The sequence below is a fragment of the Sminthopsis crassicaudata genome, chromosome 1 (genome assembly GCF_048593235.1).
Source record: "Sminthopsis crassicaudata isolate SCR6 chromosome 1, ASM4859323v1, whole genome shotgun sequence".
In the NCBI taxonomy this organism is placed as follows: Eukaryota; Metazoa; Chordata; class Mammalia; order Dasyuromorphia; family Dasyuridae; genus Sminthopsis; species Sminthopsis crassicaudata.
In genome coordinates, this window is record NC_133617.1 from 110047279 (window position 1) to 110191457 (window position 144179).

At 34.3% G+C, this 144179-nt stretch overlaps 2 protein-coding genes across 7 annotated transcripts in view; both read left to right on the forward strand.

Moving 5' to 3' along the window:
• The first annotated feature begins 10656 nt into the window (after positions 1–10656).
• ATAD2 (ATPase family AAA domain containing 2) lies at positions 10657–73784 on the forward strand. Of its 2 annotated transcripts, XM_074266116.1 has the most exons (29): positions 10657–10784; positions 10935–11045; positions 20283–20428; positions 22393–22445; positions 23020–23185; positions 24047–24149; positions 25065–25152; positions 28739–28894; positions 29442–29559; positions 34732–34839; positions 35081–35189; positions 36095–36210; positions 39208–39382; positions 39758–39846; positions 42752–42911; positions 44632–44722; positions 45230–45544; positions 46336–46468; positions 46966–47152; positions 48027–48212; positions 57187–57322; positions 57725–57921; positions 58825–58984; positions 62618–62740; positions 62826–62981; positions 64195–64602; positions 68266–68399; positions 71076–71204; positions 73597–73784. In XM_074266116.1, exons 3-29 carry the CDS (start codon positions 20385–20387, stop codon positions 73639–73641), a joined length of 3885 nt encoding a protein of 1294 aa, XP_074122217.1. In that variant the 5' UTR covers positions 10657–10784; positions 10935–11045; positions 20283–20384; the 3' UTR covers positions 73642–73784. The 2 variants fall into 2 exon arrangements, with proteins under 2 accessions (XP_074122217.1, XP_074122212.1); XM_074266111.1 differs by lacking the exons at positions 10657–10784; positions 10935–11045 and adding an exon at positions 12949–13546.
• A 25909-nt stretch (positions 73785–99693) lies between these two features.
• Positions 99694–144179, forward strand: part of ZHX1 (zinc fingers and homeoboxes 1) — a 52893-nt gene continuing 8407 nt past the window's right edge. Inside the window, exons 1-4 of one of the 5 annotated variants that reach the window (XM_074266130.1) lie at positions 99694–100181; positions 107319–107435; positions 135811–138832; positions 141558–143172. In XM_074266130.1, coding sequence (XP_074122231.1) covers positions 136016–138829 — 2814 coding nt within the window. In that variant the 5' untranslated portion in view covers positions 99694–100181; positions 107319–107435; positions 135811–136015 and the 3' untranslated portion in view covers positions 138830–138832; positions 141558–143172. Of the gene's footprint in view, positions 100182–102072; positions 102096–107318; positions 107436–135810; positions 138833–141557; positions 143173–144179 lie in introns of those variants that run through there. The other 4 variants (XM_074266156.1, XM_074266149.1, XM_074266140.1 and 1 more) reach the window with 4 other exon arrangements.

The following is a 144179-nucleotide window of genomic DNA, read 5'->3' on the forward strand; positions in this document are numbered from 1 at the left end:
TGATACAAGGATACAAGTTGATTACACATGTTCTAAGGACTGGAACCTCATTGGATTGTGTCATCTCCCCCTCAGTTCCACTACTAAACTCTCTTTTTTTTTTTTATTAAAGGTTTTTATTTTTCAAAACATATACACGGATAATTCTTCGACATTAACCCTTGTAAAACCTTGTGTTCCAATCCTCCCCCCTCCCACTCCGTCCCTTAGATAGCAAGTAGTCCAATATATGTTAAACATGGTAGAAATATATTAAATCTAATATATACATACATATTTATACAATTATCTTGCTGCAGAAGAAAAATCAAACAGGAAAAAAATGAGAAAACATGCAAGCAAACAATAATAAAAAGAGTGAAACTGCTATGTTGTGAACCATTCTCAGTTCCCACAGTGCTCTTTCTGGATGTATGTGGCTCTCTTCATCACAAAATCATTGGAACAGGTCTGAATCATCTATCTCAATGTTGAAGAGAGCCACATCCATCAGAACTGATCATAATATGATCTTCTTGTTACTGTGTACAATGATCTCCTGCTTCTATTCATTTAATTTAGCATCAATTCATATAAGTTTCTCCAGGTCTCAAATCATCCTACTTATCTAAATTCTCTTTCTTAAACAATATACTCCAGCCTCTAGATTACTCACTAAATTCAAACACATCCCACTATTCTGCCTTTAAGTCTTTGCTCATTTTAAACATTTCTCTCTAACCTCAAGTGTCCATATAATACACTACTTTTTCTCAGGAGTTACCTCTTTTACTGAGAATATTGAGATCTTTCATCATGAGATCTCTCATCTCACTTCTGCCACACTTCAAAGGATATCAATCAGCTCACCTGCTCACTTTTCTTTTATTGTCAGATCCAAACAATCAGTTAGAACCTCTTCCTTACTAAGAACAATCCTTTCAACTGCACCTTTCATCTCATTCCCACTCATTTTATGAATTATTTCTCAGATGACTACAAATATGTTCAAGTTCCCCTATTCAAAGAAACACAAAATTATCCCTTTGCCATCCCCTCAAGCATTCGCCTTATATCTCTTTTCCCCTTCACTACTAAACTTAGGTTCATAAATTTAGAGCTAGAAGGCATCTTAGAAAACATCAAATCCAACCTTTCATTTTAAAAGATGATAAAATTTGGATTTAGGAAGGTTAAATAACTTGCCTAAGATCACAGAAACAGAGCATGAAAGAACTAAGACTTAAATTTAGGTCCCCTGACTCTAAATCCAGCATACTACTTCTACAATGAAATAATCTTCTTTTCTACAATGAAAGGAAATTTATAATTAAAGCCTCTTCTTCCTTACCAATTTATCATTCCCACTATTCTATAGAAATGAACCTTTTCAAAGTTCTTATATACTATATCCAACACCATTTTCTTAGTCCTTAGCTCCCTGAACTTTTCTATAACATTGTCAGTTTGGATCAACTGTCCTTCCATATACTCTTTTGACTTGAGACTTTGCAATAAAAAGTTGAGCTATAGCTTAAAAAGCTTCAGTTGTTTGATTGTCTTAGATGAATATTTTCCCTCCTGATCCCCACACTCATACCTCTTTTTTATTTATTTTTCATTTTTACAAAAATTTTATGCATTGGTAATTTTGCAGCATTGATAATTGCAAAAAAAAAAAAAAAAAAAAAAAAAAAAAAAAAAAGGTCCAAACAGTTATTTTGCTGTACAAAAAGAATCGGACTTTGAAATAGTGTACAATTAGCCTATGAAGGAAGTAAAAAATGTAGGCAGACAAAAATATAGGGACTGGGAATTCTATGTAGTGGTTCATAGTCAACTCCCAGAGTTCTTTGGCTGGGTGTAGCTGGTTCAGTTCATTAATGCTCTCTTGGAACTGATTTGGCTCATCTAATTTTTGGAGAGGGCCTCGTCCATCAGAATTGATCATCATATAGTATTGTTGTTGAAGTATATAATGATCTCCTGGTCCTGCTCATTTCACTCAGCAGCTGTTCATGTAAGTTTCTCCAGGCCTTTCTGAAATCATCCTATTGGTCATTTCTTACAGAACAATAATATTCCATAATATTCATATACCACAATTTATTCAGCCATTCTCTAATTGATAGGCATCCACTCAGTTTCTAGTTTCTGGCCACCACAAAGAGGGCTGCCAAACATTCTTGCACATACAGGTCCCTTTCCCTTCTTTAGTATTTCTTTGGGATATAAGTCCAGTAGTAGCACTGCTGGATCAAAGGGTATGAACAGTTTGATAACTCTTTGAGCATAGTTCCAAATTGCTCTCCAGAATGGCTGGACGTATTCACAATTCCACCAACAATGTTTCAGTGTCCCTGTTTTCCCACATCCTCTCCAACATTCTGCAATATCTTTCCCTGTCATTCTAGCCAATCTGACAGGTGTGTAGTGGTATCTCAGAGATGTCTTAATTTGCATTTCTCTGATTAATAATGACTTGGAGCATCTTTTTCAAATGGCTAGAAATAGTTTCAATTTCTTCATCTGATAATTGCCTGTTCATATCCTTTGACCATTTATCAATTGGAGAATGGCTTGATTTCTTATAGAGTCAGTTCTCTATATATTTTGGAAATGAGGCCTTTATCAGAACCTTTGACTATAAAAACGTTTCCCCAGTTTATTACTTCCCTTCTAATCTTGTCTGCATTAGTTTTGTTTGTATAAAAACTTTTTAATTTGATATAATCAAATTTTTCTATTTTGTGATCAATAATGATCTCTAGTTCTTCTTTGGCCATGAATTCCTTTCTTTTCCACAAGTCTGAGAAGTAAACTATCCTACGTTCTTCTAATTTATTTATAATCTCATTCTTTATGTCTAGGTCATGAACCCCTTTTGACCTGAGTTTGGTGTATGGTGTTAAGTGTGGGTCAATGCCTAGTTTCTGCCATATTAATTTCCAATTTTCCCAGCAATTTTTGTCAAACAGTGAGTTCTTATCCCAAAACATACTTCTTAATTAGCACTTAAGTATTTAATGGATAAAGAGTTTGTTATTTACTAGCATTCTTTTGTTTCTGGGATAGATTTCCACATTTAACCTTAAGACTAGACTCCCCCTGACCATGAGAAGTCAGGGGAAGGGGAGGATTGGGGAATGCCTACTGCCTACATGCTGATCATGCTTGCAAAAATGCATATCAACAAGGCTGTACAGCATAATAAACTGGAGCTCTTTTCACACTCTATGGGTCTTCCACCTCATACATTTCACCTCTGAGATCAAAGGCTCATAGACTGAGCTCTTAAGACAGTGGCAACAAAGTAAAATGAGCAAAACCAGGAGATCATTGTACAGAGCAACAACAAGACTATACAACAATCAATTCTCATGGAAGTGGCTCTCTTCAACAATGAGTCACACATCTAGTAAGTATCAAGCAGGTGCTCTATCCACTGTGTTAATAGCTGCTTTCCTTCATTGATTCTCCATACTGGTCTGCACAGTCATTATTTCACTCTTGCTTCTCTTTAAAATTCTCATAGCTGAAGAAACACACATCATACTTTAATGAGAAAATAGACCATTCTCAATGAGTTCCTTCTTCTCCCTTTGATTCATCTCACAACCCATTGTTATTTACCCATTCTCTTTTCCTTTGTTCCAGCCTCTGGAAGACATGACTATCCTCCTTGTGAAGGCCAGCTCCTCTACATGTCCATTTGATTCCATTTCCTCTCCTCTTCTCCAGCTGATTGAGTCATCAATGATTCCCTTCTCTCTAAGACTCAATCTCTCCCTTTCTACAGGTTTTGTTTATAATGCCTATAAACTTGAATCAGCTCACAATTCCACCAACAATATATTACTGTCCCAGTTTTCCCACATTCCCTTCCACATTTATCAATCTTTTCCTGTCATCTTGGCCAATCTGAAAGGTCTGAAATAGAACGTCATAATTGTTTTAATTTGCATTTCTCTACTCACTAGTGATTTAGAGCATTTTTACTGAGTTCTGTTTTATACGTATGGAGTTGGACATGTCAGTGGAACATCTGTTTAATGATGTGATATTGTTCTTATATAAAACAAGCTCAGGAGAAATCAGGGTTGGATATGTACATATGTAGAAATGAACACTAAGAGAGTGGAGGAGGAAAACAAAAGATCAGGACAAAGCCATAGGACACACCATGCAAAGGAAGCAAGGAATTCATTGATAATGATACAGCCAAAAAGAATGAGTATTGGTAAAGCTAATAGGAGGAGAGATCAATGTCATGAAAAGTCATAGATGAGAACATTCAGGAGGGACTAGTCAAGAAGGTCAAAGGCTGAAAAGAGGTCACAAAGATAAAGACTGAATAAAGGCCATTGAACTTTGAAGTTACAGACAGTCGCCATCACGCCAGCTGCTGTATCCAATACTTTCAGTGAGATCAAGAACATTCTCTTTTGGCTGAACTAAGTTTCCATACCCAATAGGAAAGTTCCTTCACTCTGTACTGTCTGGCACATATTCTCCAATATGTACTTTTCCTGATTTCTGTTTTGTTATGATTTAGAGAAATAGACTCCTTTGCTATTTGCTATGTGTATTCATTCTACAACTTCTATTAGATGGGAAAGAAGCAAAGCTTTTAATATAGAGCTTGAGGTACTCCACACCCCAAAATATCAAAGAGTTCGGAAGCTGAAACCCAATTATATCCCCTAGACTAACAACATTCAAGGGAACCAATGTTTATAATTCTAGCTAATACCCTGTTTAACCAGACTAGAAGAAACCCAAGGTCCCACAGAGAGCCAGGACTGAAATCCAGTTCCTGCCTCCACAGAAAATTTTCATGAAACATGTGGCATTTGATCCAGGCTTTAAAGTAAAAACAGGCTTTAGGAAGGAGTATGTTTAGAGTGGGAGGGAAGAAGAGAAACCCTGGACAAATGCCTGGAAGCAATGTGGTATAATGAATAGAGTACTGTGCTCGAAAGTCAGGAAAACCTGGGTTTGGTCCCACCTCAAATACCAACTAGTTGTATGACCCTTGGTAAGTCACTTAACTTTCCTCATCTATAAAATAAAAGAGCTGAATAGTGTGAAAGGTCAGGGGAGGACAAGAAGCAGGATGAGATGAAAGAACAGTTAGTCCAGTTTGGCTAGAACATAGAGTACATGAAGAGGAGTACTGTGGAACAGGGATGAGATGAATAAAGATTCTATTTTATACAGCATTATATTTTAGCTTGATTGTTCCAGAATTTCTAGTACATACAGTTTCCAGAGGCAACATTTACAAAGCAGGCAAGTATCAACATCTTTAAGTACGCTGAAATTATTTCACTCCCTTATTTAAGACTTTTTTGTTGATATATAAAATGAAAATATAAAATTTAAACTGAGAAATATAAAATCATATTAACCTGAAAAATCCTGTCTATAGAGGACTGTTCTCCTGTTCTGTTACAAAATACTGTTTTGTGACTGAAATCTAGGTAGAAATGGTCAACTGAATAGTTCAGATTAAAAAAGATATATTCTCACCTAGACACAAGTACTAGATATTATGGTTAGTAGATAAGTTTATTTATATGGTAGAGGAAAAACTCTAGGCTTGGAGTCAGAAGAGATTTAAACTCAAATTCCAGCTTTGATACTAATTGGAACACCAATTGGAAGTCCCTTCCCCCATCTGTTTCCTCACCTATTAAATGGTGATGATAAGAATTATACAGGATTGTTTTTGAGAAAGGGGTCTGTCAGTCTTACAGTATTCAAGAAACATGGTATGATGTTTATAGAAGGACTCAAGAAGAATATATTTCAAGAAGAAATAAGGCAAGAAACAGCAAGGAAAAGCAAGGGAAGAAAAGTTAAGAATTCTTAAAACAATTTTATTCAATTTAAAAAAAATACAAAGCTTAAGAAATCACACAAAATCAGAAGCTGAAGAGACAATAATTTCGTTTGTTTTTTTTTAGTTGTTCTTAATTCTTGAAGATGACCAAATGATACTATTATATTAGAGTCCAGCTACAGGGTGACTGACTGTAGCTGATCAGAACAATAAAAGCTCAGAATGCTCTGCCTGGCACAGGTCAGGAACAAATAATCACTATGAATACTTGGGGTGGACTCTCTAATCTTGTGTATTTCGTGTTTCTTCTGAGCTAATTCAATTCTGCTTTGCTCATAGAGCCCATCACCTTCTCTGAGGAGGGCACACCATGCTGGGAGGTCCTGTGCCAGTGTCTCCTTATGTCCTCCAATCAAGTCTAAGTTTCTTGAGAGACCTTAAAAGTGTTCCTTCATCCCTTTTTCTGACCACCTCGTGAGTGCTTATCCTGTGTGAGTTCTCCATAAAATAATCTTTTTAGCAAGCATACATTTGGCATTCAAATAATGTGGATCTCCACAGTTGTGCTCTCTACAGTAGAATTGGAATACTTGGCAGTTTAGTTCAAGAAAGAACCTCAGTGTCTGGCATCTTATCCTGCCAGGAGATCTTCAGAATCTTCCTGAGACAATTCCAAAGGAAGCAATTCAGTTTCCTGGCATGAATCTGGTACACTGTACAGGTTTCACAGGCATACAACAATGAGGTCAGCACAATGGCTCTGTAGAGCTTCAGTTTGGTAGTCAGTCCAATATCTCTCTCCTCTTGCACATTTTCCTTTGAAGCCTCCCAAATACTGAGCTAGTTCTGGTCATGCATGTGTCAATCTTATTATCAAGGTAGACATCTCCAGAAAGTATACTGCCAAAGTAAATGTACTTCTTCACAGCATTCAAAACTTCCCCATTTGCTGTAACTGATGATTCCATATACAGATAGTGATGGATTACCTGCGTTTTCTTGGTGTTAATTGTTAGGTCAAAATTAGCACAAGTAGCATATAAACATTCCATACAAAAATGTTATTGCATCTCAGCTTCAGAGGCTGTGTTAAGTGCATACTCATCTACAAAGAAAAAAACATGTTTCAACATTCCCTCTGCTTTAGCTTTGGCTTACAGCCTTTTCAAGCTGACTTTGATTCCATGTTCATCCTCATTGAAAGCATTTGACAACACAGCTGAAAAGATCATGCTAAAAAGCATGGTAGTAAGCTTTGTTTCACTCCATTGATTATCGGGAAAGCTTAAGAGCATGATCCATTGTACAGAATCCAGGCAAGTATGCCATTGTGAAACTGAGGTATTAATTATACTGATGAACTTCTCTGGGTAACCAAATTTTGACATAATTGGCATTGATTTGAACTCAGGAAGATAAGTCAATGTGTGATCCTGAGCAAGTCACAACTTCTATTTGCCTCAGTTTCCTCAATTATAAACTGGGGATAATCACTGCACTTATCATGATTGTTGTAAAGATCAAATGAGATAATATTTAGAAAGCATTTAGTACAGTGTCTGACATGAAGTGATTGTTATGTAATTACCTATTCCCTTTCTTCCCCCTTCCTTTCCTAACTTTAGCCTGGAACGTCATAACCTTAGTTGAAATCCTGTTATTCCACTTAGCATAATGGGATAATAGTTCTACAGCTTAAAGGGAATTTAAAGCCTCTAATTTTATAGATGGAGAAGCTGATACCCCGGGGAGAGATGAGATCTGACCAAGGTTATACAGATAGTAAGCTATAGAGATAAAATTTCAGTCAATAAACAGTAAGCACCTACTATGTGCCAGGCTCTATCCTAAGCCCTGGAGACACAAAAAGAGGCAAAAGAGTTCCTGACCTCAAGTAATTTACTATCTAACTGATAAAACAAACATACAAAATAGAGAAAAAATAATTTACAGGAAATGCATTTAGAGGGGTTAGGAAAGGCTTCCAGCAAAAGATGAGGTTTTAGTTTAAACTTGAAGGATGCAGACCTGCAATCCTCTGCTTTCAGAGCTATTTCTAGTATATCACCTTGTCTCCTAGTCTGTAACAGGAGTCCCCTATAATTCTAGAGTAAATATCCTGACTCACATCCCTTAAAGTGGCAGTCTCTACAAGAGGTAAATTATAGATTAGAAGATGGAGAGCTTGGATAGAAGTGTGGCTCTGCCACTTATAAATTGTGCAGTTAAAGTAGGAAATTTCACCTCTGGGGCTTAAGTTTCTTCATCCTTTGTGTCATTGAAAATTTTGATTCTTTAGATAATATGGTGCTGTGTAATTCAACACACTCCTGAAAACAGGGATATCCATGCTCCAATTGATAAATGAGTAAAAGATATGATCTATGCCCAAAGGGCTATAAAATCATGCACATCCTTTCACCTAATATACTACCATCAGGCAAGAATCCCAAAGGAGATTTCAAGGGGAAAAAAGGACATATATAAACTTGTCAGGACAAAAAAATTGGAAATTAAGGGAATGTCCATCAATTGTGGAATGGCTGAATAAATGGTGGTGGGTGATTATGATCAAATATTATTGTTCTATGGGAAATGATGAGCAGGATGCTCTCAGAAAAAAAACCTGGTTCATGAAAGAACTCAAGCAAAGTAAAAGGTGTTATATACAAAATTCCAGGATGATCAGCTGTAAATGATTTTGCTATTCTCAGCAGCACATTCATAACTACTCTGAAGGATTTATGATGAAAAATCCTATCCAGACCTAGAAAAGGAACTGATTATATCTAAATACAGATTGAAACATTCTCTTTCAATTTTATTTTTCTTAAGGTTTTGGATTTTTTTTTAGAACGGGAGATCTATGTTTTCTTTCTCAACATGACTTTTATAGAAATGTTTTGCATAATTTCACATTTGGTTTTTTAATAGGGGTTGGGGAGTGGGGATAAAGGAGAGAATCTGGAACTTAAAATTTTTTAAAAACATTTTTTAAATGTTTTAAATATAAGTAGGGGAAAACATTAAAAAAGAAAACAGGAGCACCTGAAGGATTAAATAGTATAAGGGGGGACAGATATTGTCTCTAACAGCAGGACTGCAGGACAGTTGTTGCCAGATTTGTCCTCCCTCTTTAGAACTGTTATGTACCTCCACAACAAACAAATGTTTCTCCAAGTTTCAAAATAATTTACATGATCCCAGTGCTAGATGTCTAATATATGGAAAGATTTAAAAGGGCAAATAAAAAAAATTTCAGAATGAATTTTAAATAAACACACACAGGAAGTACAAACCACAGAAAAGGCGCACAATGCAAGCTGGGTGCATCTGGTAAGGGCAGAGCAGAAATGCAGCCATTTTCCCTAATTCAAGTATGATTGACAACTGGGCACATTTCCCTAAGGTGGTAGAGATAGGGTAGTAAGTAAATTCTGCCTTGACGGATGTTCCAAAAAAATTTTTTTTCTAAAGTTTTCGGGTTCATTAGTTGAGTATATTGTATAATTGATTAACAAAAGAACCAAAAATGTGCTTATTGTCTTGGCCTAGGGAGGGTGGAAGGGAGGTCTCATTGAGAGACTTTAAAATTGTATCTTTTAAAAATTTCACCCACTGAAGTGTTCGTGTGTGTGTGTGTGTGTGTGTGTGTGTGTGTGTTTGTACATACTCACAAGCAGGTAGATGGTAGGTAGATAGAAAGGTCCTTGAATCCCAGTTCCTGCTTTTATCTACAAAGTGAAGGAGCTGGAGCAGCTTGAGGTCTGAGCACCTCCTGGTGGCTTATTCAGACACTAATTCAGCTCCACCTCTGCCTTTTCTTGTTCTGGTTTATCAAAGATAACCATGGCATCACAGAACCGAATTGGATTTGATAAGAGCCAAGGTACTCTGAGAGACGGTAGAACTCTTCCCTTTCCCCTCTTTCAATCTCTTCTTTTCTAGCTGTGTAACTAGGTAAATTATTTAAGGCACCAGGCACACAGATGTGGTAATGAAAAGCTCATCAATGCCTATTGGTAGGGGGCAAAAAAGTTAGAGATAGAATGGACCTTGAGAAGGATTTCAACCCTCTCGTTTTCTAGAGGAGGAAAATGAGAGACATCACTGCTTGTGTTTGCTAAATCTGGATTTGAACTCAAGTCCTCTTATTCCAAATATAGCCTCTCCCCCATTGGACCACAGTGCTGAGAATAAGACTTTGTGACTCCATGAATCACTTCAGCTATACCCATATGTTTTTTAATAATTATCAGTGATCTTAAATATGGAAAACAAGGACTTGAGACAATGCAGGCAGCAAACAGCTCATTGTTAACATGATGTTGATGTGAAGCAAAATTAAATGCATTTTGTCACTTCATTGATTCCTGATTTGCCCAATTTTCAAGAAATGGTTCACAAACAACAATCAAAAACATTCTATGGCTTAGAAGCTTTTGTGAATGGCTTATTGGATAACTTTCCATGGATGAGCCAGCTAAAGTCTCCCTAAGCTGTTTTCTTGTTAGGAGAGAGGTCTTCCTACTCAGCTGGATTCAAAGCATTTCCAGCTTACACTTACTTAGCAGTGATCATAGTGATTATAAAGGTGGTTTCCCTAGGGTGAGGCTTAGCCATTGCACTCCAGATGAACTGACTCCTTTAATTTCCCCCATAATTAAAAAAAAAAAAAAAAGTTAAAGCTTTTCTGGTTTAGGACGATCTGCCAGTTAGCATTCCACTGGCAGAAGCACCTGTGTGAGTAATTAGATGAAGACTTGTATCATCTGATTTCAATTCTTAAGATTTTCATAAATTCATGTTTTCTGGGGCTTTGAAAATGCATGGTCAAATATAGCTTGTCTTAGCTATCCTGTGGTCATGAATATCAGGTCAAATCCTGCCTCTCCTACATAGCAGCTGGCAAGTTATTAAACCTCTCAGCTCTAGCAACATCATTACCCCTACATTATAGGTAAGTTGCTATTTTACAAGGTTGGAAGGAGTGTATATAATACAATAAAAGCCTATGTAACTTTCTTTTCTCACATAAATACATATAATACTTCCCTTTGCATTAGGCTTTGCTTGGTTTTGACTTCATGGAACATCATGTCTCCTCCAGGGTAAGCTGATCACCTGAAACCTCATTACCAGGCTGAGTGATTCACGTTTTGAAACTCCACACCTTCTCAGCTCCCACAGCCCCCAAGCCCTTTGACTGGAGGACTGAAAGGTGAGGCTCTAAACTCCCAAAGCCTTTTCATCAGTAATTCTGCTTGGTTTTAACTCCAAGCAATATCACAATCCCCCACTTTTCCGCTTCCTTTTGCATGTCTTCCTCCATGACATTGTAAACTCAAGGGCAGGGATTGGGTTTTGGTTTTTTCCTTTTTTTTTTAATTTGTATCCCTTGCACTTAACACAGTACCTAGCATTTAGTAAGCCCTTAGTAAATGTTTATTGGATTGAATAAATGATATTTACATAGTATACACATTTTACAGATGAAGAAGTAGAGGCTCAGAAGTGACTCTCCTATAGTCATACAATTATTAACCACTTCAGGATTTCCATGGAGGGCTCTTTAGAGACTCCACATCCAGTATTCTTACCACTACATTGCCAAGACAGCCTTACAAACACCTGTAATCAGTAGTGTACAGTAGCAGGGAGGGGAGAGAGGGAGGGCTCTGGTGATACCAAACCAAAGTGAACTGGTCCCTGTACTGAGGACTTACATTCTAAAAGGGGAAACAAACTGCCCACATACAAATATATATATAAATTACCTACAAAACCAACCAATTTAAAGTAATCCTGCAGAGAGAAGGGGAGCCATGGGCAGAATGGGAGACTTAAACTGAGTCTTAAAGGAATTAGGGATTCCAAGTAGAGGTGAAGCGGAGTGTTCCAGGTATGGGGACAGCCAGTGAAAAAGTGGTGACAGGGAGAAGGGATGCTGTGGGGGGTGGGGCAGGGGACTTCAATGTGTAAGGCTGGAAACATGGCAAATGACAGCTCAGATTGGTTTAAAAAAAGAGTCAGGTAGAGTTTATTAAGTAACCTAGCAATAACTTCAACAGTTATCTGGAGACTGGAGTGAAGCCAAAGGAAAAGGCAGGGAGACAGTTAGGAGCTTTGTCATCTATTAGAGGTCTTTCATAAATGACGTGGTTAGTGGCAGTGCAGAGTGGTGGGAATCCCCTTCTGGTCGGGGCAGGTTCAACGTGAAAGAATTCACGAACCCTAAGTAGTAGTGGCAAAAAAAGGAAATAACAGTAAGATACCTTTTTGGGTGCATACTTGAAATTGAATTTCACACTAATAAAAAGTTATGTTTTATTAGAGTAAATGAGGAAGTAATACGAGAAAGTAAACTACTTTGCTACATGCACTGTTTAGAGTCAGTCTAATTCAAATTCTTTGCCAAACTCCTTAATGTTTGACAGCTTTCCCATCTGTAAAATGGGGCCAATAATAATAGCATCTACCTCCTAGGGTGGTTGTGAAAATAAAATGAGGTAACTGTAAAGTACTCTGCATAGAATCATATTCTAATGTTTAAAAGGCAGGATTTTAAGATTTTATTTCCAAATACAGAAACATCGGCAGAAATTCAACAAGCTAAGGAATTGGAAGAATAATTTTAAAATGGGATGCAATAATCTTTTACTGCTTTTAAACCGTAGAACTGCTATTTTCGTCAGGTAGTCATCTTAAATTACCTATTCTTTTCTACATACAGTTGGGAATTTTACACGCATATCCACACACCCCTGGTATTAAAATGAAAAGTATGAACAAAAATGGGATAGGAAATAGGGGAAAGGTAAGGTTAGATTTCGATTGCGTGGCCCCACTTTAGGCACTCCAGAATTCTTATCTCTCCCGTTAATCGTATTTCACCTAGCTAGTCTACAACGTGGACTTCCATCGCGCCCCGCCTTTAGGGCATGGGGGGAGGGGACGACGGGCATTTGGATGAACTCTTGCCCTGGCATCCAGACAGCAGCACCTCAGATTCTTGGATTAAGTTGTGGAAATAGTTTGTATTTTGTATTTGAATTTTTTTTGGCGGGAACAAGAAGCATGACGGACTAGGCTCGACTGCCAATCACAACCTGAGCCAGCCTCCCTTCCCCCGACTTCCACGCGCCAAAATTCCAAACAAGCCGCTTCACCTGTTTCCGCTCCCTCCGCCGCCTCAGAGGCGCCGGGACTACAGAGAACGCAAAGAAGTTCCTTCAGAGCCTGGCCAGTCCCTCCAAATCGCTGAGGTTCTCTTCCTCCATCCCCACTTGTCCCGTAAAGGGTGAAAGCAGAACTGGCCTCCGGGCCGAAGCGCCGACGAGGGGCGGGGTCTGCCGCGCAGGGATCCGGGGCGGGCCCCGCGTTCGCCGGCGGGGAACTTGTGGCGCCAGAATTCGTAGCGCGGAAGAGCCCGGCGCTGCCGCCGCCTCCTCCCGGTCAGCTCTTGTCCCTCGCCCGCCTGGAGGGAAGAAGATGGTGATCCTGCGTAGCAGCTCCGAGCTGCACGGCCGCACCCCGGCCTCGGCAGCTGCGCGGAGTTCGGCCGCGGACGCGGGCGGCGGCAACTTCTCGGACCCTCTGGACTCGAGTTCCGAGTTCCTCACCTTGGAGCCCCTTGGCAGCCGGAGGAGGCAGCTGCGCTACAGCAGCGCCATGGGTAAGGCGGCGGCGGCCGCTACCTCCGCCGCCTCCCCCGCCTGCGTGGTGAGTGCGGCGCTGGCGCCTCCGGGCCGGAGGGAGAGCAGGAGGGAAGCGGGCTGACCGCCGGCCGGGCACACGCGCCGCTCGGGGCGGAGGGGACGGGCCATGTCGCCGTCTGTCGCGGGGCGCGGTGGCGGTTGGGGCTGAGGGGAAGCAGGGCAAGGGGGGGGCCTGGCCGGGGAAGGGGTGGGGTCCGGGCGCGGCCCCCCAGGAGAGGGGGTCTCCGCGCTGGAGGAGAAAGCGGGGGCGCCCCGGAGCCGTGGGGGGAAAAGGAGGAGGAGGTGAGTGCAAAGGCGGGCTCTCGATTGGAGCCCCGAGGGGCGGGAGCCGGGGCAGGGCCAGGTCGAGGGGCGGGGCCGGGACGTGTCAGGAGCCGGGCCGAGGCCTTCGGTCTGGCCCTCGGCCCCGCCGCCCCACATCTCTCTTCTCTCCGCAGACCCCGGGGTCTCGCGCGAGGGGCGGTCGCGGCGCCCCCGGCGCCTCTCGCTCTGGCCCCTTTGTTGGGGGGCTTCTCCTAGCCGTGTCCTGGGCTTCGGGAAACGACTTGGGCGCGATGCAGTCGAGGTGTCCAAACTCTCCCAGACACTTACGAGTCCCCTCTAGAACCTCCCTCCCCCTTCGGGGGCTCCGAAGGCGGAAACCACCTCAGCCCGAGAAGAACTTAGGTTTCGCCTCCACCACAGACACTTAACGGTGGAACCATGTGCAAAACACTTAAACTAGGCGGACTCTCGGCCTCCCCCCACACACCTGTAAAGGGGCAAGGCCGCAGCCCCAACCTCCCACGGCTGCCGTCACGATCCTGAGAGAGAACGTGTGTAAAGCCCCCTGGTAAACCTTAAGGGGAAATCTGTGCCCGACGCGGCCCCGAGCTCCAGGTCCCAGCCACCTTACCACGAGTTTGAGGATCAAGCAAATCGCTTGATCTTCCTGGTGCCCAGGAGGGAAAAAAGGGAAGAAATTACGATGAACCAATAAAGTGTGGTGTTTAACGCCCTGGGAGAAATGTCCAAAAGGATAAAGGATATAAAATTGCCTTTGTATTTGAGGTGTGATTTCTTAAGAATAGGAATGGATCAAAAGAATGGGATGTGGGGAAAGTTTAGGTATTAAGTACAGACTACTTTTTCAGAAAGCTTAATGGTAAAGATAAAGAATAAAAATATAAAGGAATCAGAATGATCTTTAAGGTCCAGCGAGAACTGAGTTCTATCAAATTATATATAGACTGAGAGCAAGCCAGGAGACAAAGCAGGGGAGAAACTCGTGTGAAAGAGGTTTTTCATGTCACGCTGTTTTTGATGAGCTTTAGGAAGGATGATTGGTGATCATGTTTGAGAGGAGTTAAGAAAGCTCTTGTAGAATGGTCTTGATCTTGATGAAATCAGAAGTGTCATCTATTCTTTAAGTGTGGGGAATCGGACAATACAGTCTCTAAACTGATTGGAGTCTCACTTAGCAAGGTGGAGGAGGGATCCAAAATTTAGTGCCTATTACAGGTGAGATGTGCTAGACACTAGAGATGGAAATAGTGAAACGATTGCTACTTGTGAATTTATATTCTAGTGGGGTGGACAAAAAGTATGTAGGGAATAATTATGGAGTTAAATACACATATATGCAAAGTTTTGGGTAAGGGGAATGGTAAGTCCTGAATGACTTCATATTGAGCAGTCTTAGTGGAACAGGAACTCCATGAGGTGGAGATAAAAATGCATGTGATATAGCCATCAAAAGGCAAAAAGAAAGAAGATTTGCAGTGGTCAGTATAAGGACTAATTATACAATGTGAGAGGGTGAGTAAAAATAGATCAGGTTTAGGGCTTTAAAAGCTGAACAGAAAAAATTACATATTGAGCTAATAGGGGGTAAAGTGGAATTCATCTAAGTAGAGTTCAAATAGATTCTAATGGGGAGGGGGTGCAATTTTGGTAGCCCATACAACTAGACTTAGAAGCTTGAGAATCTGCTATAATCTAATTGAGAAATTGTAAAGGGCTAGAATTGAGCAGATGTATTTAACCTAGATGCAAGGTAATCCAGCACTTACGACTAATCACCAAATGGACAATTTTCTATTAACATGTTTGGAGGATGACCCTATTCAACTCTATGCTAGCTCCATCTGTGGGTGTGGTGAGAGAAGGGAGAAGAGATCAGGTGTAATTGGAGGAGAAGGATCATTCTTTTGGCGGTGGAGAGAGAGGAAGGAGGTGTGGAGATTCCCATATCTAATCCCCTGACAGCGACCCCAGAAGACCAAGAATAAAGAGTTTTGCTTATCCTGACTCCAGCTGATTCTAAGATATCCAGAGTCACAAGAATCTGAAATGGTAGAAGACATCAGGTGTAAGATGTGAAACTGGGATATATGGAATGTAGAGAGTCGAGGATAATAAGGTTATCAAGTAACTGAAAGTATGGTGATGGTTTCACACATAAGAAAGATCAAAAAAGAAGATGTTTCTAGGCAGGAAAATAAAATGAGGAAACACCAAAGCAAAGGTGATTACGTGTTAAAGGCTGCAAAGCTATACATGGAAGAGAACTGATGGGGCCTACAGGAGAGGAGAGGGGTGTCAAGGGTACATATAGAGGGATTGCTTGTCAGAGGCAGGGGTGGCCTACCTTCCATCTTTTAAGAATGAGAGATGCCAAGGAGTTTTCCAGGAAAGAATGGGATGCAAGGAAGCTCAAAGTAAACGTCATTTTTCTCAATAAAGGAAAAATCCTTACCTGACAGAGAAGGGAGAGGGAAGGATTTGGAAGGCTAAAAAAACAGGGAAGTTTGAAATAGCTTTTGTGGAAAGTGAAGTGGGGAATCAATTAGAAATAAAAGAAACTTTTGCCCCCTAGTGAGGGCCCAGGATCTTACCAGCTGTGTTTTTACCTGGCAACCCTGCCTCATTTGGAGCCAGTTTCATTAAACTGAGTACATTACTAATAGACCTTTATCTCTTGATATTCCTGTTTATTAGTATGGACTATGTATACATGTACTAACAAAAATCAAAGAGGGAAGTACTCTGGGAGAGCAATTTGAAGGACTCATAATAAAAAGTCTGAAGTATCACCTAATCCCTTGAGGGAATGAATTTTTATCCCAGTACTCTATTCTGGTCCCTCTTCTCTCCTTTCTGTACACCCTTTCACTTGGTGATCTCATCATTTTATAAGTTAACATAACCTCTTTATAAAAGATTCCTTGACTTTTTTTTTTTTTTTTGTCCTGTTTTATTTTTCTCTCCTGGGGTCCATTTCTACATCACCAGCTGCTTTTCATACCTCTCAAATTGAAAATCCTATAGACATCTCAGACACAAACCCATTCTAAGTGGGACTTCTTTCTTAAAACTCATTCATCTTCTACACTTAGATCTTTATCGCAAAGATACTGCTATTCTCGGTGTCATTTTTCACTCTTCACCCTATGTAACCAGCAATTTGCTGCTTCTAGCTTTTTCTGTTTTCCTTCCCATCGCTTGCATTTGCTCTTTTAAATACCTATAGTCACCACCTTAGGTCAAGTCCTTGTTGCTTCTCGACTGGACTATTTCAGTGGCTTTTTAACCCATTTGCTACTCCCAGTACATTCTGCACTCAGATGCCAAAGTGATTTACTTTCATTTCAGATCTGTTGGTGTATTCTCTACTTAAAATTTATTTTCTGTAGCTTCAATTTTAAACTCCTCTTTTTAAACTCTTTACAGCCTCTCCCCAAACTGTCTTTATTACACAACTTTGTTAATATAACTCCACTTTTTTTCCCTAAGCTTTCTAGACAAACTGACTCACATGTATTCTTGTACTGTTTTGTACTCTTGCACTGGCCCCATGCCTGTGATACTAATCTCTTTCCTCAACTTGTGGGATCTCTCATTTCCTCTTAAGACTTAGCTCAAGTACTTGCCTTACACTCGACATCTCCCCTTACTTGCTAGCATTTTCCCTCCTTAAACTGTTTTGTTCTGTATTTATCCTTTATAAATCTTAGAGATATATGAGATGTCTGACCCTAGGACCCCACCATCCCCACCCCTCTTTAATTGTGTTGCCCATCACTTTACTCTTCTAAAAGATATTGGATTAGGTGACCTGTAAGGCTCTTTCCTGCCCTAAATCTATGGTGCTATAATCAATCATTCCCTTTCACTTAGATCATTTCTTACTCTGATTAACAAAGAAAGCTTAATGTCACTGGCCTCCTCTGAGGCCCATTTGCCACTAGGATCAAATAAAATCTGGTATTTAAAGCCTTTTGCCACATGCTTGAACTTAACTTTCTAACCTATACATTACTTCCATCCAGGCATTTTTGTGGTTGAAAGCAAATGGGTTTTCTTACTGTCCCCTTTATAAGATACCCCATGTTTTTGCTTCTGTACAAGCAGATCACCTCATCTTTGACTGTCAAATGCCTTGTTTCTTTCAACTTTGAAAGCTCTTTTCTTTCAAAGCTCAACTCAGACTACCTCCCATGTGAAGCCCAAATTATTTTTGTTTATTTTATATAGTTTATATATTTAGCATGTTTAAATGCACATTATCATCACAACACAAGGCAGGGAGGGGGGGGGAAGGTTGGGTGACAACTTTTATTTGATTATGTATTCCTGCTCCTAGGACTTCGACTGTTCTAGGCGAATTGCTTAATTGATTTTCGTTTACAAATAGCTCTGTATTGAGTTTCTTAAAATAGATTTTCCCCAACAATTAGACTTCTCTCTCTTTTTTGGGGGGGGGGCAAGGAACCTACAATTATTTTCCAAGTATATGTATCACTTTTTTTAATTTCAAAGTTTCTCAGTTATTTGTCTTCATCTAAAAAAAATTTTTTTAATAATTAAACTGGTCTCTTCTGATTCAGCATAGGCATTTTGATACTATAATATTTTCCATTGTTTCTTACCTCCTAAAAGCAGGGAATAGTGAAAAGAATGTTGGAACCCTCCTTGCCACTGTCTGTGACTGGCAGTTCACTTAACCTAAACATCGCTGAGCCTCAGTTTTTTATCTAAAAATGGAAGGACAGAACTTGATGGCTCCCTTCTCTAGCTTTTAAATATATGATCTTATGAGAGAGTTTGACAGGAATCAAACTATCAACAATGAAATTAGACTAGCCAAAACCAAATCCTATCTCTGCCTTGGTAAAAGACATTTTTCACTTGATAAATTCAAAATGAAATAATTCAATAAAAATTAGAACACTAATAGTTTTAGCTGACATTTACATAGGCTTTGCAAAATGCTTTATATATTATTTCACTTGAGTTTGACAATAGCTTTGTAAGGTAGATTTCCCCATTTTAGAGATGAGAAAAATAGAAGCTAAGACAGGTAAGTTCTGTGTTAAAGAGGAAATGGGTAAGGAATATGAGTACTTGACAACTTTTTATTTAATTCTCACAATGATTCTGATGGGTAAACGGGTAAGTGCTATTATCCCCTTTTCACCAGAAACTGGTGAAACAAACTGAGGCAGACAGAACTTGTAATTACATAGCCAATAAGTGTCAGAACTCAGATTGTCCTAATTCTAGACCCAGCAGTTTTATCCATTGCACTACCAGCTGCTTCTAATATAATTAAAATATCAATTGAGAAGAGACAGTGTATTAGAAAAAGAGCATTTTGATTTGAAGCAAGTAGAAACCTAAGCTTAATGGCTTATGTAAACCCTAGGTAAGTGACCTTTACCTCTGAGCTTCATTAGTAAAGTAATTTAATAAGAAGAAAATAAGTCAAATAGATCTAATGGCCTTTAATGTGTATTTTAAAGGATTGTTAATGAAGGTCAAATGAAATAAGATGAGAGTTCCCGTTTTGTAGACAAGTCTTAAATAAGGGTTATAATAAATGTCAGCTATTCTGACCACTCATACTCCTGGAGGAAGTTAGTATATTTGTAATTCAGTAGAAATTTTCAGTAGAAAAACTAGTGTGGCAAAAATTAATTTCCTCCTTAAAGGGAAAGCTTCAAGTGATTGGCTCTAACCTTCAGAGACCATTTATGCCCTAAATTTCCCATACTTCAGATATGAAGTAAATAAAGATTTCTTTAAACTTGGTAAAACTGAACCCTAAATTTGGAAAACGTTTCATTGTTGAATTTTCTTTTAATTACCAAATTCTAATAAAATTTGCATGTTATAAGAAAATTCAGGTATGATCCAGTGTTAGACTTAGTGGTTTTTTGGATGTCCCTATCAACTCTGAAATGTTATGATAATACATCTTTGTCAAATATATTGACTAATCTCATGGGATGGTCACTGGGCGAAGCCCTGTCATTTTGAGAGAGAGAATCAAGTGTATAAGTTAGATGACCCACAAAATAATTTGCGTGAGCCAGGTTTGGGTAAATGAAATTTTTCATAGATTTTTTTTTTTAACCTAATGTCCAGGTGGAATATAAATGCAATTAGTTTAATTGAAATCAGCTATTTAAAATGCCTGAGTTCCTTTGTGTGATTGTGGGAATGTGGTAAGATTCTTAACTTATATCAGTCAAACTTTATAATATTTTAGGGTTGCTTGATGAACTTTTTTTTAAAAAAGCATTTCAGCTTTCAGTGGTATTTTTGATAAAGGCACTAAATTCAATACTTAATTATAAACTATTAATATTTGAGGAACAGCCTCATCTTTTCTTTTCTTTTCTTTTCTTTTTTTTTTTTTTTTAGGAAAAGGTGGGTTTTTAGGTTTAATAGTTATATTGTCTCTTTTTTCTTAAAAGACTCGTTCTTCAGTTAAGGAAGTTGAAAGTTTCAGTACACATGCATTAAGATCATTGAGGAAAACAGAACAGCATTCTTCAGACTCTAGTTTTGACAAGAATATGGAAATATCAAGTGATACAACTAATGGAAGACATTTTACAAGGTACCTCCACAGATGGTTGAATATGAACTAATTTAAAATGATTTACTTCTGTGACATTCTCAAATACTTGCATTATCAAGATATCAGTATTTAGTTTGCTTCCATAATAAAATTGTGGCCTTTATTGAATCCAAAAATTATTTATCTTTCATGAATTTCTTTTGGTGGTGATACACGTACTGGCAGAATTGACATATGGCCCATTCTTTTCTATTATTCTCATCTAATGATATTTTTTTTTCCCCAAAAGTGGGAGTGAGGGAATAGTTATAGCAGTTCCATTTCTGCTTCTGTATTTTTGTCTCATCACCTTTATTCAAAATCTTTACTCCAAATTAGTATGTATTCAGGAATTTCTCACTATATATACCATATCATTACTAATAATTATATCTTGGTATACTTGGTTAGTGGTTTTTTCCTAACCTTGGTTTAGGGCATCTCTATTTTAGGATGTCATGTAACAATGTCTGGCACATAGGCTCTTAATATTTATTTTGTACCATTAGAATATAAACTCCTTAAGATTGTTATCTTTCTTATATTTGTATCCTTGGCCCAAAAATGCAATGATTTACAAATAGGTTTAGACCATTTTTAATATGACCAAGTTTGTTTCAGGTTTACTTTGCTACCACCAAAAAAAAAAAAAAAAAAGTTATTTTGATTTTTCTAAGCTAGCTCTATCTACATGATATTAAGGAAGCCTTTGATTTCCTGGCTTAGTTTTTTTTCTCTACCTCAACTACTGGTTTCTTGTTAGGGAACTTTTATCACACCAAGTGATGTTCCCTTCATTCAATACTCTAACTTCTTATTTCCTTAATCCATTTAAATCGCTTGGCCTAATACTCCAGATTATACCTACTAACAATGGGTAATGTTCCCAACCCACATACTCAAAAAAAAATCCTTTATCCTGTGCTCTCTTTTCTTCCTTCTGTACTCATTTGATGATCTCATCAATTCCATTGGTTCAGTTATCCTGATGCAGCTAATTTCCATATTTATATATTGAATCCTAGTCTCAACTGAGATCTATTCCCTCATCACCAACAGCCTTTGGAACATCTTTAATGGGATGTCCCATAAGCATTTTAAACTCATGTCCAAATCAGAATTTCCCCTGTTCCAGTTCATTCTTTTTATAAGGGCACAATCATCCTTCTAGTCATCCAAATTATACAGCCTTTGTTATCCTCAAATACTCACATTTCCATTCTGTGTATATCTTTTCTCTTGTGAATCTTCAACATTCCTTACATATAACCTCTTCCGTATACTCTGGGAGGAAGGAAGAATGGATTAACTCCCTACTAACCAGGAACTGTCCTGTGCACTTTACATAGAGCTCATTTGATCTTTGCAACAACTCTGGTAGGTGGTGGATGCTATTATTATCCTCATTTTACACTTGAGGAAATTAAGACAATAACTTGTCCAAAGACAGTGTCTAAAACTGATCTTTGAACTTGGGTCTTCTGACTAGAGGCCCCAACATACAAGTACTTTGCTGGTTCCCCTATGTCACCTTCTTTCCCATTTATACTGTAAATGTATCTTGCATATACATAATTATTTGCATATTGTTTCCTCCATTGGAATGTGAGCTTCTTAATGGTAGGTACTGGATTTTTGTTTTTATATCCCTGTCATTTAGCACAGTGCCTGGCACATAGTAAATACTTAATACATGATTTTTAACTAATTTTTCTCAGTGTTTAAGCCCAGTAGTTAAAGCATTAGATTAAAAGGTATAAATGGATTTTTATGATATATCCCCATGCTTCCCCTTCCCCCCTTGCATAATTCACCTTTGGACTTTCATACAGTAATACTTAATACTAACTCTTAGTAACTTTGGACTTTGGGTATGGAATTGAAATGGAAGTTGTTAATTGAAATTAAGGTTTTGTGTGTATATATATTATTTTGTATCGTTCTAATACATTTTTCTCATGTAGGCAGTTGGCCAGACAGCAGGCTGATAATAAAAAAAATGAAGATTGTAAAGAAGGTAAGGTTAGAGAACATGTTTCCTGAATTTGGTAATAAATTTATTTAATTCTGCATAATTCATTTAAAATTAGCTTGTATTATATTCAGTAATAAGCATGGCAGTGCTAACATTTTGTATTGGATTTATAATATTTTTCTACTTGAAAGCAGTCTATTAACATTACACAATGTTCTTTTGTTAGTGTATGAATTGATGTTTTTTAAACTTTTTTTTTTTTTTTTGAGACTGTATGCTAAATGGCCTTGAAGTGTATTAACAGCTATTAAAACCTATACATGTAGTAATTTTGAGAGTCAGACTGAATAAACGAATTGCTTTTAATTGGCTAAAAGGTGTTATAAAAAAAATTAAGAATTGTCTTTTCTAGTGTAGGTTTAGCAAGATATTGTAATTTTATTAATTACAAAAATACTACTTTTAAGATTATATATTCATTTCAGGACTGTATTATTCTTACTGTTTTTATTTGTGTATAGCTTCTCCAAAAAAGAGAAAATTTTATATTTAATAATATGAATACACAGATATGTACCCCTTTAATGTGCCCATATCCTACACATATATTTTATAGACAAAGTGATTCCAGTTACTCGGTCATTGAGGACTAGAAATACTGTTCAAACTACAGAGCATCTTCATGAAGAGAATGGTGATGTAGAAGTTCGCCGAAGTTGTAGAATCAGAAGTCGTTATAGCACTGTGAATCAGTCTGTACTGTTTGACAAACTTATAACAAAGTAAGTAAACATGAAGATACCAAAAGTCACATGTTAAGGCAGAACAATAACTGATTTCTTCTTTTCAGATTAAGAAAGAAGTAAATGTATATGAATGAAATAAAAATATCAATAATATTGAATTATTACTGTAATATCTCCTTTGAAATTTAGTTTCCTATTACCACATTAAACAACAATTAGTGTATTTTTCCTCTTAGCTTATCCCAACTCATGAATTTTTTATTAGCTTGAGGTTCTGAAGCAGTAAATGAATAGACAAAATGATCAAATAAGTTCTTAGTTAAAATACACTTTGGTTTTATCTATTTTTAGTTCTAATACCTCACCAATGGTGTTACTAAAATTTTTTTCTATAATACTTTAATTTTTTTTTTTTAACTGATAGTTTTTTTCTTCTTTTCCACCTCCCCTTTCCCATGCCCTGAGGGGGGTGGGGAATGAAAAACAGAATCTTTTAACAAATAGTCACACAAAACAAATCCCACATTAATCATATCCTTTTTTTTTTTTTTTTTTTTTTTTTTTTAAATCCAATTTTTCATCTTGAGTATCACTTTTCTGTCAGGATAACTGGTATGTTGTATTGATGATCTTCTGGAATTGTGTTGGTCATTGTATTGATAGTTCCTAAATATTTTTGGAGATTTTTTTCTTTACAATGTCAAATAAATTGTCCTCTAGTTTGCTTTTTTAAATTATTATTATTAGTCTTTCCTGGTTTTTCTGAAACCCATTTTTTTCATTTCTTATATAATCCATTATATTCACATATACTTTGCAATTGTTTTAGTAATTGTAGTGCTAATGTATATGAACTGTAATTTTTTATTTTATTTTATTTTATTTTTTTAATATTAGCACTGCTGAAGCTGTACTGCAGAAAATGGATGATATGAAAAAGATGCGCAGACGTCGAATGATTGATTTGGAAGACTTGGGAGTATTTAATGATGCTGAAGAAGTAATTACTATTTATATTTTCCCTTTATGTAGATTTAGTAAAAACTCAGTTTAGTTTTCTGCATCATCCTTTTTTGATAAAATATTCAAGTTCTTGAGGTCCATCACTTAAGAGTCTTGGCTTAATAACTCCTTACTTTCCTGTTGGAGAGGTATCAAGAATTTCTTATTTTTTTGCAAAAATTACTTGAGGCATAAGTTAAACTAAAATCAGTCTTTAGTAGATTGGGTTTGTCTACATTCTTATCCTTTTACTAGCTATTGTGAGTTTCTTTCAATCTGTTTTCAGATCTTTAAAATAACTTATAATGATACCTCCTATATCTACTTCCTCCTGTTATTATGAGGAATAAATGAGATAATGCATATGAAAATAGTTTGAACTCTAAAATCTCTTTAATTGCAAGGTTATTAGTTTACTTAAGAAAAAGTTGTTTGGGGAATTGGCAGTTCTTGTTAGCAGCAAGGATTACTATTTTGTAAAACAAACTCAAGATGTTGCTCTAAAGTGGCTTTGGTGAAGTTTATTTTTTTGTTTTTAGTAACAACTTTTACCACAAATTGAATGTAAAAATGACAACACCCAGGAGCAACTATATGGCCCAATGGGTAGGGAACCAGTCCTGAAGTCAGAAGGATCAGAATTCAAATCCAACTTCAGACACTTATCATTTGCTTGCTAGATGTGACCCTGAGCAAAACGCTTAATACCAATTCCCTCTTTTAAAAAAAAAAAACCAAACAAAAATGACAACACCCAGATGTGAGAAAGTTAGTATGGCTTAAAATTTGTGAAAAGATTAAAAACAGTTCTCACTAACACCATCTACTTTTTAAGTAACATTCAGTTTTATAGAATACTTTTGTGTTCAGACCACATAAAAAGTGTTAATAATTTTGATTTAAATAATTTCAGGAAAATCTTGACATGTACTCTAGAGGAAAGCAAAAAAATGTTCAAAGAACTGATGAAGAAACCACTGATAATCAGGATGGCAGTGTAGGTAAGTTCTCTTTTGGTTGAATTTTTTTCTTTTCAATAAAAAACAACTTTTTTTGGTGAGGAAATTATATTCCTTGTAACACTTGGAGACTAAGCAAATCAAAAACATCATAATACAAAATAAAACTACATGGGAATGCTGCTTAGTTGCTTAAGAAAATGCTTTAATACCAAACATAACTTTAGACACAGATTACTTCATTATATCACTTAAATAATACGGGATTTTAAAAATGTTTTTCTTAAGTTGATAAAGCCGACTTCCTCAGTAACGAATTAATATATCATCTATAACCTTTTAGGTTGGGGAGTGGGTATTGATAATTTGGATTTTTGAGAATTAAGTTTAAAAACGTAATTTCTGTCAGCTAGTTTATATTCTGGTGAGATGCTCAAATAGCAATGGAATTTTTTTTTTTGGATGGAAACTTCAAATATTAAATAAGATCATTTATTCTTGGTTATCTTAATATTTTATTTTTTTGTTATTGAGTATTGAGGCAAAAGTAAAGTTGCTTTTAGGTAGGCAAGTGATTCAAGACACTTATAAAATCTAAAAATATTCTAAAATAATATTATCTTAACACTGTTAGAGTTGGATTGATGAAAAAGAAACTGTTAAGGGACAGTGGATAAAACACTGGCCCTGAAGTCAGGAGGACCCGAGTTAAAAATTGGGCCTCAGACACTTAACACTTACTAGCTGTATGACCCTAGTCAAGTCACTTCATCCCAATTGCCTTACACCCCCCAAAAAAGAGAGAAAAAAAAAACTGTGCTTAGCAATTACAGAGACAGGGTATTTTCATGTAATGGTGTGTGTGTTCCTAAGCTCTAAAAATGGTGAACCTCAAAATTAACTGTTAAGCAACTCCTTTAAAAAAAAAAAAACCTAGAATTTAGACACTGGTTTACTGTAACTACTTTAAAGAATCCAATAAAATAAGTAATATATGGGCCAAAAAAAAAACAACTCAGTAAATTTTTACGAAAATTAACAATATTTTTTAAAAGTATATCATAAATATAATATTAGCATTTTAATAATATGTATTCTTAAATAATGGCAATTTTTTTACACTTCCTGAAAATCTATAGCAGTACAAAATAGCCAAGCTAGATTATTAAGCTACGACTTAAGAATAGTTGGGAGGTTGGTTTATTTTTGTCATTCTGTCCACGTGTTCCAACCCTTTTTAGAAAATTTTACTTATCTTTTGAGTGTTCTTTGTCTTTATGTCCTCCTGCATCCGTAATTTTTTCCCTTTCAAGGATAGTTATTACCATATAACAAAAAATATTCTTGGGGGGGGGGAGAAAATAGCAAAATAATATGTAATCAAAAAAATCTGAATGTATATTTCACAACTCTCAGCTTCCTACCTCTGTAAATATAATAGGGGAAATATTTTTGTATCTTTAACCTCAAGTTATACTTGTTCTTGGTGATTTTGCAACATTTATTTTTGTTTGTGACTTATTTTTCCACAAACATTGTTATAATCATTCTGGTTTTTGTTTTCATGCTGCATCAGTTGATGTAGTTCCATGTTTTTCTGTATTTATTATATTTATCCCTTCTAATAGCAAAATATCAAATTACACTTATGCATTGTAAATGATGTAATTTTATTTCCCAATATATGGTCATTTTCTTTGTAGTTTTTTTGCTACCACAAAAAAAAATGTTGTTAGAAATATTTTCTTATAATGGAGATTTGCTTCTTAATGACCATATTAAGATACCTCTGGATCAAAGGATATGGATATTTTATCTACTTAATAATTTCAAATGGCTTTTCAAAATGATGTACTAATTCATAACTCCCCTGGTAAAGTACCAGTACATCTCTTTCTACATCCCACTCCAATTTGATTTATTCTTACCTTTTGTCATCTTTGACAGTTTACTGGAAGTGTAAGGTAAAAACTCATATTATTTAATTTGTCTTTTTTTTTTTTTTTTTTTTAGTTCATTGCTGTTCTAGCCTAGACTATGTAGTATTGTGTCCAGTCAGTGAAGAATATCAGATTACACATAACTAACCTCTTTTTTGCTAAAACTATTAAATCTGTTATTATGTATTAAATTCATGCTTTTTGGGAGTATTTATTTTAAAAGAACATTATTGACAATTGGGTCTTGGTATAGGGAAAATAAATCACTTTAGTTAGTAAACAGCCATAGCTGATCAGACTTTCTCGCAGCTATACACAAAATTAAATAACTATTTCTTTTAATGAAGAGGTTGACTTATATGTTATAACTAATTTTCATAGTTAATGGTTAAGTTCTAAGCAAAACAATCCTAAATTTGGCTAACATATTAAGAGTCTTGCATTTAATTTTTCAATATTTGTTAAGCATCTACTATGTTCCTATAAACTGATAAGTGCACTGGGGATAAAAGACTATCCCTGCTTTCAAGGAGCTTATAATCCATTGGAAGAGATATTATACAAACAAGCATATAGAAAGCAAGGTATATGTAATATTGGGATAAATAAGAGGGATTGGAAAAGGCTTTCTGTAGAAGAAAACCTTTTTAGTTGACACAGGAAGGTGAGGTCAATAATTGAAGCAGAAGAAGGGAGAACATTCCAGGCATGTAGGACAGCTAGAGAAAATGATTAAGTAGAAAAATGGAGTGTCTAGTTCCATGGAAAAGGAAGAAGGTCAATTTCACTGGATTAAAGAGTACATTTGTAGGGGGGGGGGGGAGTAAAGTGTAAGAAACCTGAAAGGGTAGAAGAGGTCTAGATTTTGAGCGGCTTTTAATGTCAGGAAATACAAAGTTTCCTAGATAGTTTAGAGGAGCAAGACTAGAGGGCCTGGGAGAGAAACCCTTAAGGGACTATATGATAAGAGGATATAACCTGAGGAGGAGACAGAAGGGAGTCGGGTAAGAGGAGAACCCGAAGGGGAAAGAGTCATATCCTAAAAACTTAGAAGAGATATCAAGGAGGAGGTGCTCAGTAGTGTAAAAAATTGAAAAGATCAAGGAGAATGAGGATTGAGAAAAGGTCATTGGATTTGGCAACTAGGTGTTCTTAACTTTGGAGAAAACATGGAATAATGAGATCAAAAATCAGAAAAGGAAGCTCATGAAAGGAGAAAAAATAGATACTTTTAAATGAGTTTTGCTTTTAAAAAAACAAACAGATGTGGGCAGAACAACATATAGACAAGGAAAGACTGAAAATAAATGAAATATTAGCAAAATCTGTTCACAGTCTTTTGTAGATTGGTTCTAAAAATGTTTTCTTTTAGTGTCCCATATTGTTCTCAACCTAAAATACCAGAGGTTTTAATAACTAAGATTAGCAAGAGTTCTAAAGTACAAGACAAATGGGAATATAACTCCTTCATTAATTCTATTATATATGTTGGCTAAGGTATCTCTGTATGCCTATCATGGTCTTGTATTATTTGAACTTGTAATTAAGTTTACAATTTTTTTTTCTTTGGTGTTGGCAGACCACTGAGTTCACTCAGTAATCTAACAAACTCCCTTCCATCTCCTCAAAAAAAAAAAAAAGCTTCCTTTATATTTTTATTCTAAAAAGTAAGGTATTCTTAATTATAGAATCTTCTGAAGAAGGTGAAGACCAAGAAGATGAAGATGAAGACGAAGATGAAGATGGTGATGGAGAAGAAGATGAAGATGGAGAAGAAGATAATCAAAAACGCTATGATCTTAGACAAAGGAAGACTGCTGTACATTACCAGGCACCCCTAGAAAGTGAGTGATCTGTGAGAGGAAGAGTAGTAGAGAGAAGAGGAAGGGGGGGGGTGGAGGGAGAATGTTTGGATGGAAGGGAATTTTTCACTAACTTTATTTTTCTTTGTAGTTAACAAATGCTAATCTTGTTTTTTTCAGTGACTCCCATTCTAGTAAATACTTTTTTTGTGTGAGTGATAGCTTAAATAACCTTTCTTAGTTAGCAGTTGAGTTTCTTCCAAAGTAAGTTAGGTGCTATAATATAAGTGTAATTTTTATTTTAGTCTAAAATGGATTGCTTTTATAGGACATAATATGAAATACAAAACAACATTTTGAAATACTGTTTTGCTTTTTTTAGATTGACTATTCATGTCCAAGTGTCTTCATTGATTTGCATAAATAAAACTACCTTTCCCCTATTTATTAATAAAACTTATGGGGCAAGTGAAATAAAATGTTAATTATACTACACAATAATGTTTTATTTTTAACTAAGGAAGCAATTTGTGGATAATTAAAGTCCAAATATTTTGTAACTGTTACAACTTTTTAAAATTTTAAATAGAACCTCGGCACCAGAGAAAACCTAACATGTTTTATAGTGGCCCAGCCTCTCCTGCAAGACGAAGATACCGATTTAGTTCTGCAGGACCAAGAAGCCCTTACTGTAAAAGGATTAACAGGTACCAATTTGTCTCAAAAATTATGAAAACATATTTGGGGTAGAGTCACAGAATTTTAGTTATCCAGTTTAATTTTTACACCTTACACAAGATTTTTCCAGATTGCAGGAGTTCTTAACATAGATTCTGTTGATGCAATACAGCTTCAAGGAGCAATGTAGAAGTAGCCCTGAGGCCACTGAGCCTTGACAGTGATGTAGTTCCACGAATAATGCTGGCTGCCAGATATCAATCTGTTGGTTTGTGATAACAGGGTTTCCAAGACAAGTGGTGGGGTACTCTTCAGTTTTCACCTCTAAATCATATAATTCAGTATTGAGGGGCATAATAAAAATTGGCATGTCAAGTGAGATGAAAAACCAGATTTCTTTGTCCTTTTCCTATAAATTTATCTTATTGCTCCTGGTTCTTTGCTAATCCACTTTGGAACTTAGCCCACTGTTGCAAGCGTAATAAATCTTTGCTCCTTACTGTTGGAGACAGTTTGTGAATTCTTTTGCCATACCTTCAATACTGTCCTAGGGACCCTAACTGTGTTGGGGTGTGATTTATCATCTGAAGTGTTTTTTTAAAAATATTTCTGTATTTATAGTAATAGAGTAGTACTTTTTATATTAGTTATATTTATTTAAAATGCATTTTAAATTTAAAAACATTTTGAGAAGGCATTGGTTGTCTTTACTAAATTGCCAAAGTGTCCATGACCCAATCCTTTATTAAGAACCCTTGCTATGCGGTGTTCTAAATGATTATTTTTCTGCATAAGCACCTCCAGTGAGGGAGGCTTGCTGCTTTGCTAAATAACTAAGCCATCATATTTAGCTGTTGTCTGTGTCCTTTAATTTTGCCCTCTAGAAGAACATATAACTATTCTTTTTCAGGACATAAAATGACTGCCTTTCAGATAAATATTCAAAAGCCATCATGCATCCCTCTAAAGTATTCATTTCTCTAAACTGACCATCTTAGGTCCTTCATCTTTTCATTATGTGATATGACTAGCATGACCTTGCTAATTCATTTTAAAATTGTAAAGTTCTCAAAAAGTACCTCCAGGTATTGGATGACAAGATGCCAGGTATGATCTAAATAAGATTATAGTGATATGTACTCCCTTACATGGATATAGTTTTTTAAACTATAAAGTTTTAAAGTTGGATATAGTATTTTTAAAATGCTAACTACCATTGTAGTAACTTTTTTTCTGGAATGTGACACTGTTGGCTCAATGAATCCTCTCTCGTTGACCTCTGGAGTCTATTGGACTATTGCCAATAAATATTAAGTATTTACCCTGTGCCAGGTTCTATTTTAGCACCATGTGTATATATATTTCAAAAAAAAAAAATAGTCCCTCCTCAGGAGGTATTTGTATTCTAATGGAGGAAGGCAAAGTGTATATCTAAAAATATATAGCATAAATGTAAAATGAATACAAGTATGCAAAAAGTCATTAAATGCAAGATAGTTTGGTGGAAAAACAGTAGTAGTTGGAAAGGAAGGGTCATGCACAATACAGTTCTTGAACTATAATCTTAAAAGAGAGAGAAGTTAAGACTTAAAGAAGTGATACAATTTAGATGGTAAGTGCAGAGACAGAGAAATGAGAAATGGAGGGTTTATGTGGAAGAATAGAGGTCGGTTTGGCTGGCATCTCAGAGTAGGAAAGAAAGAATAATATCCCATGAGATTAAAATTATATAGGGTTGGGGCGCTAGGTGGCGCAGTGGATAGAGTACCAGCCCTGAATTCAAGAGGACCCAAGTTCAAATCTGGTCTTAGACACTTAACACATCCTAGCTGTGTGACTCTGGGCAAGTCACTTAACCCCAGCCGGGGGGGCGGGGGGGATATATAGGGTTTTTAAATCTAAACAGTTGATATTTTATCCCAGAGACAGTAGAAAGCCACTAGAATTATATAAGTAGTCCATCAACAAACATTTATCAAGTGTTTGTGCTAAGCATTGGGGACACAGAAAAATAAGGCAGTCGATATTTTCAAGGAATTCAGTCTAATGAGATAATATGCCAATAACTTACATACAAACAGGGAAGTGACATGATCGAGTCTGTATTTAAGAAAAATTACTTTGCAATTTGTGTAGTACATGTAAGAATGATGAGACATGAGGTATAGAAATCAAGTCTATTTATTAATCTAGGTTAGAAGGTGATGAGGTCCTGAACTATGGTCATTGCTGTGGGAGTGGGGGGAAAAAAGTCAGATAACCAGGGGTGTGGAGGTAGAAACTGCTGAATATGCCTATTGACAAAATGTGTGGGGTAAGGAGTCTAGGGTAATGCAGATAGCAATGCCTTTGATAGAAACAAGGAATTTTAGGAGAGGGGAAGATATGTTAGGGGGAAAGGTAGAGTTTAGATTGGGACTATGGGCAACTGGTGATATGAGACAAAAGCTCAGTAAAGAGATGAAGCTGGATGTTTAAATTTGAGAGTCATCTGGATAGAGTTAATTATATTTATGGGAGCTAACAGATATCAAGAAAAAGAGGCTGAAGTTAAGAGTTCTTTATCTGGGAAACTAGCAGCCTCAGATTTCATCTGATTTGTGAACTTGAGAGGAAAAATTATCTTCATTCATACTAACTTCCGTCTGAAATGTAACATTAACTACAGTTATAATATTTTGTTTTTTAAATTTATTCTGAAGTATGTATAGGCTTCCTGAGAATGCCAGAGGGGTCTAGAACACAGAAAGGTTAAGAACCTTTGGAGAAGAGAAGCTGACCTGTGATACAACCTTAGCAAATACCCATTTGGTGGTGGTGGTAGTGTTGATACAGATGAGCTAGCAAACAGAGGCAGAAACAGGAAAAGAAGAATTTCACATATACCTAAAAGAATGGGATCTCCAGGACAGAATGCTCAACTGAGGGAGATCCAGAACAAAGATCTAGAAAGATAAGGACTAAAGAGAAACTCAGGTTTGATCATTAAGAGATCAGTGGTAACTTTGGGGAGGGAGCAAGAACATTTGAGTAATGAGGTCAAAATCCAAATTGCAAGAGGTTGAAGAGTGAGAAAGGATAAGAAGGTGAAGCATTGAGTGCAAATACCTTTTCCAAAAAGTTTTATTGAAAAAGGAAAGCTGTAGATAATTATTTCAAAGTCTGATAAAGGTGGTTTAACAGTGGAGACTTGGGACATTTTATGAAGACAACTGGAAATTAACCATTAGATGAGAGGAACTGGTGCTTTGGGAGGAAGAATGGGTAGTGGTGACTGAAGATACTATGCTGAAGTGTGCCAGAAACTACAGGATGGAATGGATTCAAGGAGAGGAGCAATAGCTGTTTATCATGGAGATTTTGAACCTCAATGCAGAACTTGACATTTGTGTTAAGTTTTAGCTTTCTGGTTTTGAACTCCTATGATTCCTCATTATTATGGGAGCTGATTCCCATATTAAGCAAGAGTAAAGCTCTAATAGGTGCGGTTGAGCTGGAAGAGTTTTGAGTATAGTTTCAGAGACAAACTTTGTTTAGGACTAGTGTACTTAAGTTTGGAGAAGCTTATCACTATGTGGGGTCTAAAGAAATAAAATATTTTTGTTTCAGCGGTTATCAAAGAGCTATCTTCCAAACAATGGAAAGGTTATAGCATCCTGAGGAAGTGCCTCTTTTAACAAAATAATAGCTGTCTGGAGGATTGGCTATGGTCCGTTGCTTTAGCCTTTCAAGTTAATCACAAGGTTATTTTCCTAACTTTCAGTATTTTCATCCAAATTTTAGGTGAAATATTGATCAAGATTTTAACAAATAGGTCCATAGTCGAGATGTCTTTCCGGGTTGAAATTGGTTACCTTGTCAATACTGCTTTTATGGTATTTTCGCTATGATTTCACTGAACTATAAGTTTGTGCAAACATAGGCACTTATGTTGTACTAAAGAATGTAAGCTGCTTTATCAGATAATTAATCTCTTAGGAACCTTCAATATACAATATATACCAGGTATTGGGAGAGACCACTTAATGGTCCCTGCCTTCAAAATGAAATTCCTTAAAAAAAAATTCAGTCAAATAAGTATACAAATTGAAATATAATGAATAAGTAAGATTCTCAAGAGCTATATTTACATATATAGGCAAGAGAGAAATCACTGACACTCGGAAAAAACTGGAGTTTAGATAGTTTCTCAATGAGACAGTATTGAGCAAAAGTTTGGAAAACTTGGGATGGCAAATATTTGGCTGGAGTTGTGTGGTGGATACAGATGAAAGAATTAGTTTTGGGAATATGTAAACACTATGAAAATAGAATAGTTTTACCATAGTGACTTATTTTATATTTATTGCAGTGCATTTTATACATATTCTCATAACTGTTGTAACTCTATAAGCTAAAACAATGTAATTTTTAATTCTTCCTAAATTTTCCAATGAAATGAGGCAAGAAAGGGAAAAGAAGCCCCACATGGTTTCTTGATAGGATTTAAAAGGTTGGGAAAGCTGCTATGTTGAGTGAAATAGTGAATGAATTAGAGCATGGCTTTTCCACTCATGACCCTTTTTCACCTGAGAAATTTTTACTATCCTAGGAATATTGGTATATAAAATAGATTTACAAATCAAACATTGATAATAAATCATTCTCACAATCCATTGTTATGTGACTGTTTGAGAAACTTTGGATTAAGGAGGTATAAAAGGTTTGCTCTGAGTCCCCACTTGAGATATTACAAAGATTTATAGGGGATCCAGTCAGCATGGTTTCCTAAATAAAATTAATTTATTTTTAATCTAAATATTATTTGTAAATGCCTGTAATATTTAGGATTTTAAGTTTAAAGATGTTCCTTTAAACTTTTTTGTGCCAAGAAAAAAAAAAAGACAAGATTTGATAAATAAGTGTGCTTATAGTAGATAAAAACCTGTTTATGAGAATCAGATTGAATTTTTTATTTTATTTTATTTATTTATTGCTTATTTGCCCAATACATTCATGTTTTTGTATAAATAAATAAAATTATTGGGTTACAATTTGGTTTAGCTAGTGCTGCTTTTTTGTTGTTGTTTTTTTTCTTTTATATTTCTAGAATTTAGCACAGTGGCTATACATAGTAGGCCCTTAATAAGTTTGTTGATTAACTTTTTTCCCCTTTATTCAACTTGAATTCAGTATTTTTTCCTTAATGTGATATTTATAAGGCGAAGGCATGCAATCCATAATAGTGATTCTACATCTTCTTCCTCTTCTGATGATGAACAACATTTTGAGAGGCGAAGAAAAAGAAGCAGAAATATAGCTATTAGCAGGTAAGTAATATAAGTATTAAAACCTCATCAGTTGAGTCTTTATAGAAGAAAGTAAAACAAGATTAGAATTTTGCTCAAAAAAGGCATATAGATTTGGAGTAGAATAAATTGGTTTGCAGGCATGATCTTTTATATTTTTCTGTTTGTCTCGAAAGTGCTATATCTTGTGTGGTTTAAAGTTTTGTTTTGTTATCTAAACAATGACTTCATAATATAATGGTGCTATTTAAAAAAAAAATAGGTGCCTTCCATTGAACTTCAGGAAAGATGAGTTAAAAGGAATTCATAAAGATCGAATGAAAATTGGTGCAAGCTTGGCCGATGTTGATCCAATGCAAATAGATTCTTCGGTGAGTATTAAATGTAATATGTACAAAATGGACAGTTAATGCTATAATAAAACTTGTTTCTTTCTCTACCCCCTTGCCCTTCCAAAGTGCTATACTAAATCATGCAGTAAAAAAACAGACCAAGTTCATGGGGAAAATGGGACTGGAGCATAATAGTGAAAAATGTTTTCAGAGGGGCTTTTTGTTTGTTTTAAGGTAACCAAATTTTTAAAAAGCAGCATAGTTTTAGATGTCTTGAATGACTTAAGAACCACATAAATACTACAACAAATAGTGACTTTATCCTATATTTTGGACAAATGCATAAATGAGTTAGGCAGACTACAACAAGACTATTTCATAGGAAGGTGTAAGGTGAGGATGATTAAAACCAGCCTTTCTTTCCTCACAATTTCCTATTGTCCCAGAAGGTAGATAATGTATTATCATGTGGCTTTTTGCCTTGACAAAAGCTTGGAGTTTGCTCCAGAAGTCAATATTGGGAAGGTTGCAGTTTGTGGTTTATTTTGAAGTGATACAATTTTCTGATTCTCTGGCTGGTTCTCATAGAAGCAATCTTCCAGAAGCAAACTCAAAGTTAAGTCTTACTCAAAATGTTCTCTAGCGTATCCATCAGGAACAAATTCACATTTCCAAAATTGGCATTATAGCAAAACTGACAGTAGAAGTTTATTTTAATTTTGCATCTTCACATAGAATATTAAAAAAGCATAAACTTACCTAGAAGTCAACTTAAACTTTTATGGACTCATTTGTGTTCTCTTTAGTAGTATGTACTCTACCAATACTCCTGAACTATTTATGTATTTCAGAACCAGGAAGATTTGTTTGTTAGTGAGCTGTAGTGTTTTGTTTTGAAATTTCAAGATTTGGACATATCAGTTGCTGAATTTCTTCCCTTTTAGGTACGATTTGATAGTGTTGGTGGGCTTTCAAATCATATTGCAGCTCTTAAAGAGATGGTGGTGTTTCCATTGCTTTATCCAGAAGTCTTTGAAAGATTTAAAATTCAGCCACCAAGGTAATGTTGATAGCTTGTGTTCTCAAGTAAAGAAAACTACATTATGGTATTGCCAAGAAAGATAAGGAACCACTGTTGAAACTTTTATTTAGGCCTGAAGAAGTGAGGTAAATTAAGCTTTGGCCAGTGACCATCTTCTTTTTAAAGTTTTTGTAGTCTTCAAATACTTTATTCTACCAGAGCCTGCTCAACATGAGCAACTGTTGTAAAACTCTGTGCCTGAAACCTCTTTTATGACAGGATGTTACCTCATTGAAGAGATGGTATGGTACATAGCATCTTATTTCTTGAGTGACTTCAAAAGGATAAAACGTCCCTGGACCTCAGCTCCTCCTAGGTCAAATTGAAAGACTTGGGTGAGATTCTGTAGTCCCTTTAACTCTCTTAATTATATGACTCTCCCCATGACTTGAGTTACATGCAGCTTTGGGGCTCATTTCCCCCCACAGATACTGATATGTGCCTGTACTATATGTATTTTATTCTTCTCTGGTTGTATGTATTCTTTGTGACTTACTCAGATTTTCTCTAGAAATATCTTTATCCTAGAAAACTCAGTCTTTCCCTGAACTTCACACTTTGGAATTCTCTGCCTCTTCCTCTGTCATTGCCATCTCCCATCCTTCATTCTCCCCAATTCTCATAATTTTCATTTTACAGGGAAGTGGCTCATGCCAACCAGATTGTCCTTCCCCCTCTAGGCAATAATCTTGCATCTCTATTTTTTCCCCCTCTGTTGTACTGGCAGGCCTGCCCTACTCTATCCCTATTTTGTCTCCTCTTCCTCTCCCTTGTCCTTCATCCCAGCCTTTTCAGCTTTGGTTTTTTCTGTGTGGTCCCCATTAGAATGTAACCCCTTGGAGTCACGGATTGTTGTTTTGTTTCTATTTTTATTCCTAATATTCAGCACAATGTCTGACATAAAGTGCCTAATAAATACTTGTTAACTGTAGTGAAGCCTCATTAATATTGAATTTGGGTAGCTAGATGGTACAATGAGTCTGTGCCTAGAGTCAAGAAGAGACCCAAGTTCAAATCCAATCTCAGATAATTAGTAGATGGTATGACTGGGCATTGTGTTTAACTGTTTGCCTCAGGTTTCTCATCTGTAAAATGATCTAGGGGAAAAAAATTGGTAAACTGCTTCAGTTTCTTAACCAAGGAATCTCTAATTGGGAGTCATGGAGCTCAGACATGACTGCACAACAGAAAATACTGAACTTTCAAAGCCATTAAACTCCCAAATATTTTTCAGAACAGCTATTTCTATCCTACTATGCTTTACAAATATTTCATTTTTATAATTCTGTGAAGTGGGTACTATTATCTCCATTTTGCAGATGAGGAAACTGAGGAAGACAGATGTTACAAAGGTAGTAAATTATAAGCATATAATAAACATATCTGTGCTTTTCTTTGTCATTGACAAAAATGTTAGATGGCACAAAATTAAACATACATCCCTGAGGTACTACACTGGAGTTCTCTTATGTCAGATTGAAGTTGAACCGTTAACTATTTGAATATGGCCATCTAACCAATTATCAATCTGTTAATTTTCTAATTCATCCTTTGCCCTTTCCTGTGAGAAGAATGGGATCCTGAATCAAGTGTTTTACTCGAATCTAAATCAACTATATCAACAGAATTTTTTTGGTATTACTGTCATAAAGGACACGACTTATTTTAAAATATACATACAAAGACACATATTCATGTGTTCATGTGTATTCCAGTTTAGCCATTTACTTCCTAATGGCTGTAGCACTTTTTTGTAAATGAGCTTTTATCAGTCATGGGGAGTGGGGGGAACATTTGATAATTTCCTTCAGTGTCCCTTCTTTTCCCTTTCCAGAGAGCCATCACAAAAAAATAATATTTTTAAAAGGCAAAAGAAGAAAAGGAAAATAATCAGTATAACTGATCAGTACATGAAAAAGCCTGAAAATCTGTACAATATGAAATAGGCATTTTTAGTTTATGTTCATATTTTGCCCTACTAATGTTTGGGGAACCCAAATAAAATTAGGGTTTCTGGTGGTCAGGGAGTTAAATGAGGTCTAGTGATTAGGATTCGGGGTAGGTTTTGGCACAAGGCTAGGGAGTTTTGGGGAACTCCCTTCTGGCAGCACAGAGATCCTCTGTAAAGGAATGTACAGACCTGAAAACCTAGATTGATAAAAGAGGTTTATTATGAGGATTGTGGAAGTAAGGTTAAAGTCTGGTTAAGGAAATAGGTGAAGGTAGAGAGAAGATGGCACTGGAAAGAGTATTCCAGTGGGCAGAAAGATCTGGTAGTAAAGGGCACTGCCAAGGTCCATCTGCAAAGACCTTAGTTGATGGAAGTTCATTATATTACTTGGCGTGGTGGGGGTCGGGAAACTTGAGCAAATCATCAGAATGGGGGCTGGAAGAGCCCAAGTTGGCTCAGATCAGATGGAGGCTGGGACAAGCCCGGATCTCCTATTGAAAAGGGGTGCTTTTGACTAGGATTCATCCTGGTCAAAGATCCTGGGTTCCTGAACTGATAATGTATCAGCCAGGAAGGACTGGGAGTAATCTGAAATCACAAATTCAGTTTCTTGAAGGGACCACAACCGCTTCACTACTACCAAGGTGATAATACTTAATTGACATTTTCTCTTCCTGTACAATTTTCTGCATTTCCACTCAGTTCTATGGATTTGTTCTACTTCTTATGTAATTGATTTTTATTTTCGGGACAGCTTAATTTTGATGTATGAATGTATAATTCTGCACTTTCACAGCGTATAGCAGTTTGATTACTTAAAATTTCTTAAAAGTTACAAAGATAAAATTTTTCAATAATAAATATCCTTGTAATTTGTAATAAAACAATCCTAGCAAAGACTAGAAAAATTGATATATAAAGTTTACATAAAATGCATTGAATACTCACTGCAAATTGATAACATCTGTCATGTTACATTTTCAACTTGTGATTTGTCTTGACATTTAAAATATACTGATTTACAGGGGTTGTTTGTTCTATGGCCCTCCTGGAACTGGAAAGACACTTGTGGCCCGGGCACTTGCCAATGAATGCAGTCAGGGTGATAAAAGAGTGGCCTTTTTTATGAGGAAAGGTGCTGATTGTTTGAGTAAATGGGTAGGCGAATCCGAACGACAACTACGTTTGTTATTTGATCAGGTAAGAAAACTAGATTAATCTATGCACAGTACAATGTTATAGGGAAGAGGGATTTGTGCTGTCTTTGAAATTGGATAAATACTCAATAGAATGTTTTAATATTTGAATGATTATGTTAACAGAATAGAAACTTGGTGTTTTTTACATGAAGACAATACCAAATATAGTGATGAGGTTTTCATATAAAATTGAACAAGTATCTATAATTCATTACCTAGAAATTAAACTATCTTTTCCTATATATTACGTTAGCTCTTGAATTTTGATTTGATGATAATGCACTCCTAAATTGAACCTAAAGTAGAAATTTGACAAATATGGAGGTAAATTTTATATATTTCTAAAATTTGTGCTGATACTAAATTTGCCTTCTAGGCTTATCAGATGCGTCCTTCAATTATTTTTTTTGATGAAATTGATGGTCTAGCTCCTGTTCGATCAAGCAGACAAGATCAAATTCATAGGTAAGATTTTATTTATTACAAGAATTTTTCAAATTCAGTTTCTTTATATATTAGCCTTTGCATCAGCAATCTATTGGTGATGTCTAATGAATTTCATCAATTTTCACCTTATTTGATTGCCACATTCCCAGTTGGCTGATGTCCAAAGGCTTATAATAAGCCTTATGCATTCTGTATACTCTTATAACCTTAGCATTTCCATGCAAATTTGAGTCTTAGCACTTTGAATTTTTTTTTAAATTTTTTTAAAAACAGTAATACAAAGAGCATTTACACATAAACAACAATATAAAAGAAGATTCTGGATGAATATGAATTTTTATACAGTTTTCTAAAATACATTCACAGTAAATCCTACTCATTACTTTTCAGATTCTTTGTTTGTCTAATCCCTTCTGAATTACCTTCTGTTCTTTTCTTTCCATTTTAAAAAATACTACCATGGGTTCTTTTTGGCATCAAGCTTCCTACTCCTGTTCCTCTCAATTAAAAAGAAAGAAAAACCTTGTAATAAATAAGCATAGTCAAGCAAAACAAACCCACAGTATGATCATGTCCAGAAATGTCTCTTTCTACACTTTTGTCCATCACATTTCTCTCAGGAGGGAGGTAACAGTATGCTTCATTATAGCTCTATCTCGGAGACACATTTGGTCACTGTACTGACTAGAGATCTTGTCTTTCAAAGTTGTTTTTTCTCTACAATTTCATTGTTCTTATGGAAATTGTCCTTCAGTTTTGTTTTGTTTTTTTCTAGAATTATCTGAAAACATATTATGTGATAATATATTAACATAGTGGTCTTTACATCCATTCTTTTCTTTTGTTAATTAGCAATCTAAGGAAACTTTAGATTTTTAGTTCATTTATTTTTCCCATTTTAATTCCTGTAGAACAGGATGTTTGTTTTGCATTTGACTATTCCTTGCCCAGAATTTTCTTCTACTTTAACACTTCCTCATCCATTCCTCTGTTTATATGTTAAATTCTTCTTACCCCAGTTAGGATTAAAGACAAATTCCACCACCTTCTAACCTAGTATAGTCCACATTTCTACCCTAGTGTATTCCACTCTTTTCTGTCTAAAACCTTAGAACAGAATCGTTTCTCCCCCCCAAAAAAAAAAAAAAAATCTTGTTTTTCTTTTTAAATTGCCACCTTTTGAAAACATTAATAAGTTTTATCTCCATCTATGAAAATGTTAGTGCTGCATCATATAGCTCCTTGCAGTTGCTTAAATAAAATTCCCTTTCTAGGAGTCTGTGGACTCTTATTTCAAAGTTCCAACTGTGTGGGATAACAATCCCTAATTCAAAATACTCAGGTATCTCAAAGTGAAGAACAGAAGCTTTTATTAGAATCTCATGAGAAACGGACAGTCCACTCACTGACTGGAGTCTCAGAGAGAGAAGGGCCAATTTTCCAGGGGCTAAGATAATTTAAATGGTCAGAAAAAAAAAAAATTACAGAAACTATTGGCCCACCCATCTCCTGTTAACTCTCCTAATACCATTGGCAAACTCGATCTTTATTCCTTTATCTCAGGAATATAGGTGGGCTTTTGTGGCACCAAGGTCTTGGTTAAGCAATAACTGTTTTCAAAAGAAAGTCTGTTCTGCTTCTAATTAAGTTAGAGGTTTCTAAAATAACTTAAGGAGACACTGTTTTACCTCCTTTTCTCAATCAACAATTAGAGATTAGCCAGTTTGTAGACTTCATATATCTCTAGGCCACTAAATAGATTCTTCTCTAAGCAGTTGTGTCTTAAATGTTTTCTCTTATAAAGTCTTTATTGTTCTTCCCAGAGCCATAATGATTAAACTAAGTCTTATTATTGTGAGAAGTCCTCTGTTTCTCTTTTCACTTACTATTCAGCTCTTGTGTTTTCATGAAATATACTTTAAAGTCATCTGTTCCATTAAAGGTCTCTTTTTACCCCATATAGAATTATATTCAGTTTAGTTGAGTAATTATTATTGCTTGTAAGTCTGTCTTTTCTCTCTTGCCTCTTGCAAAATACTGTAATACTAAGACCTTTTGTTTATAGCAGAAGCATCCAAGTCTGAGGTGATCCTTAATGTAGTCCCTAGATATTTGAACTGCTTTCTGAATGCTCTTTTTTTTTCTTTTTGATAAAGGAAGTTAAGGATTATGCCTGTGTAACATTTCTGGGAATTTGATGTTCTTTTCACAAGATGAGTAGATTTCTTATTGTCTTTATTACTATCCGATTCTAATGGGTAGTTTTCATTATGATTTTTCGAAGAGGTCAGACCTCTTATTTTTCTTATGATTTTTAAAGTTTTTTTTTTGTTGTTGTTTTGTTTTTTTGGGTTTTTTTTACTTCTTTTCTGAGCAATTTAGTAATTTGCCAATTATCATACCACTGATAATTGGCAGAGCCAAAACTAGATCCATGGTTCCTTCCTGACAGTCAAATGCTTTTTATCATGGATATTTATAATAGTATCTTTGTTTTTATAATGTTGTTAGTTCTTTAATGACCTAATTGAGATCATATTCTGGATCAGGAGTTAAACTTTTGTCATGTTGAAGGGAAAAAATTGTTCAACAATTGCTTTTTGCATTCTCTTATGTTTTTTTAAATAATTTGCTTACATGGTTTTTTTTTTTTCCTAAGTGTGATTATTTCTTTATAGTTTGCTTTTTACTGTGGATCAATTCACTAGAATATTCATCAGAGTTATAAAGTGACATGCTCATTGAAATGTATAATATATTAAAATGATTAATTTTTTAAGCGACTAATTTTCAAATGACCACCTTAATTAAAAATACTATCCTAGTAGAAAGGAAAGAAGGAAAAGAAATTTTAAATGAAATTTCATACAACTTTAATAATTATTTCACTTTTACTGAACCAAAGTTTTGTGTCTTTGTTTAGTTCCATTGTATCTACCTTACTAGCACTTATGGATGGATTGGATAGTAGGGGAGAAATTGTTGTAATTGGAGCTACCAATAGACTGGATTCTATAGATCCTGCTTTACGAAGACCTGGCCGATTTGACCGAGAATTCCTTTTTAGCTTACCTGATAAAGATGTAAGGACTTAACATTAATTTCATTTCATTTTAGTAAGTTTTTTTCAATACACTTCTAGTACTGTTGTGCCACAGTTTCCTTGAATTGTTCTGCTACAATTTCCCTGGTTGCAACCCCCCTTTTCTGCCCATTAGAACTGAGATAAATAGGGCTATGGAGATCTGACAATCCAGAAAATAAGACTCCAGGTGTTTTATCTCAGATACCTAATTGACATTGTTTATACTTCTAAGTCCAGACTACCTAAGCTGGATACCACCTTAACTCCCAGTGGTCCTACTAGACCCAACCAGTCAGAACCAGATTGATTGTCCCTACCTGGAGATTCCTGTTCACCAGAGTTTGGACTCCACCCCCTGCCTTTGTTCAGCTACCTGAATTAAGAGCTGTAAATATGTCATTGAGAACTCTGTTTGCTGCTGGATACTTTGAGATGAGAGTCTGATCCAGTCAATCAATTAAGCTCTCCAATAAATAAAATATTTAAAACTCTCTAATCTCTATCTTGCCTCAGTTTCTCTGTTATTACATTTCTCAGAAGTCTTCCCCCACCCCTCTCACTTTCCAAAAATGCATATGTACAAATGCTCACATATATATGATATATGTCTGGAAAACAGTGATTCTAACTAGCAGTACATGATTTTCCAAATAATATATAGTGTAACAATTTTCAATATTAATTTTCAAATTAAGAGCAAGATAATGAAAGGCAACATGGTAATGGTAGGTGAGTGCTATTCTAACAGTCAAGAAAGACCTAGATTAAGATAAATATTATGTTAATTTTGTGGCTGTTCATTTCTCAGAACTCTAAGCAACATTAGTTGCAGATCTGCCTTGGTAGGAGGAGTTTCCAAATTGGAAATTATCCATATATAAAACCAAACATCTGGACAGTCCTTCCACTCTATTCAAAAAAAAAAAAAAAAAGCCAAACTAATTAGGGAAACAGAATTGAGGGCTTGAGAGGGTAAAAAAAAAAAAAAAAAACAATTGTTGGGAGAAATGAAATAGGAAGTAAGGATAAGATAGCAAGTGAAGACAATGCAGGTGATAGACGAAGAAGGCAACAGTTGACAAACCTGTTGATAAACCAGTGGGATTGAAGGATAACAGGAGAAGCTAGGAAGACATGAGTTTGTTGTCAGAATTTCAGAATTCTGAGTGAAGTTAAGATATTTCCATATCATTGAAGATCTAAAATAAGGTTGGCTATGGAGATTGCTGAATTTGAAGGGCTTAAGAGTTGGGTCATAAATATGAATATAAATTTTATCCAAAGTAATAACAAGGGATATTGATTGAATTGTTAATCCAGGTGCTGAAATCATTAAAAAATGTCCTTAAGGTCAGTAGATGTTAGCAGTTGGGAGGAAATTACATGATTATAATAGCATTTTTTGTATATTGACAGCATGTTAGTGTTATAAATACTGTTTAAATATGAAAATCAGTTTCTTAAACTAATAGATTTACATCTATAAGTATGAATCAATGGAAAAATCATACTTTTAGAAATTAAGCACCATGTAATGAGTTTTTTTTTTTAACAAAATATTAACTACAAATGGTATCTGAAGTCTCCCTTTAATCTCACCTTAATTTCATTTCTTCATCACTTCACATTTTTTGTTTAAAGAATCCTAAATGTCTAGCAGTTGAAAGGTTTTTAGAAAAGTGATATTGTTCTTTTTAAAGAATGATTTTATTTTATAGGCTCGGAAAGAAATTCTAAAGATTCACACAAGAGATTGGAATCCCAAGCCATTGGATATGTTTCTTGAAGAACTTGCAGAAAAATGTGTTGGTAAACATTTTTTTTTTTTTTAAGTACTACAATACTTTTAAAATGTACAGTTTGGTTTCTTTGTTCTGTTAACTTTTATTTATAGTGGATATTGGAGATTTCATCATATTTCTAATTTGTCCTTTAATTTTTTGCCATTTCTCTTGCTCAAAACCTGGATTTAATGTAGAATAAATTATTTAATTATTTATAAGGTTTGTAAGAAGCCAACCTCAGATTGCTTATTATTCCTTGTCTTGACAACATTGGTTTCTCATATGTGTGACTTTGAATACATATGCTCTACCTTGTTGGGCTTTACTTAAACTTCACTTGCAAATTGAAGGGATTGTTTTAGTTCCTTTTGACACTAAATCAAAATCTCTGCTCACAGATATCAATATATCTTTCATCTGGGAGAATTGGGAAATTCTTTTTTGCTTAAAGCTTATTACTTTATTGCAATATTAGCAAAATGTCCTAAACTCTTTTTATTCTCTTTTCATTTTAACAATTTTTTAAAAATAGGATACTGTGGTGCAGATATTAAGTCCATATGTTCTGAAGCTGCTCTCTGTGCTCTGCGTAGACGTTATCCTCAGATATATACAAGTAGTGAGAAACTGCAGTTGGATCTCTCATCAATTAATATTTCTGCTAAGGATTTTGTAGTAGCAATGCAAAAGATAATACCAGCCTCTCAAAGGGCTGTGACGTCACCGGGACAGGCGCTGTCTGCTATTGTGAAACCTCTTCTTGAAAGCACTGTTAATAAGATCTTAGGGGCCATACAAAAAGTGTTTCCACATGCAGAACTTGGAGCAAATAAAGGACCAAAGTCAGGTATAAAGTCTTAAGTGTTTTTCTTGCATTTGAAGGATAAGTCCATGTTATATGAAGATTGGGTGTAGGAAATGCAGGTGTTTTTCTAAGGAAGATTGAAGATGATTGGAATCATAAGAAGTATTAGACATATTTGGAGGGCTAAGAAGCAAATTTAGGTTTGATATTAGGAAAAGTTTCCTTAGAAAATAGAATGGAATACCTTGGGAAGGAGTAGGCTTTCCTTAATTGTAGATTTTCCAGCAGAGGCTGGGTGACTACTTATCAGGCAGGTGGTTAGGTTAGAAAATTTTTTTGGATATTGAAGTGGCTATTGAAGTCCATTCTTTTCAGACTTTAAAAATATTGCTTGTTAATATGACATTTTTTAAGAAAGGTAATTTTTATACCTGAAAGTGAAATAGATTTAAATTTTCATGAACCTTATCCTGATCTAGATTTTAAAGTTTGTAATGTGTTTTCATAAATCATTTGTCATCTCTTGCCTTCATAAAAATTATAGGTTTTTTTCCTTTAAAATTATCTAGGAACCTTACCACTCTTCTTGTCTCAACTCATTTTTCAGATTACAGTACAATCTAAATCTGAAGTTAGCCAAATTTTAGCTAGTAACCTGAACTACTTGGATCTAAGAATGCTTTTTACATTTCTAAAGACAAAATTTTATTTTAAAATTTAAAATCATTCTTTAGCTCTCAGTGGAATCTCTGGTCTAGATAGCTAGCTATTACTGTTAATTGAAATTTATGTAGTAAAGTCAGTAACATGGGATGTAATGTTTTGTTTTGTAGATGTTCCTGGCCCTCTGCTAGAAAGTGACTTGGCATATAGTGATGATGAAGTTCTCTCGGTATATGAAAATGGACTTCCACAGAAACCCTTCAATAAAACAAAAGAAAATGTTAATTTCCTTCATCTCAATAGGTATGGTTTTTTGTATGTATTAATACATTTATTACTCTGAGACTTCAATTGAAATCAAAGGGTATCTTGGTGATTGAGTTAATGATAAAGAAGTATTAAGGACACAATATATTTTAACCATAAATGTTTCTATTTGTAGCAATGTTTGAATAAATTTCCTTGTATTTGTATTTATGCAAAATTGTATGTCCTGTCATGTACACTTTTGTATTACTTTTTAGCTGTTAGAAAATGCCTTCAGTTATATTGAGGCTGTATATCTTTATACGGTAAATATTACTTTTATTAAATTTCTATATAGATTAGTTTGCTTTGGAAAACTGTGCCAAAGAAATTAAGAATAATATAGCAATGATAATATTCATCAAGGTGTGAACTAAGTGTAGTTAAGTCTTTGAATTATAAATGTTCAAACATCAATAATTGGGGGTGGGGTTATTTTAGAAAATTAACTGAAGCACTTTTTAAAAAATGAAATACATTCACTGTCATTTTAGAAATGCTTATCACCAGCCTACATCTTTTCGACCAAGAATCTTGATAGTAGGAGAGCCAGGATTTGGGCAGAGTTCTCACTTGGCACCTGCTGTGATTCATGCTTTGGAAAAGTTTACAGTATATACCTTGGACCTTCCTGTTCTTTTTGGAGTCAGTACCACATCACCTGAGGAAACATGTGCCCAGGTAGTTCAGTGTTAACAAAACAAAAAAAAAAGTGTTATTTTTTAAATAGTCTCGCAGAAAAACTTAAAACACTTAAATCTTTGATATAGTGGGCAGCTAGGAGGTGCAGCAACTAGAGCAGGGGTCCTCAAACTATGGCCCGTGGGCCAGATGCAGCCCACTGAGGACGTTTATGCGGCCCGCCGGGTTATGGCAAATGGGCTGAGGGGCAGAGACAGAGTGTGAATTTTTGTTTTTACTATAGTCCAGCCCTCCAACAGTCTGAGGGACAGTGAACTGGCCGCTCCCTATTTAAAAAGTTTGAGAACCACTGAACTAGAGAGTTGGACTTGGAAGTAAGAATACCCTGAATGCTAATCCTGGCTTAGCACTTACTAGCTATGTGACCCTGGGCAAGTTACTTACCTTTCAGCTTCAGTTTCCTCATTTGTAAAATGGATATAATAGCAATTTTCTCACATGGTTATTTTTAAAAAGAAATGAAATAACATAAATGCTTTGTAAAACACAAGTATTCTATAGATGCTAGCTAGAATAATTGCACTAATGAATAGATTTTGTTCTTTTTAGTTTCCATCTTTAGCTCTATTTTTTAAAGCTTGTTAAATAAAGGTAACCTCGATTTATTATAGAACTTCTATAACTGAATAAGGCAGCTTTAATGGAAATATTTTCTTTAAAATTTTTTATCAAATGAATTATTTGACAATTGAAGTCATTATGTAATAAGACTTGACAGTTTATGATTGCATGTGAATATATTGGAAGAAACTTCTTGAAAAGTAAAGATTTTACAATTTGTGTTTTTCAGGAAGATTAAGCACATTTCAAATGTATTGCCTCGAACTAAAAATATTAATCTTTCTCCTATTAGGTGATTCGTGAAGCTAAGAGAACAGCCCCAAGTATAGTGTATGTTCCTCACATCCACTTGTGGTGGGAAACAGTTGGATTAACACTTAAAGCTACTTTTACTACATTGTTACAGAATATTCCCTCATTTGCTCCAGTTTTACTACTTGCAACTTCGGACATACAACATACTGCTCTTCCAGAAGAGGTACAGTGTGTGTGTGCACACATGCATACTCCCTCTGTCTTCAGTCTAGTTTTTATTAAGTACAGGGTAAATACAAAAGAGTCTTGAATGTAGCAAATTTTTTTCCTTTGGTCCTGATAGTTTGTTATAAATTTCATCTTTAGTATTAAATTTCTCTTCAGTAGGCTGCAAAAATGATCTTATCTTAGACTGGGTTTGAATGTGGGTCTAGGTTAGCATTATCCAATTTCTTTGTCTCTCTTGCAATCCTTTCTTTTGGCAAGTTGTTTTATTCACCTGTGCCTATGAATATTTACTTGCATATCACTCAAGATCCGTAGAGTATAATTCAGGAGAAAACGAAGGTATTTATTAAGTGTTCAAAACAACATGGCTTGAAAATGAGGCACTTTTTTTAATTTTTAATTTTTTTTTCAACAGGCAGTTTTTGTATAGTTCTGCCAGCAGCATCTGAATATCCCTAGATCCTTTCTAGCATTTTTCATTTTCTTTTTTTGTCTTCTTCAGAGATGGTTAAATTTGTATTTCTTTAACTGCTGAATCATTGTTTTTTTGTGGTGATGTTTTTTGTTAGGGGTTTTTTTGTTTTGTTTTTTCCAGAAGTTTTGATTGAATGACTTGGAGGAATCCTTATCCATATTTATCAGTTGAAGAAGTTATATTGAATTCAGGAAATATTTGTCAATTTTTTTAGGTGTAAAAAATATTAATTACCATAAACAGAAAAATTATTTCTGCCCTACTACTTACAGGTTGGCAAGAAGTATAAATTCCTATGCATTAGAAGATGACTTGAATAGTGTAAACATTAGGTTGGCCAACAGAAAGATTAGGATCCAAGACTAGTAAAAGGCTTTTATGATTAACAGGATTTGCTTTAATTAATAGGAGTATGGAATACTCTGGTAAGGTAGGAATAGAAGAAATAGGGCTAGGGTGCTGTAGATGTTGCAGAGGTAGAATTGTGATAGAACTTAGCAGCTGTTTATCAAGTTTATCAGTAAGTAGGTAGTTATCAAGTATTTTATTAAGTGTACTATCTATTCTTTAACACATGAGGCACATAGAGAAGTGCCACGATCATATAGAGTAGCAAAGTCAGAATTTGAACTCATAATCTCTGACTTTTTATATTTATGTGTATGTGTGTGTGTGTGTGTGTGTGTGTGTGTGTGTAGTATACTTTTTGATATGTTAAAAGTAAGTTTTTTTGTTTTGGGGGGTTTTTTTTTGTTTTGTTTTTTACTATGATCTGTTTGAAGTACATCTCAATAGGCCATTGAAAAGGGAAAAGAAGGAATAATCACAGAATCAGCAAGACAACCAGGAGAGAAATTGGTGTTGAAGTTAAAAAAAAAAAAAAAAAAGCAAATATTCTGCAGTGATGACAGATTTTATAGATTGGATAAAATTAAATCTAATAACTGGCTTTTTAAAAAATGAATTTCAGTAAAGTGGGTTGGTGCCAGATAGTGGATGAAGAATAAATGAGTAATGAGAAAGTAAAGCCATTAAGTATAAACTTTTCCTTTGTAGTTCCACCAACAAGGTATTCATGTGTCTATAATTTCACAACTCTTCCAACCCCAATACCATTTTTTTGTTATTTTTTGGCATATACTTAAGGTGCCCTGCATTAAAATTACATTTTCAACAAGGATTCGTGAAAGCATCATCTATATTTAAAAAAAAAAAAAAAAAAATCCTATTTCCCTGATTGGTTAAAATTACTATCGATACTACTGTTACCAGTAACAAATGGACAGAAATGCATAAACATAGGATTTCAAATGGATGCCTTTTTTTATTTTTAAATCCTTATTACTAAAATATACTGTGCAATTGTTTAGTTTTAAAGGAATGATCAGACTGATGGGAGAGAGAATTAGAAAAGAAAAATATAAAAGTGTAAGAAAGAGTACATCTAATAGGGAGAAGGATTGGTCAAAAGATGACATAAGGATAATGTCTTGGAAGAAGTAATTCACCTCTAGCAATTAAAAAGTAATTGATGGTAATGGCTGTGCATCTGCTGCATTGCTTGGCATCATCTCCATAACACAAGTTGCCTCATACCCTGGTGCCTTTTAGCGTTTCTTTCCCTGCCCCGCCCCTTAAATTTCCTGCCTTTTCTTGATTTTCCCCTCTGTTCAGTAGATTATAAGCTCCTTGAAGACGACAGGAATTGCCTTTATTTTATGTCCAGTTCTTAATACAGCTCCTGGCACATATTAGGTGCTTAAAAAATGCTTACTGAATTACATTTCAAGTAACTAAGAAGTGAGAGAATTGCCAAAAGGCAGTAAGAAGAATAAATAAATGTTTCTAATAGTTTGACTGAAAGGAAGAATTATTGAATAAAATAATTTCAGAGGATAATAGATGAAAATTTATTTTTTTAAGAATGAGAAGATCTGAGCAAGTGGATTACGAAAGATTAAAGATTATCAAGACAGGAAATGATTGAGCAGGCATATTCTCAGATGTGGTAGAATCAGACAAAAGTAGTGTCTTGATAAGGATAAAAATACCCCTTCTTCAGAAATTGGAGCAAAGAAGAAAAGAATGGGAAATAAATTAGGTGTTTGCTTTGTGTAATGAGGAAGAATTGTTAATTTGTATCTAATGGTTTGTTTTTGTTTTTTCAGTACATTTTTAGATAAAGTTCTCTTGATTAGAGGCAGTGTGAGCATATAGAAAGCATGAGAGAAGTTTTGGAATTGTTACTCTGATGGAAAACATAATTGAGAACTTGTTAGGAAAGGATTATGCAGCAGTGAAAACAAAACCGAAATTAGATATAAATTCATGAGTCCAGTCAGCTTGTTTGTGATTTTCTTCAGTGATATTCAGTAGCCTTTGAGTAGTAGTTGAGAGATAGATTGTGTAAAGGTAATTTAGGGCTAGGATTTGGCTAGACAAGTGCAAAATCAGAGACAGACAAGTGATTGATAGGAAAAACAAAATTTATATTTACAGTGGAATCAGACTGTCAAATCTGAAAAGGAAAAAGTAAGGTTGATAGTGGTGATGAATTTTATCATTGAGTTTTTCATTTGTCTGAGTCTTTATGACCCCACTTGAAGTTTTCTTGGCAAAATAATGGAGAGGTTTGCCATTTTTTTCCTCCAGCTCATTTTAGATGAGAAAAACTGAGGCAAATGGGATTAAGTGTCTAGGGTCACCCAACTATTAAGTGTCTGAGGCCCAATTTGAACTCATAAATGAGTGTTCCTGACCCCAAACCTAATGTATTCTACTCTGCCTCCTACCTGAGGAGTTTAGGAGAATAAGCAGTGAAATAACTGGAGCCATGAATTAGTATGATTTTGAAGTGAGGAGCCAAAAGGAGAGGTGAAAGGATAAAATTATGATTGGAAATAATCGTGGTATTCTGAATCATATTGGTAGAATCTTAGTAGAGGTTTAAAAAAAACAAGTTATTACTATGTAGCTGAGATACAATAAAGCTTACATAATAGAGCATAGAAATTGAGGTTATAACAGAACTTGTGAAAGCCAGTATTTTAAATTACCTAATTTAATATGACATGGCACAATAGTTGCAATCATTGTCATCTATGAACTCTTGAAAACACTTAAGAAGCAGATACAGGTATAGATCTTAAGGTTAAAAGCATTGAACCAAAAACAAATGAATATTAAATTGTATTAAACAGATGTGGATTATGTGTATATGGATTTTAGAAGTAAGATGTAAGGTTGAAAACATAATTCGGCAGAGGTAAAGATGCAGAACAGGGAATTCCCTTTTCAAATTGAGAGGAAAAGGAGCTCTCTTCCAATGAGTATTATAAAGCTTTGAAAAAGTGAGATTTTGGAATTTGTTTCTGTGAACCATACTCAAATCCATTTTTTTAACTTTATAAGTGGACCCTAATCATTTCAGAACCAAAAAGCTTTAAAATAATCATGTGTATTTAAAGGATTTTTTTTTTTAGAATTTTTTTCCCACAGTATATATGCATGAGTAATTTTTTTTTATAATATTATCCCTTGTATTCATTTTTCCAAATTATCCCCCTCCACACCCTCCCCCCGATGACAGACAATCCCATATATTTTACATGTGTTACAATATAACCCAGATATAATATATGTGTGTAAATACCATTTTCTTGTTGCACATTAAGTATTAGATTCCGAAGGTATAAGTAACCTGGGTAGATAGACAGTAGTGCTAACAATTTACATTCACTTCCCAGTGTTCCTTCTCTGGGTGTAGTTATTTCTGTCCATCATTGATCAACTGGAAGTGAGTTGGATCTTCTTTATGTTGAAGATATCCACTTCCATCAGAATATATCTTCATACAACATTGAAGTGTACAGCGATCTTCTGGTTCTATTCATTTCACTCAGCATCAGTTGATGTAAGTCTCTCCAAGCCTCTCTGTATTCCTCCTGCTGGTCATTTCTTACAGAGCAATAATATTCCATAACCTTCATATACCATAATTTACCCAACCATTCTCCAATTGATGGGCATCCATTCATCTTCCAGTTTCTAGCTACTACGAAAAGAGCTGCCACAAACATTTTGGCACGTACAGGTCCCTTTCCCCTCCTCAGTATTTCTTTGGGATATAAGCCCAATAGCAGTAATGGTAGATCAAAGGGTATGCACAGTTTGATAACTTTTTGGGCATAGTTCCAAATTGCTCTCCAGAATGGCTGGATTCTTTCACAACTCCACCAACAATGTATTAATGTTCCAGTTTTCCCCCATCCCCTCCAACATTCATCATTATTTGTTCTTGTCATCTTAGCCAATCTGACAGGTGTGTAGTGGTATCTCAGAGTTGTCTTAATTTGCATTTCTCTGATCAGTAGTGATAAAGGATTTTTTTTTTTGATGATTTAATAGTGAGTTAGCAGTAACTTGGTGTACAAATATGTACAATCAAGCGAAATCTCATTTGTACCTAAATTCTTAGGTACAAGAGGTGCTTAGTATATTTAATATACATCATTGGGTCTCTGAAATTGTGCTTAATCATTTTGCTGGTCAATATTGCTAAATTTCTCAGTTGTTTCTTTTGCAATAATTTTGTCTTTATATAATATGCTGCTCAAGTCATTCGGTATCAATTCATATGGTGGGTTTTTTTTTGTTTGTTTTTTCAGATTTTTCTAAAACTAACCCCTTTATCAATTCTTATAACATAATAATATTCCATCAAATTATATATGTTCCATGACTTTTGTTCACAGCCATTCCTCAATTGATGGTGCCCACTGTTTCTAATTTTTTTCTATCACAAGAGAAGCAGTATATATTTTATGTCCTTGTATTTTGGTTTTTTTTAGGACTCATGCTCACCCTAAATCTACCCTCTGATACCCTTTTCTCCCCTTTCCATTCCTGTTGTCCTGTATCCATCTCCGTGAACATGTATATTCTTTCCTCCTTTAACTGATTTAGATAAGTGAGATTCAAGGATCAACCACTTCCTTCCTTTCCCTTTATCCTTATTTGAATATACTACTTGCACACCCCAGTATGTGAAATAATTCTTCCTAATCTTCCTCTCCCTTTCTGCCATACTTTTCCTCTCCTTACCCTTTTCCATTCTTCTTTTGAGTCATAACAGAACTATTCTTGGCCTTTCTGTAAAAATAGACCTTTGACTCTTAGTGATAATAGGATTCAGAGGGAAGATAGATATTTATCTCCCAATATTAGCATATAAGCAGTTTATTCCAATTTAGCCTCTTAGGATTGTTAATTAATGTTTACCTCTTTTTAGTTCTCTTGATTCCTAGGTCAGTACTTGTAATTTTCCACCGAGCTTCCCTTAAAGATTTCTTTCCTGTTTGATTATATTCAGGTTTGCATCTTAAGTTTATATTTTTGGCTATAAGTTCTATATCCTTTGCCTACCTGAATGGCATACTAGTAGCTCTCCATTCCTCTGTAGTGATGGTTGCCAAATCATGTGTCATTATTATTATTATTATTATTTTCATCTTAGCCAATCTGACAGATTTGTAGTGTTATCTCAGAATCATCTTAATTTGCATTTCTCTGATCAATACTTATTTGGAGCACCTTTTCATGTAGCTACAAATAGTTATGATCTGAAAATTGTCTGTCAATGAGAAATTTTTTAAATCTTAAGACAGTTTAAATATCAAATAATTACTGACTACTTATTACATTGTTACATATTATATATATTTTGGATAAAACAGTATTTCTAGTACACTTATAGCATCTTGTGCAGGCATAATTTCATTTGTAAAAATAAAAATGTGTATTCATATTCTAAACCAAAGTTATTAGCATTCTGTAGCATAACAGAAACACACCCAAATTTACAACTCTGTGCTTTATATGTTTAATCTATTTTGAATTATCTTTGAGAGGGGGAGAAAAAATTGGAGCACTAATTGCAAATTGAAGACTATCTTTGCATGTATTTGGGGAAAAAAATACTATTAAAAATTATTTTTTAAAGTTGATAGAAAAAAAAATGAGATTTAGCTCACTGAAGTATAGGGTTTTGAATTCCATTTGTGTCACTGTCAGTGTGAACTCTAAAAGAGTTATTTCTTTGTGCCTTAGTGACTTCATCCATAAAATGAGACTAAATGAACATCCTTCTATCTATAAGTCCTTTCATCTTGTGACTGAGTCTCAGCAGAATACTTGTGAAATAGCTGGTAGCAACTTAGAGATCTTTTCTTTTAAAGTTATAATTATTTTTATATTTATGCTAGTGCCCATAATGTATGCTTGAATGGATCTATGATCTTCTCAATGTGAATGTTGTTCCTGATTATAATACATACCTTTCACATTTTCTCATTCTGTGCAACTCTTATCTGTGCCCTCCCATAAATCCAGTACAAAAAAAATCATTCGTTCTTGGGATCTTCTAGTAAATCCTTTCTCATTTTTCTGTTCTTCTGTCCCCCATTTCATTGATGGTCTTTTTACCCATTCCTCACAACTATGGAACAGTAAATAGAAGTCCTAGTAAAAAGAGTCAACAATACTGGTCATGTCTGAAAATGCGCTTCTTAGTCTATGCCTCTAGCTCATCATTTCTCCCGAAAGATTAGAATCATTAGCCTTATGAAGTAGCAATTGGTCATTTCATTGTTCAGAGTTCTTTAAGTCTTTCAAAGATGTATTTTCTTCTATATAATTGGAATCCTATATATTTTCCCCTAGTTTCATTCACTTCACCTTCATTAGTTTATGTAAGTTTTCCACATTTCTCTTGTCTTTTCTTTTTGTCATTTCTCTTGATGAAATATATTCCAACATTTGAGTATTGTAATTTTTAAAATCATTCTCCAATTGATGGCAGCCTGTGGTTAAACCAGTTCTGTTCATAGATGAATTTTAAGTAGCTAGTTAATCCCTTCTAGCCATACTTGCCTATCCAATGTCTTTTTTTTTTTTTTTTTCTAATGCCTATCCAACCATGCTTGCCTATCCAATGTCTTTTTTTTTTTTTTTTTTCTTTTCCTTCCATTAATGTGCCATAGGGAATCTACCTGACATGTTGGAAAACTTCATTTTCTCATGATATTCTTCCCAGAAACATCTTGTATTCTTATTTCTCAGAGTTCCTCTTTGGTTAATCACATCCTCTGCATACTTTTCCATTGCCTTCTGTAGCATACTCATTTTGATTTCTTCAAAGACATATCTGATACTATTCTTCAGCACACCAGAAGAATTTTATTTGTTCCTTTGGGAAACATAAAGTTGTTAAAGAAGCTTTGTAATTTACTGAAGACAATGCCATTCACCCCTCTCCCATTAAATTCTGGTTTTTGTGTGTGGCCCATTTGTACCATCTTTCTGGATGATGAAATCAAATTCAATTAGGGGATTACAAATTTTTTTCCCCAAATGTTTTGGAAATTGATGCAGCCGGCACCATATTATCTAGAAAGAATAGCGTCTGGAAGGCTTTACTTCTCATAAAGAATTCTTTGCCTGTTTTATATTTTCAAGTAGGTAAGCCCTTAAAATCTGTATATAAGATTAAGTTGCAAGAATAAGCAATAAATATAGTTTAGAGGGAGTGGTGCTTACTCTCTTGGAGACTGGATCATTTTGTTGCATTTTGTTGAAGTTGACTTACATTAGGTGATAATAGGGATCTTATTAGTGTGGTGGGGTATTGAAAAAAGAAAAGAAAAAATAGAAAATGCAAGATTTTGCAGCTGATTAAATGTGATTAAGAGAGACAAATAAAATTTGAATAGTCAAATAGCAGTGCTAGTAAATGGGGATTCAAAAGGAAGAACATATTTTAGCAGAAAAAAGAATGTTTAGTTTGGGAATGTTGAATTTCAGGTATTTCTAGAATGTACAAGTTGAAATGTTGGCTGGGTGGCTTAAGCTTAGAAGAGAAGTAAAAATTGGAAGGAAAAGAGATCCATCCTGTTACCCATATTTTATCATTTGGGAAGCCAAAAAGAATCTTTTGAACTCTTTGTTAGATATTTTTATATAATTAAATCTGTGATTTAAAAGATTGTTAAAGCTATCAACATAGTATGAACATAATTTCTTTTTACTACTTGCCAAAATGCAGTCACTGACTGTAATTTTTTAGGTTTGTGTGTCAAAACCAGTGTGCAACAATCTCTGTGTTTTGTTGAATGACTAATTGCATAAATAAATGTGTATTGTTTCTCAGTCATACTATATTAAAACATAGTAATGGATTAAAGACCTGTACTTGAGATCAAGGTAGAATTGGTTTCACCTCTTACTTTCAGGCAATTAGTACCTCTGTGAACCTATACTTCATTATTATTATGTCTATTAGTTTCCATACTTGATGAAAAAAAGTAATTAAGAGCATGTGCTTTTTGTTAGGTTCAAAGGATTTAAAAACATTTCACAAATCTTAAAGCAATATAGAATCATTAGCTTATACTGATTGTAGTTTACAAAATTGTGCTATTCTGATTTATTTATTTAGGTACAAGAATTATTTATAAGTGATTATGGGGAAGTTTTCAATGTCCAGTTGCCTGGTGGTGAAGAAAGAACAAAATTTTTTGAGGATTTAATTCTGAATCAAGCTGCTAAGCCTCCTACATCCAAAAAAAAAGCAGGTTAGTATCTGCCCTACAATTTAGTTAAGTATTTTTAGAAATTTTGGAAATGGACAACTGGTATAGTGATGGGTCTCAAGCATGTGAATGTTGGTTGAAAAAGCTGGAGTTATTTATTGAATCCCATTTCTTACCTCTTATATCACCATTATTCCATATCAGCATAAATTTTCATTTTCTATTTTCCTCTGAAACATTTCCTCAAATGCACTTATATAAAATTTGATATTTTCTTTTTTTGTCAGTACAGTTTAAAATTAACAGTATTTTTATCCTGTATTATATTAAAACTGTGACGGTATACCTCTTTTGTTGCTCATAAGTTTCTGACTCCCAGTTTATGATTCAGTGTCAAGAGATTAGGACAAAATATATTTTCTAAAATATTTGGTTCACTTACAGTCTTACAGGCACTGGAGGTCCTACCAATAGCTCCACCACCCGAACCAAAGCCCTTGACAGCAGAGGAAGTAAAACGTCTTGAAGAGCAGGAGGAGGATACATTTCGTGAACTTAGAATTTTTTTAAGAAATGTTACTCATAGACTGGCTATTGACAAACGCTTCAGAGTATTTACCAAGCCTGTTGATCCTGATGAGGTATCTGAATTTTAGTTCAACAGATAAATCCTCTTAAAAATGTAGATATGCTGCCTCAAATATTTTGGATAGACCTGTACATGAGTTCATGTAGTATAAGCTGTCCATCTATAGGTTTGAGGTTTTTTGTTTGTTTGTTTGTTTTTTTAAGTCCCTGGGTGGGAAATCATGTCCTTTTGGCTTTTTATTTTCTGATCTAAAATTCCATGGATCAGCATAGAATATATGAAGCTGGCCCAGTAATAAGAACCCATTATCTGGCCGAGAATTAGCTTAGATAAATTTAGATAAGCTTAAGTCTAAAAGGGTCAAAGTTTTAATCTATCCACTCCAGTAAAATCATAGGTCTTCAAAATTTTAGAATATATATAAATCCAATAACCATAGTCATAATTCCTAAGGTCACCTGTTTGAATTTTAAAAGTAGGTAATAGTTTGAGAACTCTAATTTGATATATCAGTATGTTTAACTGTTACATACTTAAATGTCTAGGCTGTCTGAGATATACAAAAGAAAATATGATGGAGATTCTTAGTTCATTAAGCTTATATAGTAGTTAAAAAAGGAATTTATTTTTAAATAATTCTGCAGTATCTAGATGCTAATTTTTATGCTCTTAAGTATTACTTCAGAGAATAATTAACTTCAAATGTAGTATTGAATGAGTGGACTTTGGATTATGCAAAATGGAGAAGAAATGATATTTCAATAGAGAAGAAGCAACACACAGGCAGGAAAAAAACATGGGAATTTGAAAATGACAGTAATGAAAATAGTCTGACTAAAGCAGTTATATATTCTTGGGGAAGTTGAAAGTCAATTTGAAAGGATAATTCAAATTTGAATGTAGATTCTTTCATCATTTAAATTACTAGAGAAGTTTTTTTTATTTTTATTTGTAGGTTCCTGATTATGTCACTGTAATAAAGCAGCCAATGGACCTGTCATTAGTTATCAGTAAGATTGATCTCCATAAGTATCTGACTGTGAAGGATTACCTGAGAGATATTGATCTCATCTGTAGTAATGCCTTAGAATATAATCCTGATAGAGATCCTGGAGGTAAGTATTCTTTCTCTTTAAAAATAATATAGGATAGGTAAGAACATTTTTTCTTTAGTTAACGAATATTTAACATGAGGATATTTTGCTTTAACTTAACAACTATATCAGCATTTTAACTATATGTAAAGAAGCACTTTGGTATATGGATACAGAAGTGAATCTCTTTGTGCCCCTCCCTCCCCCTCCAAGGAGCTTAACTTCCACTTAAGAGGATTTAATTAAAAAAAGAAGAAGAAGAAATCCATTTAAGGAATGGAGAAACATAGATGAAGAGAGCATTTGAGCTAAGACTTGATTGAAAAATAAGGATTCCGAGAGCTAGCGTAAAAGAGGGATCATGTATTCTAAGTCTGGGTGAGTGTCCAGAAGCAGGAGATGGAATGTTAAATTTAGGAAAGATTTAGTAGTTTCATTTGAAAGTAATGTGAAATAAGGGTAGCAAGGGAGATTGGAGTCAGATTGCAGGAAACTTTTTAAGAACCAGGTTTAGGGATTTGCATTTTGTCATAGAGGTAAGAGACTACTGAAGCATTTTTGAGCAAGAGAATGTCATGGTCATATCTGTACCTTAGAAATATTATTTTGGCAGCTATATAGAAGATTCATTGGAGAGGAAAAAGATGAAACGGGGAAATAATTGAAAGTCTATTACAACAGTCCAAGTGAAAACTGATAAAGATCCTAAATTAAAGTAGTATGGGACAGAGAACAGAAATACGGTAAAAGTTACATTAAAGAGAGAGATCTGGCAACCTGATTGGCATTAGTGGGGAGGAAGAGAAAGTACAGGATAGTTCTGATCATTCTGAACCTGCTTGATGGGGAAGGTTCAGCAAGTGGGGAGGGAATGGCAGGGAGAGGTGGAATTAGAAGTACTAAGGGGAAATGTCTAGGGGGAATTAACTTTGAATAACTCTAAGGATAGATTCAAGCTGAATAGATAGACCTTAGTCTTTTCTGTAAAGATAATTGGCTATTGATCAAGCCAAGGGACTAAGGACATAAGCATTTGGCTATGGAATATATAGATGATAATCTAACCAAAGGAACTAAAAGAAGCATGGCCAGTCAGATTATAGGAGAGAAAAAAACAAGAGTTCTTTGTCATTAAACCTAGTGGCCTATTTAGAGAGAGGCAGTTATAGATGACAGAAGTGAGGTGGCTTGCAGTGGGGCAACTGCAAATAAATCAAAAAGATGAAGATTTAGAAAATTCTGTTGAGTTTAACAATTAACAAATGATTGTAACTTTTGAGAGAAGTTCAGTAGGTTGGGCTCAAAAACCAGATGGCAAAGGACAAAGAAGTGACCAGGGATGTGAGAAAGGATAAGCAGCTCTTTATATACTCTTAACTGAAGTTTGGCAGTAAAGGGAGAAGGGCTAGGATGTAATAGTTGGGAGGGATTTCACTTGTCTTGTGAAGATATAAAGACAGGAAAATTTAAGTATGTGTCTAGCCAGCAAGGAAAAAGAGATATAGGGTCAATTCCCAGAAAAGATCGGAATGGGATGCTGGAATCAAGGTGGTGAAGAAAAGAACGATCAGTTTCTTAATAGTTTGAAGCCGAGGTTACTTAAAAGGCTGGATTAAGATGAGGTATTTTCATGAGTAGAGGGAATGAAAAAGCTCAGGTTTAATTTCTTTTTTGCTAAAGTTACTTGCTAAGATGGGGTAGATGTGTCCTTACAGAACTAGGGAAAGAGTTGAAAAAACAGAACTGTAGGAAGTAGTGATAGGAAAAGATAGACGTCTTGTATGGGTCCTATTGAAAATTTAATAGCATGAATTTGTATTAAACCCTGTTCTACTATGGCTTCCTGATATTCACCTTTAAAGTAACCAGTGGGTCTCAAACTCATTGAGTTGAGGATAATGTCTACCCTAAACATGTGAAGACTTTTATGCAAGAATGAGTACAGACCACCAGATGTGGCTGGAAGTCAGTCTTGAGAAGATTGGAATGGGAAACAGCACTAGTCACTTAGTTCTGAAGGTATGCATAGACAAAGGTAATGTGTGGCCCAGAGGACTAAAGCCATCATAGACTTTTCCCTCCAAACTAAATAATCCCATTCAAAAAAAGCAAATGTAGATGGATTTTCTGCTGCTTTTACTAATTTTGGCCTGACAACACTTAAGAAAACACAGGTACTTCATTAGGCAGCAATACATCATTCATTTGTGGAGCCTTCAGTTACAGTAAATGGAGGAGTTTTGAAAATATAAATATGTTTATTTACCTTGGCAGTATACTTTCTGGGAATGTATCCATTGTAATGAGATTGACACATGAATTGCCAAAGCGAGCTTGTTTGTTTGACTGTCTCCAGAGGAAGATGAGAGAGAAGATGAATTAGACTGACTACAGATGAATTGTGCTGATCTAATTGCTGTATGCAAGGAAACTGAATCACTTCCATTTGAATATCTTAAAAAGATTCTGAATATCACCTGGCAAGATTAGTGACCTAACACTGAAGTTCTTTCTCTAAGTAAACTTCCAAGCATTCAAACTCTACTGCAGAAGGCACAACTCTGATGGGCTGTCCATGTTATTCAAATGTCAAATGTACCTTTACCTAAAAAACAAAGACTTGCACAAGGAAAGCACTCACATGGGCGTCAGAAAAAGAAAAGCAAGAACACTCTCAAGGTTTCTCCACAGAACTTTGGAATCAATTACATTGGAGATGCTAGCAAACGACTGCCCAGCATGGAATGCCCACATTAAACAAGGTACTCTTGTTCTAGGAGCAAAGCAAAATTGCAATAACTCAAACAAGATATACAAATTTAGAGACATCAACACTTCAAATGTTCATTATTTGTGCCCAACCTGTATTAGAGCCCTCTTGTGCTCATATTGGTCTGCTCAGCCACAGTTGGATACTCAGTATCTTGACTCCAACATAGTATTGTCATTTTGGTTCCCTCCAAGAATGAAGAAAAACAATCGATCTAATTCATAGATCAAGGAAAGGCAGATATTGGTGGTGAGCCAAAGTTGAAGCTATGTAGGGCAATACACAATGGAATAATTCAAGAATAAAGCACATTGTGCATGTTCATCTATTTAAATCTAGAGTCAAGGCTGAAATAAAGTAAGGCTTCTCTGAGAAGATTTGGCCGTGGTCTGAAATAGAAGAACAAGATAAAAGGGAATGAAGATCATGCTGAGGATGAAATTCAGGGAGACTGAGGCAGAAGAGGTATCAACAGGAGAAAATTATAAAAAAGAATTTCAAGATTCAGGGTCATGGAAGTGATGTGTATAGTTTAGTTTTCCCCCCACTCTATATGCTTATATATGCTTTATTTCACTTTCTTTTCAATAGAGTTGAATCTTTGTTCATTCAATCTAGACATTAATACATCTAAATAGAGGGGAAATTATGATAGAATAGATGTAAAGATGGAATTTTCTGGATGAAATGTAGAAATTCAGATGAGAAATTTATTATTCTAAAATTTGTTAAACTTTATTTACAAAAAATTGATAGCTGCTCTTTTTACCCATGACAAGTCAGGTAAAAATATAAATTAAATAATGTTCAGAAATAGCTCACAATCCAAACTTGGTCTTAGTGATAAAAAGAAAGTAGTATTAAGTTTTGTCTTGACTTTTCAGATCGACTTATCAGACACAGAGCCTGTACTCTAAGAGATACTGCCTATGCAATAATTAAAGAAGAACTTGATGAAGATTTTGAACAGCTATGTGAAGAAATTCAGGAATCTCGAAAAAAGAGAGGTAGAAAATTAAGATAAATGTGCTGATAAGGTATTTAATTTGTTTTCTATCATCCAAAATTTTGCTCTTTTTTTTCTTTAATTAGGTTGCAGCTCTTCCAAATATGCACCATCTTACTATCATGTGATGCCAAAGCAAAGCACAACTTCTGTTGATGGTAAAAGATCAGACCCAGAGCAAAGTGAAAAGCTGAAGATGCTCAATGCTCCTGTGGCCTGTAGTACTCCTTCACTTTATAGTGGTAAATATTCTTGGATTTTATTTTATTTTAATTCTTTACATCATAATACAAACATTCAATTTAAGATTTTTTTAAAATGCCTTCCTTTTAAAGAAGATTAGTGACCAAATGCCTTTGATTTGTATTTGGCTTAAAGAATGGTAAATGTGCAGAAAAGGACTTTCAAAGCACATTTTAACACTGATGTTCTTTCATCTATTTTTTCTTTAGTTGTCCAATTTTCCCCAGCCCCTTCCCCCCACAAAAATAAACTTTATTTTAATTTTTTCTATGAATATTTTTGGTAGTTATTTGCAGAATTTAAATGGAAAATAATGGCTTCATTGTAACAGTGCTTCTTTTCCATATAGATAATATAGAAGCACCCTAGCAGATCTGTAGTTGAATTCAAGAAAATGTAGCTTCTATGCTTACATTACTTAGTCTAGTACTAACTATTGAGACATGTTCAATATAAATCAGAGTAATAACTCCACAAAGAAGTTGAATTAGAATGGCAAAAAAAGATTCAAGGCAAAAGGATCATTTATAGCTGGAAGGATCTGGAAAGTGATTACCAATCAGTGAGTCAATATTTATTAAGTATTTGCCTTGTACCAGGTACTTTGTTAAGTACTGAGATTATTTTAAAAAAAGAAAGAAAGAAAAGGAAAATAAAAAACCCTTAAGGAGCTCAATCTAATAGAGATAATAAACAGATATGTACATGCCAGTTAAGATACAGCATAATGCATAACAGCTATATGCAGTATAGGAGATAAATTGAAAGGGAATGCACGCTGGAATTTAGACAAGTTAGGAAAGGCTTTTTGTAGAAGGTGAGATTTTAGTTAAGACTTAAAGGAATTCAGGGAATCTTGGAGACAGAGGTGAGGAAGGATAGTACTTGTGGCATAGAGGACAGCCTAGAAAATGCCTTGTGTATAGAATAGCCAGGAGGCCAGTTTTCCTTGGATTGAAGAGTGCTTGTCAGGGAGTAAATGTTGCCTTTACATGTGACTTTAAATCGCTTTAAATCTGACTTCATATTTTATTAACTTACAATTGTAAGCCCTATGTAGTGATATCTCTATTATTGAATTATTAAAATTCTAAGCACTTTGTTTACTCCTAGTTGTGACATGGAAAGAGGTAGGTGAGATAATCTAGACTTAAAGAAAAATATTTGATATTCACCTGTGGCTTTGTTTTATTGCTTTTTTTTGTCTGTTAGCTCCATCGAAGAAAAAGATACGAAGAAAAAGTAAATGGTACTTTGGCACCATAAAAAAAAGAAGGAAGATTTCTCAAGCCAAAGAAGATAGCAGAAATACAGAAGATGACAAAAATGAGAGTGATGGAGATCAAGAAAATCATGATACTAGTATAGACCATAATGAGGCAGAAGTCACAGGAGAGTCTTCAATGGAAGAAAATGAAAAGCAGCAAAATGGTTCTGAAACTAAAACTGAGATGGAAAATAAAAGTATTTGTGTTTCTTGTGATAATGTTGTGAATGAACCTGAAAAGGAAACTAAAAAGACTACAATGAATGCAGACTTAAGAAAAGAAAAGATAACTTGCAATGGGGAACTTGCTAACTGTCAAGTAACAGAATGTTCTGAAGATGTTGAGGCAAAGGGTAAGTAAATTAGTTTTTTGTTTAAGAATTCTTAAATTATGGAAGTAAAAAACAAGCAAGAATTATAGTGAAGACAAAAATAGTTATCAGACAATTTCATTTATGTGCATCAAAAATTAGAGTAAATTCATAGGGGAAGTTAATAGCATTATTATATATTTTTTAAAAGATTTTAAAATATAAGTATTCCCCAACTCTACCAATTCAATTATTCTGGTATTAGAAATTGATGTTTGGGGCAGCTAGGTGGTGCAGTGGATAGAGCACCAGCCCTGAATTCAGGAGGACCTGAGTTCAAATCTGGTCTCAGACACTTAACACTTCCTAGCTGTATGACCCTGGGCAAGTCACTTAACCCCCTCAGGGGGGAAAAAAATGAAGAAAGAAAGAAATTGATGTTCAGTCATTTCAATTGTGTCTAACTCTTTGTGGTTGCATGGGCCTCTCCATGAGATTTTCTTGGCAAAAATACTAATGATATGCAGTTTCCTTCTGGTACCAGAGAAGTTAATGACTTGCTTTAAGTCACAGTTAGTGTCTGGTTGAATTTGAACTCGGGTTTCCTTGACTCCAAGCTTATCACTTTGTCCATTGTATCACTAAGCAGTCTTAATTGCCTAAGTAAGAAACTGAAACAAAAAAGATGTGATTTCAATATACTTGGTTGATTTTATTTCTGGTGAAAATACCAACTTGTTTGTATTTTAAGAGTATGAAATACTTGGTTTAAGCAAAGTGGCTCAGAACTAAGAGTAGGGTCAGCAGCTTCCTCACATAAATGTAACTATAAAGGACTATGGTTATTTCAATATTGTACTCATTTAATTGACTTTATCATACTTAATCTTTTAATTATTAAACAGCATCAAAGGTCCTTTTTTTTTTCCTTTTTAATCATCAGTCAGAAGCTTAATTAAATAAGTGAATCCTAAGTAAATCAGATATATTTAATGTGTCAGATAAATGCTTTTACTGTTAATTCTAAAATTTTTGACCATTAGTAGGTCAAGAATAAATTTAATGGTTTGTTGTTAAAGGTATGCTTATTTTTATAACAATAGAAAGTATTAAATTCATTCTGAATAATGTTTGTTTTAATCATCGATGATTCTCATGTTATCAGTAGCCTTACTTCTATAAACAAATTTCTATTTTATGTTAAGCCATTAATGACTATATAGAATGGCCATCAGCCATTCCCAATTCATCCAATTATCATTTTAACCTACATGTCTCCAATTTATTTCATATAAGTAATTTGAGATTCTTTATCAAAATAAAACATCTTTCAGTAAAATGTAATGAAAAAAAGAAATGCCACATCCATACTATTTCATTAAAGCTAGAAATGATACATGGAAAAATCAGATAAACTTTTTCCAAAGTACTCATTGCTGTCATAAAAATGTCTCATTTGTTCATAAAGAAGTCTAGTAAATTAAGGTAGAATTAAACAAAACAAACAAAATAAAATAGTGTTAACACTATTACTTTTTATAACTATTTTTGAGGAAAGCAATTTATAAACCTTAAAACACTATATAAGTTTCATTTGTAGTTTTTAGGTATTTAGTGTTGAAACCTTAAGAGATCTTAGAGGCCAGAGTCCAATTTCTTCCTTTTACATATGAAGAAGTTACAGCTTAGAGGATTAGTGACTCACCTGGAGTCATAATATATGCCTTTTAGCATTAGACATTAGTCTTTCCTGACTCCAGAATTCATAACTGTTAAAATAGAGGCCATAAATCATAGTTCTGTTGTTAGATTTGTCTTAACTTAAAGCATAGGTTTGACCATTTCAGACAATCACATGCTAGAATTCAACAAATACCAGTGATTCCCTATGTATTTGATGATCAAATCTAAAATCCTCTATCTTTTGTAACCTAGGACCCATCCTACTTTCTTACCCTCTCCTTTAAAGTTTTTTACACTTTGGTCCCCTCCTTATATTCTCATCCAGTGATATTGGACTCCTTTGCTGTTCTGCGCACAAAACATACCATCTCCCAGTTCCAGGCATTTTCATTAGTTAATCCCCTTGCCTGGAATGCTTTTTCTCTGGCTTCCTTCAAGTTTTAGCTAAACTCCCACCTTCACCAGGAATCCTTTCCCTATCTCCCTCAGTTCTAGTGTGTTTGTGATTAATTTCCATTTTAAGTTTATTTTAAACTTAATATAGAGTAAGGGAAAAGATGTCTTTTTTATTAGCCATTTCTTATACTTACTCTTCTTTACCTCATATATACAGTTGCCAAATCTTGCAATTTCTATCTTTCATAGTTTAATATCAAATTTCCTTCATTCATAAATTACCCCTTTATCATTCCCCTCCTAGTTATTATAACAGCCTCCTAATTGGTCATTTTGCCCTGCATCTCAACACTCTAGTCCTCCTATATACTGCTGCCACAATAATTTTTCCTAAGCATAGGTCTGACCATGACACTTTATCTACTTCTAGTCGCTTCTTCTTAATGCTAGAATAAAATACTAAATTCACCTCAGAGTCCTTTTTCTTAATGATATAGTTTAGACATCTCTTTTATCTCACTACTAATGCCCTCCTTCATTCACTTTATATTTATGCTGTATATGTTTATAGTTATATCTACTATCTTGCCAATTAAAATAAACTCCCAGAGAGTAAAGATTGTTTATTATGTATTTTTCTCACTAACACATAGCACAGTACCAATCACATAGGTACTTAGTAAAATGTATGGAGTCATTTATTGATTTTTTTAATCTGCTCACCTCTAGTTTTCCTTTTTATATTTTTGTATGCTTTCATTCCTCAAATGCCAATCAATCAGGAAACATTTATTAAACCTATACTATGTGTCAGGCATTATACTAAATTCTGGGAATGCAAAAAAAAAAAAAACAAAAAAAAAACCTTTCCCTCAAGGAGTTCGAAAGTGGCACACAAAGTAAGCAGAAAGGATGGGAGCAGAGGTATTTGCCACGGCAACATGATGAAGTTCAAAGGAGTACAGACAATTTGGTGGGAAATAAAGGGATAGCTGGCTTGAGCACCTCTTTAATAGGAATTTTAGGGAAGGAGTTTCTAGCTCCCACCCCCATAGGAACAGAGAAAAATAAGGTGTTTCTCTTGTTTATTTGCTATTCCATTGTCTCTTGCAATTTCTCTTGAATGCAGAATAATTCAATTATTAAGATTTCCTTTCCTATTTGAAGGTCTTAGCAATCTACTTCCATCTTCCCCTCTCCTAATCTTTCTTTTGTACTGCTGCCATAATTGTCTTAATACATCTTGTTATTGCCATAATTGTGTCTTTGAACACAATTTAATAGTATGTTCAAAAATCTTGACTGACTCTATTGTAAACTCTCCATCTGGATACTGCCTTATTTTTCCATCTTTATTCTCCTTCACATATTTTATCCAGACTAGATTATTCTCTGTCCCCTGCTAACACTGTACTTTACACTATTTCACTTGCTCTCTTTTATTTTATACTGTTCCCTATTCCCAACTCCTGGAATGCCCTTCTTCTCCCTTTGATATCTCTCCTGTCACTTAGCACAATATTCTTCACACAGTTACTTAATAAAGGCATTTTTGAATTTGAATTTAAATGTTTAATTTCTACATATTTCTGAATTAAATGATAGTTATCTAATTGATCTTTCTAGAAACCTGTGTTCTTAGGATGACTCGAGCCAGACGTTCCCAGGTTGAGCAACAGCAGCTCATCAGTGTGGAGAAGGCTTTGGCAATCCTTTCTGAACCCACACCCCCACTTATTGTGGACCACGAACAACTTAAAGTATGTAAATAAACATTTTTAAATGCTGATGTAGAAATAAATTTTTTAAATATTAGTGCCTAGTTTTGCTTTCTTTTAAATTGTATTTCATAAATGTGTGATAATACATTTCATTCCCTTTAACATCCTATGAGATCTATCATTTATCCATTCTCTAGCTGCTTCAGTCTTTATCTTTCTGTTGGTATATTCTGTTATTCTTTAAAATTTACATAGCCTATTTTCCTTTTCCCCTGCTCTATCAAACTCTTGCTCTATTTCTTCAGTTTATATCAAACTTGTTAAGTGTACTTTCTGTACACACTACCTCCATTATCTTGCTACCTCTTCCTTCCTTAATTACCCCAACCCCTTAGTTTGACTTTTATTCTTTTTATTTTAATGAAACAAGTATTATGTTTTATAGAAGTATTACCTACCACCTTAGGGTTTTAGTAAGTTGCTTCTTGTATTACATGCATATGTAATATGTAATAATACATGTTCATTTCCAAAAGCATATACAATACAGCTTTGGAAAACTCCTTTTTCACCTAGGATATCTTAAGTTTTAGGTTTAGAAACATACCTTGCATTCTACATTGCCAGTAAAATGGACATTTGAATTGATGTAGTGAATTTTTTTTTTTTTTTTAAATAGGAATTACTGGCTTTGGCTTCAATTTAACATTCAACATACCATTGACAAGATAACATCCAAATCTATTCCCTGACCTGTGACTTAGTCAGATTGCATCTCTGACTTCTTCAAATTATTCCCATTTTAGTATCCCACCATGGTAGCTCAATAGATGGAGTAACAGGCTTGGAATCAGGAAAACTCATCTTTACTGGTTCAGATCTGATCTTGGACATTTATCAGCTATATCACCTGGGCAAGTTATTTAACCCTGTTCACTTCAGTTTCCTTATCTATAAAACGAGCTAGAGAAGAAAATGGCAAACTACTCTAATATCTTTGCCAAGAAAACCCCAAATGAATTATGGAATAGTCAGAAATGACTAAATGACATCGTCTAACTTGATAAATTTTAAATTGACCAAAAATCAGTGTGGTGCAATGGAAAGAATGCTGGATTTTAAAGTAAGAGGACTTGGATATGAATCCTACCTCTGCCACTTATTGCTGTTATAAATTAGTCACTTAATCTCTCTGGGTCTATTTATTCACCTATGAAATGAAGGTATTAGTAAATTAGGTAAACTAAGATTACTTCCTGCTCTAACTCCTTGATCCTATATATCCTAAAGTCAAGTTACCCTCTTCTCTATTTGAAGGATACTATTCTGTGTCATCTAAGACTCAAAATTTGAAAGATATTTCAGTCATGAGATCTATCCTACACTTTGCATCTTACCATCTTAATCTCATACCTAGTTAATATCATAGCCTTCTAAATGTTCTTTTTAATTGGTCTTCTCCTTTATCCGTACTTGTTTTAGAAGATTAACATTTTAAATATCTACAACCTTCTCTACTATTGCTCCCTCTATTATAGCTGGATTTTATCTATTGACTATACTAACTAGCACATTCTTTGCTTTGCCAATGTTGTTTTTGCTTTTTCCCTTTACCTGTTTCTTTCCTTTCTAATACATGCTTGTTCTTTAAAGTCTTACCTCTTCATTAGGTCATGGGTCACAGAGTTGTGGATGGGAGTCAGAGGATTTGGGCTTGCTTCCCAGATCTGCTACTTCGCTGTGCCCTCTGTAACTTGGCCAAGTCAGATGACTTTGTCAAACCATTAATGCTTTACTGGAGGTTACATTAGATAATCTGGAGGGTCTCTAAAAATAATAATAATAATAATAGCTGACATAATAACACCTTAAAGTTTATAAAAATCTTTACATATATTATCTCATTTTAGCTTCACAAAATATTTATGAGGTAAATACTATTAAACCTGTTTTATTTGTGAAGAAACTGAGGCTTAGAAGTAAGGTAGCATTTGTGAATTAGTTAGCACAGTCTCTGAGATATAAGAAATTTAGGTGCTTTATAAATATTTATTCCTTTCCTAATGATCCAATACTATAAATACTATGCAATTAACTAAGTTGATCCCAATCTTTGATAAAAGGAAGAACAAAATAATCAGAAATCATAATGGAACAATTTGGTCCATAATGATTTAGCAGAAAAAATGAAAAAAATATAGATAAAACTTAGAGCAAAGCTCTTTAAAAGAAATCAGAAAAAGAAGTGAAAGTACTATTTAGAACATACAATGGAGAATGTAAAATAGTTTATTGGTAGCAAATTTAGACCCTCATAAATACATAGGTAGAAGAAAATTTGGCAATACAGGGGGGGAAAAGCCAGTATCGCTAGAATACAAGTTTTGTACAAGCCAGTGACTGATGTTTAAGATGGAATGTGCAGAAATAATTCAAGGATTTTTCCAAAGACTTCGCATATCAATTTATACCACAAAAATTATTTTCCTGCAAATGTCTGTAAAACTTTACATTCATAAAAAGAGAAACCATACATTTACAATACAATGTAAGCTTTAGGTAGACATGGATTGTTTGGCTTTTGTGTTTTTGTATCCCTAGCAAAACGTCATATAGTCGTTGCAGGCACTTGATAAGGATCCAGTTTTTGGACTGAATGAAAATCAGTGCCAAATACACACGCAGATAAATATTTAACACATCTTTTCTTTTTAGAATCTTTTGAAGATTACAATTAAGAAAAGTCAAGAGTACAATATATTTCAGTTGGAAAAATTATATGCAATAATTAGTCAATGTATTTATCAACATCGCAAAGACTATGACAAGACACAACTAATGCAGGTGAGTTATATATATTTTATAATTGATATTTTGAACCATATTGATCATGATCTTAGTTGGAAGGGACCTCAAAGTTCATTCATCCAATCACAATATATTTTATACAATCAAATTAACAAAAATTAATAATCAAATCTTTTTTTCTTTTTGTAATATCAGTGCGTATGTTACCTCATATTTTTCATATTTATTTCTATTTCTGTCATTTTTATGTGTAATACTATTCCATTATTTAACAAAATTTGTTATATAATCATTAAAGTTGTTTTCTTGGTTGCCTATTCTACTTTTGGACAAGTCTCATTGTTACAGTCTTTTATATTAAATCAAAATCTGTCTTCCTGTTCGAAGAATTATCTCTTTTGAAGGCAACATGATGCAATGGAAAGAGCATTGAACTGAAAATCACTGGGGCCAAGATCAGTCTTAGCTTTTTCCTCTTAACTACTTTTGTGACATTGGGTAAATTCCCCAATGTCTCTGTTCAATTTCTCTTTTACTTCACAAACCCTCCATTATTTGATTATTGCTCTCATGTCTATAATGCTACTTTCCCACTCAGCTCTGTGACACTAGGCAAAATTTAAACTTTCTCAACATGTTACCTCATTTGAAAACTGAAGGGTTTACACTGGATAATCTGCAAGTTGTTTTCTGTCTCTAAAATTACTTGAAGAAGGTCAAGAATAAAAGACATTTAAGCACAAGAGTTGAAGTCAGAGTATGTGAGTTTTTAAAATCTTGACCCTCCTTATCTCTGTGGCCTTTTAGTGAGGCACTTCATATAAAATGTGTGGGTTGGATTTACATGATCACCAGGATTCCTTTTGCTCTATGGCATGATTCCCACACAATCCTGATTACCTTTTTCCAATATAAGCTTCAGCTTATTTAATATCTTTGAAACCATATATCATTGACTTACTCAAAGGGCCTTCAGAGATCAGTAATGTTAAGCTCAAAATAAAAACCAATGCTACCAAATTTTACTTGGGCCAAATTCCTATGGGTCACATATTGACTTGGTAATTTTGACATATTTATAATGTTTTATTTTATTTTATTTGTTTAAATATTTTCCAATTACATTTTAATTTGGTTTGTGCTGCACTCCCATATTGTAAGCCTCAATCTCATGTTTGGCCCCTCTCAATCTAGATCAAACCCTAACTAAAATAAAAATTACCATCAGAAAGACTTTTGGGTAATTCTAGAATGCTCACAATTCCCCCCCAAAAAATGTAACTAAAGATGCTCAATTTAGAATAGGTAATTATTTGATATTAAGTGAACTAGAGTTTTTCTTGATGCCTCAAAGAGCTTCCCAGTCAAATTAATAAGAATATTTTACCTTGTTAAGAGAAAATACTTATTTTAAGGACTTCAGCATGATTGTTGCAAATAAAAAATGTAAGTAATGTAAGCATTACCATCATTGCAGCATAACAGAGTAATTTTGCTTGAATAGTTTGAATTATTGCAGATGTTTGAAAGATGCAGATGACATTTCTACTTTCGTTCCTCAAGTTCTATAATACAAACTAGCTTCCCCCTTGTTTTATTCTAATTTGTTTATTTAGAGGTTTTACTATAACTTTTCATTTGAATTTGTTAAATAATACACAAAACCACATTTGTTTTATAATTACTATTCTTGAGGAATGGGTTGTTCAATTTAGTTAAAAGTGATATATTCTGTTTATCTCCATTTCTTCCTTTGTAAAATAGGGATAATAATAGCACCCACCTTTTAGGATTGTTCTGAGAATCAAATGAGATAGCGTATGTAATAAAAGTTGAATTTTTTTATTTATTTAAATGTGATCAGGATGATTGACTAGCTTGAATTACAGTCTCTGGAACTTCAGAAATATTTTAGTCCAGCCCCAGAATTTATCAGGATTTTCTTCTCCAACAACAAAATAATTTTTATCTTTGCTTTTGCGAAAACTTAGTAAGGGAAGCCCTACCTTCTTCTTAAACATAGAACACTTTCAAGGTCACAGTCCTTATTTTTGTATTCTTAGAAATGCTGCAGTTTATCAGTCTAAAAAAAAATCATTAAAATATCATATTTTTGATGGAAGCATTTTTCAATATGAGGAGGCAAGTGACCACTTTGAAAGATTTCAAGAGTAGGCTTTTTCTATGTAATATGAAATCATTGGTATGGTTTACTTTTGTTTTTTCCTGGCAATGGTTGGCTTGAAAAATTTAGGCACTACTGAAATATAAAATGTTATTTATTGTAAATAGAAAAATTGGGGGAATAATATTCTTTAAAACTTGTTGATTTGTATCGTATCAATCTTGGACTCAATCTGAGGGTATTTAGGTAATAAAATAATAGTATCAAAACTTACTGGGTTTTTTTTCTTTCTTAATCCTCTAGAAAATGGAGCAAGAGATCAAAAACTTTAGTTGTTCCAAATCATGAAGTTGTGAGATTCAGCTTTTCTTCAATGACATCCTTTTTTGTTCACTTTTGTTATCTCTGCATAGCTAGTGCGAAATTGAATTTCCACATATTTAAGATATATTGTTATTAAAATACTGCTAAATAAAGTATTTAAAACTGTTTTTAATTTTGTATGTGTGAGGTGGATGTTTAAAAGTTGATTTTGATAATATGCAGTCGGAATCACAGCAAGACTGTTGAATATTTAATGTTGAAACATTTAAACTCAAAGTACTCTGCAGGTCTATTCAAGTTTTGATAAGTTTAGTTCTTTGTCAGAGACCATTAATTGTTCATTAGATTTTTGACCCTTTTGTCATAAGGCTAATTGAAGGTGGAAACCTATTAATAACAAATCTGTTAAATGTAGTTAAAATTTTCCCCAGACTTACATTTGACTCTGATAATTTTGTCCTTTTTTTCCTTTTCTTAATGGGGTAATTAAATAGACCTCACGACCTATCATTGACTTCTGTTCTTTCACTTTTTAGTCCAGTTTTTTGTTTATTGTTTGTCTGTTTTTGGTCCCATTATCTAATTTTCTGCATTCTGTTACTTTCTTTTCCTTGCCTCATTACCCAAGAACTAATGTTCAAGTTTAGGATTAGTAGTAAAGCTCTGAACATGCAGCAAAAAAATTTCATAACAATTTTAAACTTGAACACTAAAATTAAGATATTTGTAAAATATGCATTTTCATAATTCTAATTTAGGTTTTATAAATATCCATGTTTACATTCTTATGTAACTTTCATATTTTTTGAGTTAACTACATTTTTGATGTTTTTTTTTTTTAAAAAAAACATGAGAATTAGAGTTGAAATCTAAGCCTCGTGGCCTTCAGAATTTGTGTTGAAATGTCATCATATAAAGCTACTTTATTGTATACAGTTGTATAAATGTTATACATTTTGATATTTTGTATTAATACCAAAAATAAATATCCTGGGCATCTTTAAATGATTAAAACATTTACTACAATGCATATTCACTTTTTGAAAATGTTAATCCCCAAAGTTGCTTCTGGGAGGAGCTTTAAAATTTTTTCTGATTAGTGTGGGTATTTTTGTGGAGATAGGGAAAGTAAGTTTTAGTAAAGCTATTCTATTATTTGGACTTCAGTCACTCTTTATGTAATGGTCAATGTTATACTGCCTTTCATTCCTTTAGCTATCAAATGTGAACTACGTGGTGACCAGTTTATCACCTTTAAATTAGTTGTTACTGCCTTAAGTATTTATATAATCAACTTTAAGCAGTACTATACACCTGAAAAAGTTTTCCAAAAAAATGTATGTACCTGGATATAAATATTTTGCTTGTACTGAAATTTTATATATAAATTATTATTTTTCCAGGTACATATTTTGTAACTTTAGCACTTCATTTTTGTGTATAGTTTGCATAATAAATTTTGCAAGTTGAAAATATTTGAATTTTGCTTTTATGTCTTTGGTATTTTAAGCATAATATTAAAGATAATTAATGACTGCGGACAGTGGAGCAATTATAGAAAGATGAAAGTGAGGTTATAAGAGAGGCTATTTTCTCATTATCCCTTTTTTAAATGAGCACTTTCAAGGAGAATATTTAGTAAGCACCTGTGTTAGTTATTGCGCCAGGCATTGGAGATAGAAACCAAAACGAAATTAAATGATCCCTTAAGTAGTTAACATATGCTGAGGGTGGTTGGAATGGGTGCATGGACATCAAAGTAAATGAATAGTATATACAGGGTAGTTATAGAAGGAAACAGACCAACAATTCAAGAATCAGGAAAGATATCCTTGAAAGAAATAAGGATTCTTAGATGGCAGATGAGAAATCAGTGCATTCTAGGCATTGAAAACCACCTGTACATAGGGAATAAATGGAATTTTGTAATGAGATGGATAGATCAGTCTTGAGTAGAAGAGTGCACATAGATGAGATAAATGTCAGCTTAAGTTAGATTTTGTATTTTATCCTAGAAGTTACATTACTCTGCCAACTAGGTCTGTAATGTTCGGGCTAATTTTTTGGAGGACCTCGGGATCAGCCCGAGTCCTTGGTCTTTAGGTGGAGAGGTGATGAAGGAAAAAGAGCCACCATGAGGCTGATCAAAGATAGAATGTCTATCATCTTTCAGTCCTTCCTTTACCTTATATACCTTATTATAATTACATCATTACAAGCATGCTGATTATGTGTGAACTTGGAGAACCATTACATCACCATACTAAGTATATATGTGAACTAAAGAACCATTACCTCACCAATTCCACTGAGTTAACACCTTGTTTCAAGTATACTTCTCCAGAGTTCAGCTCTGTACATAGGTCCACTACAAATTGATGTCTAATTTCAAGTGTATCTAAACTACGCAAGTCTTTTTTTTTTTTTTCCTTAGTGAAGTTTTTATCATTATTGTAGAAATTGTTTTGGTTTTGCTTACTTCACTTGGCATCAGTGTTTAGGCAACTAGAGAGTATCATGAAGAACATATTGGATCTGGAGTCAAGAAGACCTAAATTTAAATGTGATATTGGGCACATACCTAGCTGGGGGACTGAGAGCAACTCATCTGAACTTCTGTTTAATTCCCTAATTTTAAAAGTGAGAATACTGTTACCTAACCCCCAAATTGTTAGGAGGATAAAATGAGATTTGTAAAGTATTTTATAAACCTTAAAATGGTATTATGTTAGCTATTCCAAAGTTTCTCTGAAAATACTGTTATTTCTTGTAGCACAATATTCTATTTCTTATTTCATAATTTAGCATTTTTCCAATTGATGGGCATTGTCTTTGTTTCTGGAAGAAAGATCTTGGCTACAGATAACTATAAGAATAAATGGAAGAAATTTAAGAATTATTGGAATTAAAACCTACAAAACTTGAAAGAAAAATACTTTAAAATAGGTGGAAAACTAACAAAGTTTCTAAAAAGACTATTGTAATGAAGACTTGACTTAATATTTTAGACTATGAGAAATATTTAAGTGAATTTTTAAAATTAAAAACCAAAAAGTAGTATGAGTTATATAAAAAATGTGATTTGGAAAACATACTTTAAGCATGAGACTTCCAAAGAGAACTGGATACCACACTTAGAATCATTTAAAAAAAAAAAAAAATGTGCCAAATCTATTAGAACAAGAGGATAAAGTGAAGATAGAATGAATCCACAGGTCGCCTCTCAAAAGACTCCAAACAAAAAATAAAACCAAAATCCAGAGCTTCCAAGAGAAAATACATGTGAAAAGTTCCATCTAGAAAGTTTTAAGTACCAAGGAACCAGTTACAAGATGATTATACTCTATTATTAAGAACAGAGGGCTGGGGGAGGGAATTTGAGATAAAATATTCCAAAATGCAAAAATGGAGTCAAAATTTTTCCTGAAGAGGAAGCTTGGATACTCTGGGAAAAAATATTGTTCTTTTTTAAAAAGGTACCTCTCTCTACAGCTACCTTGTATGTATTAGTTATTATACCTATATATGTTTGTGTTGTTTCCCCAGTTAAAATGTGAGTTCCTTGTGGACAGGGATTGGTTTTGGTTTTTCTTTGTAGTCCTAGTACTTAGCAAAGTGACTGATGCTTATATAGCAGATTCTTGACAAATGCTAATTGATTAAACAGTGGGTCAAAGAATCATATAGTTCTGATAAATAAAGCTATTAAGTGAGAGATCATCAATCCAATAAAGGGCAGAAAAAACAACATTAGTAGCATTGCTTGCTCAAAAATAAAAAAGTTATTTGTTGAGCTGTTCACGACAGCAATAAATAAAAGAGGTCAGTTGTATTCTTGGAACATGTCCAGAATATGAGAACCTCATTCCCACTTGTGATGATTCACTTATGTACAAATGATAATACCAGATGGAACATAGAAAAAGCATTGCCAATAATTATAAAATCTTGGGTAAGAAAAGACCATGAAATCCTGGTTGTATTTTCTCATTGTTGCCTATTTAAAGCAAGGGACGAACAAAAGAAAAAGCATGGGAAATAAATAGCTGGTTTAGGAATATATAATAGGATTTGGATTTTGGACCATAGTTGAATATATGTGGATAGCATATCTTTGGACAGAAAGTCTTGAGGATGGAGGTACAGCTCACTCTAGCCTTCCTTTAAAAAAAATTTTTTTTGAAGGAGATTCTTCCAAAAAATTACCTTCCAAAAACAAGAAGCAAGAGAAAGTAGTGCTCTTCCCTCCACTTAGCTTTATCTCTCAGCTTACTGCGTGCTTCCATGTTTAATTGACGTGGAAAAAGCTGCTTCCACACAGCTTTTTTTCCTTCTAAAGAAAGAGCAGGGCATGCAAGTGAATCAAGATTGGTGCCTCCAAGTCTTTCTTCCCCAAAGTCGGACTATCTCTAGATAACATATCCCTGATCAGAGATGGAATACACCAAACAAAAGCTCATAAGAATGCATTTTTTGGATGTCTTGCAAATTTTATAAAAATGGCTTTAAAAAGGATAGTGGAGAGAGAGGTTACTTTATGTCCCTCAAGCTAGAAATATAAAGAATAACTACAATGAAACAAGAATAGCAGTTGCACCCATAAGTTCACAGGAAAACAAGATAATAATAAAACCCAATGCCTTAAAGTTTAAACAAAAAACAGGAATTGGCCACTAGAGCTAAATGACAAATTTGATCCCACATCACTCGTTCTGGAGAGGATTATTTCATTTATAAAAGGGTAAGGGGCGCAGGCTCTATTGATGAGGGAAAGAGTGATATCATTAAATAATAAGGTATCTTGATATTAGGAAGGCCAAGAACCTGAAGGGAGAAGCATGACAAATATCTAAGTGTAAGTTAAGGGGAGGGGAAATTTTTTTTTTTTTTTTTTTTTTTTTTGTATTGGAGTATATTGGAGACTATCTGGAAAGAAAGAGGAAATAGGATAAGAAGTATAAGAAACAGATCAGGAGGCTGACACTGAGGCATGATATGAGTGATGGGGAACTTTAGTTATCCAGACCTGGTACTTTCTCCTTGCTAAAAGCAGAATAGCTTAAGTTGTTTCAGTAATCATATTGTCTATCAAAAAATGAGAGGAGCCAACAAAAGGATATCCTTACTAACAAGGAAAATCTGGTTGCTGGAATATAAATGATGAGAACCCTGAAGAAAAATGACCACTGCCTTCTAGGGTTTATGATAAGAGATGAGGAAATCAAAGTGTAGTGTTCACCCTTGAATTTGGAAAAGTATTACAAAGGATTCAGAGAAAAGATAGATAAATTCCTGGATTAAAATGCTATGAGGAGGGATAGGAAATGCTCAAGAATGAAATTATCAAACAGGGAAACAATTCCAATGAGAAAAAAAAAAAAGGCCCTTGTCTTACTAGTCCAAAGTACTTAACAACTACTTTGACTCTAAAAGGAAATATGCAGAAGAATGACTACCATGACACAAGGATGAATATGAAAGTATTATGGTCTCAGGCAAAGAATTGTTCAGTTATGCTCAACTTTGCATGATCCTTTTAGACCCTGACCATGGGGTCTGACCATGACCTTGGTAAAGATACTTAAGTAATTTACCAATTTCTTCTGCTCATTTTACAGATGTGAAAACTGAGGTAAGTAGCATTAAATAACTTGTCCAGTGAGTAAATCTGAGGCCAAAATTGAACTCAAAGAAATTTTCCTAACTTCAGGCCTAGCACTCTATCCACTGCACCACATAGCTGCCTTAGAAAAGGAATAAGGACCACTGCTAAAGATTTATTCATTCATTCATTCATTCATTCATTTATTTGTTGTTGAGGCAATTAGAGTTAAGTGACTTGCCCAGGGTCACATAGCCAGGAAGTGTTAAGTGTCTGAGGTCACATTTGAACTCAGGTCCTCCTGACTTCAGGGAAGTCCACTCTATCCACTGCCCCACCTAACTGCCCCTTCTGCTAGATTAGACCAACCAGGCGGCTGGCAATAAAATATTTTTTAATACACAGAGGAAAACAAAATTTCTGTTGATCTCTTTAACTATATATACTTCCTTAAAAAAAAAAAAAAATTAACCAAACTTCAGTTTCCTGTGCAAGTCTTTTTATTTGTATAATGAAATGTTTGTGTTTGTTGATGATTTGTTTAGGTTATAATAAAAATTTTCCTTTTTTAAGATGTAGGAATTTTAGTGAATTGAAATATCAACATAGGAATCTACAAGATAATGTAGCAGCCAAAAACCCCAACATGATCTTGGGTAGTATTAAGAGAGACAGAGCCTCCCTATACAGGAGCTGTTAGTTTCATTAGTTTCATTCACTCAGGTCTCATGTGGAATACTTTGTTCAGTTATGGGTACCATAGTTTAAGAAAGACTTAATAAGTTGGAGATCCAGAGGTAGGGGCCAGGTGGATAAAAGAATTTGAGTCCATGTCACAAGAGAATAGTTGAAAGCACTGGAAATACCCTGGAGAAGAAAAGATTCAGAGAATACAACAAGAGATGAAAGATGAAAGGCTAGATTTGTTCTATTTGGCCTCAAAGAGAGGAACCAAGAACAATGTGTGAAAAGGTAGAAAGAGGTCTATTTAAGCTTGATACATAGTACAACTTACTAATAATTAGACATGATCAAAAGTGGAATGGGTTATCTTGAATGACGGAGGGGTTCCTCCATCCTTGGACATCTTCAAACAGGGAATGGGTAACCTCTTGTCAGCTATATTATGTTGGTCATTTGGGGGTGTTAAGGAAGGACTAGTACCTCTGCTGTGAGGTCCTTTTGAGAGCTTCTCATCCACATTTGGTGTCCACTTATGGTTCCAAGAAACTGTAGCATGTGCAATAGCCAAATCTTGGTAAAACCCATGTCAGCAAAGGAACTAATAGACTTCAAACCCATCAATGAATTGGGTGCAGGTCTACCACAAGCCTGTGAAGACTTCCAGGCAGTATGAGCTGATAATAGTTTGCTCCAAAGATCATGAAGGTATCTGAAGCAGGCTCTGTGGATTGCTTAGGGCTTGGTTAGACAGAGAAGATGTCATCCTCTGCATCCAGAACCATCATGCTGACTTTGTCTTCCCCTGGATTTTCATGACTTTAGTGAACAGAGTGAGGCTGATAACTTTGTGCAACTCTGACTTACTTAAATCTAATTCAAGCTCAAATTAAGATATTACCCTGTGAAGTTATTGGTCCTCTTCAAAAATGAAGGGCAAACAACAATATCATAGTAGTTAAGATTTCTTTCATTTATGGAATGCTAGAGATTCAACTAGAAAAAAAATAAAAATAAAAACATTCTGAGATGAGAAAGCAAATAGAATATGTAACACACTTCCTCCTCAAATCTCATTCTCAGAATTCTTATCTTCAAGACTTAGCTTGGGACTACTTTCTTTGTGAAGCTTTCCAAGATTTGTAGTTATCCAAGCTCTCTTCTCTTCAATTGTCTTTTATGGGTTTTGTTGTTGTTGTTGTTTTAATGTACTTGCTTTATTCCTCTAGGAAAATGAAAACTCCCTGAGAACATAAATGGGTTTGTTGTCTATTTTGGATTCTCAGGTATGGTACTGCTTGCCAAGTAGGAACTTAATAAATGTTGTTGAATTTTTAATTTCTATTGAGGAACAAATAGGCCAAAATAAAAAAAGAGATTAGAGAATAATGAAGAAAAAAATGAAAAACAATTTTACTTCAAGTGACAAATTATACAATAAAGAATAATTGCCTGAACCAGTTAGTGCTATTTTATTAATTAAAAAAAAAAATTAGTTGACTAGAACAGCATAGGTTATAAAGAATTAGAACCATCATTTTAGTGTTTGATGAATCCCAATCACAAAACATTGGGGAAAGCAATTATTATTTAATATAAACTGGCAAACTGAATAACAAGTAGCATGGCAAAAATATATATATATAAATTAGATCTTAATCCCATATAATAGTTTCTAATATATTCCAAATTTTTTTTTCAAAAGCACAATATATATTGTATTTAACATGTTTAACATACATTGGATTACTTACCTTTTAGGGGAGGGGATGGAAGGAAGGTGAAGAAAATTTGGAAAACAAGATTTTGCAAGAGCCAGTGTTGGAAAATTATCCATGCATATGTTTGGAAAATAAAAAGCTTTAATTTAAAAAAATTCAATGATAATCTATTGCATTTGGGAAGTGGAGGGGGAAGATGGGAGAGTCTAAAACTTTGTAAAATAGATGATTTTGGTTATTAATTTTCATGCAACAAAAAAGCAATCCATTCAGAATAAAAAGGAAAGAAACCAGAAGGGGAAATATTTACCTGATAATTTTTCACTAAAATCTGACATCAAAAATAAAGAATTAAAATACAGAAAAGCAAAGAACTATGAATTATAAAATCCAAAGTTAACAGGTCTGGGAAAGATAAGCACAGATATATTCCTATAGGAAGAAGGAAGGGAAAAGAAGAGACAAAACAATCCCTGCCTTCAAGAGCTCACAATCTAACAAGGGAAAACATGCCTGAAGCAGAATTCAAACTCTTGTCTGACTCCTGGTTAAACATTTAAGCCACTAGCTAGCACCTAGTTTTAAGTCCTTGCTCTTCTGCTTAACTCTGAAATTTAAGACTGACTCTCTAGATTTCAGTTTCCTCACTTTTCAAATGAGTGAATGATGCTGTAGGTGCTCTAGAACTCTTAATGTGCGATTCTGTGAATTCAGATGAAAAAAAGAATCCTTGGGATTCTGACTTTAATAAATACTTTGTGTTTTAAACAGTGCCTTTCAGAGTTCTCAGCTTTTTTCTTACATCTTTTTCATCACAACATTTCTGTAAATATTGTTAATCCTTTAATATTCAGGATGAAATTATCATTGTGCCTTCCTAAAATTCTGCCAGCCTTTAGTCTTGGATCATTCAAAACTCTTACATTTCTCTTTCTTTCTTCCTTTCTTTCTTTTCCTTTCCTTCTTTTCTTTTTCTTGTTTGCTTACTTACTTGCTTTCTTGCTTTCCTCCCTTCCTCCCTTCCTTTCCACTCTCCCTACCCACTTCTCTCCTTTGTTGCTTGTTAGCACCTCCACTAGGAAGTGTGCAGAAATGGCTGTTGTAACAGTCCTGATACCTTTAAGTATGGGGAAGGAAATGAAAACTCATTCAAATGAATGTTTCTAGATTTCAGTTGTCATTTGCTGGGGTGTTTTGGTAAATGCATAACAAATGACTCTGAAATAACATGCATGATACAAGCCATTCCCCAGTTGATAAATGGTCAAAGGATATGAACCGACAATTTTCAGATGAAGAAATTAAAGCCATTTCTAGTCATGAAAAAAAATGCTGTAAATTACTATTAAACAAATGCAAATTAAGACAACCCTGAGATACCCACTTCACATCTCTCAGACTGACTAAGATGACAGGAAAGGATAATGATAAATTTTGGAGGGGATGTGGGGAAACTGGAATACTAATTCATTGTTGGTGGAACTGTGAACTGATCCAGCCATTCTGGAAAGCTATTTGGCTATAAAACCATACACACCCTAAGATTCAGTGTCTGTACTGGGTCTATATCCCAAAGAAATCATTAAAGAGGAAAAAGAACTCACATGTACAAAAATGTTTGTAGTAGCCTTTTTTGTCATGGCAAGGGAATTGGAAATTGAGTGCATGCCCATCAGTTAAGAAAATGGCTGAACAAGTTATGGTATATTAATTTAATGGAATATTATTGTTCTGTAAGAAATAATGAGCAGGCTGATTTCAGAAAGACTGGAAAGACTTACATGAATTGATGCTGAATGAAGTAAGCAAAACCAAGAGAACATTTTACACAGCAACAGCAAGTTTGGTCATCAATTGTGATGGGCTTGGCTCTTTTCAACAAGGTGGTGATTCAGAGCAATTCCAACAGACTTATAACGGAGAGAACCATCTACATCCAGAGAAAGAATAATGGAAACTGAATGTGGATCAAAGCATAATATTTTCATCTTTTTTGGTTGTTGTTTGTTTGCTTGTTTTTGTTTTTTTTTTCCTTTCTCGTATGTTTTCCCTTTTGATCTGATATTTTTGTGCAGCATGATATGTTTGAAAATATGTCTAGAATTGCACATGTTTTACCTATATTGGATTGCTTGCTTTCTTGGGAAGGGAGGAAGGGAAGGAGAGGGACAAAAATTTGGAATTCAAGGTTTTGCAAAGTGAATATTGAAAACTATCTTTGAATGTATTTGGAAAAATAAAATAATATTTTTTTAAAAAAGAAAAATATTCATGAGACATCTTTAAGTTTAAGCTGCTTTGTTAACATTTTCCCATGCTTTCTTAAGACATCAACATTTATCTTTCAGACAATCAACATTAATCAAATAGTAAATCAAACTCTTAAATTTGTAGCCAATTCCCAAGGTATAAATGCTCACACTGTAAATTTAACAATCCATTCTCACTATTGCTGGCTTCAGCACACCTCTGGTGGGTCACACTAGTTCATAGGATATAATTGATACATATACATCAGAATTGCAGTTCCTCAGGATTAGAAGTGATCCCAGAGGCAAAGTCTAGGAACTCATTAGCTCAACATATAAGCTATTAGACTTTTTTTTTTTTTTTTTTTTGGTCTGAGACAATATTTGTAAAGCATCTGGTGAAAAATATAACAAAGTGTTTGTTTCCATAAGTTCAGAGTAGCAGGACTAGATAAAATGTAATGTAACTGGTTCTGTCCTGTTCAAGGTTAGGAGATAGTTAAGTAAGGTAAAGGATAAGCTTTGCTTGAAGTGCTCTTGCACAATTAGCTTATAAATATTAACTTCTCCCCAGGAGGAACTAAGGCTCTTTTTAATAGTCATGCAATGTATGTGGTGGGAGGGAGAACATACCAAGGAATAATTTGAAGAAGGTGGGACAGAGAAGCATGTAAACCTGTTGCACCCAGCCAATAGGGAATGGAGAGAGGGGCCTACATTGGGGAATAGGACAAGAAGGACCTTTCAACTTTGGTGTGTGTATGTCCCTTGAATTTCACAAGAATTTCATACACTCTTCTTGCAAGAATGTAAATAAAATAGGCTTTTAACTTTACCCCTTTCTGAGTCCAAGAGATTTATATTTCATACCTGGCACATAAATAGTGCTTAATAAATACTTGTTCCCTGTCACTAAGCTAAATATTCCTATTTCCTTCAAATGATTCATATAGGGTTTCTACTCTTTTCATAATCCTGGTTGTCTTCTATTCCATTTCTATTTCTATTCTGTTCCATCTTTTCTATTTCCTTCCTAAAATTTACTGCCTTGAACCACAAACACTTCTGTAAATGTGGCCTGATCTGATCATAGTTAAGAATGACAATTAACCTTCCTTAAGCCACCAACTTATGAAATATGGTCAATCTGAGACTAATAAAGAAAAACACTAGGAACAGTGGGTCTGGGCTTTGATTGTGACCTGATATTCCTCTTTTTCTTGTGGTTGTTTTACCCTTACCAGCACTAATTGGCATAGTAGATAGAGCACTAGATCCAGAGTCAAAAAGATTTATTTTCCTGAGTTCAAATTTGGCCTCGGACACTTACTTAAATTATGATACCCTGGATGAGTCAATTAACTAAATTTACTCATCTGTAAAATGAGCTGGAGAAGGAAATAGCAAACCACTCCAGTGTCTTTGACCAAAAATAAAAAAAAAAATCCCAAATGAAGTCATGAAAAGTTGGATAATGGAGAACAAATATAAAATCGTAGGAAACAGTCCCTGGAAAATCTATGATGTTTAAATCATATATAAATATAAATCAAAATCTATAAATGATCCTGGACAGTAAGAAGACTTACATCACAAATTTCTCTTCTTAAGTCCAAGGAAGTACTAGAAAATGAGTACTTTACAACTTTTTCATTTATATCAGTAAAAATTTGTGAGTATGTATGATCTATCTGCCTATATATGCATACCTACATGCATATTTATTTACTTATAAATGAACTATTCTCCTAATAGATTATGTCTCTAAAGAGCAGTTGCTATCTGGGGTTCTAGAGGGTCACCCTATGGGGCTCATGAGCTTCCAACTTCCCATTAATAGTCAATCCAGTAGAGTAATTAATTCTTAGAAAAGTTATTTACTAAAATGGCATAATCATAAGCAACAGTTAAAAAAAAAATCTTTCCCAAAAAATCTAGTACACATCCATCATCCACGGGAAGAGTGTGCTCAAACATAAAATATAATGTAGTAAGGCATCTGGCAACTCACAAATCCTGATAAGGCAGGATTTGGGAAATGCTTTCTTTCTCTTTGGTAGAATCTTTATGCAACCTCCTTTGAATGTAGCATTTCTATCCAGAGTATTGCTTTGTCTAATCCCCAGATTGTGCCTCTCGATTGTCTGGGGTCACAGCCCTTAAAGCTGCTTCCTCCCTCTGGTTACTGTATCCATGCCTGTCCGAAGCATGTGGCTGTAACCTTCACTGAATCCAGTGCCTCCTGCTGATTTAGCAGGACTCCTTGAAAGTTACATAGATGATGTGTATGGAAACAGGTAGAGAGAAATCCCGTTCTGTTTCCTCCGCTGCAGGAGTTTCTTGTACAAGTCGTTTCCAGTTTATAATCTCTTCCACGATTTGCAATCTTCCACCCAGCTGCTAGAGATGTCACTACTGATAGGGGAAAGGCGGAGAGAGAAAAGTCCTGTTCTCCAGAAGGGATGGGAGAGTCGGGATCGGGAGGAACCGGACCAGGGAGAGCGAGGAGGGAGGTCTCTCTCTATAACTGCTGAGCCTCGATTTCTGGGATTTCTTCACGTTTAGCGATTTAAAGTCCGAAGAGGCTTGACTGATTTGTTTTCTTGCCCAATCATATTGTGTCTTCTTGATACAATTAGAGAAGGGTTTGTACTTTTAGAAAATAAGCCTATATTTCTGCTTCCTTAAAACTTGATCACATAGACGTGGCTCTCTTCAAAAATGAGATGAACCAAATAGTTCCAATTGTTCTTTAATAAAGAGAACCCAGCTACACCCAGGAAAAACTATGGGAATAGAGTGTGGACCACAACATTGCATTTTCACTCCTTTTTTTGTCTGCTTGCATTTTTGTTTTCCTTCTCAGATTATTTTTACCTTCTTTCTAAATCCGATTTTTCTTGTGCAGCAAGATAACTGTATAATATGTACACAAATATTGTATTTAACATCTACTTTAACATATTTAACATGTATTGGTCTACCTGCCATCTGGGGGAGGGAGTGGGGAGGAGGGGAAAAGTTGGAACTGAAGGTTTTGCAAGGATCAATGCTAAAAAATTTACCCATGCATCTATCTTGTAAATAAAAAGCTAAAATTTAAAAAAAAAAAAAGTAATTTTAAAAAAAATTTGATCATATACATTCAGTAAACTGGAGATCTCTTTCCCTATTCTATATAAATTATATACACACACTGCTATACAAATCCTCAAACACAAACTTTTTAAAAGGATAAAATGAACACTTTTAAAATAATGATTTTATTTATTAGAGATAGGTACTAGATGAATGATTTTTTTTCCTAAGGAAGTCTGATGAGGAAGCTCTCTTATTTATTAATGGTTTAAAAAAAACCTTTCTCTCCCCAACTAAAATTATTATTAATAGTATTTTAATGAGAACAATGTGATTGTGTTCATTATTTTTTGAAAGTCTTGATGTATGATTTTGTGATATAGTGATTTGAAAATCTGATTTCACATTCAGTTTTATGTTGATACTTGGTTGACTTTAATGGCTATCATAACTTTAAAAAAAAAATTCCTTCTAGAGATACATGGTTGTAAAAGGATGAAGTATAGCACTGGCTTTCATTACTAAATCATGACTCATTTTTCTGTCCCATCCATCAATTATGCAAAGGTTTTTGTTTAAATTTGGCTAGTGAATTTCCCTCTTCTCAGAAGGTGTTGCATTTTTCATATTTTTAACAAATGGGTTCCACACCTTTAGTATGGAAGATTTTTAAACAGTTTAGAAAATCTTGGTGCAAAAATCTCCTGGCACAGACAAGGACTTCATCTCTTATTAAAGGTCCCCAGCTCTGAGCTTATTCTCTCTTATCTGGTTCAGGTCTTGGGAGGTCCTGCCCTTGAAACAGATTTTCATACTCACCACTCTATTTTATAGTAGAAATCTAGAGACAGTCTCTTAAACAAAGCTTAAATTGGGCTTATTTATACCTAAGGTCTATCCAAAAGGGATTAACTGAGTCACATCTAGAAAGATACTCCGAATAGCAAAAATCAAGCATTATGTTATTAGATATCTACTATGTCACAGGCACTTTATGGAATACAAAACAAGAGTATGGGGAAAAAAAAAAAGTCCTTCTCTTCAAGAAGCTCATATTCTGACAGGGGAGCTAGATATAGATAAAAGTATATGTAGAATACAAAATGAAAACAAACTACTAACTCTCTTGTGCATTTATAAATTAAATTCAGAGTGGTAGAGTGGATAGAAAGGAAGCTTTGGCATGGAAAGGTGGGGTTCAAATTCCCCTTCTAACCACTATTGCCTAAATGATCCCCAGTATGCCAATTAATATCTAGGTGCCTATTCTCAAAGACTCAAATTGTGGAACAATTGCTGATCTCCATTCATAGAGCAACTTTCCCAACTAATCCACCAATTAAATCATGCTTCAATTTCTACTCATAAAAGGGTATAAAACAGAAATGGAAATATAAAAAACAAGTCAGGTAATGTTGTAATTATGATTATTTTGATATCTTATCATAGTTCAAGGCCTAAAACAGTGGATTAATAAATACTTGTTGAACTGCTTTGCACAAACAAAATTTAAAAAAAAACCAACTAGATTAAATACAAGCATTGTTTGTCATTTGACAAGCTAAAGAAATCATATTTTTCAGTGTTAAATGCCCCAAATGAAGAGAGTTAAAATCATTTAGTTACAAAATAGGAGGGGCAACCCAGATATAGTGTACCAATTTACTAAGCATCCATGTGTATTAGACAGTTTTCTCTTTAGCCTGACAGATGGTGAGTGCATGTTTTAAGAATCTGCAAAAAAAAAAAAAAAAAAAAAAAGCAAAATTTGAAAAGTATGAGATACCCTCATTACATTTGGACAAAACCATCAATCAAGAAGCATTTATTAAACTAAATGTGTTTTGTTTTGTTGCATCATCTATGTAGGGCTAGAAACTGGCACTTCTTCCATAATTTATAGGTTTAGAGGGTTGCCTAGGGCCCAGCTTTTTAAACTGTGGTTTGCAACTTCCTGTGGGGATCATGAAATTATGATTTATTGTAAGTAAATACTTAATTTTTATGCTTATTTTATATACCTATATATACAGGGTCACATAAAAATTTCTTAGGTGAAAGGAGATCACGAATAAGAAAAGTTTAAGAAGCCCTAGTCTAGAGCACCAAAAGAATGTAATTTGCCTATGCTCAAACTGAAAATATGGGTCAAGGGCAAGACATAAATCCAAACCTTCTTATCTGACAGTCAGCTCTCTCTCCAACATGGCAGACTGCTTCTCTAAAGCACTCTGAAGTGGAAAGGCAGTGGACTATCTTTTAAGTTTCCCAGCTATAATCCTACACTGATCCAATATTCACTTTAATCCCAAAATGGGACTTTTTAGCCCATTTCACCACTTGCTTTATAGTTTCTAGCCATGGTTAAACTCTTTTGTTTCTTCATTCTTGGTAGCATTGCTAAATTCTATTTTTATTACAAATTCTAAAGAGGGAAAAATGAGAAAGTTGAATTCTTTTAAGATTTTCATTTTCAGTGAGCAAAGGTTGGGAGATGAAATCCCTACATGAAAACAGTTGCTGTGCCAATGACTGCTCTCTGGCTCTGAGTCAGAGAAGAGCACTTAGCATGCAGCGAGAGGGGGCTTGGAGTACTTCTACCTTCAGACAGCACGTTTGTTTAAGTGTTCTGAATGTACGTGATTAAAACAGTTAATGGATCAAAGAAAGTCCAAATTGATATCTTGGACATATGGATACTGTGAGAGAACAGTATTTGTTTAAAAGCCTTATTGTGAAACTTGCACTGGTATAAAGACTGACTGGAGGATGGGGGAAGGTTCATTGGCATAGATAATGTATTCACAAAATAATTTGGAATCTGATTACGGGTGATGAATCTTAATTGTGGCTGTTTACTGTAGTGAATATTTAGGAAAATCATGGAGTTTAAAAATGACAAGGTTTATGCTTTCACTCCCGCTATTTAAGAAGAAAAGTAAGTATCACCCTATGTAAATATTCTGTAATTACTCTGTAATTTCAGTTACATATTTTAGATGAAGGACCCTATCTTGCCTGCCTGGTGTCTTTCTTTTATTGCTATTTCTCTTAAGCCTATTTTTCCACACCAGTTGGGGAAAAAATGTAAATTAGATGCTACTTGCTAATTCTCAGGTTCTTTCTTCCTTTTCCCCCCACAGATGTTACATGAAGAATAATCATTCAGATTCTGCTTAAATGAAAATGGCTGCCCAGTAAGATGTTTCCTGGACATTTTTAAACAGAGTAACCTTGCAGAAAGAGAAGAGAAAAAAGTAGATGGGGCACATAGGAATCTTTACTTAAAAAAATATAGATAGATAGATAAATAGATAGATATTTCAAATAATGAATGCTGATTAATTTTTCTCCCACCTATCGCTGATTTAAAAGAGAAAAGAAAAACAAAATCCTTATAGTAAATATGCTTTAGCAAGCAAAACAAATTCCCATGATATTTCAAAAATATGTTTCATTGTACATCTTGAATTTATCATTTCTCCATCAGAATTCGAATAGATCATTATCAGTCCTCTGATAATAGAATGTTCATTTTGGATTTCTTTGGTTTCTGCACCAGTTTCCCAGCAAACTTGTCATTGGGAAATCTCTTCATCTTGCAAAATCCATCAGCCTTGTTACTCTCATCACATTGGTACCTCTCTCCCTTTCTGATTGGAGAGTAATTATAAATTCTTCCTTTTTAAGTAGCAACAAGGATTGTCTTCTTGCATATCGAATTTCCTACCCTGCTACACACCCATTCTGTTCTTCTTTAGACTTATACTTTTTTTGTATTTTTATCCCTAGTACTTATATAGCAGTGTTTAGTACATTTTGTTGTTGTTGTTCAGTTATTTAGTCATGTCTGTTGAGCATCCCCTTAGTCACTAATTCTTTACCCCCCCCCCATACACACACAATGCTTCTATAACTATTTTTGTAAACATGCATTCTTTTCCTCTTTCTTTGTTTTCTTTAGGATATAAACCTAATAGTAAAGTCACTGGGTCCAACAACATGCACAGTTTAATAGCATTGGGGCTTGGTTTCAAATTGCTTTCCAGTTCACAGCTTCACCAACAGTGCATTAAGCCCCTCAAAGCCCCTCTAGCATTTGTCATTTTTGGGAGGTCAATTTAGCCAATCTAGTGACCATAAGGCAGTATCAGAGTTGTTTTAATTTGTGTTTCCTCTAATTGTTAGTGATTTACTGCATATAAAAATGGTTTCTTCTTCAGAAATTACCTTTTCATGTCTTTATGCCATTTTAAAATTGCAGAATAATCTTATTCTTTACAAATTTAATTTAGTTCTTTAAAAATCTTAAAAATGCGACCTTTTAATTTCAAAAGACTTATAATGAAAAGTGCCATCCCCATCCATAGAGAGAACTATGGAGACTGAATTTGGATGAAAGCATAATATTTCATCTTTTTTTTATTATTGTTGTTTGTTTGCTTTTTTCCCTTTTTGATCTGATTTTTCTTATGCAGCATGACGAATATGGGAACATGTTTAGAAGAATTGAACATACTTGGAGAGGGGGGAAGGAAGGAGAGGGGTAAGGAAATCTGAAGCAGAAGGCTTTCAAAGGTGAATGTTGAAAATTATCTTTGAAATGACCAGCAGGACGAATACAGAGAAGTTTGGAAAGACTTACATCAACTGATGCTGAGTGAAATGAATAGAACCAGAAGATCGCTGAATACTTCAATGCTGTATGAAGATGTATTCTGATGGAAGTGGATATCTTCAACATAAAGAAGATCCAACTCACTTCCAGTTGATCAATGATGGACAGAAACAACTACACCCAGAGAAGGAACACTGGGAAGTGAATGTAAATTGTTAGCACTACTGTCTATCTACCCACGTTACTTATACCTTCGGAATCTAATACTTAACGTGCAACAAGAAAATTGGATTTACACACATATATTGTATCTAGGTTATACTGTAACACATGTGAAATGTATGGGATTGCCTGTCATCCAGGGGAGGGAGTAGAGGGAGGGAGGGGATAATTTGGAAAAATGATTACAAGGGATAATGTTATAAAAAAAATTACTCATGCATATATACTGTCAAAAAATTTTATAAAAAAGTGACTTTGTTTTCAAAAAAAAGAAAATTATCTTTGTATGTCTTTGAAAAAATAAAATACTATTTAAAAAATAAGACCTTTATCAGAGAAATTGGCTGCAAAGATTTTTATTCTCAACTTCCTGTTTCTCTTCTAATTTTAGTTCCACTGGCTACACTTACAAAAACATTTTGATTTTATGTAATTAAAATTGTCCATTTGTCTCACATGAATGACACTTGTGTCAACATGCCCTTTTCCTCTATTGATTATGACCTCTTCTCCTATCAATAAATCTGATGATTAATTTCTTCCTTGCTCCTCTAATTTGTTTATAGTGTCATTCTTTATGTTTAAGGCACATACCTTTTTGGAGTTTATCTTGGCATATAGTGCAAGATATTGTATGAAGGACTTTAAATGTTGGACTAAGGAACTAGTATTTTATTCTATAGACAATGATGAACCAATGAAGTTTCTTAAGTAGCATAGTCAGACTTGTGCCTTAGTTTCTGGTTAAGCCCATAGAGGTATTTCAGCATCTTAGGCCAAGTGTATCCTGGAAAAGCCTTTAAGTTACCCCAGGGTCTACTCTAAATCTTAATGAAACATTAGAATAAGACCTTAGGGAGGATATTGGGGAGCCTTAGTTTTAGTGCTGATATGAACCTAAATCCAATTTGTTCCCTCCTTTTAGTATGAGTAAAGAAGTTAAATTACTTGTTTATAGTCAAAATAGGCAGAGTGATTAATCCAGAGTGTGTTTCTACAGGCATCTATAAACTAATTTAAAAGTTACTTAGTCAAATGTTCAAAGATTCTAATACTAGCTTAAATCTATCTTTAAATTCTCTCTCCTGCCTTGGCTGTAACTAGGAATTTAGGCACTTGCAATAAATAGCAAGAAATACATATAGAACAAATAACAAAGAAATATGTATAAAGCAAGCAACAAAAAATTCGTCTTGGACAAGCAGCACAAATCAAATTTGTAATTTGTGACGTGAAAATAATATGAGTAATTAAGATAAATTTAGTTGAGTGGAAAGGTAAAATAGTTACTGTAGTTGTTCTGATGCTTTAATAAAGGGTAAATGTTAAGTTTTATATCTTCTAAATTTCAGTATCTACTCTTTCAGATACTTCCTGTAAAATCTCCTCAATATTTTTTCCCCGAGGACAAAGCTCTGGTCCTACAACCCTAGTTATAACGCTTATCTCTCACTGCTTCTTGTTTCCTAAGCTCCTTCAAATGTTCTCTCTTTCCTACCATTGTTTATTTCATGTCTATCTTTAATAAAAAAATGCTTTTTCCTCTTCTACCAATAATAAAATGCAAGCTTCTTGTGCCTAGGAACTGTTTTGATTTTGTCTTTGCATGCTCAGCACCTAGCACAGGGACTGTTGCTATACTTCTAAAGTTGAATCTATCAAAATTTTACCTGTTCTTTAAGGCCCATTTGAAATGGCATCTACTTCATAAAGCCTTCCTAATCCTCCTAAAATAGGATGAACCATAAGTCTCCACCCTATATCATTTTTCAGTTTTCTTTTATGTTTTATATATTATCTTCCCCCAGTGAGAATGTCAGCTCCTTGAGGGTAAGGATTAGCTTTCTTTCTGCTTGCATTTGTATTCCCAGCACAATATCTAGAACATATGTTCTTAATAAATACTTGGTGATTTATTGACTTTTTCTGAATCTCTATACTTCTTTTCAGTTTTTTTATATGGGTTAATTGTAGAAGCCACATCTAATTATGGGTATACTAGAAGGTTTTAAGAAGAATGTGGAATTTGAATGTACTGTTTTTCAGCAGTGTCCCAGTTTTGGCAATATTAGCAGTATACTTATTGCGTACATACAAATATTTTCCCCATTAGAATATTGGAATATTAGACAGGGATTATATCTTATGCATCTTTTGCCTTCAGAAATTAATTCAAGGCCTTACACATGGTAGACATTCAGCATATATCTATTGAAATTTGTTGAATATACTGCTAGAGAATTACCATAAATGGGGCCAGAAGCATTGAGACTGACTAAAACAGAGCACAGAGAGTGGAGTCTCTATTTATGAACTTGAATTAAGAATTGTGGGGAATTCCAAGCATCAGTGGACAGCAAAGTATCATGAATAGAGTAATAATCATCAATAATATTGTCCTGATTTTTATCAGATAGTTAAGCCAGATTTGGAAAAGGAATTGACAATTCATAGATGAATAGTGATACATGCATATATCTAAATATACCTCTTCACCTCTTGTGAGGATCACATAAAATATACTTGTAAAAAGTGCTCAGCACAGTTCCTGATATATTGACTACTATATATTTATAAAAAATATATAATGTGTTTATGAATATACATATGCATATATGTATACATATAATATTTAATATTGTAGGGTTGTGGGGAAAGAAGCAATCTGCTACAGTTCTGGGTAAACTATAAGTTTGTACAATATATTTTAATGCAACATACATTTTTAATGCAATACAAAATTGGTCCACTATTTAATTATATAGGCTATTAATTTTTAAACACCTTGAGAAGAAATGGGGCACAATGGAATGGGAATATGTAGTTTGGGGACCTTAATTCAACTCTCTCAGATCTGCCACTTTTTTCCTGTGTGATTTTAGTTAAGTCATTTAACTCATTTGGAGCAGAAAAGTGTTGGACTAAATGATCCCTTCCAGCTTTAGATTTATTTAACAATATGATGCTATGATCACTAATGAACCAATGGATCTGTGATCATATTGATGTGAATATCCCCACCAATAATACATATCATAACCCATCCGTGCCTGCTTTCCAGGTGTAACTATTATATCTTCCTATAAAATCAACCCTTGGAGTCTGCTTACTATGCTAAGGACATTGTATATATTCTTTTGATCTGGAGCAGATAGGCTGACTATTGATATTTTTGTTTTGTCATGAGAATGGACCATCTTTCTGATCATATAGTGATGACATTAATTATATTACTTCTCTTATGTAACTAATTCCTCATTAGAAATATACTGTAGTTGTCTTGTTCTCCCAACATATTTTTCTTTCCTATCTGTATAATCCTCAATTTCCTCCTTATGGAAGCTATTGCATTTATGACCATGCAATAATTCGAATAGAAGGATGCTGAAACTAGAAAGAGGAGTCTTTAATTTAGAAAGACACTTAGAGACATTTAAAGAACTGATTTCTCAAAGTCTATTAATCCTTTGTTCCTCCTTCTAGACCCAGTTCACTGTTTATTTTCAGTATCTATCCAAAATATATATATTATTTAATGAACTATATGGATTATCCATACAACTTCTTTTCATAGTATAGAAAATTGGCATTCTATATAATCTTGGTTTTTCCAATATGGATAGTTAGGCCAAACTCTGGAAAGTTTGTTGATCTTATTAAGGGGCTTCTGCAATGTTCTGGGACCTGACAATCAGGATATCATCTACAAATCATCTGGAGAACTTCATTATCTGTAGAGAGTCCCTCTATGATCTGACTCTGCAGTGGCTATCTTCCATGACAGTGGTAAATGTTTTTGAGAAGCAACTCTTATTGCTTTATGCCTTAGTAATAAAAAAAATCATGGAACAAAATTATTTCTGCTGTCTTTTCAGCAATAGCTGGTGACATGATGGATAGGGCTCTGGTTCTAGAATCAGGAAGACCTGAGTTTAAATTTGACCTTACTATTTATGTAACTCTGGGCAAATCACTTTTCTTCTATTTGTCCCAATTTCCTCAACTATAAAATGAGGATAATACCTACCTCACAAGTAGATAATAATACTACCTACCTACTTCATAAGTAGATAATAATAATACCTTTTCACCTCCTAAAAGGATCAAATAAGATAATATTTGTAAAAAAAAAAAAATGCTTAGCACCCTGCCTGGCATATAGTAATCATTATATAAATTCTCTTCCCTTCCCCTTTCCCCTTTGCTTTCCCTTTCCTTTCCTTTCTCTTCTTTTCCCTTACTTTCTCCTTTCCTCTCCCCTTTCCCTTCTTTTCCCTTCCTGTAGTGAGCTGTCGTCTCCAGAAGCTGCCGGATCGCTCTCTGGGAAGAGATCTGCTGTGTCTACTCAAATCTCTCGGACAGATTCTTCTTCCTGTAAGGAACCGTTGTCTCCAGGCAGTTCCTGTTAACTCTTGTCCAGAGAAGTGACTTCCCTTCCTGCAGAGAGCTGCGTCAAGCCAGATGTAGTGCAGAGTCTTCTCCTTGAATCCTGGCTCTGAATCTCCTCCAGCTCTTATCCTTCTCCAGGTAGACTGCTTTCCAGGCCCACTGTTGCCTCTTTTATCCTCCCAGAGAATGGGCGTGGGATAATGCAAGGGCTTCTGGGAAGAACCACTTCAGCCAATGAGCTTGCTCCTTCTATCAAGTCAACCTGAGTTCTCACCTTGTAATTGTCCAGAAAACCTGAATTCTCACCTAGTAATCCTAACACCTTCCCTTTCCTTCTCTTCTGAAAAGTCCAGTAGAATTATCAGGCTCTCAAAAAAAGAATTAAGTACTTGAAATTTGTTACTTGGGGTGTCTATATCAGCAAGAAACATATATACTATTGCCCTTCAATTCATAAAGATGTCAGATAAGATCTAGTCAAACCAAAGCAAATCTCCTTCTTTATAATCATCCTTATTTTTAAAGAAGAGGAAGAAGCTATGAATGGCAAAGATATTGTTTTCAAAAACTTATTTTTTGACCTCTTATTATTAATTAGTATCAAGCACAATATTTAGTCCTAGCTCTGTATTCTGAAAACTAATATAGAAAACATTAGTTTACTAAAATCATCAGGTCTGACATCATTTCTATAATGTGTCTCTATGACTTTGGGATGTAATTTTTATCTCTTTGCCTCAGTTTCTTATATTTGTAAAATGTTATTAGTCTACCTAAATATAACTATTTGTGTCTGACTTGTGGTAGAACCTTCTAGACTTGTAGGTCTGATTAGCCATAATTGGACATATCCTATCTTAACCTGGACATGTGATGTCATGTTGATCCTTTTTGAGCATGAAGGACAATAACCAACCAAGGATGGGGTATGATTTTAACCAGTAGTTATATGTAAAAATTTCTAGACTCTTCCAATGTGCAGATCTACTGATTAAAATTCCTTACTTTTACAGCCACGCAGCTGTTGAATTCAGACATATTTACAATTTTTACAAATGAGTTGATTTTAATAAAAACAAGTTACTCTGAAGCATGATCTGAAACCAGATTTATGTGGGCTGGCACAATCTGCTATGCCAAACATATATTCATATTGCTTGGGTCTGTAACAGCCAGTTTTTCTGAGTAGTGATTATGGCAGTCTTAATTCATGCCAACATACCAAAAAATTGGCAAGTGATTTAAGATGCTAGACTTAATGTGACTTTCATGGACAGTTCCTAGGAGAGGAGAACCAGAGTTATCACTCTAGTCCTGTGGTTTGGCACTAGACACATGAAGACTGCCACTGGTCTATAGAAGGAGATAGATTTACTGCTTGATGCTTAAAAAAAAAAAAAATCAAAGAAAATTCTTTTTTTTCTGAGGCTTAGTCATCCCATCATTTTAAGTATGTTATTATTACTGGGGGAAATTTGCTTCTCTTTCTTCTACCTTTAGGTTGCTTCTTTGTTATTTTTCTTTATCTCTTAAAAGCCACCCCTCTTCATCCATTCAACAAGCATTTAAATGTTTACTATGTGCCAGATACGATAGTAGGCACTAGAGACATAAAAATAAATGAAACTGCCCCTGCCCTTGTGGAGTTTACAGTCTATTGGAGGAAAGTCAAATCAATAAGCATTTATTTAATTATAGAACAAAGGCAATGCTAATGGAAATATTGTATACTCTCTTATGCTGCAATACAACACAATTTATGATAACATAGAGGAATTTTCCTAATGATACAGGCTTTGTGACTGTCATCTATTTTCTCCAGACTAGCAACAATTTACAAATAAGGAAAGGAACCCTGCCATTGAAACAGTCAGCTTGGAGAAGTGGAATGACCACAGGCTCTGCTTTCAGAGGACTTTGGTTCAAATATTCCTTTAGCAGTAATTAATTGTGAAGGAAAACTTAATCTGTAAAGGGAAAGGATTGAAATAGATGACCTCTTATGTGAATGTTATGGAATATTATTGTTCTAAAAGAAATGACCAACAGGAGGAATACAGAGAGGCCTGGAGAGACTTACATCAACTGATGCTGAGTGAAACGAGCAGAACTAAGAGATCATTATACACTTCAACAATGATACTGTATGAGGATCAGTTCTGATGGACATGGCCCTCTCCAACAATGAGATGAAACAAACTGGTTCCATTTGTTCAATAATGAACTGAAGCAGTTACACACAGCCAAAGAACTCTGGGAGATGACTATGAACCACTACATAGAATTCCCAATCCCTCTATTTTTGTCAGCCTGCATTTTTTATTTCCTTCACAGGCTAACTGTACACTATTTCAAAGTCCGATTCTTTTTGTACAGCAAAACAACTATTTGGACATATATATATATATATATATATATATATATATATATGTATATATATATGTCGTATTTAATTTATACTTTAACATATTTAACATGTATTGGTCAACCTGCCATCTGGGGGAGGGGGTGGGGGGAAGGAGGGGAAAAGTTGGAACAAAAAGTTTTGCCAAAAAAAAAAAAAAAAAAAAGGAAAGAAATAGATGACCTTTGAGCTCCCTTTCAATTCTAGAGTTTCATAATCTTACCACTTTACCACTCCTACTACCAACCTAATTTTACAGATATTGGAAATTGAGAATCAGAGGTAAAGTGACTCCTCGAAAGGCAAAAATTTAGGAAGACCGATGACCTCTGAGCAGATGACCTTGATAAAGTTTAACTTATGTTTCTGATTGGAGAGTCAATAAGAGAAAAAAAAATCATTAAAAACTCTGCTGGAATGGAAATCATCAAGTAAATTGGAAAATAAATGTAAACAACTATACTATAGTCCTGCTATCCTCTGAAAGGTGGGGAACAGGTAAAGGCTCCTAGGGAATTTCTCATAAGTCTGCTTTTTAGCAAGCTTTAGAGGGTTCAGGGAGAATGAAATTAACCAGAGGAGCAGAGAGGTTTGCCAGCCTTGAGCTAAAGAGAAGACAAAACAAAAGGAAAAACAGAAGAGTTATTGTGGTAATTGTGAATGCAAATCTTGAAACCAAATGAAAGTAACTGCTCCCATCTCTTTTTCCACTCGTTTCGTGTGTGTATGTGTGTGTGACCGATTATCTCGGGGAAGTTCATCCCGTGTTTCATACATTTCTGAGCAGAGAGAGGATTTTTAACTATTGCAACCTATATTTCCAGACTCTCCTTTGAAGGAGCAACTGAAGGCTCTAACTGATCTTTTTGTTTGTTTGTTTATGGACGGGGAGACAATAGGTTACGAAAACCGGGAAGGGCAGTGAGTCTCTACACAACTTGCGGAGAAAGGGAGAACTAGGACATGCTCAAGAGGTGCGTGAAAGAGGGGGAAAATTGAATGGAACACGTGGGGATGTGGGAGTGACCGACGGGCTCAGTGACGCAGTGACGCGAAGGAGGCGGGACTTCCATTGACAGTGGGGCGGAGCTTGCTCCTCCTCCTGCACCCTCCTGCGGTGTGTCAAACAGTCAGGCACTGCGCTCCCCCAGCTAAATCCCCGACCCGTCAGGGTGTGCAGTGCGGTGCGGGGGGTGCACGCGACGCGCGGGTTCTCCCTCGGGCAGCCAGCCGGCCTTTCTGCGCGCGCTTGCGCGCCTTGTCTTGAGCCTCAGGACCAACAACTCAGTGTTTCACTCTTTCCCCGTGCCCCCCCTCCTCGGGGGCCGCGGGGGTACCGGGGCTGGCGGGGCCCCGGGAGTATGTGAGGTCCAGTTCTGGCCCGCAGAATGGTTCCGGGTTTAGAGTTCACAGGTCAGAGTTGACTCCCTGAAAAGTGCAGCTGGTTTGAAATGCAAGATGGCGGCTGCAACGGGGCCGTGAGGAGAGCCCGAGCCCGCGGCGGCGGCGGCGGCGGCGGCGGCGGCGGAGGAGGTGGAGGAGGAGGAGGAGGAGGCTACGGCGGGGGACCCCGGCACCGAGGCGGCGGCGGCCCCTCCAGGTAGCGGCGCTCGGACGGAGGGCGCGGGCCGCCTACCCACCGGACCCCGGGGCAATAACCATTCTTTTTATTAGTCACCCCTTGGGGTTGCGGGGGGTTCCTGGAGGAGAGAAAACCGCTGTCCTCGGAGCTAGCGGGAGGAGGCCCGAGGCCCGGCAGCCCGGGGCGGGGTGCGGGGAGGGCAAAGCCTCCTGTCCTCCCTGGGGATGAGAGGGAGGAGGCTGGGGAGAGGACGGAGGCTCCTCGTCTCCTAGGCGGTGATAGAAAAGAGGGTGAGGGGAGGATTGAGATTCCTGCTCTCCCTGGGGATGATAGAGAAGAGAGTGAAGGAAGACCGAGAGTTCTGCTCTCCGTGAGGAATGATGGAGAAGAGGATGAGGGGAGGACCGCGAGTCCTGTCCTCCGTGAGGATGATGGAGAAGAGGGTGAGGGGAGGACCGCGAGTCCTGTCCTCCGTGAGGATTAGAGAAGAGGCTGAGGGAAGGATCGGGAGTCCTGTCCTCTGTAGGGTGTTGAAGAATGAGATGAGCGGAGAAGTGAGTCTTTTTCCCTTCTCTGAGATGATAAGAGAGTAAGGCATAGTCTCCTTGCCTCCCAGGGGACGCTGGGGGTGTGTGAAGGAGAAGACAGAGCTTCCCTTACCCTGAGATACTGGAGGAGGGGGAGTGAGAGGAAAGTACACAGCCTCCTTTTTTCCCTCCCTCTGGGGATGTTAGGTCCTGGGGAGAATGTGCAGGAAGGACAGGACCTCCCCCCAGCTTTTCTGAGAGGGAATGAAGCATAGGAGGGCAGAGAACTCTTTTCCCCTGGTGAGGGGATGGGCCGACAGGACAGAAGAGGGGAAGGGAGGACCCCCACCCGACTGGGGTGACAGAGGAGAGACTTAGAAAAGGGTAGGGCTTCCTTCATTTCCTGGGATGTTTGGGTATTCATTGTTTCCCTTCTCCCTTTTGGGGTGGGGTGGTGTTACACAGACCTCAAATTAGAGATTTCAAGGCAAAAAAATAATCCCTGAAAAACGAATCCTTGATTTCTGAATGTCAGGACTTGTATTAGCTAGACGTGTATTAAGATGGGGTCTTAATGAGAGAAAGACTGGGAATCTCAAGGCAGAGAAAACGAAGGACACTGGCAAAAGTAATTCAGCCCTACTTGAAGGGAGTCTTAGGGACACTCAATTGGGTATTAGCTGCTATAGGGGACTATCTTGAGAGACAGTTTGTTCTTTAGGAATGTGTTCAGTGAGGGATTGGCAGGATAGGGTGAAGGTGCAAAAGTTGTCACAAGGATATAGGACAGGATTGAGCTGATAAGAAAGGGTGAATTTCTAGGGAGAAGGGTAGTGTTAATTAGATGAAAACTCTCCCTTTATTACTAATGGAGACAACAGGCTTCTGGAGAATACAGGAGAAATCAAGCTCCTAGGTGATAGAGAAGGAAGAATTGGAATAGCTTAGTCTTGTGGAGCAGTGGGGGGGGCTTTTTGAAGTGAGGAATTTCATGAGTTGAGAATAAAAACATGGAAAATAGGGAAAATACAAAGAAGCAACTTGAAGAGCAGAAATGATTCTTGTGAAGGGAGAACTACTTAGCAAGAATAAAATTCAATAGTCACCAAGTTAACATATGCTTTGATAGAGATCAGGGTTAGGAACCTTGAAGTTCACTGGAATAAAATCTCATTTGGCCGCCAAGAAAGAGCATGAGACAAGCAGGTGGCTTATTTCTTTGAGAAGAAAGAAGCTTCCTGCAGGCAGCTTCAGGAATGGTTGATAGTCCATTTTTGTTTGGTATGTTTGTGTGTTTTCTCCCTTTCTCACTTCCTGCTCAAATCCACTGATAGTGTTACATTATTTCCAGAAGGATGCGATGTCTTTTTTCCAAGAGAATTATTCACAAAATGTTTGGCTGGAGGTGAGGATGAGCAGATAGATATTGAATGATAGTGGTAAAATATCCAGACACTTGATTTCTTAAATAGCAATTATGTTACTGACATTTAACTAAAGAATTGTATATATGCTGTCAAAACTAATTATGATTTAATGAAATGAAAAGGGAAGGGCATTCAACTGATTTCTTCATTCCATGTTCTATACTTTTTCTCCCTGCCTTTTCAGGGTTAAATGAATGTGTATTAAATTTTGTGAATCCTTTAAGTATAAAATACTATTTCATTCATCAGTTTCTCTTCTATGTAAACAGTCTCTCACTAAATGCTTTAAATATAATTAAAAGAAAACAAGGAAGGGATGAAGCTAAAGGATGATGTAGCTCATGCCAGTTGTGATTCATGCAGATTTCTTAGGCTGTTCTCCATTTACAGAGCTTTTAAGCTCTACATTAAAAGTACCTTTATAAATTTCACATATTATTATAGAACAATTTGGAATGACAGAATTTTAAAAAAAAAAACATTATTCTATTCTTAAGTTTTGGAAAGGTTCATATAACTCTAGTTTAACATTCGGTTCCTAACAGATTAAGATGGGCAGACCCAGAGTAACAACATTGCCAGATGGTATGAAAATATGCTAATACTGAAAATGCAAATGTGATTGTGATGGGGAACATTCATTAGTAGACTTCTTCTTCTTGAAGCTGAACTTTATCATTTCATTAGATTTGGTGGCCATTCCTATTTATTGGGAACAATTATTTTATATCTAATGTTTTCATTGAAATTAAAGATACCAAAAAGCTCTTAAAGTAGAGAGATTTTCAGTTTTGCTAACAAGTTTATAAGCAATGGATCATATTGAGTATTTTTCCCTTTTATTACATATTTTAATTTGTGAAAGCAAGGTCTTATAAAGTAATATGTAATATTATTTTACAATACTTTATGAGTGTAAAAAGGGAGAAACAAGGAAGAATAATAATTATCCTAAGTAAATGTTACAAGTGCTTTATTCAAACAGTAATGTTGGTACATTCTTTTTCTCTAGTTATCAGTAAACTAGTCACTTAACATATTGTTGAAACCACATGAATATTTTGGAGTTTATTGGGATTTTGGAATAAAATACTTTACTTCAATTAGGGAAGTTTTGAAAAATTTAGACTGAATGTTATTAGTCTAATATTAAAAGCTGGTATTTTATGATTGACACAGTCTTTATTTCAGTATTAGGAAGTAACCTCTTCACACTGTTTGTAGTAAGAGTGCTTTACATTTACTGTTGAGCTTTTGATTTTCCTTAAAATCACAAATCAATATATAATTTTATGCCAAAATATATATAAATTTCATTTCATTGTCAAGAGACTAGAGACTTCAAATAAAAGTAGATATTTTTGTAAGGTTACTACTAGCTGTTTTCTTATGATTGTTGGTCTAGATTACATTTATTTATGCAGTCATGAATTCTTAGGTTTGGATAACTAAAGCAGTTGATTTAATAAGATAGAAATTGAATTTTTCCTGGAGATCTCCATATTTCACAGCTAATTACTTTAAAAATAAATAGGTGCTAATTTATATGTGATTGCTTTTTCGGTTTTTTTAGGGAAATGTAATCGTAGTAGCTTTTAATCTATTTTCCAATGTAATTGAGGGAATTAAAAATCAGCCTTGTAAAACTTAAATTCTAAATCAGACGCTGTTAAAAAAAAAAAAAAAAAAAGCAAAACAACACAATTTTATTTTATTCAATTATTCAGTGCCTCTGGACTAATGTGACTTGGGAAAGAGCTATTTAAGCCAGTTGATGCTGAATTTTATCCTAAACAGTCAAATATTATTGAAAGTTATTTTACACAGAATTAGTGGTGTTCATAATTTTGAATATATTTAATTTTAAATCACGTAAAGGATGGCATGATTAAAAAAAAGCCTTTCAAAATCAAGGAAACAATATTGAGTAAATATTGCACTTATAGTATGTTCTTAATACTTAATAATATATTTGCACTTGTATTCTTGAAAATCATTAATGTTTTAACATATTTATTAAAGTTTGGCTTCAGAACATTTACAATTTGGCATATTGATTTTCTCTCTCTTTTTTTCCTGTGGTTTCCCCCTCAATTTTTGGTTATTAAGACAAGGGATTTTGAGATGGTACTTTATAGTCTCCAACTTCTTTCCTCATTTCTGTGTATTTTGTTCCATCCCAGATGTACTCCTTTGAAGTTCATTGTATAACCAAACAAGCTCTCTTAAGTTTGTGGAAAATGTGACCCAGACCTAAACAAAACAATAATAAAGAATTAAAAAATCAGAAAATATTCTCTTCATTATTAAGCTATTCATATGAAACTTCTTGTTAGTTTTGTAAGATTACACTTAAAAAATTGTAGAGAAAATGTGCATTTCAAGAAAAAGCCAGAAGAAGGAAGTACAGGATAACTCTTCTGTCACTGAGGAAATAATTATCCAACTGGTAGAGTTGCTAAAGCAGACTGACTGGGTGTAACATTATTTTATATAGCAATAACATGAAATGGAAAACATTATTTGCTTGATTTATTATGTGTGTTACATATTTTCAGCAAATTTAAGAAGCATCTTTTGTGGTATATAGAGAACTTGTAGACTCATAGAAACACTCGGGAAATCTTAGACTTCTATAATGTAACTTCAGTTTAGTAGGTTAAATAACATGATTTCTAACATCCATTATAATTCCAAAATAGTATTCTTGTAAGTGGGAATGGTGCAGTTTATTCCTGTGCTTAACCATATTAGAAATCAAAAAGCTTCATTTTTGAGGTATTTTTTTTAACTTTCTCAAAATATATTTAAAAGATAATAATTTTTAAAGCAACTTTGAAAAATTTACTTTGGTAGTTTAGAAGTTCTAAAATGCATTATTGATGCTAGTTTTAGGAATTAATCTAATATCAAGTAGGTCTAATCATTTTTATTATCCAAATTGTTTACTAAAAAATAATAATTTATAAAACCTCCCTTTTGAACTAGTGGAAACTTATCCGTATGAATTTATACCAACACCTTCCCCCCTTTTTAATCATTTTTTTGTTCTGTGAAGCATTTTGAAAATGTTGTGCAATTCAAAAACATGATCAAATAGATGACTAATTTTCTACATATCAATTATTCATTTTGAAATACATTTAAAATTTGGCAACTGTTTCTGTCAACATCTCTAGTTCATATCCTGTTGAAGGCTAAATAGTAAAAACATAACGGCACCAAGCGGAATGTGTAGAATTCCAATCATGGCCAGAAATGTAATTCACTGGACCTACCAAGAAATCCTGCTTATTTTCCCCTGAGTGTAAAACAAATCTTAAGTATCAGTATTATTTATTTAATACTGATATTTAATATTTAATTATTTGTTATTTAATAATAATAAATAATATTTATATAACTTGGAAAAAGTCTTGGGATAGACTTGTTTGCTATCTGAGAAGGCTCCCTGACAAGCAGAAATCATGTCTCTTGAGAAAATTATCTTATATATGCTAGAGCCCTGACTTACAAATGAAAAACAAATTTATATACACTTAAAAATATGATTTAAAAAATATTGTGAAGGTGAGAACATCATTTTAAATATTCATTATCTTCCCCTTAACTACTCTGATTATACACCATATTTTTGGAAACAAATCTTACTTTTCTGAGAAAAAAAAATCCAGTTTATTGGATGGAATGTTGAGAATACTCATCCAACAAATGTTTGGATCTACATTTAAAAATATCATTGTGAAGCCATTTGCTACTCGTTTTCTAGCAGAAATTAATAGATGGTTTCCTTAAAACATACTGTCACCATCTACCAATCGACTAGATATTATTAGATACCACTCGTTTACTGTTTAACTTGGACTATTGGTTTATGTGATTTAGCACTAATAAAAACAATTTACTTTAAAATTCACTTTAAAATAATCCACATTGGCATTGGCTTGTTAGGGTAAAAATATTTGTGTGGTTAAGTCTAAATAAACATACTTCCAAAATTATAGTTTAAACTTGGTATATTCAGTTTTAGCAAAGATTCATAGGATCACAGCTTTTGGAAATTTAAAAATAATCTGGTGGGGTTTTTTTATTGTTGTTGTTTTTTTGTTTATTTTATTTTATTTTTTTACTTATGAGGAGATCCAGATCCAGAGAAAATATGGCAAGTATGTGTTCCTTGTTCTTGGAATGGGAATGTTAGATATTTATATATTCAGTTTATATTCTAGGGACATTAATACTGCAGGTAATCAACTCTTTCAAAGTATACAAAGTTGGAATATAATTAAAAGTATATTTAAAATTTATTTTCACAACTTAAAAAAAACAATAACGGTACTGATTGCTTGATTTCAAAATAATAGCATAAACTTTTCCTGCAAATATAAATTGATTTAATAAAATTTTATTGTGCTTGTGCTTACACATTAAGAATATATTTAAAGTAAACAGTTGAAGAGAAAAATCCCAGAAAAGTGTGTACCCAGATAGTGAGAGATTAAATTAAAGCTCATTATTGTTTTGTTTCTCTTACAGCTCCCCAAGTCAAAATATCTCATAAGTTGTATAAGATTTTTTTAAATCAATTTTGAAATAAAATTTTTTGTATTACCTATTTTCAAAATTTTACCTTAGTAAAGCCAAATAGGTTAAAAAAAAAAAAAAAAAAAAGGAGGATTTAGGATTTGAACCCAAGTCTAATAATTCTAAATCCAGTGTTTTTTTTTTTTTCAATTATACTGAAGTTTTTATTCAGTTTTTAAATTTTAATCAGATTTTTAAAAAATTAATATTTGCTTCTTAATTTCCAAAATTATACTACACAAATAACATGTAACAAACAACTTTGAAAATTTGAAAATGACTGCTTACCACAAGAATATTCACATTATGGAAAATTCATAAAATAGAAATTTAGTTTGATGAATTTATATCAGTTTATTGATACAAATTTTATTGACGTAATCTTATAAATACATTTGTAAACAATATGTACCCAATATGTATTCTGATGTTAGTTTTGACCTTGTAGATGATGGTTCTGACATTTTTTATGAGGAAATTTAAAAGATCTGTTTGTTTTTTTAATGAAAACCAGAACCTTTCCTGTAAAGTTTTGCTAACTGTTATACATAATCTTACATGAATGAAGAGCATGCTTGAAATATATCAGGACCTAATTGTCTTTATTCTCTTTGTAGGAAAAGGTGCATGGCTAATTTGGCGTTTGTAGTTAGTAATGGCTTGAGCTAAACTCCTCTAACTGGAAGGCATTCCCTACTTCTTCAAAGGATAGAGTACTGGAGAAAATATGGCAAGTATGTGTTCCTTGTTCTTGGAATGGGAATGTTAGATATTTATATATTCAGTTTATATTCTAGGGACATTAATACTGCAGGTAATCAACTCTTTCAAAGTATACAAAGTTGGAATATAATTAAAAGTATATTTAAAATTTATTTTCACAACTTAAAAAAAACAATAACGGTACTGATTGCTTGATTTCAAAATAATAGCATAAACTTTTCCTGCAAATATAAATTGATTTAATAAAATTTTATTGTGCTTGTGCTTACACATTAAGAATATATTTAAAGTAAACAGTTGAAGAGAAAAATCCCAGAAAAGTGTGTACCCAGATAGTGAGAGATTAAATTAAAGCTCATTATTGTTTTGTTTCTCTTACAGCTCCCCAAGTCAAAATATCTCATAAGTTGTATAAGATTTTTTTAAATCAATTTTGAAATAAAATTTTTTGTATTACCTATTTTCAAAATTTGGCTAAATCTGTTTATTTGCTGGCTTATTTAGGAGGTATTGGCTTATCAACCATTATAAACAATGTCATGCACTTTATTTACAAAATACTTTAATTCAGCTACCACTTTGAGTTTTCCACAAAGAATTGTCTGGGTGAGATAATAGGAATTATGAGTTATCATAGCTGGTAACTTAAATTTACTTGTTGGGGACTCAGGGCATAGGGCTTTCTTATGCCCGGGCATAGCCTTTGATTATCTGTGTCTATGTCAGTATTCCACAGCTGTGTTAGCAATGAAGTCTAATTCCTATGAGTCTCCATTAGCTGTCACAGTTTATGCAAATACTCAGAGTTATCAGGGTTTGTCAAGGTTCTTAGTGGGCTCCCCTTATACTTGTCCAGTACATAGTACCAAAGATGGCTCTGTCAGTGCTTTCTTAATCTTTAGCTATTACTGGAGAGGAAGTCATAATATTAGAAGTTGTTAGAGACATGGATCCAAAGCAGTGCCTGGGAGAAAACTAGGTAAATACACATCCCTATCTCTGCTCTGGTTGTCCTTTATACTGGAAATGTTCTGCCCTCCCCACTAAGAGCTCTTTAGTGTCATTGCTTTCTTTCATGAATCAATTCACACCTCATTTTGGGGAGTAGGGGGGTGTGGGCTTTCCTAGTCTTTCTTGCTGCTCATGCTTTCCCTTTTCAAATTACCTTCATATATTTTGTATAGGTCCCATATGTAGCCAAATATTTACATATTTACATATCAGAATATATGCTTCTTGAGTGTATATACCAGGGATTCTCAAACTACAGCCCATGGTCCAGATGTGGCCTGCTGGGTTATGGCAAATGGGCCGAGGGGTAGAGACAGAGTGTGAGTTTTTGATTTTACTATAGTCAGGCCCTCCAACAGTCTGAGGGACAGTGAACTGGCCCCCTGTTTAAAAAGTTTGAGGACCACTGGTGTATACTATGTATATAGATTTTGTTTTTGCTTTTCCCTTTCATTGTATCTTTAGAAGTTAGAACAGTTCCTGATACATAGGTAACAAATATTTGTTGTCTGACTGATTGAGAGACAGTTTTAGGAAACAGTTGTCAAAAGGTCATCAAATGCACTACTTTCTTTACGTTGAAGAATCAAAAGTATTTAACATCTGTTTTAAGGAAGGATTAAATAAACACAGAGGTGTCAGGTTAATAGCCAGGCTTGATTACCATCTTGCAGGGATTTGTTTGGGATTATATGATGGTTGATAGTAAATGCAACCTTTAAGATCTGTGTATTCGTAAACTCTACTTAATATATTATTTATGTGAAACAGCAGCCAAAAAAATTAAAATGATTGCAGGTTACATGTTGATAGAGTTATAATTTTCAGAACAAAAAAAATTATAGTACCTTTTTAGTCTATGCTGGTTAGATACTTTGAAGTATTTTGCCCAATTCTGGGTATCGTATTTTAGGAAAGAAATCCATATAGAAACTAAAAATCCTACTCAAAAAAAATTCTCATAAGGATAGGAATAAAAATAGGGACCATACAGGGGTCATGTGAAAGAAATGGATTAATTTTGTTCTTCTTGGCCTTAAAGGGAAGCCTTGGGAGTATTAGGTGAAGATTATAGAAATGAAGTATTGTGTTTGATATAATGACTAAACTGACTAATATTTAAAGCTAACCAGAAATGGAATGAGCAGTAAACAGAAATAATGGGTCTCCCTTATTAGAGGATTCCTCTTGGGGATGGGTATTACTGCCTACATACTGACTGAACTATATGAACTCTAAGCCCTTTCAAGCTTTGAGATTCTGTGACTATCACTAGATGTTGAAATTGTTTAATATTATGATATCTACATCAAAGGAAGCTTTGGTTCTAAGGAATTTCCTTTGCTAGATTGTACTTGCTATGGGAACACAAGGAGTAAACTTAATGAATTGTAATGCAATCAGAGAACATGATCTTTGAAGGAGGCTTATTTGAGACCCTTGAATCAACTATGAAGACAAACCAAGGCAGAACAGTTGTGAAATGCTTCTTAAAAGATCTCTTTGACATATCTCTCCAGTGAAAATCCTTGAGGTAGTGTAGGACTAAGGATAAGAATCTTGGCAGTAGAGAGCTGGTAGCAAGAGGAACTCAGGGGCAGCTAGATGGCACAGTGGATAGAGAACTGGGCCTGAAGTCAGAAAGACCAGAGTTCAGATGTGATCTCCCTTACTGGCTGTGTGACTTTGTCAAGTTACTTAACCCCTGTCCACGTAAAACTAGAGAAGGAAATGACAACCATCTCAATATCTTTACCAAGAAGACTTCCATGGACAGAGTTTAGAAGGCTAGCCCATACTGAGACAATCTATTCATATGGAAGAAAACTGTACATTGAGTTCAAGAGTTTCTGACAATGAAGTTTCAGGAAGAACTAAAGTCACATATAAAGAGATTAATTTTTGTAAGAAACAAATATGAAGTAGAATTTGCAGGCTTAGGGATATTCTTTTCTTTCTTTTGGGGAGGGCATCATTATGTATAATTTTTTTTATTCCCAATTTAAAAAAATCCTTTTGTCACAAATAATAATAATTAAGCAAAACATCCATTTGTTTTCCATCTCTTAAAAACATAGGTGTCAATCTGCACTTTAAGTTCCTCATGTCTTTGTCATATAGTGGATACCATGCTTTCTCACAGTCCTTTAGGTTATGACTGGTCATCTCATTAATCAGAGTTCTTAAATCTTTCAAAGTTGTTTTTCTTTAAGATGTTATAGTATTATATAAATGAACCTTCTGCATTTGTTCATTTTACTCCACATCAATGCATTTAAATCATCCCATATTTCTTTGAATCTTTCTCTTTGACAATTTCTTTTACCTCAATAATATTCTGTTATATCTATATACCGTAATTTTTCTTCAGTCATTCCTCTGTTCATGGGTCACCTACCTTGTTTCTAGTTCTTTGAAACAGCAAAAAAAGTGTTGATATAAATATTGTTATACTTATAGGTAATTGGTGGGTTTTTTTTTCATTCTCTTTGAAGTATGGATCTAATAATAATAGTATTGCCAGGTAGTTTAGTGATGTTAGCGGCTTATGCTGAAATTGCTTTACAGGACAGTGGGATCAGTTCATAATTTCATCAAAGACATATCAATGTGCTTGTCCTCCTGGAGCCCTTCCAACAATTACCATTTTCTATTTTGTCATCTTTGCCAATCTGATAATTGTGAAACAAAAACCTAGAGTTGTTTTTAATGTTCCTTTCTCAGATTATTAGTGATTTCAAATCATTGTTGATAGCTCAAAACTTCTTCCTCTGAAAACTTTCTCTTTATATATCATTTGACCTTTTATTTATTGAGGAATGGCTCTTGTTCTTATATTTGAATCAGTTCCTTAAGTGTCCCAGATATTAGACCTTTATCAGAGAAAGTCTAAAAAGACTTCCCAATTAATTGCTTCCTTTCTTTTTAAAAAAAATTGATAAGCTATAATAATAATAAAAATTGATAATATTTATATTTACAAATACATGCAAAGATAGTTTTCAATATTCACCTTTGCAAAACCTTGTGTTCCAAATTTTTCTCCCTCTCTCTCCCTCTTCCCCTTCCCTAGAGAGTAAGCAATCTGATATAGGTTAAACATGTGCAATTTTTCTAAACTTATTTCTATATTCATCATGCTGCATAAGAAAAATCAGATCAAAAGGGGAAAAAAGCATAAGAAAGGAAAAAAAACAGGCAAACAAAGAACCACCATCAAAAAAAAATGAAAATACTGTGCTTTGATCCACATTGTCTCCATAATTCTCTCTGAATGTGGACAGCTCTTTCCTAAGTCTGTTGGAATTGCCTTGAATTACTACATTGTTGAGAAGAGCCACGTCCATCATAGTTGATCATCATGTAATTTTGTTGCTGTGTACAGCATTCTCATGGTTCTGTTCATTTCACTTAGTATCAGTTAAGTCTTCTCAGGCTTTTCTGAAATCAGCCAACTTGTTATTTCTTATAGAACAATAATATTCCATTACCTTCATATTCCATAACTTATTCAGTAATTCTTCAACTGATGGGCATCCACTCAGTTTCCATTCTTTGGACAAAAAACAAAATAGTCATTGCCCTCAGGGAGTTTAGTCACTTCTGCTCAGAAGTCTTTGGTGGCCTTCTATTAGTTACTGAATAAAATTGGAACTCCTTTGCTTCACATTCAAAACCTTCACAGTCTGTACTACATTACTTCTATGCATTTTACGTTCCAGCCAAATTGTACTATTCTTTAGCTCTGACATGCTTTTTACTTTTCTTCATGTCCTTGTTCGTGTTTTTCTCTTTGCCTAGATTATTTTCCTTTTTTCCTTGCATGTTGAATTATTGCCTAGACTCTAAAGTCCAGCTAAAAATTCTATTTTTTCAATAAAGCCGCTCTTGATTTCTCCTTGTTGTTAATTACTATTCTCTTTAACCTTTTACATTGCAGTAACAAAAACACACATTGATATAGTACCTTAAGGTTTGCAAAGTGCTATCCTCATAACAGTCCTGTGATAACCAGGTAGTATAAATATTATCCTTGTGTTATAGTGAGGAAACTGAGTCTTCTAAGAAGTTAATTGGCAAGTAATATCACTATATTATAGCTGTTTGTGTTTTAATAATAATAGATAGCAAACAAACTTGTTTTGCAGACAAACTACTTTACATCTATTGTTTTATTTGATCCTCACAACAACCTTGGGAAGGTAGTGAGTGCTGTTATCCTCATTTTTTTTTTAACATGTAAAGAAATTGAAGTTCAGAGAAACTCACTGATTTGCCCGTAGTCACACACAGCTGGTATTCTGAGACAGAATTTGAAACCAGGTCTTTTTCCTTTAAGTCCAACAATTTATTATCCACTGAGCCCCCTAGTTCTGTCTTATCCTTTTTTTAGACTGTAAACTTAATGAGGGGAGGGATTGTCCCAACTTAGTATCTTCTTCACTGCTTGGCTACAATTCTGTGTACATTTAATGCAAAAAAACCAAAACAAAACAAAAAACAAAAAAAACAACTTTCATATGTTACAGAGAACATTGTTATATAAAGTTAGATAAAGTATAACTTATGGTATATCAATTAGATCCGTGCAAATATGAAGGGCAAAATGACACAGAGTACAGTTTGACAAAAATAGTATTATGAATATGACACATACTTATGTAGCCAAAATTTAGATCAGATCTGTTATTTATATCAGATCTGTTATTTACAGAGATCTGAAACTACATAATTTTTATGGTAATAGCTGCTTTCCATTCTCCTCCAGAATCTCAGGCTTTTTCAGTTGATACATGGGATAAAGTTGGCCTTGAATACATGATCTTAGCCCTCATCTAGAGTAGAGGAAATGTTTGTTTTGCACTGTTAGTTCACAGGACTATAAATCCAGAGTTGGAAGGAATCTTCTTATAGCCATTTTAAAAAGTTTTATGTTATCTTTTGCTCTTTATATCAGTCATTTTTCATTATATTCTGCCCCATTGCGTTTTCTTTTCTCACAAAGATTGTTAATACAAAAGCACTGATCAAAGCAATTGTATCTAATAGCATATGCAATATGCTGGGCCTTCCCTCCCTCTATTTAGAGGAAGTATGTGTCACACCTGTTCTCCTGGACTAAGATTACAATTATCTGAGTTCAATTGCCTTTTAGTGTTGGGGTGAGATTTTTTGGTGTTTTGATGTTTTTTTTGTTTTGTTTTGTTTTGGTGGGGTGTTTTGTTTGGTATATTTTTGCTTTTCTTACCTATATTGTTTTCTTGGTGACTCTGCTGTCTTTATATTAATTCATAAAATTTTCCCCGAACTTGTCATATCCTCACAATTTTGTGTCTATTCCATTCTTTTTCCTTTGACCACTCCCAGTTTTCAGCCCTGTCATTTAAAACTATTTCCAAATGCTGTTGATATTACATTGGACTCCTAGGAATAGGTAAGAATTTTATTCTCTAGCTTTCTAGATACCAGCAGCAAATTTCAGGCAAGGAACTATAGAAAGGGGATGATTCCTTGGAGAAGCTAAAATATGGAAAAGACCTCTCTGATGTATATCCTTTGTGTTTTGCTATTTCTGCCTTGTTTTGCCTCAGCAACTGTTTTCTGACAGGCTAAACTTGAATGTACAACCAGTCAGAGGGAATCTTGGGGATAGGTGGGAAGGAACTGCCATCTTGTACTTTGTTATTATTGCATGCTTATAATGAATTAATGATGTTTTTATAAAAATGACATTATTTTGGAAGCAGTATTATGGATAATGGGGAATGCCTATACTTTAAAGTGACACCTAGGCATGAACCAAATAAATGACTGTAATAATATTCTGGTCTGTTTATAGTATTGTTCATTTTGAGGAAGAAACTGAAAAAATGTTTTTGAAAATAATTATATCAATACTTACTTATTTCAGAGACATATATTGTGATTTCATTCATATGAGTACTTGTTCCATTGCTTCTAATCTCAGTCATTTCATACCTTAGAGAGTTTTTGCATGTTGCTGCAGCCCCCCCCAAAAAAATAGCAATCACCTGGTGTTCTAATGTATGATTAATCTTTCCAAACTTAGGCTGTCTTAGTTAATTAAATATGTGGGTTTTTTTTGAGAGATCTGTATTTTAAGTTAATTCCTATTTGTTAGGAACTGCTAGAACTTGTATTCTAATGATATTACTTTTGCATACGAGGGGTCATCTCCATGTTAGGGTGAGGCATTATAGTAGTATTTTAGTGAAGAATTACATTATATGCAACTGGAAATATTTTAAATATACTTTTTAATTTTTAATAATATTTTATTTTTCCCCAGTTACATATCAAAGAGATTTTTAGCATTCTTTTTTTAATGAAGTCTTTAAAATATTTTAAAAACAAATTTCCACATCACTCATATTGTGAAAAAAAAAAGAACTAGAATAAAAGGGAAAAACCACGAGGAAAAAAACATAACAAAAAAAGTGAAAATAGTATGTTTTGATCTGCATTTAGAACCAGAGTTCTTTTCTCCGGATAGCATTTTTCATCAGGAATCTTTTGGAATTGTCTCAGATCTTGTATTGCTGAGAAGAGCTAAGTCTGTCATAGTTGATCATCATCCAGTATTGCTGTTACTGTGTATGATGATCTGGTTCTGCTCATGTCACTTGGCATCAGTTCCTGTCAGTCTTTCCAGGTTTTTCTGAAATGCACATAGCTCATTATTTCTTATGAAACATTAATCTTCCATTTTATTTATATACCACAGCTTTTTAGCCATTCCCCAATTGATGGGCATCTCTTTAATTTCCAATTCTTTGCCACCACAAAGAGAACTACTATAAACATTTTTGTACGTGTGGGTCCTTTCTCATTTTTTATGATCTCTTCACAACTCTTACAATTTAGCATTAATTTTCTACAAGATTTTGAGCCCTAGATTTCTCTCTCTCCCTTCTTTCTTCCTCTTCTTAAGATGGCAGACAGTTTGATAGAGTTTATTCTTGTACTACATGTAAAATATATTTCAATTTAAGTGACAGCTGTGGAAGAAGAAGCAGATCAAAAGAGGAAAAAAAGAAACAAGAAGGAATAATGAAAGTTAAAAATATAATGCTTTGATTTGCATTCTGAGTCCATCAGTTTTAATCTGGATTATGGATAGCATTCATAAGTCCTTTGTACTTACCTGGGATCATTGTGTTGATGAGAAAAGCAAAGTCTAATAAAGTTGATAATCATATATAGTATTGCTGATACTGTGAAGTTCAATGTTTTTCTGATTCTGCTCATTTTTCACTTTGGATCAGTTCACAAAAATCTTTCCAGGTTTTTCTGAAGTCTGCTGGTCATCATTTCTTATTGCACAATAGTACTACATTACATTTATATACCACAGCTTCTTCAAACAGTCCCCAGCTGATGAGCATTCCCTCAATTTCCAGTATTTTTGCCAACACAAAAGAGCTGCCATAAATCTTTTTATACATATAATAACTTTTTTTCTGGATCAGAGGATATGTACAGTTTGGTTTTTCTTTGGGCATAGTTCCAAATTGCTCTCCAGAATGGTTGAATCAGTCCAACATTCTCCACCAATAGTGCAATGGTGTATCAATGTTTACATTCTCGCTTCCCTTTTTTGTCATATTGGCCATTCGGATAAGTGTGAAGGGAGTATCTCAGCATTGTTTTAATTTGCATTTCTCAGATTAAAAATCATTTAGAACACTTCTTCATATGCTTATAGATAGGTTTGATTTCTTCGTCTGAAAACTGCCTGTTCATATCCTTTGACCATTTATGAATTTGGAAATGGCTTGTGTTTTTATAAATTTGGCTCAGTTCTCTATATTCAGATATAATTTTTAAAGTAATCATTTAAAAGAAAATAAACATTTTCCTTCATCTGGTATATCTAGATCTATACATAATTGTGGTACTAATAAATTATGTTTTTATGTAATTGACCTTTTAATTCTATATATAGATGAATAGTGCAAAAATCTTCTAATTGGATTTTGAGACTTGTTCTTAGCTAATCTATTAAATTATTAAAGTAAAGCAAGACCACAGATATGACATTTCAATCCTGTTATCTAGTAACCATTTATACCTGGCAGCTTTCCTGCCCTTTGGGCTATTACAATATTATCATACACAAAAAGGAAAGAAATTGAAGCAATATTATTACAACTACATATTTGTATATTAGTAGAATTCCAGACTTTCACAAAGTCTCTTACCTTTTTTTTCACAGGAATAATATCACATTTATCAAAAAGTTTGAGATGTATAAAGTGCCTTCCTCATCAGCTTTTTAAGGTATAAATAATGCAACTATTACTATTAGATGGATTTTAGTTAAAAAGAGGGAATATAATTTCCCTAGGGTCATGCCAGTACTAGGCTTTAAAATTAGAATTAATTTTTAAAATTTTTAATTTTTTTCCAAGTACATGTAAAGATAGTTTTCATTATGCTTCTTTGTAAAACTTTGTGTTTTAAATTTTTCTTCCTCCCTCCCTTACCTCTCTTCTCCCCAAGATAGCATGCAATATGTTATCAGCTAAATATGTACAGTCCTTTTAAACATATTTCTATGTTTGTCATGTTGTATAAGAAAAATCAAACAAAAAGGAAAAAAAGACCACAAGAAAGAAAACAAACAAACAAAAAAGGTGAAAATTTTATTCTTCAATCCACAGTCCCCATAGTTCTCTTTCTGGAGGTGATTGGCATTTTTCATCCCAAGGCTATTGGAATTGCCTTGAATCACCACATTATTGGGAAGAGCCATGTCCATCACAGTTAATCATCACTAATCTTGTTACTGTGTACAATGTTCTCCTGGTTCTTCTCACTTTACTTAGCATCGGTTCATGTAAATCTCTCCAGGTCTTTCTGAAATCAGCCTCCTAATTTCTTTTAGTATAGTAGTATTCCATTATCTTCATATACTGTAACTTATTCAGCCATTTGTCAACTGATAGGCATCCATTCATTTTCCAGTTCTTTGCCACTATAAAAACAGCTACTACAAACATTTTTGCATATATAGGTCCTTTTCTCTTTTTTAAATGATCTCTTTGGGATACATATCTAGTAGTGAGACTACTGGATCAAAGGGTATGCATAGTTTGATAGCCCTTTGGGCATAGTTCCAAATTTCTAATCATTCTAGATTATTAGATCATTTCACAACTCCACCAACAATGTATTAGTGTACTAGTTTTCCCACAACCCCTCATTTATCATTACCTTTTCCTGTCATTTTAGCCAATTTGAGAGATATGTAGTGGTACCTGTCTTAATTTGCATTTCTCTAATCAATAGCAATTTAGAGCATTTTTTTTCATATAACTATAGATGGCTTTAATTTTTCATTATTTTGATCACTTATCAATTAAGAAATGAGTTATATTCTTATAAATTTGAGTTAATTCTCTATATATTTTTAGAAATGAGATTTTCATCAAAAACACTGGTTGTAAAAATAATTTTTTCCAACTTTTGTGCAAAACCTTTTTAATTTAATGTAATTAAAAGTCTCTATTTTGCATTTTATAATGTTCTCTAATTCTTCTTTGGCCATAAACTCCTCCATTCTCCAGAGACTTGACAGGTAGAGTATCCCTTGCTCTATTAATTTTCTTATAGCTCTTTATATCTAAATCAAGAACCTATTTCGACCTTACCTTGGTATAGGGTGTTAGATGTTGGTCATACTCTTTTCCACTTTTCTACTTTACTGTCAAATGATTAAAATCTTTAAAAGCTAGAATCTTTAAGTTGATCAAACATTAATTAGATTGCTATAGTCATTGACTAGTTTGCTTGTGTACCTAACCTATTTCACAATTACTCTATTTCTTAGCCAGTACCAAATGGTTTTGGTGACCACTGTTTTATAAAATAGTTTTAGGTCTGACATGGCTAGGTCACTTTCATTTGCATTTTTTTTCCATTAATTTCCTTGATATTCTTGACCTTTTGTTTTTCCAGATGAATTTTGTTGTTATTTTTTCTAGTTTTATAAAGTAATTTTTTGGCAATTTAATTGGTATGACACTGAATAAGTAGATTAATTTAGGTAGAATTGTCATTTTATTGTATTAGCTTGGCCTATCCATGAGCAATTAATATTTTTCTAGTTTAGATCTAATTTTATTCATAATTGTGTTCCTGACTTTGTCTTGGCAGGTAATCTCCCAGATTATGTTGTCTATAATTATTTTAAATGGGATTTCTCTATTTCTTGCTGCTAGGCTTTATTGGTAATATATAGAAATGCTAATGATTTATATGGGTTTATTTTATATCCTGCAACTTTGCTAAAGTTGTTAATTCTTTCTAGTAGTTTTAGGCTTCTTTAAATATACCATCATATCATCTGCAAAGAGTGATAGTTTTGTTTCCTCATTACTTACTCTAACTCCCTCAATTTTTTTTTCTTCTCTTACTGCTAAAGCTAACATTTCTAGTACAATATTTAATAATAGTGGTAATAATGGATAGCCTTATTTTAACATCTCTGATCTTATTATGATGCTTCTAGTTTATTCCCATTACATATAATGCTTCCTGATGGTTTTAGGTAGATGCTACCGATTATTTTAAGGAAAACTCTATTTATTCTTATGTTCTCTAGTGTTTTTATTAGGAATGGGTGTTGGATTTTGTCAAATGCTTTTCTTCATCCATTGAGATTATCATACAATTTCTGTTAGTTTTGTTATTGATATAGTCAATTATACTGATAGTTTTCCTGGTATTGAATTAGCCTTATATTCTTGATATAAATCTCACTTAGTCAGAATGTGTTATGCTAGTGATTTGTTGCTTGTAATTTCTTCACTAATGTTCTATTTTAAGATTTTGCATCAATATTCATTAGGGAAATTGTTCTATAATTTTCTTTCTCTGTTAGCCCTTCCTAGTTTAGGTATCAGCTTCATATCTGTTTCATAAAAAGAATTTGGTAGGACTTCTTCACCTATTTTTCAATTTCTTTTTCTAAAATGGGACTATTATCATAAAAAAGGGAAAAGGACCCCACATGTGTAAAAATGTTTGTAGCAGCCCTTTTTGTAGTGGCAAGGAACTAGAAACTGAGTGAATTCCCATCAGTTGGGAATGGATGAATAAGTTATAATGTATTAATGCTATGGAATATTATTGTTTTGTAAGAAATGATCAGCAGGATGATTTCAGAAAGGTCTGGAGAAACTCACATGAACTGATGCTAAATGAGTAGACCCTAGAGAACAATGTACATGGAAACAAGATAATGTGATGATCAGCTCTGATGGATGTGGCTCTTTTTAACAATGAGATGATTCAGGCCAATTCCAATAGACTTATAATGGAGATAGCCATCTGCATTCAGAAAGAGGACTATGGGGACTGAATGTGGATCACAACATAGTATTTTCATCTTTTTGTTGTTGTTGTTTGCTTGCTTTTTGTTTTCTTTCTCGTTTTTCCTTTTTGATCTGGTTTTTCTTGTGCAGTATGATAAATATGGAAATATGTATAGATGTATTGCACATGCTTAAACATATATTGGATTACTTGCCATCTAGAGGAGGGTGTAGGGAAAGGGAGGGAGAAAAATTTGGAGCACAAAGTTTTGCGAGGCTGAATGTTGAAAACTGTTATTGCATATATTTTGAAAATAAAAAGCCACTATTTAAGTATTTTATTTCTTCTTCTGTTAATCAGGGCAACCTGTATTTTTCTAAATATTCATCCATTTCACTTAGATTGTCAAATATATAGACATTTCTTCTTCATTGGTGGTAAGTTCACCCTTTTCATTTTTTTTTTCAACCAGTGATACAAGTTTTATTTAATTAATTAAAAAATATGAAATAAGACAGACTTGTACCAAAGTTTGTGAACAGTAAAAAACCAATACTTTTTCCCTCTCCCTGACAGGCTTCCCCTTTCTCAGATCCCTATAGGAGTATAATCCTCTAAACTTATAGCACTAGACTTATAATTCTAATCAAAATTAGGGCTGAGTTCCTCTTGGAAAGGAAAGCACTTTGGGTCATTAGGTTAACTGCTTTTCCCTCTGAAAAAGCCCAGCCCACCTGGGAAGCCTGGGAAGGCCCTGAGTCCAGGCACTGACAAAAGGCAAGGTCTGGGTTTTTTCTTCATTAAAAATTTTTTTGTTATTATAGCTTTTTATTTACAAAATATATACATGGGTAATTTTTCAACATTGACCCTTGCAAAACCTTCTGTTCCAACTTTTCCCCTCCTCCCCTACCCTCTGGCATGTAGTCCAATACATGTTAAATATGTTAAAGTATATGTTAAATCCAATATATGTATACATATTTATACAATTATCTTGCTGCATAAGAAAAATCTTATCTAGAAAGAAAGAAAAAAACCTGAGAAGGAAAACAAAAATGCAAGCAAACAATAACAGAAAGAGTGGAAATGCTATGTTATGGTCTGCACTCATTTCCCATTGTTCTCTCTCTGGGTGTACCTGATTCTTTTCTTTACTGAATAGTTGGAATTGTTGAAGAGAGCCACGTCCATCAGAGTTGATCATCGGTATAATCATCTTGTTGCCATGTTTAATGTTTTCTTGGTTCTGTTTATTTCACTTAGCATCAGTTCATGTAAGTCTCTCCAAGCCTCTCTGTATTCATCCTGCTGGTCATTTCTTACAAAACAATAATATTCCATAACATTCATATACTACAATTTATCCAACCATTCTCCAATTGAGGGCATCCATTGTATTTCCAGTTTGTAGCCACTACAAACATTTTTGCACATGTGGGTCCCTTTCCCTTCTTTTTAAGATCTCTTTTGGATATAAGCCTAGTAGTAACATTGCTGGATCAAAGGGTATGTACAGTTTGATAACTTTTTGAGCATAGTTCCAAACTGCTCTTCAGAATTCACAGTTCCACCAACAGTGTGTCAGTGTTTCCCACATCCCCTCCAACATTCATCATGATCTTTTCCTGTCATCTTATATATCTGACAGGTTTGTAGTGGTATCTCAGAGTCATCTTAATTTGCATTTTTTGATCAATAATGATTTGAAACACCTCTTCATGTGACTAGAAATAATTTCAATTTCTCCATCTAAAAATTATATGTTCATATCCTTTGACCATTTATCAATTGGAGAATGGCTTGATTTCTTAGACATTTTAGTCAGTTATCTATATATTTTGGAATATATATCAGAACCTTTGAATGTAAAAATGTTTTCCCAGTTTATTGCTTCCCTTCTAATCTTGTCTGCATTAATTTTGTTTGTACAAAAAACTTTTTAACTTAATATAATCAAAATTTTCTATTTTGTGATCAGTAATGATTTCTAGTAATTCTTTGGTCACAAATTCCTTCCTTCTCCACAGGTCTGAGATGTAAATACCATCCTATGTTCTTCTAATTTATTTATAATCTCATTCTTTATATCTAGATCATGAACCCATTTTGACTTTATCTTGGTATACAGTGTTAAGTGTGGGTCACTGCCTAGTTTCTGCCATACTAGTTTCCAATTTTTCCAGCAGTTTTTGTCAAATGGTGAATTCTTATCCCAAAAGCTGGGGTCTTTGAGTTTGTCAAACACTAGATTGCTATAGTTATTGACTGTTTTGTCCTGTGAACCTAACTTATTTCACTTATCAAATGGTTTTGATGATCATTGGTATATAATATAGTTTAGATCTGGTTCAGCTAAGCCACCTTCATTTGATTTTTCTTCCCTTGCAATTCTTGGCCTTTTGTTCTTCCAGATGAATTTTGTTGTTGTTTTTTCTAGATCAGTAAGACAGTTCCTTGGGTGTTTGATTGGTATAGCACTAAATAAATAGATTAGATAGTATTGTCATCTTTATTATATTCGCTCAGCCTATCCAAGAGCACTTAATATTTTGGTTAAAATTGGTCAGATCTGACTTTGTGTGGAGAGTGTTTTGTAGTTTTGCTCATATAGCTCCTGACTTTCCCTTGGCAGATAGATTCCCAAATATTTTATACTATTGGCAGTTACTTTAAATGGAATTTCTCTTTGTATCTCTTGCTATTGGATTTTGTTAGTGATGTATAAAAATGCTGATGATTTCTGTGGATTTATTTTGTATCCTGCAACTTTGCTAAAGTTGTAGATTATTTCTAATAGGTTTTTAGTAGGTTCTCTGGGGTTCTGTAAATATATCACACCATCTGCAAAGAATGATAGTTTGGTTTCCTTATTATCTATTCTAATTCCTTTAATCTCTTATTCATCTCTTATTGCCAAAGCTAGCATTTCTGATAAAATATTGAATAGTAATGGTGATATTGGACAACCTTGTTTCACTCCTGATCTTATTAGGAATGGTTCCAGTTTATCCCCATTACATATGATGCTTACTGATGGTTTTAAATAGATACTACTGACTATTTTAAAGAAAAGTCCATTTATTCCAATATTCTCTAGTGTTTTTAATAGGAATGGTTGTTGAATTTTATCAAATGCTTTTTCTGCCTCTATTGAGTGATCATATGGTTTTTGTTAATTTGGTTATTGATATAATCAGTTATGTTAATAGTTTGCCTAATATTGAACCAGCCCTGCATTCCTGATAAAAATCCTACTTGGTCATGGTGTATTATCCTGGGGATGTTTTCCCATAATCTCTTTGCTAATATTAAATTATTTAAGATTTTTGCATCAATATTCATTAGGGAGATTTTGGTCTATTATTTTCTTTCTGTTTTCATCCTACCTAGTTTAGGTGTCAGTACCATGTCTGTGTCATAAAAGGAATTTGGTAGGACTCCTTCATTCCCTATTTTTTCAAATAATGTATATAGTATTGGGGTTAATTGTTCTTTAAATATTTGGTAGAATTCACATGTAAATTCATCTGGTTCTGAGGATTTTTTTCTTAGAGAGTTGATTAATAGCTTGTTCTATTTCTTTTTCTAAAATGGGATTATTTAAGCAATTTACTTCCTCTGTTAATTCGGGCATCTTATATTTCATCCATTTCATTTAGGTTTTCAAGTTTATCGGCATAAACTTTGGCAAAATAACTCCTAATTTTTGCTCTAATTTTCTTTTCATTAGTGGAAAGTTCTCTTTTTTAAGACCAACAATTTGATTCTCCTTTTTCCTTTTTCTAATCAAATTTACCAAAGGTTTATCTGTTTTGTTGGGTTTTTTCATAGAACCATCTTTTAGTTTTATTCATTAATTCAACATTAATTCAATTTTATTAATCTCTCCTTTTATTTTTAGAATTTCAAGTTTAGTATTTGATTGAGGGTTTTTAATTTGGTCCTTTCCTAATTTTTTTAGTTGCAAGCCCAATTCATTGATCTTCTCTTTCTCTATTTTATGCAAGTAAACCCCTAGAGATATAAAATTTCCCCTTATTACCACTTTGGCTGCACCCCACACATTTTGACATGTCTCATTATTGTCATTCTCTTGGATGAAATTATTAATTGTATCTATGATTTCCTGTTTCACCCATTCATTCTTTAGGATGAGATTATTTAGTTTCCAATTACTTTTTCATTTATTTACCCTTAGCTTTTTGTTGAATGTAGTTTTTATTGTATCATGATTAAAAAGAATGCATTTACTATTTCTGCCTTTCTGCATTTTATTGTGAGGTCCTTATGTCCTAATATATGGTCAGTTTTTTATAGATTCCATAAGCTGCTGAGAAGAAAGTATGCTCCTTTCTGTCTTCATTTGTTTTCTCCAAAAAGTTATCATACCTAACTTTTCTAGCATTCTATTTACCTCTTTAACTTCTTTTTTATTTATTTTGTTGTTTGATTTATCTAATTCTGAGAATGCAAGATTGTTATCTCCCACTATTATAGTTTTGCTGTCTATTATTTCTTGCAGCTCTCTTAACTTCTCCTTTAGGAATTTAGATGCTGTACTACTTGGTGCATATATGTTTAATATTGACATTGCTTCATTATCTGTGGTACCCTTTAGCAAGATATAGTACCCTTCCTTATCTCTTTTAATTAGATCAATTTTTGCTTTTGCTTGATCTGAGATCAGGATGGCTACCCCTGCTTTTTTTTTCACTTCACTTGAAGCATAATAGATTCTCCTTCAGCTTTTTACTTTTACTTTGTATGTATCACTCTGCTTTAAATGTGTTTCCTATAAACGACATATTGTAGGATTCTGCTATCTGCTTTAATCCAGTCTGCTATCCACCTCTGCTTTATGGGAGAGTTCACTCCATTCACATATGTGTTTAAAACAACTAAATCTGTATTTCCTGCCATCTTATCCCCAGATTATACTTTTCTCTTTCCTTTCCCCCTTATTCCCCAGTATTTAACTAGGGGCACCACTTGCTTCAAGCAGCCCTCCCCCTTGAGAATTCCCTCCCCTTAGAGTCCTTCCCCCTTTATTATACCTTCCCCTTACTACTTCTGTATTCCCTTCTATTTAGCCTACCCCTTCCCTTTTTGCCTTTCCCCTCCTACTTTTCAATGAGGTGAGAGAAGTTTCTCTGTAAATCAAATATGTCTAATATTTTCTCTTTGAGCCAGATCTGATGAGAATAAGATTCACACAATGTAAATCCCCCTCCCTTTTTTCCCTCAGATACAATAGGTTTCCTTTGAGGTATAATTTCCCTCTTTTTACCTCCACTTTTCCCTTTTTCTGGTACAATCCCCTTTTCCACATCTAGTGGTTTTTTTTAATATTATAATAGTAAAATCAAATTATACATGCACTCTCTATGTATGCCCATACCAGAAATACAGTTCTCAAGAGTTCTTTTTACCTTTTTTTGCTTCTCTTGAGTCCTATATTTGGAGGTCACATTTTTTGTTTATCTCTGATTTTTTCATGAGGAATAAATGGAATTCATCTGTTTCATTGAATGTCCATCTTCTTCCCTGGAGGAAAATGCTCAGTTTAGCTGGGTAGTTTATTCTTGGCTGCATTCCAAATTCCTTTGCCTTTTGGAATGTCAGATTCCAGGCCCTTCGATTGTTTAATGTGGAAGCTGCCATTATTGTGGCTCCTTGATATTTGAATTTTTTTTTCTGGCTACTTGTGATATTTTTCCCTTGGTCCAATAGTTCTGAAATTTAGCCACAATATTCCTTGGAGTTTTAATTTTGGGGTCTCTTTCAGGAGGTGTTTGATAAATTCTTTCAATGGCAATTTTACCTTCTGGTTCTATGACATTTAGATAGTTCTCTTTGATGATTTCTGTCTAGACTCTTTTTTCATCCTGATTTTTAGGGAGTCCAATAATCCATAGATTATCTCTCCTAGATCTATTTTCCAGGTCTGTTGTTTTCCCAAGTGGGTATTTAACATTTTTTTCCTATTTTTTCTTTTTTTTTTGGTTTTGCTTGACTGATTCTAGAGGTCTCATTCTGTTTTCTAATCAAATCAATCAAAACTTTATCTTTTTAGTTTTTTCATAAAACTAACTCTTAGTTTTATTTATTAGTTCAATATTTTTCTTAGTTTTCAGCTTTATTAATCTTTCCTTTTATTTTTAGAATTTCTAATTTGGTATATAATTGGGGATTTTAAATTTATTCTTTTTCCTAGTTTTTTAAAGTTGCATATTCAATTTATTGATCCCCTTTTTCTGTATTTTATTCATGTAAGCAGCTAGAGATATAAAATTTCCCTTAAGAACTGCTTTGGTATACATCCCATAAATTTTGGTATGTTGTCTCATTATTGTTATTCTTTGGGATGAAAGTATTGATTACTATATAACTTGTTCTTTGACCCACTCTTTTTTTAGGATCAGATTATTTAGTTTTCAATTAATTTTTGGTCTTTTTATCCATGGTCCTTTACTACACATAATTTTTATTGCATCATGATCTGAAAAGGATGCATAAAATTAGTATTTCAATGTAGATCTTCTAGTTTTAAGCCAATGCCCATATTAAAGGCATACTGGTGACATAATATTTGACATATAAGTTATTTCTGTTGCTTTTCCCTTCCCATTAAAACACTCCAGCGATTTACAACTGCAATTTCTTTGGTTGAAATTATAATCAAAATGACTAAATAGTTAAACTGTGGGAATATTTAGGTCATGTCTATGAACGTTGAAGAGAAAGGATAGGTTGAATAAGGAATAAAGACAAGCAAAAAAGAGAAAGAAAAGTTTTCAGATTGACAAAATAGTGATATCATGGTGGGAACTTGTAGGTTTCTAGACTAGCTGGAGGACTTGAGTGATGAGTTCTTGTCACAGACTATCAGGACTGAAAGGTGGAATACAATTGTGAATTCAGCCATCCAGATTTCTGTTGGTGTCCTCTCTTTGCTATAAACAGAGCAATTTGCTTTGGTGGCAATTTCTGTCTTAGGTGAAAGAAGTAACCTTAAAAGATCAGGGTGGTGAAAAAGTAATGAGGCCTTGATTTTTTTCAGTCTTAGAATTTTGTGATAGAAAAGTACACATAATTTAATGTGTACCTTTAGACTTTGGAAATTTGAACCTAAGAAAGTTTAAAGATAGGATAAGTATGACTTGCCCAGGGTCACACAGCTAGGAAGTGTTAAGTGTCTGAGACCAGATTTGAACAGGGTTGGTGCTCTATCCACTGTGCCACCTAGCTGCCCCCCTAAAATTATTTTAATGGTAGTATTTTAAGTTTTGGAGCAGAAGGGATAAGATGAACAAGAAAGGGAATTTAATTGAATAGAATATCTTCTTGATGTGAATAGGAAAATAGCCAAAGACAGGGAAAGCAGAACTGACAAATTACTTTGCTTCTGTTTTCTTTCACTGATGAGAATGGTTTTTAATTTGTAAAATATAGAACAAAAGTAGTCAACAGGAAATCCAAATTCAAATTATGTAAAGAGATTGCTATTACAGAGCTCTAATTTCTATGACTAGATTCTCATTAATGAATTGTGATTATGATTTCTGATTTGTGGTCATTGTTGTATGTTCTTTGAAGCAAATTTGCAAAGGGAAGAGGTACCCCAATTGGAGAGTGATAAGACTTCTGCTTCTCTTCAAACTTTTACCTATAGTTCCTTGTTCTGACCTCTGAAACAAAATAGAACAAATCTGAAATATCTTGTGTACTTAACAGCATTTTAAGTATATGAAAAAAAAATTAAAAACACCAAAAAAATGAAAATAATTACATCCCTCTTAATAAGTCAATGAACAGGGGTTTATATATTGTCTATACTGTGCCAGTTATTAAGAAGGCAAAGGCCAAACTCAAACAGTCCCTATTGAGGATCTTACATTTTGTTGGGGGAAACAAATAAATAGAAGATTAATAGCTGGAAGAGATCATGAATGTGCCATGTAGGAATTGGCATTTGAGCTACACTTTGAAAGAAACTAGGTCTTCTGAAGCAGAAGTTAGGAGAAATTGCATTTTAGGAATAGGATCTGGGCAAAGCCACAGGAGATGGGAAATAGAATGTCATGTATGAGAAACAGCAAATAGGCCAGTTTGTCTGAACCATAAACATTTCCAGGCTCTTCAGTCAGTCCCTAAGTCAGTCAATTAGCAAACATTTAGTCAGTACCTACTATATACTACACACTATAATAGATAATGAACATACAATAGAAAGAATTAATTAGTCCCTACTCAAGGAGTTTACATGTTACAGGGAAGCAAGTACTGCATATAAGTATATAAAGAATAAATATGAAGGGAATAAATACAGTGTAGTAAGGGAGGGCACTAGCCAAATATGAAGGGATTAAGGAAGGCTTAATAAAGAAAGAACATAGTAGGGTAACAGTTGTGTCTAAAAGGAAGAGAGGAAATTTATGAATCACAGTGGAAGAGTTAGTGCTTTTCAGGCCTGGGAAGATAGGCAATGTAAAGGCATAGAGACTAGGATTGGGATATCATGTCTGAGAAACCTTGAGAAGGTCATTTTGGCTATATCACAGAATAATACAAGACAGGGAGACAAGGTTATAAAAGGCTTTATAAACTAAAGTGGCAACAAGGAGTTACTATATTTTATTGAGGATAGAAGGGATATGGTCAGATTGTCAATTAAGGAAATCATTGTGCCAGCTCTGTGAAAGATAATATGGTGTAGGGAAAGATGAGGCAAATAGACTATTTCAGGAGATGTTGCAATCTAGGCAAAAGGCCATGAAGATATGAACAAGAATGGCTATAAGAGTAGAAAGAAGAGTTAGATATAAGTGATATGATAAGATTTAGCAACTGCTTGTGGTGAAGGAGAGTGAGGAGTCAAGGATAATGCTGTCGTTACGAACCTTAAAGACTGTAAGATTGATGGTGCTTTCAATAGGAAGCAGGAAAGCTTGAGAAAAAAAGACATGTTTAAAGGAAAAGATTGGTTGAAAAGCATGGTTTCCTGTCTTTTCATGTCTCACATTTGTTTCTATTTGTCAATTCCCTCCTAAAATCTGGCACATAGAATAGAATCTATTGTATACTTGGGTTCAGAGTCAACTGCATAAATAGAGTGTGGGAACAACTTTGATAGAAAGTAGATTACATAGCAAAAATCTACGGGTTCTTTTGTACTTCAGTCTTAGAGTTAATGATGGCACATCCAGAAAGTCTAATATGATCCTAAGCTATTTAATTAGAAACATAGTATCCAGAAGTCTGGTGGTGATCCAGACTCTTTAATCTGTCATGGTCAGCTCATTATTTAGAATATTTGTATCTAGGTGTGGGACTCCTTATTTTATTTTTAACAATGTTTTCTTGATGCATATGTACTGTCAAAAAATTATATAATTATAAAATTTTTTTTAAAAATGTTCTCTTGGTGCCATTTTTGGTGTCACAGTTATATGTTGTAGGGAAAACCCTCCTTTGTCCTACTCAATTGAATTCTTCCTTGTAACAAGGAAAACTGCTAATTAAAACACAGTATAATGATCTCATTTATAATCTAACATTCTGCCCCAGTAGGTCTCCCTTTTATCCCTCTATCCACTTAACCTGCCTGCTATAAGAAGGGTCTCTTTTTCAGTTGTTCAATTTGGATTCCTCTTAAAGATCCTATTTTTTATTAGGGCCATTATAGCCAGACTTCTGGTTATATTTATAATGTGTATTAGTTCATAAAAATCTTCCCATGTTTCTTTAATTTTCTCATATTCTCATATTCTTCATTTTCTACTATATAATAATAGTTATTTTTATGTCACATTTTTTTTAGCCATTCTTTAACTCTTCAGTTCAAGGCCAATGATTTTATAGTGGCCTGGATGTCACATTTTAGAAAAGTCAGTTAAACTCTAGAGGATTTCAAAAGAAATCTCTTAGAAAAGAGAAGACTTCAATGAAGGGTGGTGAGGGTGGTAGCAGGCATACAAGTGTACTTGAATCTAAGACAGCAGGGTGCTTGTAGTTAAGTACCCACTCAGTGTGAGATGGTGGTTCTCTAAGCACATACTTGATGTAATGTAATGATTCGGTCAATCTAGTTGGCGTATACTTAGGGTAATGTGGTGATGTGATGTTCTACAGCTGTGCATGCCCATGTGCTGTAGTAATGTAGTTGTGCTGGGATATTTAAGGGAACCCCAAAGAGAGGGTTTTCTCAGCCACAGCTCTTAGCAGCAGCTTTCAGCCAGAGAAGACTTCAAGCTCCAAACTCCAGACTCCAGGCACCATCTTGGACCATCCATGTGTGAAGGAGGCAACTCTCCTGCCTCCTTCACTTCTCCACCCTAAGACCAAGGATTTTTTTGCCTGATCCCGAGGTCCTCTAGAGAGCTAGCCCGGACATTACAAGAGGGTGGGGATAGGAATGATTCTAGTGCTCAGATATTTGAAAGGTTGTCATGTGGAAGAAGGGATTAGAGTTGTTTTCTTTGTCCCCAGTCAGCAGAAGTACACATAAATTGCAGAGAGGCAGATTTGGGGGGGCCACAAATAAAGAAAAATTTACCAAGAATTACAGTTGAGGGGCAGCTAAATGGCATGGTGAATAGAGCACTGGCCCTGAAGTAAGGAGTACCTGAGTTAAATTCCAGTCACTTTAAGGAATGTTTTATTTATTTTACCTACCATTCAATTTTTGTCTGAAGCTCTCCAATGATGGACTATTCACTGATTCCTAATCCAATCAATTCTACTTCTGGACAACTGTAATTTTTTTTGGCCAAAAAAATAGAATCCTTTGTCTCAAGAAATAGTGTGTACTTTCTACTGGATATCATCAAAGTTGAGGTGGCTTCTGTAACCATGTTATATTGATGATGTAGATAGAATTCATGATTTAGATACCTGTGAAGTCAAATTCTTACTAATTACTAGTGATCCTTTTTTATAAATAACAATTTTCTCTGCCTTTAGTGTTGAATAGATATTATAAGGTACCTTGTGATCCAGGGCCTCCCCTAAGAAATATAAGTAGTACTGAGGAATATGGGTCAGATTCTCTCCCACTTTAGTCCTTCATCTATAGTGTCCTCCTAATAGCAATCTACTTTTCCTCCGAGAACACTGTTAATGGATATCAGTCTGAGCAGCCTGCTCCACCTCTCAAATTCACAGAAGCAGGACTTTCTAACTTATATTTCCCTTCAGATTTCTAGCCCTGAGACTAGAAAAATATTTTATCTTTCTATCTTGTCTTTCTGTCCTGTGTTCAAAAGAGGAAGCAGACCAAAGATGGCATTCAGGAACTGTAGGTCTAAGGGGGTAGGAAAGGATAGGCAAAAACTCCCTCTCCCACCTTGCTGTACTCTGGGATTCAAGATGAGGGAAAAGGCTAGACAACTCTCTTGTAGACCATAAGACTGGTTCCTTCAACAAGAGAATGACTTCCTGGACCTTAGTCCTGGACCAAAAAAGTCACCTCCTAGTCATTGGGGAACTAGTCAGGGACATCCTTATTACCTTTTAGCAAGGGGTTAGACAGCATCTCTCAGCAAATGGGTAAGGCACATTTTTAGCTCCTTTGGAGGTCCTTTTGACAAAGTTTCATGTCCTTATAATTTCATCAGCCTGATTGAGGATGGGAGGAATTCAGGGGATCAGAACTTTCCCTGATTATCCCCCATTGCATCAGCGTTTAGTAAAATACCGTCCATAATAAATATTCACATTTTTGTATTTAGAGTTATTTTAATGAATTGTATGTTACAGATCAAATTCCATTATAAGTAAAAATTCATTGATGAAAATATTTCCAATTTCCATGATTCAACAAATGGCTCATAAAAACAGAATTGTGTATCTTCTAGCACTTAAATTCTCTCGAATTAGTAATCCCCAAATCCTTGACTCTTGATTACTCTTTTTTTTATAATGTTTTATCTTTAAGGTCCTTCATTAAATTAGCTCTCTCTATCTTTCTAGTCTTCTTAAACCTTGACTTTTTTTTAAAGGGAAATTCATTGAGAGTTTCACCTTGGAACAGAAGCATCTCCTATTTCTATAGGGAGTAAGGGCTTCTCTTCTCTCCGCCCCTTCTTCATCCATACCTGTTGGAAGACAGGATTTCGATCAGGTCCCAAATATTAGTTTCAGATTCCTAACCTGAGTCAGAGGTGAAGGTATATAATAGTAATTCTGAGAAGAGGAGAAAGGAGACTCAAAAGACAAAAGTAAAAACCTAGTACTTGGTACCTGACATTGCTTCTCCAACCTGGATTGGCTCCCAGCTACCCTCTTTTCTTTTTTAGATTCTTGAAATCTGGCTGCCATTTTCCCTCATCAACTTAAATTCTCTTCAACTTTATGCTATGACACCTAGTTTTTTTTCCATAGATCCTATAGAGAATGTTTTAATAAAATAAGATTGATTAATTCAAACTATCTTCTCCTGGTCATTTCAACCCAGGAGCCAGAACAAGAATGGAAGCTTTAGGGTTAAAAGTAGTTCCTAACCTTTTGGCAGGAGTTAAGGTAAGAAGAAATGGGTCTGTCTAGGGATACTGCCAGAGAAAACCATCAGATGGGTAGTGAGGAATAGGAGTGATGCCATGGGGGTCCAGGGAAGCATTAGACAGTGAATGGAAGGGAAATCCCAAGTGTTATTGGCATCAGAAAATGAATTAGAGAATTTCATAGCCCGATCACAAAATACCTTTTCATTATTAATTTTACATCACTCCACTTTTTTGCCCCTCTTTTATCCAGCCATCTTACTGTTTTTCACACAGAACATCTCTTGTTTCTCACCTTTGCATTGCCTTTGAATACCAAGCAGGCTTATCCTCCTTACCTCAATTTCTTAGAATCCTTGTTTTTTTCAGCACTCTACTTTAAATATCATTTTATACATGAACTCTTTCCCTTTTCATACTCTCTAGCTAACAGACCCCTTGTTCCCCAAAATTCACCTTATCCTTATTTTGCATACATACAAATATCTTCCCAATAGAATGCAAACTCTTTGAGGGCAAGGACTGAAATAATTTTTGTCCAATACATAGCATGCACTCACAAAGAGTAGGTGTTTGCTTAAATATATGTTGATTTTGAGTTCCATTTGTTTTTTTTTTATATATATATATATATATATATATATATATATATATATATATATATATATATATATATTTTATAATATTATCCCTTGTATTCATTTTTCCAATTTACCCCTCCTCCCTCTATTCCCTCCCCCCGACGACAGGCAATACCATACATTTTACATGTGTTACAATATAGTCTAGGTACAATACATGTGTGCGAATATCATTTTCTTGTTGCACAATAAACATTAGAATCCGAAGGTACATGCAACCTGGGCAGACAGATATTAGTGCTAACAATTTTCATTCCCCTCCCAGTGTTTCTTCTCTGGGTGCAGCTACCTCTGTCCATCATTGATCAACTGGAAGTGAGTTGGATCTTCTTTATGTTGAAGATTTCCACTTCCATCAGAATACATCCTCATACAGTATTGTTGTTGAAGTGTACAGTGATCTTCTGGTTCTGTTCATTTCACTCAGTATCAGTTGATGTAAGTCTCTCCAAGCCTCTCTGTATTCCTCCTGCTGGTCATTTCTTACCGAGCAATAATATTCCATAACCTTCATATACCACAATTTACCCAACCATTCTCCAACTGATGGACATCCATTCATCCTCCAGTTTCTAGCTACAACAAAAAGAGCTGCCACAAACATTTTGGCACATATATGTCTCTTTCCGCTCTTTAGTATTTCTTTGGGATATAATCCCAGTAGTAGCGCTGCTGGGTCAAAGGGTATGCACAGTTTGATAACTTTTTGGGCATAATTCCAAATTGCTCTCCAGAATGGCTGGATTCTTTCACAATTCCACCAGCAATGTATTAGTGTCCCAGTTTCCCCACATCCCCTCCAACATTTGTCATTATTTGTTCCTGTCATCTTAGCCAATCTGACAGGTGTGTAGTGGTATCTCAGAGTGGTCTTAATTTGCATTTCTCTGATCAGTAGTGATTTGGAACACTCTTTCATGTGAGTGGATATAGTTTCAATTTCTTCCTCTGAGAATTGTCTGTTCATATCCTTTGACCATTTATCAATTGGAGAATGGTTCAGTTTCTTATAAATTAGGGTCAGTTCTCTATATATTTTGGAAATGAGACCTTTGTCAGAACCTTTGTTTTTAAAAATATTTTCCCAATTTGTTACTTCCCTTCTAATCTTGTTTGCATTAGTATTATTTGTACAGAAACTTTTTAGTTTGATGTAATCAAAATCTTCTATTTTGTGATCAATAATGATCTCTAGTTCTCCTCTGGTCATAAATTCCTTCCTCCTCCACAAGTCTGAGAGGTAGATTATCCTCTGTTCCTCTAATCTATTTATTATCTCCCTCTTTATGCCTAAATCATGGACCCATTTTGATCTTATCTTGGTATATGGTGTTAAGTGTGGATCCATATCTAATTTCTGCCATACTAATTTCCAGTTTTCCCAACAGTTTTTTCCGAATAATGAATTTTTATCCCTAATGTTGGAATCTTTGGGTTTGTCAAAGATTAGATTGCTATAGATGTACCCTTTTTTGTCCTTTGTATCTAATCTGTTCCACTGATCTACCGGTCTATTTCGTAGCCAATACCAAATGGTTTTGGTGACTGCTGCTATATAATATAGCTTTAGATCAGGTACACTTAGACCACCTTCCTCTGAGTTTTTTTCCATTAGTTCCCTTGCAATTCTTGACCTTTTATTCTTCCATATGAATTTTGTTGTTATTTTTTCTAGGTCATTAAAATAGTTTCTTGGGAGTCTGATTGGTATAGCACTAAATAAATAGATTAGTTTGGGGAGTATTGTCATCTTTATTATATTCGCTCGGCCTATCCAAGAGCACTGAATGTCTTTCCAATTATTTAAATCTGATTTTATTTTTGTGGCAAGTGTTTTGTAATTTTTCTCATATAATTCCTGACTTTTCTTTGGTAGATGGATTCCCAAATATTTTATACTCTCAACATTTGTTTGGAATGGAATTTCTCTTTGTATCTCTTGCTGTTGCATTTTGTTAGTGATATATAAAAATGCCGAGGATTTATGTGGATTTATTTTGTATCCTGCCACTTTGCTGAAATTTTGAATTATTTCTAGTAGCTTTTTAGCAGAGTCTTTGGGGTTCTCTAAGTATACCATCATGTCATCTGCAAAAAGTGATAGTTTGATTTCCTCATTTCCTACTCTAATTCCTTGGAGTTCCATTTGTTTTATAAAGAGCATATATAATTTAAAGATTTCTTTTCTAATTAAAAAGCTAAAGAAACTGTTGAAATTCTTAACAATCTTCAACACAGTCATCATGAACATCTTTGTTTTCTGCTTTTTGGGCTTTTTAAGATATGGAGAAGCTGTTTGTCCCTATGTTTAATGATCTTAGATTCTGCTTTCTGAGCTATGTCCAATTGTTTTTCTTAACTTTTTTTTTCTCATAATCAGGTATAATTTCTTTGCTGTGTGTTTACCTATTCCCCAAAACTTTTATTTGGATTAGGAAGTCAGATTACTCTCATTTTTTATAAAATTCTAACAACTTGGTAAATGAGCTCTGAATGAGGGCCCAAAAAAGTTCTCTCTTGAAGAAAATAATCAGTATATATATATACATATATATATATATACATATATATATACATATATATATACATATATATACATATATACACACATATACATATATATATTTATATTGTATAAATTTTTGTAATAATTATTTTTCTTAATTTTCTTAAAGGATAAAATTTGAATATTTTCATATATATGTATCTGTGAATGTATATCTATACATATATTTGCATATCTTAAAGTGTTATGTGATTGTCATAAACATGACATTTACTGATAATTTCTGGTTGTTGTATGTGTTGGTAGTTGATTTCTATAGACTGTTTTTGTACCTTCATTTAAAAGAAAACAATCATTCACTATAAAACTGTTTCCTTTAATATAGGTGATTGGATGTTTGCTTCAAATGTTTCAGCAACTCAGCTTTGCAACTACCAACAACAAGCTCTTTTCTTAATTGCACTATGAAAAAGTTGCAAATGGGATGGACTTACAGAACCAAAAGCCATTTTCTTCAAATGAAGATAACTAAAGGAGTTTGATCTTCATTGCTTTCTAATCACAATTAAGATTTTCCCCACAGAAACAGAATGGCAAGCAAAAGAAAATCAACAACACCTTGCATGGTCCTTGCTAGTGAACAGGATCCGGACCTAGAATTGATATCAGACTTGGATGAAGGTCCCCCTGTACTTACACCAATAGAAAATGTAACAGCAGAAAGTATCTCAAGTGATGAAGATGTTCAAGAACTTACAGAGTCTGACAATCAACAAAATAAAAAAGTTGAAGGTGGCTATGAATGTAAATATTGTACTTTTCAAACGCCAGATCTTAACATGTTTACCTTTCATGTAGATTCAGAGCATCCCAATATAGTATTAAATTCATCTTATGTTTGTGTTGAATGCAATTTTCTTACCAAAAGATACGATGCGCTTTCTGAGCATAATTTAAAATATCATCCAGGAGAAGAGAATTTTAAGCTGACTATGGTGAAACGAAATAATCAGACAATCTTTGAGCAAACAATTAATGATCTGACTTTTGATGGTAGTTTTGTTAAAGAGGAAAATTCAGATCAGATAGAATCTATAGAAACTTCCTCATCATCGATTTCTATCAGCAAAACTCCTATAATGAAAATGATGAAAAACAAAGTAGAGAATAAACGGATTGCAGTTTTCCATAACTCTGAAGACATTCCAGAAGAAAAAGAGAATGAAATAAAATCAGGTCATGAAGAAGTAGTAAAAAATCCAACTTCATCAGCATCTGAGTCTAATACAAGTACTTCTGTTGTAAATAGTATACATCCAAATACCACAAACACAGTAGTTACCCCAGCAACAGTTCTTCAACCTGGGCTAGCACAAGTAATAACAGCAGCTGTATCAGCTCAACAGAATTCTAACTTGATTCCTAAAGTTTTAATCCCTCTTAACAGCATTCCTACTTATAATGCTGCTTTGGATAATAATCCTCTTTTGCTCAACACCTACAACAAATTCCCTTATCCAACAATGTCTGAAATAACAGTTCTATCTGCTCAAGCAAAATATACAGAAGAACAGATCAAGATATGGTTTTCAGCACAACGCCTTAAACATGGTGTTAGTTGGACTCCAGAAGAAGTAGAAGAGGCAAGGAGAAAACAATTCAATGGTACAGTACATACTGTACCACAAACAATAACAGTGATTCCTACACACATTTCAGCAGCTAGTAATGGTTTACCTTCCATTTTACAGACATGCCAAATAGTTGGTCAACCAGGTCTAGTCCTTACACAAGTAGCGGGCACTAACCAATTGCCAGTAACAACACCTATAGCTTTGACAGTTGCAGGAGTTTCAAATCAAACTCATATGCAAAAAAGTCAGGTGCACAGTGCTCAGCCTACTGCAGAAACAAAGCCAGTAGCTGCAACTCCAGCAACAGCCCCAACTTCAGCACCAGCACCAGCATCAGCACCAACTCCAGCTCCAGCTCCAGCCCCAGCCCCAGCCTCAGCCCCAACTCCAGCCCCAGCCCCAGCCCCAGCCCCAATTCCAGCTCCAGCTCCAGCTCCAGCTCCAGCTCCAGCTCCAGCTCCAGCTTCAGCTCCAACTTCAGCTCCAACTCCTCAGTTAATCAAGCATGAAACTGCATTGGTGAATCCTGATTCATTTGGTATCCGGGCAAAAAAGACAAAGGAACAGCTGGCAGAATTAAAGGTTAGCTACCTTAAAAATCAGTTTCCTCATGACTCAGAGGTGATCAGACTTATGAAAATAACGGGCCTGACTAAAGGTGAGATCAAAAAGTGGTTTAGTGACACGAGGTATAACCAGAGAAATTCCAAGAGTAATCAATGTATCCATCTCAACAGTGAAGCTTGTACCCCTATCATTATAGATTCTAGTGATGAGACTGCAGAATCTCCGACAGTTGTTGCTCCACAGCCTAAACAACCCAGCAATTCTTTCCCTGACTTTACTCCACAAAAATTTAAAGAGAAAACTTCTGAGCAGCTGCGTGTCCTCCAAGCAAGTTTCCTCAATAACCCTGTACTTACTGATGAAGAATTGAACAGGTTAAGAGCACAAACCAAACTTACCAGAAGAGAAATTGATGCCTGGTTTACAGAGAGAAAGAAATCCAAAGCTTCAAAGGAAGGGAAAACGGAAATAGAGGAAAGCAATGCAGGCAGTTCCAAAGAAGAAGCTGGAGAAGAAGCCTCTCCTCAGGATGAATCTGCAGCCCCTAAGTCAGTGACCACCACAAACAAAGTGTGTAAAAAATCACCAGAGCAGTTGCACTTACTTAAAAGTGCATTTGTTCGAACACAGTGGCCATCACCAGAAGAATATGACAAACTGGCTGAGGAAAGTGGGCTTGCTAGAACAGATATTGTTAGTTGGTTTGGAGATACACGATATGCTTGGAAAAATGGAAATTTGAAATGGTACTATTATTATCAGAGTGCCAGTTCAAATAGTATGAATGGACAGGCTTCTTTTAGGAGAAGGGGGAGAGGAAGACCAAAAGGAAGAGGAAGAGGAAGACCTCGTGGGCGGCCTAGAGGAAGTAAAAGGATAAACAACTGGGATCGAGGACCATCACTCATAAAATTTAAAACTGGAACTGCAATACTTAAGGATTATTACATGAAGCACAAATTTCTTAATGAGCAAGACCTTGATGAACTTGTTGCCAAATCACACATGGGTTATGAGCAGGTCAGAGAGTGGTTTGCAGAAAGACAAAGGAGATCTGAGTTAGGAATAGAGCTGTTTGAGGAGAATGAAGAAGATGATGAGATAATAGATGATCAGGAAGAAGATGATGAAGAAACAGATGACAGTGATACCTGGGAACCCCCTCGGCATGTTAAGCGGAAACTCTCTAAATCAGATGATTAAAATGTAAGTTTTTTAATACCTGTATGTGTACATTTTAAACTATATACATTTGGAGATATCTTGTGGTTTAAATGACTTTCAGATGCAATAACTTCTAGACTTACTTTTCCTTCATCTAATGAAGGGATCAGATTCTATTAGCATGGCCAAAAATAGTTTGTTTCCAAATTAGCTAAAAAAAATATGTTTACTTTCATACCAAGATTGAACATTTTCTATTCCACCCACAATTAATGGTCCCCAGAGTCATTCAGTAGTATATATGGTTTAAAATAATTGTCCCTTTTCCCACCAAATATTATATGTAATTGTATTTTTGCCCACTCCTTTGGGGGAGGAGACTAGAAATGACTAAAATGTATTGTTTTGGGTTTTTTTAGAATTTTTTTTTGGAACCCACTCTTCACTAAAGCTTCATTTTTTGCCTATTTAAAGAAATAATTCAAAAACGAAAACTAAAAAGAAGGGGGAAAGTGTATCTGAAGGAAAGAATAACTATAGGGGTGAGGATTGATCAGTTTTAGGAAACTAGGTGAAAATGGGTATTTATTTTTGTTCTCTTATTTCAGAATTTTGTTGAACTCTGTTGTTTCCATCCTCACTAAACTTATTAGCTTTTAGTTAAGATTTTCTTAAGAATAGTCATCTGTTCAATTAAAAGCCAACAAAACTATTTCATTTCATATCAGAATTCATGTTTAATTAGGTAGTTGTGGTGGTTGTTTTTTGTTTTTGTTTTTTTGTTTTTTTTTTTCTTGTCTTGGAGATGAAGCATTTGCAATTCTTCTTTAAAAGGGATGTCCAGAGTGCCAGGCTAAAAGTATCTCATTTAAAAAGCTCACACTTATATAGTGTGTAGCAGTTCATAGTAGTTTTCTTATGAAGATTCTGAGAGGTAAAGAACTTAATATTATTCCCACATTGCAGATGAGATTGAGGCTTTCAAGTGTTGAACCACCTGGGAGATTACAGAGCTGAAACTTGTGCCAGCCTTTTGATTCCAATGATTTTTTTCATTTTAGCTTCCCAAATGAAAGCTTTTCTTAGATTAGGAACTCAGTATTGAAAGACTTTCAATTTTTAAGTCTGGCCCTTTTCCCAAATTTTTAATTTCTCTCCAAAATTCAGTTGTTTATAACTTTTCTGTAGTTTTAAGTCTGAAAGTTAATTTCAGGTTAGAAATACAGATTCTTAAAGGTTGTTTGTCACTGTCATTATTCATCCTCAGAGTTATTTTAGGTTATTAGATGTTCTGGGGTTTTTTCCTTAGTAGTTTGCAACATTTTATTTATTTCAAAGATAGAAATGCAGTTTAAAAATGATACATCAGTCATAAAATATGTTAGTGTATCAAGGATTATGGTGGGACATTTACAAAAAGTAACATTATGCTGTCTGATTATATTGTAATGTTCTCAAAATAAAATGGGAGAGGGAAAACATCCTTTTTTTCACTGTTGTGTACATGATACATACATACACAATTGTCTCTTTCCTCACCCATTCTTCTAAACCTATAATTTTCTTCTCTTTGTTTACTCTTGCCTTTTACATTATCCCCAGGTTCACAAGCATTCAATCTACTGAATGGTCCCTTTTTTAGTTTTAAAAATTTAACATATTTGTAATATTTGTAATCATGAAAACAAATGAAACTAAAAATGCAACTACTTTATTGCAACTCCATTTCTGATTATAAAGTATAACATAACCATTATAAATCATAACTTAAGAATTTTGGGTAGATTACTCCTAAAGTTCCCTTTGCCTTTTTCTAGTCTCAGAAATATTTAAGTTATCCTTTTTTTGACCCAAGTACACAAAGTGTTTTAAACAGGATTTCTTTCCTCATTATTTCTTAAAAAGACAAAATATGTATGCAGCCAAAATAAATCAGCAGAATTGCTGCTATATTGATTTCTTTATCTTAGATACCTTGATGTCCTTTTTGGGGACATTGAAATCTACTAAAAACATGAGACTCTTTGCACTATTCTAAAGTGTGATATTACTTTAACAAGTTTGCATGGGCAATATTTTATATTGAATAGTAAATATTATACTAATTTTGGTTAGTAAATGCACATAACAATCTTACAATCATATATATTGTACATGCATATGTGTGTCATGTACCTTTCTTCTAAGATACGATGGATTTAAAAAACAGATGATAATTTTTAAAAGACCCATCACAATTTTTTTTCAAATAGCCAAGTCTGTTAATGTATTTAAAATATGAGTTAATTTTATCAGAGGCATAAAAGAAAATACACTAGTATATACCTACATACGTGTGTGTTTGTATACACGTTAGCCTTGCAAATAAAAAAGCATACCAGTCCCTGTACCCCACAATGCCACCCTGTTTCTATACATACACATTTTTATAGAAATAGGTCTGTGTATGTGTGTGTGTGTGTATGTGTGTATATGTCACAAAGCGTGTAAATAAATAGGATCTACTTTTTTAAACTAAGCATCTTTGATAAATTATTGGAGGTCCTACTCATATAAGTAAAAGATATCATATGCAAGGCTTATGTATAGTTTATGTATATACCAGTTATACATGTAATCTATGCATGTAATTTCAGTAATAATCAGAAAGAATAAAGGATGTATATTCACTTTTAGTTAACTTTTCCTGTAGTTAATTATGTCTAAAGTGTTTTAAGAAAAATTCAGATGTGGTTCTAACTAACATTTTTTTTCTTAATTTTTTCAGTCTCATGTTTTTCTTTTATAGTTACCTACAGTGGTGAAGGGGACTCAATTCTTGAAATCAAGATATCTGATTTACTGTGAATTGGCCTAATCTTTTATGAAACTGAGAATATTTTTGGACATATACACATTCTCATAACATAGGATTGAATACTCGAAAGGAATGGAACTTAGTGTTGTGCCAAAGTTAAAACTACTGCAGTTGGCGGAAGTTCTGCATTGTAAATAGAACACTGATTAAAAAACAACTTGTAAAAACTCAGATTTTAATACAGTACATTTTTATTCTGATACAGGATGGAAACATTCTGTTTCTTAGACTTTTTTTTTGAGGTAATTAAGTGACCACTAGATTTTGTCCTCTTATAATTTTGTCCCGCTTAATACTGTATGTTCTAGTAAGATGGGCTTTATTGCCTGTGTTCTTTGATATGTGATTAAGCTTATAGCTTTGAGTGACCAAACATTTTACAGAGTAAAAGTTCTTAGAAAGTTTAAAAAAAAAAAAAAAACCTGATATTTCTGTGTCTTATTTATCAGGCCCTACACTAATGTTGAAAGTTGTGCATGTGCTTGTACAACTTATACATAAATGAAAATGCAGCATATTTATACATTTTGGAACCTTAAGCCACCAGGTCTATGTGATTAGCTTTTTCAAGTGGAAGACATCATTGGATGCTACTATTAATATCTGTAATATTCTGTTTCTACTTTAATAAAAGGCTGATTTTGCTTTTCATTAAACTGAATAAAATGATGTACTGAATAAGGGGAAAAGCTGGCATAAGAATTTACAGAGAGAATCTCTGAAATAAACTTTGTACCAAAAATGTGAAAAAGAATTATGTAGTAAATATATGTTTAATGAGTGTTTTTAACACTAATGTAAAATAATGTACAGATAATGCATCAGTTCAGAATTTTCTAGAATTCCCAGTCAGGCTCTACTTTCTATAACAATTTCAGTGGCTGTAGAAAAAATTCCTAAACTTAATAAGTATCATTAGCCATTTAAAAACTAGCTTTTGCTTGCTAGTTATTGTAGTATTATTAACATCTGTTTTGCCATATCAGGAGACTGAAAGTTCATATTAACTTATTTGTAAAGACTGGTGCTTTTCATTCCTATTTAGGGGGACACTTCTTTTGTTTGTGAATATAGGACCATTTTTTTTAAAAATCTGTCTTCATGGAAAAAACTTTAGTTTTTTGTTCTTAAAATGCTTTTCAGAGTGACCAGATCTAGTGGGCTTGACTAGTTTGTTTCACTTAATGAATGATTAATATTAAGTTTTTGATTTTTACCTAAAAACTTATCAACTATGAGAAAATTATGGAAGATCTTAGATATGCATGCTGCTTTTGTTTTTATGAATAGTTATTTTTTATTTTTTAAATACAGCTTTATAAGTATTTCCAAAATACTACAATTTAGCTGATCTATTCACTACAGACATCTGGCTTTGTGGATGGCTTTTTCATACTACTGTTAACTTTTATTTTTACGATGTAAAGACTGCAGCAATTTAATGCACTATTTTTTTCACTTTTTAATAACTTCATAGAGCACTCTGTAAACTGTAATAATTAAATTGCTTCTTTTTTTAACCTTTGCTAAATGTAGTCTGAATTCTGTTTGCTAACAGGGTTTTTTTTTTTTTAATGTTTTCAGTTGCTGCAATTAGTTGTGTTTCAAGTATTGTAAAATTTAAGCCTTTGAATATATTTATTGTGTTTCCATTTCAATAATGTTAATTCTACATAGTTGTAAATAATTATTAGTTATTTTTCCAGCCCTATATCCTTTATAGGCTCAGCATTTGATATTGCTCTGATGTTTGCTAGCTTTTCAAAATAATTATTTTGACAGAGCAAAAAAAAAAAATCATCTAGCTGAAATGTGTCTAAATCCATAATAAAAATCAGCAGTCAAGTTAGTTCTTTCAGTGATTTTCTTTCCATTTTCTTAAGTCAAAAATTAACAGCAAAATAAAATCCCTTAATATCCTAAAATTTGAACCATCTTACTAGCTTTTAAGCTTATGTAAGTAATTTAGTGGAGAGCTTTGTTTTTGCCAGAGAAGAGAAAGTACTGGTTCCATAGAGCAGTTCTGGGAGGAAATAGGTAGACATTAGAGAGTCAGATTTAGACAGAATGTTAGAAAATAAAACTTCCTAATAAGCAGAACTATCAGAAATTGAATAGTCTGCTTCAAGAGATAGCAAGTTCTTCCTCACTTCAAGGAAAGGCTACATGACTATGAAGGAATTTTGTTTTTAAGATCTTTGAATGAAGAGAAGATAGTGAATGGAAAAAATGATGGATAGTATCATTATACTACTGCCACCTCCAACAGACATTTGGGAAGACATACATGAAGACCACTCTCATAAAGATAATTTTATGAAAATGGTCTAAACTTATATTAAGAAATTCTTGATAAAAATATGACAAGGAAATGGGCAACATTTTTTCATCAATCATTTTTAGTCACACAGCTAGCTGACTGAAAGAATGCAAAGATCCTGCCATGTTTATTTGTTAATTATAAAAAAAGTCTGAGTAAAACAAAATACAGTCTTAAAGCCTCTTCTCTAACAAGATAAATCCTGTATATGT

Coding starts and splice junctions, on each gene's coding strand:
- ATAD2 (XM_074266111.1), top strand. CDS start 13,316: ATGGTGATCCTGCGTAGCAGCTCCGAGCTGCACGGCCGCACCCCGGCC. Junction 35,190..36,094: donor CAATGCAAATAGATTCTTCG/GTGAGTATTAAA, acceptor CTTCCCTTTTAG/GTACGATTTGATAGTGTTGG. Junction 58,985..62,617: donor TCCTGATAGAGATCCTGGAG/GTAAGTATTCTT, acceptor TTGACTTTTCAG/ATCGACTTATCAGACACAGA.